General features: G+C 37.9%; 2 protein-coding genes and 6 non-coding genes across 8 annotated transcripts; 2 read left to right on the top strand and 6 right to left on the bottom strand.

Moving 5' to 3' along the window:
- Positions 1 to 4,819: 4,819 nt before the first annotated feature.
- Positions 4,820 to 4,923, bottom strand: LOC112788327 (small nucleolar RNA R71). The gene has a single exon (XR_003195695.1). It is a non-coding gene; the product is annotated as a small nucleolar RNA R71 (small nucleolar RNA).
- A 48,524-nt stretch (positions 4,924 to 53,447) lies between these two features.
- On the bottom strand, positions 53,448 to 53,551 carry LOC112788102 (small nucleolar RNA R71). Its single transcript, XR_003195481.1, has one exon. It is a non-coding gene; the product is annotated as a small nucleolar RNA R71 (small nucleolar RNA).
- Positions 53,552 to 60,759: 7,208 nt separating this feature from the next.
- On the bottom strand, positions 60,760 to 60,867 carry LOC112788648 (small nucleolar RNA R71). The gene has a single exon (XR_003196005.1). It is a non-coding gene; the product is annotated as a small nucleolar RNA R71 (small nucleolar RNA).
- Positions 60,868 to 74,032: 13,165 nt separating this feature from the next.
- Positions 74,033 to 74,140, bottom strand: LOC112787817 (small nucleolar RNA R71). The gene has a single exon (XR_003195207.1). It is a non-coding gene; the product is annotated as a small nucleolar RNA R71 (small nucleolar RNA).
- Positions 74,141 to 90,972: 16,832 nt separating this feature from the next.
- LOC140183173 (uncharacterized) lies at positions 90,973 to 93,700 on the bottom strand. The gene is made up of 8 exons (XM_072231195.1): positions 93,482 to 93,700; positions 93,236 to 93,421; positions 93,014 to 93,124; positions 92,580 to 92,865; positions 91,955 to 92,252; positions 91,714 to 91,840; positions 91,348 to 91,485; positions 90,973 to 91,242 (listed from the first exon to the last, which is right to left on the bottom strand). Exons 1-8 carry the CDS (start codon positions 93,698 to 93,700, stop codon positions 90,973 to 90,975), a joined length of 1,635 nt encoding a protein of 544 aa, XP_072087296.1.
- A 13,398-nt stretch (positions 93,701 to 107,098) lies between these two features.
- On the top strand, positions 107,099 to 107,620 carry LOC140183172 (probable mediator of RNA polymerase II transcription subunit 26b). The gene has a single exon (XM_072231194.1). It carries the CDS (start codon positions 107,099 to 107,101, stop codon positions 107,618 to 107,620), a length of 522 nt encoding a protein of 173 aa, XP_072087295.1.
- A 7,445-nt stretch (positions 107,621 to 115,065) lies between these two features.
- Positions 115,066 to 115,173, top strand: LOC112788610 (small nucleolar RNA R71). Its single transcript, XR_003195969.1, has one exon. It is a non-coding gene; the product is annotated as a small nucleolar RNA R71 (small nucleolar RNA).
- Positions 115,174 to 127,349: 12,176 nt separating this feature from the next.
- LOC112788063 (small nucleolar RNA R71) lies at positions 127,350 to 127,457 on the bottom strand. Its single transcript, XR_003195445.1, has one exon. It is a non-coding gene; the product is annotated as a small nucleolar RNA R71 (small nucleolar RNA).
- Between the last annotated feature and the right edge of the window lie 16,722 nt (positions 127,458 to 144,179).

Raw genomic sequence — 144,179 nt, 5'->3', positions numbered from 1 at the left:
TTGAAAGGTGGAATGCATTGAGAGAAAGTGAGCAAGAAAAGTTAAGAAGAAGCAATTAGATTATAAGGACATTTTAGACACTTTAAGTTTTAAGTGAAATTGCAATGGAATGAAATTCCAAATCGGACCTATTTGGGTTGGAATTGATTTTGAGAAAAAATAAAGGAATTGAATTGAATTCCATCTAAACTAATTTAATTATTTTTGTTTCAAGCACTGGAATTGAATTTCAAAGATTTCCAAACACCCTGTCAAGTATTCCAACTAAAGATTTCACAATCTTTAGACTTAATTATTCACCATAAAACAAACAAAAATGATCACTGCATCAATTAAAGTGATAACTGATAAATCCCAATTTCAGAGTCTATCTTGTGTTGAATTTGGCGGATTTCATCAACTTTTCTTACATTTATCCACTAAAATTGCATGCTTTCATGATTTCCTCCCAATTATGCTTTATAGTTAAAAATATGCTTCCAAGACCTTAAAGATACTAATTTTTAATCCTCTTCTATTACCATTCGATGTCGTGATGCGTTTACTAAGTGATTTCAGGATCTATAGGTCAAGAATGGCTTAGAGGATGGAATGAAAGCATGCAAAAGCGAAAGGAACTTGAAGGGTTGAAGTTTTGAGAATCTGGTGCTCACGCGTACGCATGACCTTCTGCATATGTGATGAGCGGATAATTTATACGCTTTTTGACATTGTTTTTAGTATGTTTTTAGTAGGATCTAGTTACTTTTAGGGATGTTTTCATTAGTTTTTATGTTAAATTCACATTTCTGGACTTTACTATGAGTTTGTGTGTTTTTCTGTGATTTCAGGTATTTTCTGGCTGAAATTGAGGGACTTGAGCAGAAATCAGATTCAGAGGTTGAAGAAGGACTGCTGATGCTGTTGGATTCTGACCTCCCTGCACTCAAAGTGGATTTTCTGGAGCTACAGAACTTGAAATGGCGCGCTTCCAATTGCGTTGGAAAGTAGACATCCAGGGCTTTCCAACAATATATAATAGTCTATACTTTGGCCAAGAATAGACGACATAAACTGGCGTTCAACGCCAGCCTTCTGCCCAAATCTGGCGTCCAGCGCCAGAAAAGGATCCAAAACCAGAGTTGAACGCCCAAACTGGCACAGAAACTGGCGTTCAACTTCACAAATGGCCTCTGCACGTGCTACACTTAAGCTCAGCCCAAACACACACCAAGTGGGCCCAGGAAGTGGATTTATGCATCAATTACTCACTCATGTAAACCCTAGTGACTAGTTTATTATAAATAGGACCTCTTACTATTGTATGAGACGTCTTTTTGACCATCTTTGGATCCTGGATTGTATTCTGATCCTGTGATCTCGTTTAGGGGGCTGGCCATCTCGGCCATGCCTGGACCCTTCACTTATGTATTTTCAACGGTAGAGTTTCTACACTCCATAGATTAAGGTGTGGAGCTCTGCTGTTCCTCAAAGATTAATGCAAAGTACTACTATTTTCTATTCAATTCATCTTATTTCGCTTCTAAGATATCCATTCGCACCCAAGAACGTGATGAAGGTGATGATTATGTGTGACGCTCATCATCCTTCCCCCTTATGAACGCGTGCCTGACAAACACTTCTGTTCTACATGAATTAAGCTAGAATGAGTATCTCTTAGATCTCCTAACCAGAATCTTCGTGGCGTAAGCTAGAATGATGGCGGCATTCAAGAGAATCCGGAAGGTCTAAACCTTGTCTGTGGTATTCTGAGTAGGATTCAATGATTGAATGACTGTGACGAGCTTCAAACTCGCGAGTGCTGGGCGTTAGTGACAGACGCAAAAGGAGGTGAATCCTATTCCAGCATGATCGGGAACCGACAGATGAATAGCCGTGCCGTGACAGGGTGCGTGAGCATATTATTCACTGAGAGGAGGGGATGTAGCCACTGACAACGGTGATGCCCTTGCATAAAGCCAGCCATGGAAAGGAGTAAGACTGATTGGATGAAGATAGCAGGAAAGCAGAGGTTCAGAGGAACGAAAAGCATCTCCATTCGCTTATCTGAAATTCCTACCAATGATTTACATAAGTATCTCTATCCCTATTTTACTATATAATATTCGAAAACACCATTATCACTTTCTATCTGCCTGACTGAGATTTACAAGGTGACCATAGCTTGCTTCATACCAACAATCTCCGTGGGATTCGACCCTTACTCACGTAAGGTATTACTTGGACGACCCAGTGCACTTGCTGGTTAGTTGTATCGAAGTTGTGACAATTATATATTGAGATCAGAGCACCAAGTTGCTCACGTTGCTGGGGATTGTTTGAGCCTGGACATCACAATTTCGTGCACCAAGTTTTTGCGCCGTTGCCGGGGATTGTTCGAGTTTGGACAACTGACGGTACATCTTGTTGCTCAGATTGGGTAACTTTCTTTTCGTTTTCTTTTCAAAAAGTTTTCAAAAATTTTTCAAAAACTCTTCTTTTGTTTTCGAAAAAAATGTTTTCAAAAATTTTCTTCAGAATTTTTAAGAATGAATTCTAGTGTTTCATGAAGCATGTGAAGCCTGGCTGGCTGTAAAGCCATGTCTAAATTCTTTTGGACTGAGGCTTCCAAACCATCAGAGGTAAGTTACATACTTGGTAAATGATGAGCAGCAATTTGCTATCAAGATCAATATACTCTGATGTTAAATGCTGAAGCTTGGCTGGCCATTGGCCATGTCTAGTGTTTTGGACTGGAGCCTTCTTTGAAAGCTTGGCTGGCTAGTGAGCCATGTCTAATTCCTGGACTGAAGCTTTAGACTAAGAATGCAAGATTCCTGGAATTCATATTAAAAATTTTGGAATCCTTATTTTTCTTTTTCATATAATTTTCGAAAAATATAAAATAAAAATCCAAAAAAATTAGAAAATCATAAAAATCAAAAATATTTTCTGTTTCTTGTTTGAATCTTGAGTCACATTATAAGTTTGGTGTCACTTGCATATGCATCTTGCATTTTTCGAAAATATCATGCATTCATAGTGTTCTTCATGATCTTCAAGTTGTTCTTGGTAAGTCTTCTTGTATGATCTTGATGATTTTTTGTTATGTGTCTTTTCATGTTTATCATATGCATTCTTGAATTCTTAGTGCCTAAGCATTAAAGAATTCTAAGTTTGGTGTCTTGCATGTTTTCTTTGCATTAAAATTTTTTTCAAAATTGTGTCTATGATGTTCATCTTGACATTCATAGTGTTCTTGGTGTTCATCTTGACATTCATAGCATTCTTGCATGCATTCATTGTTTTGATCTAAAAAATTTCATGCATTGCATAATTTTCATGTTTTTCATAAAAATTTCAAAAATAAAAAAAAATATCTTTCCCTTTTTCTCTCATCAAATTCGAAAATTTGAGTTGACTTTTTCAAAAATTTTTAAAAATCAAGTTGTTTCTTATGAGTCAAATCAAATTTTCAATTTGAAAATCTTATCTTTTTCAAAATCTTTTTCGAAAATCAAATCTTTTTCAAAATTCTTAGTTATTTTCGAAAATTAAAAAAAATATTTTTCAAAAATATTTTTCTTATTTTTATATCAAATTTTCGAAAATAACATAATCAATTAATGTTTGATTCAAAAATTTGAAGTTTGTTACTTGCTTGTTAAGAAAGATTCAAACTTTAAGTTCTAGAATCATATCTTGTGATTTCTTATGAATCAAGTCATTAATTGTGATTTTAAAAATCAAATATTTTTCAAAACTAATTTCAATCATATCTTTTCAAAAATATCTTCTTATCTTATCTTTTTCAAAAATATCTTTTCAAAATATCTTTTCTAACTTCCTAACTTCTTATCTTTTCAAAAATTGTTTCAACTAACTAACTAACTTTTTGTTTGTTTCTTAACTTTTTCAAAACTACCTAACTAACTCTCTCTCTCTCTAATTTTCGAAAATATCTCCCCTCTTTTTCAAAAATTTCTTTTTTATTAACTAATTATTTTTATTTTTAAATTTTAAAAATTTTTCGAAAATATCTAACATTTTTCAAAAACCATTTTTCAAAAATCACTAACTCTTTTTCAAAATAATTTTCGAAAATTATACCTCCCCCATCCTATTCTATTTATTCATTCATATCCTAACATCTCATCTCACATCTCTTCCATCTATAGTTGTGTTTCTTCCATTATATTACATTCTTTGTCTCCCCCTCTTCTTCCACTCACACAAGAATCCCTATACTGTGGTATAAAGGATCTCCATTATTATTATTATTTTTCTGTGCCTTCTTCTTTGTCATATGAGCAGGAGCAAGGATAAGAACATTCTTGTGGAAGCAGATCCAGAACCGGAAAGGACTCTGAAGAGAAAATTAAGAGAAGCTAAAATACAACAATCCAGAGATAACCTTTCAGAAATTTTCGAACAGGAAGAGAATATGGCAGCCGAAAATAATAATAATGTAAGGAAGATGCTTGGTGACTTTACTGCACCTAATTCCAATCTACATGGAAGAAGCATCTCCATTCCTGCCATTGGAGCAAACAACTTTGAGCTGAAACCTCAATTAGTTTCTCTGATGCAGCAGAACTGCAAGTTTCATGGACTTCCATCTGAAGATCCTTTTCAGTTCTTAACTGAATTCTTGCAGATATGTGATACTGTTAAGACTAATGGAGTAGATCCTGAAGTCTATAGGCTCATGCTTTTCCCTTTTGCTGTAAGAGACAGAGCTAGATTATGGTTGGATTCTCAACCTAAAGACAGCCTGAACTCTTGGGATAAGCTAGTCACGGCTTTCTTAGCCAAGTACTTTCCTCCTCAAAAGCTGAGCAAGCTTAGAGCTGATGTTCAAACCTTCAGGCAGAAAGAAGGTGAATCCCTCTATGAAGCTTGGGAAAGATACAAACAGTTGACCAAAAAGTGTCCTTCTGACATACTTTCAGAATGGACCATCCTGGATATATTCTTTGATGGTCTGTCTGAGCTATCAAAGATGTCACTGGACACTTCTGCAGGTGGATCCATTCACCTAAAGAAAACGCCTGCAGAAGCTCAAGAACTCATTGACATGGTTGCTAATAACCAGTTCATGTACACTTCTGAAAGGAATCCTGTGAGTAATGGGACGCCTATGAAGAAGGGAGTTCTTGAAGTTGATACTCTGAATGCCATATTGGCTCAGAATAAAATATTGACTCAGCAAGTCAATATGATTTCTCAGAGTCTGCATGGAATGCAAGCTGCATCCAACAGTACTCAAGAGGCTTCTTCTGAAGAAGAAGCCTATGATCCTGAGAACCCTGCAATAGCAGAGGTAAATTACTTAGGTGAACCTTATGGAAACACCTATAACTCAACATGGAGAAATCATCCAAATTTCTCATGGAAGGATCAAAAGCCCCAACAAGGCTTTAATAATGGTGGAAGAAACAGGTTTAACAATAATAAACCTTTTCCATCATCAACTCAGCAACAGACAGAGAACTCTGAACAAAATGCTTCTAATTTAGCAAATCTAGTCTCTGATCTATCTAAGGCCACTGTAAGTTTCATGAATGAAACAAGGTCTTCCATTAGAAATCTGGAAGCACAAGTGGGCCAGCTGAGTAAAAGGATCACTGAAATCCCTCCTAGTACTCTCCCAAGCAATACAGAAGAGAATCCAAAAGGAGAGTGCAAGGCCATTGACATAAGCGCCATGGCCGAACCTGTGAGGAGAGGAGAGGACGTGAATCCCAAGGAGGAAGACCTCCTGGGACGTCCAGTGATCAATAAGGAGCTTCCCTCTGAGGAACTAAAGGACTCTGAGGCTCATCTAGAGACCATAGAGATTCCATTGAACCTCCTTATGCCCTTCATGAGCTCTGATGAGTATTCCTCTTCTGAAGAGAATGAGGATGTTACTGAAGAGCAAACTGCCAAGTTTCTTGGTGCAATCATGAAGCTGAATGCCAAATTGTTTGGCATTGATACTTGGGAAGTTGAACCTCCCTTGTTCATCAATGAACTAAGTGATCTGGATCAACTGACATTGCCTCAGAAGAGACAGGATCCTGGAAAGTTCATAATACCCTGCACCATAGACACCATGATCTTTAAAGCTCTGTGTGACCTTGGTTCAGGGATAAACCTCATGCCCCTCTCTATAATAGAGAAACTGGGAATCTATGGGGTGCAAGCTGCTAAAATCTCACTAGAGATGGCAGACAGCTCAAGAAAATAGGCTTATGGACAAGTAGAAGATGTATGAGTAAAGGTTGAGGGCCTTTACATACCTACTGATTTCATAGTCCTGGATACTGGAAAGAAAGAGGATGAATCCATCATCCTAGGAAGACCTTTCCTGGCCACAGCAAGAGCTGTGATTGATGTTGACAGAGGTGAAATAGTCCTTCAATGGAATGAGAACTCCCTTGTATTCAAAACTCAAGGATCTCCCTCTGCAACCATGGAGAGGAAGCAGCAAAAGCTTCTCTCCAAGCAGAGTCAACCAGAGCCCCCACAGTCAAACTCTAAGTTTGGTGTTGGGAGGCCACAACCAAACTCTAAGTTTGGTGTTGAACTCCCATATCCAAACTCTAAGTTTGGTGTTGGAGAGTCTCAACAAAGCTCTGCACATCTGTGAGGCTCCATGAGAGCCCACTGTCAAGCTATTGACATTAAAGAAGCGCTTGTTGGGAGGCAACCCAATGTTTATCTAATTCTTATTTTTATTATTTTTCATGTTTTCTTAGGTTCATGATCATGTGGAGTCACAAAATAAATAGAAAAATTGAAAACGGAATCAAAAACAGCAGAAGAAAAATCACACCCTGGAGGAGCATCTGTCTGGCGTTCAGCGCCAGAACAGAGCATGGTTCTGGCGCTGAATGCCCAAAATGGGCAGCTTCTGGGCGCTGAACGCCAGAACAGGCATGGTTCTGGCGTTCAACGCCAGAAATGGCACACAAATGGGCGTTGAACGCCCAAAATGGCCACCAACCTGGCGCTGAACGCCCAGAGTTGGGTACAAAGGCATTTTTACATGCCTAATGGGTGCAGGGATGTAAATACCTTGACACCTCAGGATCTGTGGACCCCACAGGATCATCTCAGGATCTGTGGACCCCACAGGATCATCTCAGGACCTGTGAACCCCACAGGATCCCCACCTACCTCCACTCACTTCTTCTCACCACTCTCTTTCACACAACCCCATAAACACTCTTCCTTAAAAACCCCTCACCAATCACCTCAATCTCTCTTCCCCACTAAACCTTCACCACTTACATCCATCTCCTCTTCCCCATAAACCTACCTCATAAACTCCACCTACCATCAAAATTCAAAACCAATTTCCCACCCAAACCCACCCATATGGCCGAACCTTTACCCCTCCTCCCTTCCCTATATAAAGACCTCCATTCTTCATCAAATTCACACAACACACCCCTCTATACCCTTCTTGGCCGAAACCACATCTCCCTCTCCCTCTCCATATTTCTTCTTCTTCTTCTTCTATTCTTTTGTTTATTGCTCGAGGGCGAGCAATATTCTAAGTTTGGTGTGGTAAAAGCATAAGCTTTTTGTTTTTCCATTACCATTGATGGCATCTAAGACCGGAGAATCCTCTAGAAGAGGGAAAGGGAAGATAAAAGCTTCCACATCCGAGTCATGGGAGATGGAAAGGTTCATCTCCAAAGCCCATCAAGACCACTTCTATGATGTTGTGGCCAAGAAAAAGGTGATCCCTGAGGTCCCTTTTAAACTCAAAAGAAATGAGTATCCGGAGATCCGACATGAAATTCAAAGAAGAGGTTGGGAAGTTCTAACAAATCCCATCCAACAAGTCGGCATCTTAATGGTTCAAGAGTTCTATGCCAATGCATAGATCACCAAGAACCATGATCAAAGTAAGAACCCGGATCCAAAGAACTATGTTACAATGGTTCGGGGGAAATACTTAGATTTTAGTCCGGAGAATGTGAGGTTGGCGTTCAACTTGCCATACATGGAAGAGAACGCACGCCCCTACACAAGGAGAGTCAACTTTGATCAAAGGTTGGACCAAGTCCTTATGGACATATGTGTAGAAGGAGCTCAATGGAAGATTGACTCCAAAGGCAAGCCGGTTCAACTAAGAAGATTGGACCTCAAGCCTATAGCTAGAGGATGGTTGGAGTTTATTCAATGCTCAATCATTCCCACTAGCAACCGGTCTGAAGTTACTATAAGACCGGGCCATCATGATCCATAGCATCATGATTGGAGAAGAGGTGGAAGTTCATGAGATTATACCTCAAGAACTCTACAAGGTGGCTGACAAGTCCTCCACCATGGCAAGGTTAGCCTTTCCTCACCTCATTTGCCACCTATGCAATTCAGCTAGGATTGACATAGAGGGAGATATCCTCATCAAAGAGGACAAGCCCATCACTAAGAAAAAGATGGAGCAAGCAAGAGAGCCCAGTCATGGAACTCAAGAGGCGCAAGAAGCTCACTTCCATGAGATCCCTGAGATGCCTCAAATGCACTTTCCTCCACATAACTATTGGGAGCAAATCAACACCTCCCTAGGAGAATTGAGTTCCAATATGGGACAACTAAGGGTGGAACATCAAGAGCACTCCATCATGCTCCATGAAATAAGAGAAGATCAAAAAGCAATGAGGGAGGAGCAACAAAGACAAGGAAGAGACATAGAAGAGCTCAAGGACATCATTGGTTCCTCAAGAAGGAAACGCCACCATCACTAAGGTGGATTCATTCCTTGTTCTTGCTTTCTCTGTTTTTCGTTTTCTATGTTACGTGCTTATCTATGTTTGTGCCTTCATTACATGATCATTAGTAGTTAGTAACTTTGTCTTAAAGATATGAATGTCCTATGAATCCATCACCTCTCTTAAATGAAAAATGTTTTAATTCAAAAGAACAAGAAGTACATGAGTTTCGAATTTATCCTTGAACTTAGTTTAATTATATTGATGTGGTGACAATGCTTCTTGTTTTCTGAATGTATGCTTGAACAATGCATATGTCTTTTGAAGTTGTTGTTTAAGAATGTTAAATATGTTGGCTCTTGAAAGAATGATGACTAGGAGACATGTTATTTGATAATCTGAAAAATCATAAAAATGATTCTTGAAGCAAGAAAAAGCAGCAAAGAACAAAGCTTGCAGAAAAAAAAAGGGGGGGGGGCGAAAAAAAAAATAAAAAAAAAATAGAAAGAAAAAGAAAAAGCAAGCAGAAAAAGCCAATAACCCTTAAAACCAAAAGGCAAGGGCAAATAAAAAAGGGATCCCAAGGCTTTGAGCATCAGTGGATAGGAGGGCCTAAAGGAATAAAATCCTGGTCTAAGCGGCTAAACCAAGCTGTCCCTAACCATGTGCTTGTGGCGTGTAGGTGTCAAGTGAAAACTTGAGACTGAGCGGTTAAAGTCAAGGTCCAAAGTAAAAACAAAGAGTGTGCTTAAGAACCCTGGACACCTCTAATTGGGGACTTTAGCAAAGCTGAGTCACAATCTGAAAAGGTTCACCCAATTATGTGTCTGTGGCATTTATGTATCCGGTGGTAATACTGGAAAACAAAGTGCTTAGGGCCACGACCAAGACTCATAAAGAAGCCGTGTTCAAGAATCATCATACTGAACTAGGAGAGTCAATAACACTATTCGAAATCTGAAGTTCCTATAGATGCCAATCATTCTGAACCTCAATGGATAAAGTGAGATGCCAAAACTATTCAAGAGGCAAAAAGCTATAAGTCCCGCTCATTTGATTGAAGCTATGTTTCATTGATAGTTTGGAATTTATAGTATATTCTCTTCTTTTTATCCTATTTTGATTTTCAGTTGCTTGGGGACAAGCAACAATTTAAGTTTGGTGTTGTGATGAGCGGATAATTTATACGCTTTTTGACATTGTTTTTATTATGTTTTTAGTAGGATCTAGTTACTTTTAGGGATGTTTTCATTAGTTTTTATGTTAAATTCACATTTCTGGACTTTACTATGAGTTTGTGTGTTTTTCTGTGATTTCAGGTATTTTCTGGCTGAAATTGAGGGACTTGAGCAGAAATCAGATTCAGAGGTTGAAGAAGGACTGCTGATGCTATTGGATTCTGACCTCCCTGCACTCAAAGTGAATTTTCTGGAGCTACAGAACTCGAAATGGCGCGCTTCCAATTGCGTTGGAAAGTAGACATCCAGGGATTTCCAGCAATATATAATAGTCCATACTTTGGCCAAGAATAGACGACATAAACTGGCGTTCAACGCCAGCCTTCTGCCCAAATCTGGCGTCCAGCACCAGAAAAGGATCCAAAACCAGAGTTGAACGCCCAAACTGGCACAGAAACTGGTGTTCAACTCCACAAATGGCCTCTGCACGTGCTACACTTAAGCTCAGCCCAAACACACACCAAGTGGGCCCAGGAAGTGGATTTATGCATCAATTACTCACTCATGTAAACCCTAGTGACTAGTTTATTATAAATAGGACCTCTTACTATTGTATGAGACGTCTTTTTGACCATCTTTGGATCCTGGATTGTATTCTGATCCTGTGATCTCGTTTAGGGGGCTGGCCATCTCGGCCATGCCTGGACCCTTCACTTATGTATTTTCAACGGTAGAGTTTCTACACTCCATAGTTTAAGGTGTGGAGCTCTGCTGTTCCTCAAAGATTAATGTAAAGTACTACTGTTTTCTATTCAATTCATCTTATTTCGCTTCTAAGATATCCATTCGCACCCAAGAACGTGATGAAGGTGATGATTATGTGTGACGCTCATCATCCTTCCCCCTTATGAACGCGTGCCTGACAAACACTTCTGTTCTACATGAATTAAGCTAGAATGAGTATCTCTTAGATCTCCTAACCAGAATCTTCGTGGCATAAGCTAGAATGATGGCGGCATTCAAGAGAATCCGGAAGGTCTAAACCTTGTCTGTGGTATTCTGAGTAGGATTCAATGATTGAATGACTGTGACGAGCTTCAAACTCGCGAGTGCTGGGCGTTAGTGACAGACGCAAAAGGAGGGTGAATCCTATTCCAGCATGATCGGGAACCGACAGATGAATAGCCGTGCCGTGACAGGGTGCGTGAGCATATTATTCACTGAGAGGAGGGGATGTAGCCACTGACAACGGTGATGCCCTTGCATAAAGCCAGCCATGGAAAGGAGTAAGACTGATTGGATGAAGATAGCAGGAAAGCAGAGGTTCAGAGGAACGAAAAGCATCTCCATTTGCTTATCTGAAATTCCTACCAATGATTTACATAAGTATCTCTATCCCTATTTTACTATATAATATTCGAAAACACCATTATCACTTTCTATCTGCCTGACTGAGATTTATAAGGTGACCATAGCTTGCTTCATACCAACAATCTCCGTGGGATTCGACCCTTACTCACGTAAGGTATTACTTGGACGACCCAGTGCACTTGCTGGTTAGTTGTATCGAAGTTGTGACAATTATATATTGAGATCAGAGCACCAAGTTGCTCACGTTGCCAGGGATTGTTTGAGCCTGGACATCACAATTTCGTGCACCAATATGCGTGACCTGTGCAGAGTTCAAACGGCACGCACGCGTGGCTCACACGTATGCGTGACAAGTGGCGCGTGATTTTATTAGAATTGCATGTGCCAGCTATTTCTGGACCTTTCTTGGGCCGAAATCAACTCCATTCTGACTGGGAAAAGGCCAAGAATTGTAGGGGATAAGGGGACAAGGAAGCATACACACATTAGGACTTAATTTAGCTAATTTTTGGTTCTTAGTTCTTCTAGAGAGAGAAACTCTTACTTCTCTCTAGGTTTTAGTGCTCTTTGATTGTCTTTTGCTTTAATTTCTAAATTAGAGCTTGTTATTCTAGTTTTATTGTCTTAATTTCAGTTTTTCTAGTTCTAATTTTACTTAATTCCTTTGTTAGTATTGTGTTCTTTTTAGTTTTCTCTTATTTCTCATTTTGTGAATCTTGTTAATTTTGAATTCTCATTAATACATTAAGGTTTTATGTGTTATATTTTTAGTTGAATTGATATTGTAAATAATTGTTAGTTGGTAGCTTTAATTTCTATTTAATTTTACAAATTAGCTATGTCTCTAACTATTGCACATTAAGTGTTTGACAAAATATTTTCATTAGTTATGGAGTAGTTTCTTATACTCTTGGCCTAGATAAAAGGGATTGAGTAACCTTGAGTCATTGGGTCTAATTGGATTAATGATTTTGGCACCCTTGTTAGTCAATTCGATACTCGTTAACACTAGTCTACTACTAATTTAATTAGTAGCTAAGTTGGGATATATGGATTGATGTTGATAAAGCCTATTTGACATACTTCAAGCATAGAAGTAGACTTGATGGGATTGGTCCTTTACAATTGTTAATATATGGTTATTAGATAAGGATAGTGATCTCAATTCCTATGCCTTAGCCCAAGAATTCTTTTGTAATTCATATTTGAAAATCCAAATTCTAATTACTCAATTCTTACTTTAGTTATTTTAGTTGTTTAATTAGTTCTAGAATAGAATTAGATTCATATATTGTCTTGTTAGATTGCTATTTACTTGGGTATTACTTTAATTGTCTTGATTTAATTTCTTGCGATTTAAGTTTCTTGCATGTTAAGCTTTGCTAGTTTAAATTCTTACTTATGCCTTTCAACCCTAGATTTCTAACCAACTTTGATCCACACTATTATCCATTCCCTTGCGGACGACCCGGGAGCAATACTCTCAGTTAATTTTTGTTGAGTTGAGCTTGTAACAACCAAATTAAACTTTGATTGAGAGATAGTTGTCGGTTTGAAACTATACTTGCAACCCAATTCTCATTGATAAATTCTAGACTGACGATCAGTTCCTATCAATAACTTCAGATTTTGTCAAGTTAAAAAGGCTTGATAGTGGAAATTTCATATGATGGCAAAAGCAGATGCATTTCCTTCTCACAACATTAAAATTGGCATATGTTTATACCACACCAAAACTTCCAGAAGTTGAAGGGGAGGCCATTATGAAAATTTGAACAAGGCAAAAGTGGGACAACGATGACTATATATGCACTAGACACATTCTCAATGGCTTAGTTGGTGTATTATTTGATGTTTACCAGAATGTTAGGAGCACAAAAGAACTATGGGACAAATTAGAGGCAAAATATATGGTCAAAAACACAATAAATAAGAAATTTCTCGTCAATCATTTTAATAATTATAAGATGATTGATCGTAGGTCTGTTATGGAACAACTACTTGAAATTAAGCGTATTTTAAATAAATTTAAGCAACATAACATGCACATGGATGATATTATTATTGTCTCTTCAATTATTGACAAACTCCTTCCATCATAAAAAGAATTCAAAAAAGTTATAAAACATAGAAAGGATGATATTTCTCCAAAGTAATTAAGTAATCACTTTCATCTTAAAAAAGAGTATCATAAACAAGATGATACTAACGAATAAAGTACTCATGCTAATTTTCATATAATGGAGAATAGAAGGTCCAACAAGCCCAAGAAGAAAAGATGTTGAGATTTTAAATCTCATGAAAGTAATAATAGTGATGTTAGAAAAAATAAAAAAGAAAGAAAATTGTTTTCATTATGAAAAATCAAGCCATTTTAAGAAAGAATGCTGCTTCTCGAAAAAGAAGAAAGAAAGGAATGATAGCAACAAAAGATAATCTTATTGTTATTATTTTTGAGATCAACATAATTGAAGACATTAGATTATAATGGATAAAATCTGGTGCAACTCAACATGTATACAAGAATAGGGATCTTTTAAAACATTTAAAGAAGAAAATTGGACTATTCTATGCATGAAAAATGTATCAACTATTTAAGTAAAGGGCAAAAGGACGGTGGAATTTGAATTCACTTTTGGAAGAGTAATTATTTTTATTGATGTATATTATATACTCGAAGTTAGAAAGAATTTAGTTTATGTACTTTTACTTAACAAGAGTTTAAGTTTGTATTTGAAGGAGACAAATTTATTCTATCTAAGGGTAAAATATTTATGGGTAAAAGGTATCTACGTGAGAACATATTTAAGTTGAATGTTATAATAATAATAATAATAATAATAATAATAATAATAATAATAATAATAATAATATTTCTATTTATATTTTTGAATCTTTTAATTTATGCCATAATCGTTTAAGACATGTTAATTTTCATAAATTAAGTAATACGATGAAATATGATTTTATTCCAAAATCAATTAAAAGTTCATATACATGCACAACTTTTATGTTAACAAAAATAATAAGATTTTTTTTTTCAAAGAGTACAAAGAAATTCTAAATTATTAAAATTAAAACATTCTGGTGTATGTAATTTGCATTGTTAGCTTTAGTAGGGATGGCAATAGGTCTCCATGGGGCGGGGACCTCTTTCTCGCCCCCGCCCCCCGTTTAGTAAAATACTCCCCGTCCTCGCCTCATTTTTGCCACGAGCTTCCATTTATTTCTTTGCAGAAAAGATGGATCCCGTGAACATCCATGGATAGTTGAATATTATTAAATTTTATTTTTTTAAAAAAAATAATTATCACAACCATAGTAAAATCTTATATAATTCAATCAAATATATCAAATTAGACATAATTCAAACACAATGACAAAATAACATACACATATAACATATAAATTAAATTAAAATAAATTATAGTTACTTACATGATTTATATATATATAAGGACATTTAAGTAAATTTTCTTTTATGAGAACTTCGCGAGTCCCTATGGGTGGGCACCTCAATTTCTGCCCCTCCCCATCCCATTTATTCGTGGGGACGGGTTCTCGTCCATGTGAAAATTTTGTGTGTCCCTGTTAACCTCCTCGTCGTGGGTAATCCCCACGAGATTCGCAGGTGCAGATTTTTTTGCCATCCCTAGTTGGCCTACTATAGGTGGAAAGAAATATTTTGTAACTTTACTGATGATATATATATATATTTTGTAACTTTACAATATTTGATGCATTCTAAAGATGAAGTCTTAGATAAATTTAAAATTTTTAAACTGAAGTTGAATTGCAATATGAAACTTTTTTTGTTTAAGGTCTAACTGTGAGGAAGAATATTATAATCCTAGTTATTTTGAGTTTATTGGTATTATTCATCAAATCACTACACCATGTTTCCCACAACAAAATAGTATTGCTGAAAAAAAAAGTTGAGTGCTGGAAGAAATAGTTAATGCCATGTTATCTTATTCTGTTCTAATAAAATGTTACTGGAGTGAAGTTATGTTAACAACCTTTTATATATTAAATAAAATTTCTAATAAAAAGAATAAAATAACTCCACATAAATTTTGGAAGAATAAAAAACCAAATCTGAATTATCTTAAAGTTTGGGGTTATAAAGTAATAGTAAAACTTTTTGAACCTAAAAAAAATTAGGTGAAAGAGATATAGAATATATTTTTTTAGGATATTTTGATAATAATAAAGCTTATATATTTATAGCTATTGAGTCTAGTGAATCATATTCTGTTAATACAATAATTGAATCAAGAGATACAATTTTTCTAGAAGATAGATTTAATTCAACTCCAAGACCTAAAAATAAAATTTACTTAATAATAAAAGATAATGTAAAAAATAAATCTCTTGAAAATATTAAATCTAAAAAAATTAAAAGAATTAGAAAAAAAAGAATTATGGACCAAACTTTTTTATGTTCCTTGTGAAATGGACAAAAAAAATCAATATATAGCATTGTACTTATATGCCTTCATATAGAAGATGATCCTGACACCTATGAAAAAGCTATAAAGTCTCAAGATTCAGATTTTTGAAAGAAGCAATACAAGAAGAAATTGATTTAATAGTGAAGAATAACACATGAAAATTAGTAGATCTCCCTCCTAGTTCAAAGGCTATTGGTTCTAAATGAATTTTCAAAAAGAAAATGACAGTAAATATAATTGTTGATAAGTTCAAAGCATGGTTAGTTATTAAGGAATTTGCACAAAAAGAAGAAATTGATTATTTTGATACATATGCACCAATAGCAAAAATTAGTACAATTAGGATATTTATAGCACTTGCTTCAATTTTTAATTTTGTCATTAACCAAATAGATGTTAAAACTACATTCTTAAATAGTGAATTAGACAAAGAAGTATATATAAAGCAATTTAAAGGGTTCATAGTTCTTGGTCAAGAAAATAAAATGTGCAGATTAATTAAGTCTTTATATGGACCGAAACAAGCCCCTAAGTAATGGCATAAAAAATTTGATGAAATTATTCTTACTAATGGATATAAAATAAATGAATTTGATAAATTTGTGTATAGTGAATTTAAAAAGGTAAAGGCATTACGATTTGTTTGTATGTTGATGATATGCTTATTTTTTGTACTGGTTTGAAAGAGGTAGAAAAAACTAAATTTTTTGTCGAGTAATTTTGGTATGAAAGATATGGAAGTTGCATATATAATTTTAGAATTAAAATTATTAGAGATAGTAATAATTTAGGATTATCCCAATTTCATTATATAAAAAAATATTAAAGGAGTTTGATGAGTTTAAAGGATATTCGGTAAATACTTTTTTTTATCTAAGTATTAAATTAGTACCCAAAATAACTTCGTCTCTTTCACAAATTGAGTATGCAAAATTGGATGCTTAATATATGTTATGACTTATACTAGACCATATATAACATATGTTGTAGGTCGCTTAAGTCGGTATACAAGCAATTCAAGTAAAGACTATTAACATGATGTTTGAAGAAAATTAAAATATTTAAAAAGAACAATAAATTATATTTTATTGTATAGTGGTGAATATTTTGTTTTAGAAGGATTCACATATGCCATTTAGGTAAGTTATACAAAAGATCGTGCATCAACAAAGGATTGGATTTTCACTCTTGGTAGGGTGATGTTTCTTGTGGATCCAAGAAACAAACTTGCATAACGAACTCTACTATAGTTGTAGGATTTTTTGCTTTGGCAGCAGCAAGCAAGAAAATTGAATGACTTAGAGATTTATTACATGGAATTTCAGTTTAGCTAAAACCAATGGCACCAACCGCTATACATTGTGATAGCCAAGAAACATTATCAAAGGCTTATATTCAAGTTTATAATAGAAAATTTAGATATATTGGAATAAGACATAGATATGTTATAGATCATACTAGCAATGGACTTATATCTATAAATTTTATAAGGTCAAAACAAAATGTTGCAGATCATTTAACAAAAGGATTGACAAGGAATTTGGTGTTTAAAATATCAAAAGCGATGGAACTAAAGTCCATATCTTAAATAGTTATAAATGGTGAAAACTCAACTCACACTTGAGTAACATCAAGTCTTGGCTTCAATGCAGTAAGATACACTCTTAGAGTAACTGCAAGTACTCAATAATTTTATTCATCCCAGGTAAAAATACTTGGAACCATAATGACATAAAGGGATGAGATGAGTTTTGCTCTTAACAGATCTATAGCAAGTATATAATTGATGAAATATTTAATTATGGGATACTTCTGATAGAGTCTACCTATATGAGTGTGAATTGAGGCCGGTTCTTGGAGTTAAAGATTTAGTCTTAAAACACTCGTGAAAGGATACAAGACACAAGGCCATGTATTATACTAAACGTGTCATGTAACATTCTAATTACCAGAATGTCACACTTCTAGCTGTGTCACTCTGATAGCAAGGATATTACAACCACTTCTATATATAACTATAATAAGTAGGAGCTTTTACTTGAAACCGTATTTGACTTTTCTTTGAAAAACTGAAAATACTTTTCGTTTATACGTACGTACATACATACATATATACATACATACATACATACAAATCATCATAACACTTTTACATTCTCAAAAAATAATATATATATATATATATATTAATAATTCACAACTCCTATCCCTCTTTATAAAATGTAAATAACGATAACAAAGGTGAGGAAAAAATATCTAAGGTAATACAACAAATAAAGTACGACTAAATGCTTAGTAAACTCTTCATAGACTTTTCCGTCCGTTTCCTGAAATATATAGGGCTAAAGGGGTGAGAACCTAAGCCGAAGGTCCTCCGTAAAAAAAAATACCACAAAAGTAATAAAAACACATACACATGGTCAACTCACATTTCATAAAAGTTATCTTTATTTTTAAAATATTTTTATTTACATAAAAATTCATATCTTAATATTTCTTAATTATATATGTTTTAGGAAACCCAAAACAAATCTTTAAAGCTTTTTCATAGAGACCAAACTTCCCGCACATAAATCAGAGTCTTAGGACAATACCGAGTTCAATCGGCCTCAACTTCCATCACTTCCGTGTATCAGCAAACACAATCAAATCAAATAATTCAATCACATAAAATCAAACACATAAAATCAAACACATATAAAGAACATATCACATAGTACATAATCAGATAATTCACATAAATACAACACAACAAAATGCACACCCAAATAAATCAAACAAATGCATATGATGCATGCCTGTCTTAATAGCCGTAAGTTCACGTGTCAGTTATATTGCCAGACTCAACACATCTGATGGTAAATCCTGAAATTGTCTCTCTATTGCGTATCCCTAGGAAGAATATAATCAAGGTACCATATAAAACAAAAGAGAGTGAATTTTCACCTTCTCTTGGAAGTATAGGCCATGTCATATAAAACAACGGAGAGTACCTTCTCACCTTGCAACCAAAGAGAATGTTAGCAGGACAAAACCATCATCCTCACATCACACCACAACTACGAGCAAGCAGGACAAAACCGCCATCCTTGTCCGGTGCAGGTGCCTCATCAACAATGCAAGTAGGACAAAATTCATGTCCTTGGTAATTCAGTGATCATATCTCAATCACAATCACGCAAGCGGGACAAAATCTTCATACTTGCCAATTCAGTGTTATATCACAATCAAACATAATCATAATCAAATATAACTATAGTCACAGTTGTAATCAATTTCATAAGTCTTGATTCCACATATCCCCAACTGTTACTAAAATATTTAACCTCGTTATTAATCTGTAAGCTGGACAAAATCACCATCCCCATATAACAACAACGCACTAAGCAAGCGGGACAACACCACCATCCTTGTCAAGCAATCAATTAATATCACAATTCAAATTACATATTGGCACCTTTTCTTTTTAAAATTATACTTGACCCATTTACTTTCAATAACAATATATTTGATCCATATCATGCCAAGAATCACTTAATTTTCTCATTTATTATGAAATTCGCAATGGTTCACATACCCTTTAGAACTCAACCAGACATCATACTCTATTGTCAGATAATAAAACATATCATTCACGTTTAAGTTTTATCAAACTAACCCAAATAACGCTTAAGTTTATCCTAAGACTCAAATTACACTTTAGGTTCTTAGTACATTTCTAAATTTATCAACAATGTCTCATTCTTTCAAATTAATCTGAATCTCGGAAATCTTAAACCATCAAGGGTCTTAATACCTCAACCAACCCAAGAAAAGTTCACAATTTTCTCGAACACTCTTTTATCAAGCATATATAACAAATCACTCATTAATTCAAATCCTTACTCGCATTAATCAACCCCACACATAATCAATCATGACTTTACATTTCAATTTTCGATGTCAACAAAATTTTTATTTATCAATTCTCATCAAAACCCTCAATCTCAATAATTATATTATAACAAGGACCTCAATCAAAGTCACAACCCTCAACCTCAATTATGGTATCTACTCATGTTTTTCATCCTCAAGCACAAAAATCATAAACTCAGACATGATAAGTAACCAATGAATTTCATTTATTATAATCAAAATCAAATTCCAATCAATATCAAACCCAGTCAAATTTAAATCTAAGCCATACTCATTTGTTCAACTATTAGCCCCATTTAGTTTTTCACTTAATAACTCACCCAATTTCAATCTTCTCTCATTCTTTACGTAGTATTTCTAATCCTTGAGTTGATAATTAAAGATAACAAGCTAAGAATATTCATGTTAAGAATAGTTGGGTGTTTGAAAAAATTGAGAAAGATTTGAGAGATGTTTGATTCAAATAGAACTCTTGAAGGGTGAAAATATTCAAATTTTAGGGGAGGTTCTACTGAAATATTTATAGAAGTTTAAATGAAATTGGAATAATAAGGAAGATAAGAATTATTGTTTCTCTTATAAAGACTAGATATTTTGTGGAATTTAATTTGATTATTGAAGTAATCAAATTTTAATGCTATGTGAAATCCTAGGCTAGTTGACTTTAAGATATTGTTGGATTAAGGTCGTTGATGTTAATGGTTTATTATGAATGTGTGAAATTGAATGAATTTTGAGCTGGATGTCATGATTGGTTGAGTTATATCTCTTGATATGTATTAATGTGTTGTGGTGTATTTGTTGAGGCTGAAATCCTTGTAAATAGTATGTGAAATTGAATTTTGGGATGATTAATTGTTGATTTTAGGAAAATTGTGTTAGTTTAGTTAAAAAAAGGTTAAATGATAATTTAGGTGAAAATCAATGTTAGATGAGTTGTTGAAGGGTGAAAGATAGATTGGCTAAGCTTGGACTTGGATGAGGCTATTGGGTAATGTTTTCAAAAAGAAAAGGATTTTGTGTGAATTTTGAATGTTGCAGAAAATTTATGTAAATAGGTAATACAGGGAATACACATTGTTCTTTTACCATTAGCAATATCATAACTTATGCATGATATTCTGATAGTAAAGATGTTACATGTCATATCAAATATAACATCTAATAATACCGAAATTTTATGTGTAATCAGTGCGCTTATTCATATAAGTTAAATAGTTCAAAACTTGCCAACCATTTTAATTCGGATAAGTTAATACTACTGGTTATTAGGTACGGGTTCAAATCGTGAGATACCATTACTGAAGGCATAAAACTTCTGAAATGATAGGACTGAAAAAAAATTTTGAAAATGGTCAGGAATTGTGAGATATATTTTTATGATATGTAAAAAGTTATGTTCGAAAGGTTACATCTCTTCATGGAATTGTGACTTATTCAAAAGTTGCAACTTATTAAAAGGTTATAACTCATTGAATAGTTATATCTTCTAAAATAATATTTTTATTTATGAGTACGTTGTTGCATGTTGTATGTACTCAGTGTCTATAAATTTTTCTCATTCTGTTATTTTTAATCAATCTATCTTAACACTTTTTTTGTGTGTAGAAGCAAGAATAGAGATTATCATTCTGTAAACTATCATTTGGTGTAAGATTTTCTTGTATAAGTGTAGAAACAAGTCAAGTTTTTTCATTGTATCTTGTAGAAAATTCACCAGTAACTCATTTTACACACCATAGTATATTGGTAGGGGAGAATTAACCCTAAAGAAAAGTGTGGGTAATACATGTCTTGAAGAGTTGCGTTATTATATTCTCTAATATTTCTTGTGACAATTTCTGTTCTGTTGTTTTTATCTCTCAAACTCAAGTATTCCAACTAAAAAATTCACAAAATAAGGTTTAAAATAGTCAATAAACTGAAATAACAAGAGTATATCACTTCCAAATTCAATACAATTTCAACTCATCCCAATAACTAAATATAAAATACACATAACTAAACATAAAACAAACACACCTGGAAATGTCAAACAACATACCATCTTAAAACAAAACAACAAACATACTTTAGAACTAAATAACAACAAAACTAGCCACCATAGTTAATCTAATTCCACACAAAATTTGTCATCATCTTCTCCGATTGGTGCAATTTCTATAGAACAAAATAAAGAAATCAATATAGATTATAATGCAGTGCATATAAATTATGAAAGGAACTTTAAATTTTTTTTCATACCTAATTCAAGTTTCTCAAACTCCTCAATAAGTTTCTCAAAATAAGTTATTATTAGAGAAACACAAAACGCATTTTGTCTGCAAATCAATGCCTTAACTGTCTTTGGAGTTAAAATACTCATATAGTTATTAAGCACTCTTTCACCAGTGCTAAAAGTTGATTCTAAAACAACAGTCGAGACCGACATTGCTAAGACATCGCTGGCTATTTGAGATAAGATAGAATAATTGTTGGAATTCACTTTCCACCAAATCAAGATGTCAAAGTATTTTAATCACGAGACTTCCCAAAACCATCCATCAAATACAAATTCACCTTATTCTTGTTAATGATATTATGAAAATGCACCTCTTTGAAAAATCACCAACTATGCCGCCTTCAGGCACTTCCACATTTGATGCACTATCTGTTGTTGCTGAAGTAGGAGATTTACCCCCATTATTTGCATTCACATAGTACTCAAATATCTTGAAAAAGGTCTATTTCAGTTTTGCACTAAAAAAATCAGCATTCTCCTTATCATAAGGTTTTTCAAAGCTAAAATTCACAAACTTCAACTTGTATCTAGGATCAAGAACCACGGCAAAAAAACATCATATTAATATTTTTTTGTTACCCCGGTACTTGTCATATTTAAGTTTCATCCTCTCAGCCATGCTCCCAAGTAACGGATCTCAACTACCACAAGAAGCTTTGGACACTCTCAAAATTTTATAAAACTCATAAAAATATTGCGAAAAAGTAACAAACAAACTACTAGACACACTCTTTGTAACATCATGAAAGATTTTCAAAAATTTCACAAAATATTTTGTATTGTCCCAATAAACATTTCTCGGTATACTACCTTGCAATAGAGCATACTGTAACACCCTACCACACAAAGTCTTATGCTTAAGTCATAAAACAGAGGTGGTGGAGTATTATGACCTCTAAAAGTATATATATATATATAGTTGAAAAGTTTTATATCCAAGAGCCTTTGAAGAAAAGAGTAAATCAAAATCGTTAAATCGAAAAGCGCAACACTCACGTCAAGGCTAGCGGTAAATGAAGCAAGACAAGAGTGAGCTAACATGGTTATAAACAAAAGAGTTCCAATATACAAATGGCAAAGTTCATGACTCAGCTCGCGAAGATAAACCGGCCAGAGCACATATATATATATATGAGAACCCAAAATATAGTTTCACAGAACCTATTTCTCCAAAATTACCTCTAAGAGGAACAAAACATCATACATAAATGGTGGAGCTAATAAGCATCTACATATAAACAACATAACTAAAAGTAAAGCCCAAAATGCAAAAGGTCTTCGCTTGTAAGAAGCTCCCAGAATGCCTCAGCGAGGGGGCCTCACGTCCTGCATCTGAAAACCACAAAATATGTATGGGATGAGAACCAGAGGTTCTCAGCATGGTAACAGTAACCACATCTCTAACATATAATGTCCCAAAAAAGCTGAAGGCGATCCTAGAACTTCCGACATATAATTCAAACTTAAAACTATTCTTTACAACCATAAATAAGCCATAAACAAAGTGGGGGTAGCTAAGGGTTTAATATTCTAACTCAACCTAACTTGATCCTTTGGCCTCTCACCTTCCTTCGTTCCTCCAGAACTCCATAGCACAGACAACCAAAATACAGACAAGGCAAGCACAAACAGAATACAATTACAATAGGTAGCAAATTTAGCAAGTAAGCATGATAATCGTATAGGCAAGCCCAGTTAATGCAAAATCAAGCAAGACACACAAATGCATATGATGCATGCCTGTCCTATGGAAGATAACTCTCATTTGTCGGTTATATAGCCAACCCGACGTGTCCGATAGCTAACACGGGAACAATCTCTCTATTTCACCTTAATACCATTAGAGGGAATTCCTGCCATTTCACCATTAGAGGGTATATGTGCCCTGTCACCCTTACAACCAGAGAGATAAAATTACAAGCATACTCATATTTAACATTTTCCATCATGATTCATTCACCACATTCATTCATTAATCGCATATGCATTTCTGGCATACTCATCACATTTTCAAGCTTCCTCAATTAATCATAATCATTTAATCATCAATCAGATTTCAGTAATAATTCTTCTTTCATTTTCCCTTACATTCATTCATTTTTCAAACATTCTTCATATCAAAGTTACTACTCCTCCCAATCTTCTTCTCACCACTCAATATACAACTAAGGTTTAGGGGCTAAAAGAGTAAAAATAAAGGTTTAGAGGTTCAAAATTAGGTTTTAAAACACAAAATCCACTTTGCTGAAAATAGGGGTCACGCGTACGCGTGGGTGAATTTTTCCTTGCTCGTGTACACGAGATGCCCAACCCGAAAGGGTTGGTTGCATCACGTGCAGTGGACGCGTACGCAAGATATGCAGAGTGACAAAAATGCTGAATGCTGCAGAATTTTAGTTTTGCACTCCAAACTTCTGACGCGCATAACTTTTTTGTTTTAAAACATTTTTCATCCGTTCTTTGAACGGCATGAACTTCACGGACCTAATTTTCATATGAAACAAATTTGAAATAATTTGAAGATCCAAAAGCTGAGTTTTGGCTCACCAAAATTTGGCCAAAAATCATATTTTCATAAAAATACTCCAACCTCTATTTTTATCAATTCACCATTCAATACCAACTTTCTATACTCATAATCAACACCAACACATACTATAACACAGCAGAACAGCCCCACATTCTACCATAACCAATCATACCTCAATTCTAAACAATCTCATATAAGAATTTCTCAACTACCTAAACAAATGCATCAATATACCACCTCATACATATTCATTCACATCACCTTATCTATCATCATTAAAATCATCATTTAGAATTCCATTTTCATCATAAACATCAAACGTTATTCATATTATAATCAAACACCACATAGTGTCATCAACTTCCTCACTCGACATAATTATTATCAATCATTCACATACAATCCAACCACTCAACTCAACAATACTAACAACAAGTACTCATATATTTCCTAATCAAATCAACACCCCTCAATTATTCCACAACATACCAATTCATAGTTATAATCACTTCACACAATAATTCATATCCAAACAACATCATATATAATCATCAATATCACAATTAATTCAACCTTATCTTATGGTCAACTAGCCTAAGTTTTCACGACACAATACATTTTAGATATGAGAAATCGAAACTATACCTTGTCGATTTTCCGATAAACCTGGAACACCTCAATCGTTCCCCACACTACAAGCTATCAACCTCAACTTTTAAAATTGATCCCAAGCTTCAATTTCCTCAATTAAGTTTCAATTTCACAAGTTTGACCTCCAATTTGATTTTTCACCAACAGCATTCAATCTAAACCACATATAACACTTTAATTAATCCCTAAATTCAAAATCTCAACAATTCTACAAGAAGGTTAGGGTTCTTACCTTTTTCACAGCTCAAGTGAGCCAAACACAACAAAACCCGCAAGCTAATTCAAACCTAAACACCAAACTTAAACAATTTTTAACATAATTGTTCATCAAATTTGAAATTTAAGGAGAAGGAAACTAAAACCAAAAAGTGATTTTCATACCTAATCAATGACTGAGCTTTGTAGAGCTCAATACTGCGGTCGCGTGGTCACAAATGGTGCGGCGATCGGAGCTCCGGATAAAAAGTTATTTGGATTTGAAGATCAAGTGAGGGTTTTGTTCTTTCTCCTTCATCCCCAATCTTTCCCAGCGTGCTTTCATACAGGGAAGGGGAGAAGAGATGAGCTCTTTGTTATTTTAATGGGTTGGGTTGGGCCTTGGGTCCAATACGGGCCCGGTTCGGTCCGTTCGGCTCAATCTTGGGCCAAATTCTTTAAAATTAGTGTCAAAACTCTTATTTTAATTAGCTTGATCTCATTAAACTATAAAATTTCAATTTATAATTTTTATAATTAATAATTAATTTATTAGCTAATTATTTACTAATTTTGCGGATTTTATATCTTACCACCCTAATAGAAATTTTCGTCCTCGAAAATTTGCTCTCAAATCTTCATATACGAGTGCCATCTAATTCAAATAAAATCTCAAGTCCTTCTCAACTATTTTAAATGCTAAACAATTGCTCTATCTCTTAGTCTGAGTTAATCCAATATAACTTAAACCACTCACTCACACTTTCCATCCCTCGATCCTATGTCAATCCTTAATTCTCTTATCCAAGACTGTTTCCTCACGTCTCTACAGTTTTAGAGCCACCAAAATCATCGCGCTTCCACAGTGTCACTCTGATTATAAGCCACTAAGATCTTAATCATGCTCCTACCTTGCTAGAACACTCCTTGAGTCTCTTTATCTCTCTAACTAGCACTATTGACCTTTACTCCAGCTGCACGAGTTCTAATCCCTTGGTTTCATTCATCACTAGATCCATTACCGCCTCCATCACGGTTCCTAGTTTGTTCGCTCCATCCCTTCAGTAGAAGCTTGCACAGTGATGAGCGGATATTTTATACGCTTTTTGGCATCATTTTCATATAGTTTTCATTATGTTTTGTTTAAGTTTTATTATATTTTTATAGGTTTTAGTGCAAAATTTATATTTTTGGATTCTACTTTGGGTTGTTATGTTTTATGATGATTTCAGGTATTTTCTAGCTGAAATTGAGGAGTTTTGGCAAAGTCTGATTCAAAGACAAAGAAAGGACTGCAAATGTTGTCAAATTTTGACCTCCATGCACTCAAAAGAGCATTTCTGGAGCAACAGAAGTCCAAATGGCGCGCTCTTAACGACTATGGAAAGCTAACATCCAGGAATTTCCAGAAATATATAATAGTTCATACTTTGCTTTAGAAATGAAGGCCCAAAACTGGTGTTCAACGCTAGCCACCAACCCCAGTCTTGGCGTCCAATGCCCAAAAGGGAACAGCTGGTGTCCAACGCCCATTCAGGAGTCCAAAGCTGGCGTTGGATGCCCAAATGGGAGCACTAGCTCGTGGCTTCACTCAAGCTCTGCCTAAACACTCACCAAGTGGGCCCGGAAAGTTGATTTTTGCACTATAGGACTAGTTATCTTATTTCTGTAATTCTTAGTTATCAGATTAGTATATATAGGAGGAGATCACCCTTGTTTAGGATCTTCCTCTTCTTCCCCCACTTTATTTTCAAACATAATATTGTATAGTATGAGACACTAACCTCCTAGGTTAAGGTTAGGAGCTCTGCTAATTCTTATGGATTAATAATATAACTATTCTATTTCAATCTATGCTTGATTCTATTCTAAGATGTATCTTCGTTCTTCATCCTAACGGATTGGGAGTGTAACTTGATCGTCATCCTTATTCACATGGGTTCTTACGAGTCCTTGATGGGATAGTATTGAACCACAAGCTTGATTATATATCTCTTAGACGGCTAATCCACGGCTTCGTTGGGGACTTCTCGAGACATCGATTCAGCCGAGGTACGGGGCGATTAGGGCCTTTGTGGTATAGGTTAGAATCAAAGAAGCAGCGTTCTCTGATCCGGAAGATCCGACCTTGTCTGTGGCATTTTGAGTAGGATCACCAAGGGAATGGACTACTAGAGCATCACCCCTGTTCAGATTGGATGATCGCTGACCCGGCGTTTGATCTGAAGCAGAGGAGATTAATGACCGCTGACCCGGTGTTAATCATATACAGCCTGCCATGGAATGAATCAATCAGAAGTTGGAGTAGATGGTGAAAAAAGTTAATCCAGAAGGAAGAAGCATCTCCAAAGCCTCAACTGCTCTATCATAACTGAATTCACACCTATCCAGTAACGTTTTATTTATTTATCTGTTTTATGCATTTTCTCGTGAAAGCTATATTTTCTATCTGCTTGACTAAGATTTGCAAAGTAACCATTACTTGCTCAAACCAACAATCTCCATGGGATCGACCCTCACTCACCTGAGGTATTACTTGGATGACCCAGTGCACTTGCCGGTCTATCTGTGCGAATTTTGCAGAGCCAGTTTCGTGCACCAAGTTTTTGGCGCCATTGATGGGGATTGTTCGGATTTGACAAACTATCGGATTATCTTGTTGCTTAGATTAGGTAATTTTTACTTTTGTTTGTGTCCTTGTTTTCTTTTTCAAAATCCATCTTTTCTTTGTCTTTTGTTTGAGTCTAGTGTCAGTTCTTAAGTTTGGTGTCCTTTGTGTGTTCTTTATTTTCTTTAAATTTTCGAAATTGTTCTTGAGTGTTCTTCTTGGTATTCAAGTTGTTCTTGTTTCTTTTCTTTGTTTGATCTTAAAAATATTTAATTTTGGTGTCCTTTAGTGTTTTCTTAAAAATTTTCGAAAAAAAATTAGTGTCTTTGATTTAAAAATTTTAAGTTTGGTGTCTTTTGGTTGTTTTTCTCTTTCTTCATTAATTCGAAAAATAAAAAAAAATATCTTTTCTATCTTCATTCAAATTTTCGAAAATCTTGTTTCTTTTTTTATTTTGATTTAAAAATTTTGAAGTTTGGTGTTTTCTTGTTAGTAAAATCAAATTTCAAATCTTATCTTCTTAAATCTTTTCAAATCTTTTCTTTTAATTTGATTCTTTCTTATCTTCCTTTTAAATTTTAAAATTCGAAACTTTTTCAAATCTTTTTCTTATCTTTTGTTTATCTTTCTTTAAATTTCAAATCATTATCTTATCTTATCTAAATTTTAAATTTCAAATTCAAATCTTTCTCAAATCTTCACCATATCTTATCTTTTTAACTTATTTTCAAATCTCTATCTTATCTTGTCTCAATTTCAAAATTCAAAATCAAATCTTTTTTCAAAATTTTTCAATCTCTATCTTATCTTGTTGACTTTTTCTTTTCAATTTTAAATTTTAAAATTTTAAAATCAAATCTTTTTCAAATCTCCTATCTTATCTTATTTTCAAATCTTTCTTAATTAGTTACTTGTTTTCTGTAAGAACCACAACTAATCAACCCATTAATTAAGCGATAATATTACCCAAATTAAACTTCGAAAAGTTAGAGAGAGACTTTGAGGATTTAAAAGTGATTTTTGGACTCAGTAGGTCTTTCAGAGTCAGAAAATGTGTTTTCTGCAAAAAACCGTGAAAAACTACGAGCCGGCAATTGAACCGGTTGAACCGAGCCCAAGTTGGGCCCAAGCCCAACATATATAAGGTTCATTTAATGAACCCTACCCTTTCACCAACACACACACATCAGAATTGAAAGAGGGAGAGGAGAAGAGATTGAGCACTATTCACTTCAATCTTCTCAACCTCATATCTTGAGCTACAGAGCTCCGATCGTTGCACCGTTTGCGGATATGCATTCCTTGTGAAGAGCTCTACAAAACCCATATAAGAAACTGGTAAGGAAAGCTCGAATCCCTCTCAGTTCTTCTCTCCAAAATTTCGGTTTTTGGGCTTTGGGATTAAGTGAGTTTTTATGATTTTGGATGTTTAGGTTCACTCTAATCCTTGCTTAGCATTGGGTTTTGGCTTCCAAAGCTATTGGGAAAGGTAAGAGCTCTTGAACCTTTGTGAGATTATGTTTATGTTGAACCCTAGGTTGATTTGTGGTGACTTATATGTATATAGCTTGATTATTGTGAGTTTAGGAGCTATTGGAACATATTGGTGCTTGTTGAAGTGGAATTGAAAGCTTGGTTTGGAGTTGAAAGCTTACTTGTGCTCATTTTTTATTTTTGTGCATATAGGGAATCGACCAAGGTATGGTTTTGGTTTCTTCTATGTAGTATATAATATTCATGGACACTTAGGCTAGTGACCCATAGGATAGGTTTGAATTTAAATGGTTGTTGAGTTGTTAAATGATGATATGTGATGAGTTGATGATTGTTGAGTTTGATTATGATGATTGATAGTGATATGATGAGGGTGAATGATTTTTGAAGTTGAGAAGTGAATTATGTTGGTGTATGTTATATTGATGTTGATGAATTGGTAATGTAGTTGGAAAAATGTTAATAAGGTTTGATATATGTGATATATTGATGTTGAGAATGAGGATGAGTAAAGGTGAAGGAAGATGTAGTAAGTTTGGTACAGTATGACATAGAGGGTTGATTTTGATGATAAATGGAGTTTGGAATGGTTTGGTATGGTTTTGGTTGTGTTTTATAAGCATTTGTGGAAGTTGTGAAATTGGGTAAGAGTTGGTTTTTTGTGAATTTTGTCTGATCATAACTTTTGCCTCGATTTACAAAATTGGTTGAAATTTTTTTAGAATTAAAGCTTATTGCAAACCCTTCAAATCGATATAAAGTTTGTAAAATTTGGGTTTTTGTAGAGGGAGTTATGATCATTCAAAGTTGGTGTTGAAAATCTGAAATTCTGCTAAGTTGCAGCATTTTGAGATTTCTGGTATGTGTGCACGCGCAGCCTTGTGCGCACACACAACCCTGCAAAAATCTTAATCTGTGCGGACGCATAGACCTGTGCGCACGCACAGGCAGGGAAATGCGTTCTGTTTGTAGTGCTAGCACAGCTTGTGCGCGCACATACCTAAGGGAGAATTGTAACCTGTGCATACGCACAGCCCTGTGCGCACGCACACGTTGGGAAGGCCAGTCTGTTGGAGGCGCTGGCACAGGTTGTGTGAGCGAACAGACATTGAAAATTTTGACATCTGTGCATACGCACACCTCTATGCATATGCACACTTTTGAAAACTCTTCTAGGCATGCGCGCGTACACCCCTGTGCGGATGCACACGCCCTGTTTCTCAAATTTTACTTTGATTTCAACTATTCTACCTTTCTAACAAGGTTGAATGCTTCTCTAACACCATTTTAGGACTCTTGAGCCTAGTTTTGGACATTTAGAACATTGGGAAAGAATTTGATGGCTTTAGATGATATTATTTGGAAAACATAGAAAATGGAGGCCTAGGTTTCTGGCGTGCTGAGGATGGTGTGATGTTATGCGATGAATAGTTGATATATGAGATGAGAATTGAGGAACTGTTGAGTTCGGAATAAGAATGTGAATTGATAGTGGTTGAGATTAGATGAGTCGAGGACTCGAATGTGTGATGAGAAATCACTGATGTATTGAAATTGTTTTCTGAAAAACCACTGCACTATTGTTTTATATTGAGATTATGAGACGCTATGCGTCCGGCAGGGACGGTGGTTGGATCCCGCCTGTCGAGGTAGCGGTGGCGGCGTAAGGGCGGTGGTTCGTCCCACTTGCGTTGAGATGTGAGGTCTGTGGCAAGAGTATCCCGCTCGCATCTCTTCGGATCAATATAGCGTGCAGGCGCAAGTACCTGAACAGTGATCCAAGCACTATATCTCGGGGGTTCCCATATGAGGATTCCGAAGGGCGACATCTCCATGGAGATGTGTCGGGTTGGCAGTTGAACCGACAATGTGATATCACAGCCAATAGGACAGGCATTCATCATATGCATTTTCTATCTATTTGTATGCTTTGATTACTTGAAATGGCTTGCCTATTTGTATAACATGCCTAATTGCTATTTGAATTAATTGCCTTATATGCAAATACTTGTGTTTTACTTGCATTGTATATAATTGTATTTTCTACTGGGATTGAGGAGGCTCGGAAGGCGGTGGCAATGGGATCGCATGGAGGATAGGTAGGTGAAGGCTGTGGAATAGCGGTGTTTGATTAGAATAGAAATCCCATAAGATAAATTACCCGGTTTAATTATGTTAAGGTTTATATAATTATGCTTAACTGTTTTAGTATGCCTTAAGTTGGAATCTTGTGATGGATATGGAGCTTAGGATTGCCTTTGGCGTCCCGGGGTCTTATATCCTACATCACATCACTGGGCACTGTTACCATACTGAGAACCTCCGGTTCTCATACCATATTTCTGTTGCATTTTTCAGATGCAGGTCGCAACCCACTGATGCCAGGGCATTTTGGCCAGTTTCACTGACCTTTTCTTTACTGTTTTTAGGATAGTTTCATGCATTTCCTTAGGAAATAAGCTAGTTTTGGGTAGATATTCACTTACATCTTGATTCGAGCATACATTGTGCACCTTACATGATTTCATGAGGATTTTGCATGAATTTAATGACAAATTGGATGTTGCATTTCCCATGACTTAGATTAGAACTTTGATGCACTTTATTGCTTGATTTCAGGACAAAGGAAGCAAAGAAGAACCACATTAGTGGCTACGTTAGTTACACTAACGTTAGCACTAACATGGAATGGGAGTAACTTGCAAAGTTAATGAGAAAAGCAATCGCCAATAACACTCTCGAAGCCATCATTGCCCACATTAAGAGTCACGTTAACTAAGTTAACGTGAACTCTAACGTGGAAGAAAGGAAAGGGAGCCAACGTTAGTCACACTTAACATTATCACTAACGTTGGACCAAGCTCATAAGTGGCCACGTTAAGAGCCACGTTAACTTAGTTAACGTGGCCTCTAACGTTAAGAGGTAAAGGGAAAGCCAACGTTAGTGACATTCAACTTTGTCACTAACGTTGGCCAAGTCAAAATAAGCCACGTTAACTCCCACGTTAACCTAGTTAACGTGGAAGCTAACGTGAAGAAACAAGGTGGTCGACAACGTTAGTGACACCAAACATTGTCACTAACGTTGGAAGGAACCCACACAAGCCTTAATAAGCCACGTTAACTCCCACGTTAACTTAGTTAACGTGGAAGTTAACGTGAAGAAGGGAGGTGATAGCCAACGTTAGTGACACCCAACATTGTCACTAACGTTAGAATGAGCCCACACAAGCCACTATGAGCCACGTTAACTCCCACGTTAACTAAGTTAACGTGGAAGCTAACGTGGATAAGGGAATGATGAGCCAACGTTAGTGACACTCAACTTTGTCACTAACGTTGGAGATGGCTAGCATGGCCACGTTAGAAGCCACGTTAACCTAGTTAACGTGGACTCTAACGTGAGAAATAGGGGCACATTGGAACGTTAGTGACAATGGTAAGTGTCACTAACGTTCTCGAAGGTTGGCAAGCCTACGTTAAAAGAGCCACGTTAACTAAGTTAACGTGGACTCTAACGTAGGGAAGGGGAAGACTTCTCAACGTTATTGGGAAAGGCAAGTCCTAATAACGTGTGCGAAGGACAAAGAGGCAACGTTAGTGGCAACGTTTGTGCCACTAACGTTGAAGTTAACGTGGCTCTTACTTTGGTGATGAACGTTAGTGAAAAAGGTGATTGTCATTAACGTTCTCGAACCCATATTTTCATTAAACGTTAACACCACTAACGTCCTGAGCTAAAGTCTCTACCCATTTCACACTTTCTCTCTGTAAGTAAAGCCAAGCCCAATGAAGAAAAGAACTGCTTCAAACTCAAGATCCAAAGGCCCATACCCAAGACTTGAAGAGCCAACCAGAAGAACAGAAGAGTAGTATATATAGGAGTAGCTTTGAATTAAATCGAGATTGGAAATTATAGGGAGCCTCTTGGCATAGAACTACTCTCTGTATTTTACTTTCTCTGCACTTCTAGTTTCATCATGTATTCTCCATCTTTGTTTTCATTTTCCAGAACTATGAACAACTAAACCCCTTTCATTGGGTTAGGGAGCTCTGTTGTAATTTGATGGATCAATACTAGTTTTCATTATTCTTCTTCTATCTTTTCTCTTGATTTTACTTGAAAGCTTTTGATCTTCATCCAATTGGGTAGTTATCTTGGAAAAGAAGCTATTCATTCTTGGATCTCTTCTGAACCTTGAAAGAGGAATGAAGAGATCATGCTAGAAATGCTTTCTCATGCTGGACCAAATTGGGTTTGGATGGATATGTGACTATAATCCTCTCAACACTTGATTTGGAAAATGCATGTGGTATAATCAGTGACCATACTTCATCTCTTCTCATGAGCAATTGACCAAGGAATTGGCTATTGATCAAGATTTGAGAGATTGAATTACAAGAAATTGTAATTCGATCACTTAAGATTGCCAAGGAGATCAATGAGTGCATTGATTGAGGAAGAGATGAAAATAAAATTGATCCGGAGAATGCAGCATCTCCTGAGCCCAATGAACTCCCCATTCCTGATCTTACCCATTCTCTTTAATTTCTGTCATTTACTTTTATGAGCAATTTCCCCATTCCCATTTAAGATTCTGCAATTTACTTTCCGTCATCTACATTCAGCTCTTTATTTCTAGCATTTACTTTTCTGTTATTTACTTTCCCGCCATTTAATTTTCTGCAATTCTCAACTCAAATTCTGATTCGCTCAACTAGAACATTCCTCTAATTAAAGTTGCTTGATCAATCAATCCCTGTGGGATTCGACCTCACTCTATTGTGAGTTTTTACTTGACAACAAATTCGGTTCACTTGCCGAAGAAAATTTGTTATGAGACAAGTTTTCCGTGCATCACCCACCTCGGTGAGTTGTCTGGTTGGTGACAGAAGCGGAGGATCTGGATATCTTTTTGAGTCTTTTTGGCTTATTTTGTATATGTCTTTCACTTTTGTATTTGTTTTGCCTAGAGGCTTGTATTTGAGAGTACAAAATTGTATAAGCTGTTTTTAGTGTCTGGTTCTTTTTGGTCTGTATATGGCTAGCCGGCTTAAATTCCGTGAGTCGTGGCTAGGTTCTTATGATATTATACAATTATATTTTGATATATCTTATCTGTATCTTGTGCTTTAAGTTAGTAGCTTTGTTAGTACGTTTTGTTCTTTTGAAATCCTATTTTTGGGCTATATCCTACATCGGGCTTCTAGATTATATTATTCCTTCTATATATATATATATATTATGTATGAGCTTAGAACTGTCGTAATCTCTGATTAACCTTTGCTTTACGACGCAAGGTAAGGCTTAGGCTAATTAGGGTGTTACATTTAGTGGTATCAGAGCGGTTCGTCCTCGTGAGCCTGAGGGATAGACCGATTGTGCTTCATTGCATACTCTGTGTGTCTTTTTTTATGCTATTAGGTTATCTACTTGATATATGCATAGCATGCTTGTCTGTGAGTGCTTGTTTGGGATAATTGAAGCACTAGGCTTTTGAAATTGAGACTGATCACCTTGATGTCGATTGTTTGGTACAGATAGGAACCCTACATGGCTACTCGCGGACGAGGTCGAGCACGTTCACGATAAAGTAGGAATGAGCAACCAGTTGACAATCATGCCAAATTCATGGCGGCAATGGCGAATCTCGCTAACACTATGGAAGCTAATTCTGTTGCAACTCTGCAAGCTGTGCAGAGATTAGGCCAACCGGCCGGGAACGGAAATGGGAATGGCGAAGGGAATGCTAATGATAATGCTAATGGAAACGGCGATAACGTCGGAGGAGTTCCGATGACCTTGGAGATGTTCCTCAAGGTTCATGCGCCACTTTTTCGAGGATCAACTAATCCTACTGAAGTGGATATCTGGTTCCAGGCTATGGAGCGCGCTTTACAGGCGCAGCATGTTCCGAATAATCAATATGTCGAGTTTGCCGCTTATCAGCTTGCGGGAGAGGCCCAACACTGGTGGCAAGCAGAGTGCCGCTTGCTATAGCTTTAGAACACCGATGTTCCGTGGGATGTTTTCCAAATGGCCTTCTACAAGAAATATTTCTCTGAGTCTGCAAGGGAAGCAAAGGAGATGGAACTGATGCAGCTGAAGCAAGGTTCCCTATCCGTAGCAGACTACACAAGCAAGTTTGAGGAACTCTATAGGTTTTCTAGGGTATATTAGGGTGCCTCGGAGACTTATGAGAGTTGGAAGTGTATTAAATACCAAAGGGGTTGAAGGACAACATTATGACTGTTGTGGCTCCTATGGAGATCCGTGTCTTCTCCGACTTGGTGAATAAGGCAAGAGTGATGGAGGAGTATGCCAAGACCGTGGCGGCATCCAAGGATACTCATGGAGGGAATACTAGTAAGGGACGTGGCAAGTATTTCCATCCTAGAGGTCAAAGCTTCAAGAGAGGAGAATATGCGCCTCAAGGGCAAGGAGGCTTCAGAAAGAACACCCATGATCAGTTTCAGCATGGCAAAGGAAGAGGAAATCAGAGTAAGAATTCTCCGGATTTGACTTGTGTACATTGTGGATGTTTTCATCCGTATGACTCTTGCAAGATTGGTATAGGTGGGTGCTTCAACTATGGCTTGCCTAGTCATTTTGCGAGGGATTGCACACGTGGGAAGAACCTAAGTGCGGGTTAGAATCAGCACCAGGGGCGAGTTTTTGCTGTGAATGCCAAGGATGCTTCCAAGGCGGATCCGTTGATGAGAGGTATTTGTTTAATTGGTGATAAGACTTTAATTGAATTATATGATACTGGAGCATCGCATTCGTTTATTTCGTTTGCTAAGGTTGAAGAAATGCATTTGTGCATGGATTACCGATAGCTAAACAAAGTGACTGTGAATAATAAGTACCCGCTGCCAAGGATAGATGACTTGATGGATCAGTTGCAAAGAGCTGGAGTATTTTCTAAGATAGACTTGAGATCAGGTTACCATCAGATCAGAGTGAAAGAGGATGATATCCCTAAGACTGCATTTAGGACGCACTATGGACACTACGAGTTTGCGGTGATGTCCTTTGGGTTAACGAATGCACCTACTGTTTTCATGGATTACATGAACAGAGTGTTTCATCCTTTTTTGGACAAATTCGTGGTGATTTTCATAGACGACATCTTAATTTATTCTAAGATGGCAAAAGAGCATGAGGAACACTTGAGGATTGTGTTGCAAATCCTAAAGGAGTGAAAGTTGTACGCTAAGTTGTCGAAGTGTGAGTTTTGGAAGGAGGAAGTGAAGTTCCTAGGTCACGTGGTGAGCAAAGGAGGAATAGCCGTAGATCCTTCTAAGGTAGAAGCGGTGATGGAATGGGAAAGACCAACAACGGTGATGGAAGTCAAAAGCTTCTTGGGTTTAGCCGGATATTACCAGAGATTTATCGAAGGATTTTCCCGGATTGCACTACCGATGACTAAATTGACAAGGAAAGAAGTGCCTTTTGTTTGGACGTCGGAGTGTGAAGAGAGTTTTTAGACTTTGAAGCAAAAGCTAACTTCAGCACCTGTTTTAATCTTGCCGGAACTGCATGAACCGTTTGAAGTATATTGTGATGCGTCACTGAAGGGTTTGGGTTGTGTGTTGATGCAACACCGGAATGTGGTGGCTTACGCATCGCGTCAATTGAGACCGCATGAGGTGAACTACCCCACTCATGATTTGGAATTAGTGGCGATTGTGTTTGCATTAAAGATTTGGAGACACCACTTATATGGAGTAAGGTTTAGCATCTTTTCTGATTATAAGAGTCTCAAGTACATCTTTGATCAGAAAGAACTTAATATGCGTCAGAGGAGATGGATGGAGTTGCTTAAGGAATATAATTTTGAACTGAGTTATCACCCCAGAAAGGCGAATGTGGTGGCAGACGCATTGAGTCAGAAATCTTTAACAATTGCTTGGATGAGAATCAAGGAAGAAGTGCTAGTGGATAAGTTTGTGGATCTTAAGCTGAATATTAGTGAAGTTGTCAGAAGATCTTGTTTGAACCAGTTACAGATCTCAAGCACGTTTAAATCAAAGATACAAAGGGCTCAGTAAGATGAGCAGAAGCTTCAGCAATTGTTTCAACCAGTTGGTGATAAGAGGCGTGAAGAATTCACTAAGGATGATGAAGGGTTATGGAGATACAAGGGAAGAATTTGTGTACCGGATGTTGGGAGTTTGAGGTAAGACTTGTTGTCGGAAGCTCACAACAGTTGGTTTGCCATTCATACCAGAAGTTCGAAAATGTATCATGACTTGAAGAAGATGTTCTGGTGGCCTGGGATGAAGGGTGATGTAGCAACAGTGGTATCCAACTGTTTAACTTTCCAGAAGGTGAAGATAGAGCATCAAAAACCGTCGGGAATGTTACAGCCACTTGAGATTTCTCAGTGGAAGTGGAAAGGAATTGCAATGGATTTTATGACCGGTTTACCGAGGACTAGGTCGGGATTTGATGTGGTTTGCGTGATTGTGGATCGCTTAACCAAATCCGCCCATTTTTTGCCTATCCGAGTGAACTGTTCTATGGAGGAGTTAGCAAAGTTGTATATAAAGGAGATAGTAAGGTTGCATGGTGTGCCGTCAAGCATAGTATCGGACCGTGATCCCCGATTCATATCAAGGTTTTGGGGAGCTTTCCAAAGAGCCTTCGGTACAAAGCTATGTCTCAGTACTGCATATCATCCACCGACGGATGGACAGTCGGAAATGACTATTCAGACGTTGGAAGATATGCTGAGAGCATGTGTTTTGGATCAACCCAGAAGTTGGGATCGTTACATGCCGTTGGTGGAGTTTGCGTACAACAATAGCTTTCATGCGAGCATAGGGATGGCTCCGTATGAGGCCTTGTATGGACGGAAGTGCCAATCTCCCCTCTGTTGGTATGAATCTGGTGAAGCAAGTGTTTTAGGTCCTAATTTGGTAGCCGAGACTACTGAGAAGATTACAAAGATACGGGAGAGAATTCTAACTGCCCAGAGCCGACAGAAGAGTTATGTGGATCAAAGAAGGAAACCGTTAGAGTTTGAAGTGGGAGAACATGTATTCCTGAGGGTTACACCGACAACTGGGATCAGAAGAGCCATTAAGACCAAGAAGTTGAATCCGAGGTATATAGGACCGTTTGGGATTCTACGGCGATTCGGGCCGGTGGCGTATCAAGTAGCTTTCCCACCTCATCTGTCTAACCTGTATGACATATTCCATGTGTCACAGCTTCGTAAATACGCGTCGGATGCGGCACATGTGTTGGAGCCTGAATCGGTCGAGTTGAGGGAGAACTTGACTTTCCAAGTAACACCAGTGCGTATTGACGACTCTAGTGTCAAGAAGCTACAAGGAAAGAAAGTTCAATTGGTCAAAGTTGCTTGGAAGCGAGCAGGAGTTGAGGAGCATACGTGGGAATTGGAGTCTGAGATGTGAAAGGATTATGCCGAGCTATTCTCAGGTAATTCAAATTTTGAGGGCAAAATTTCTTATTTGGTAGGGAGACCGCAACTAATCAACCGGTTAATTAAGTGATAATATTGTCCAAATTAGACTCCGAAAAATTAGAGAGAGACTTTGAGGATTTAAAGGTGATTTTTGGACTCAGTAGGTCTTTCTGTGTCAGAAAATGTGTTTTCTGCGAAAAATCGTAAAAATCCGCAAAAAACTGCAAACTGATGGTTGAACCGGTTCAAGTCTGCCCAGTACCGCACGAAAAAAAGTGAAAACTGTCAAAAACCTTAGAAAAACATTAGAAATGGAAAACCGGGCATTAATTTTAAAGGTTTGACCCAAAGTTGGGCCAAACGGGCTAAAAATGCTAACGAGTTGGACCGGGCCCAAGTTGGACCCAAGCCCAACATATATAAGGTTCATTTAATGAACCCTACCCTTTCACCAACACACACACATCAGAATTGAAAGAGGGAGAGGAGAAAAGATTGAGTACTATTCACTTCAATTTTCTCAAGCTCATATCTTGAGCTACAGAGCTTCGATCGCCGCACTGTTTGCAGCTACACATTCCTTGTGAAGAGCTCTACAAAACCCATATAAGAAATTGGTAAGGAAAGCTCGAATCCGTCTCATTTCTCTCCAAAATTTTGGTCTTAGGGTTTTGGGATTAAGTGAGTTTTTGTGATTTTAGATGTTTAGGTTCACTCTAATCCTTGGTTAGCATTGGGTTTTGGCTTCCAAAGCTATTGGGAAAGGTAAGAGCTCTTGAACCTTTATGAGATTATGTTTATGTTGAACCCTAGGTTAATTTGTGGTGATTTATATGTATATAGCTTGATTATTATGAGTTTGGGAGCTATTGGAACATATTGGTGCTTGTTGAAGTGGAATTGAAAGCTTGGTTTGGAGTTGAGAGCTTGCTTGTGCTCATTTTGGGTTTTTGTGCATATAAGGAATCAGCCAAGGTATGGTTTTGGTTTTTCCTATGTAGTATATAATATTCATGGATACTTAGGCTAGTGACCCATAGGATAGGTTTGAATTTAAATGGTTGTTGAGTTGTTAAATGATGATATGTGATGATGTATGATGAATTGATGATTGTTGAGTTTGATTATGATGATTGATAGTGATATGATGAGGGTGAATGATTTATGAAGTTGAGAAGTGAATTGTGTTGGTGTATGTTATATTGATGTTGATGAATTGGTAATGTAGTTGGAAAAATATTAATGAGGTTTGATATATGTGATATTTTGATGTTGAGAATGAGGATGAGTGAAGGTGAAGGAAGATGTCGTAAGTTTGGTGTAGTATGACATAGAGGGTTGATTTTAATGATAAATGGAGTTTGGAATGGTTTGGTATGGTATGGTTTTGGTTGTGTTTTATAAGCATTTGTGGAAGTTGTGAAATTGGGTAAAAGTTGGTTTTTAGTGAACTTTGTCTGATCATAACTTTTGCCTCGATTTACAAAATTGGTTGAAATTTCTTTAGAATTAAAGCTTACTGCAAACCTTTCAAATCGATATAAAGTTTGTAAAATTTGGGTTTTTGTAGAGGGAGTTATGATCATTCAAAATTGGTGTTAAAAATATGAAATTTTGCTAAGTTGCAGCATTTTGAGATTTCTGGTATGTGCGCACGTACAGCCTTGTGCGCACGCACAATCCTGCAAAAATCTTAATCTGTGTGGACGCACAGACCCGTGCGCATACACAGGCAGGAAAATGTGTTCTGTTTGCAGCGCTAGCACAGCTTGTGCGCGCACATACCTAAGGGAGAATTGCAACCTGTACGTATGCAGAGCCCTATGCGCATGCACACGTTAGGAAGACCAGTCTGTTAGAGGCGCTGGCACAGGTTGTGCGAGCGAATAGACATTGAAAATTTTGACACCTGTGCGTACGCACACCTCTATGAGTACGCACACTTTTGAAAACTCTTCTGGGCGTGCGCGTGCATACTCCTGTGCGGACGCACACGCTCTGTTTCTCAAATTTACTTTGATTGCAACTATTCTACCTTCCCAATAAGGTTGAACGCTTCTCTAACACCATTTTAAGACTCTTGGTCCTAGTTTTGGACATTTAGAACATTGGGAAAGTATTTGATGGCTTTAGATGATATTATTCGGAAAACTTAGAAAACAGAGGCCTAGGTTTCTGGCGTGTTGAGGAAGGTGTGATGTTATGCGATGAATGGTTGATATATGAGATGAGAATTGAGGAACTGTTGAGTTCGGAATAAAAATGTGAATTGACAGTGGTTGAGATGAGTCGAGGACTCAAATGCATGATGAGGAATCACTGATGTATTGAAACTGTTTTCTGAAAAACTACTGCACTATTGTTTTATATTGAGATTATGAGACGCTATGCGCCCAGCAGGGACGGTGGTTGGATCCCTGACGATTGAATTCTTGCTAGTAAAGAATTTTTATAAAAATATAATCGCGTTGTAAGTATAGTTTCGAAACCAGCAAAGAATTCTTTCGCATAAAAGTTTGGTTGTCACAAGTAACAAAACCCAATAAAATTTGTAACCGAAGTATTTAAACCTTGGGTCATCTTCTCAAGGAATTGCAGGGAAGCATGGTTTATTATTGGTTATGAAAATTGTATATTTTTGGGTTTTTGAAATAGGGAACAAGTAAATTAAATGGCAAGAAAAATAAATTAATAATTATAAAAAAAAACTCTTGGCAAGGTATGAGAACTGGAAATCCTATCCTAGTTATCCTTATCAGGTGTGATGAGAATTGGTTTTTGCTTCCACTTAGTTAACCCTTACTAAATAAAGGAAAGTCAAGTGGACTAATCAATTTGATCCTCAAGTCCTAGTCAACTCCTGTGGAAAGACTAGCTTTAGAGCGATCCAAATCAATCAGCAATTCCCAATTTTCAATCAACTGCTGAGTCTGATAACTCAAGTGTTACGAATTACTTAACCAAAGCAAAAAGGGAGAAAATCTACTCGAATAAAAATGCCTTCATATTGGAAGCAGCAGTAACATAAATAAAAGAAAGAAATCTTAAATCTGAAATACCTCAATATGTATTAATTAAGAAAATCAATCCTAACATGGAGTTCATAAACCAAATTGAAAAGATAAATAATAATTAAAGTAATAGAATAAATAAAAGTAGAAAATAAATTAAAGGAACATTGAACCTGTGATTGAAGAGAAGTAGCCTAATCATAATAGAAATCCTAAATCCTAATCCTAATCCTAAATTCTAAGAGAGAGGAGAGAGCCTCTCTCTCTCTCTAAAACTACATCTAAAACCTAAAATTCTGAATTATGAATGTTGTATATTGTTGTCTTTTTGAATGGATGCATTCTCCCACTTTATAGCCTATAATATGTGTTTTCTGGGCCAAAAACTGGGTCAAAAACAGCCCAAAAATTGCCCTCAGCGATTTCTAGTACGTACAGGTCGCTGCAAAGTCACGCGGAAGCGTCGTCCACGCGTTCGCGCGGATTGAGTTTTTGCCAGGTCACGCATCTGCGTGATCCATGCGTTCGTGTCACCTGGCTTTGGGGCAGCTATGAAAAATTATATATCGTTACGAAGCCTCGGATGTTATCTTTCCAACGCAACTAAAACCGCATCATTTGGACCTCTGTAGCTCAAGTTATGGTCGATTTAGTACCAAGAGGTCAGGCTGGACAACTTTAGCAGTTCCTTCAGTTTCTTGTATTCCTTCCACTTTTGCATGCTTCCTTTCCATCCTCTAAGCCATTCCTGCCCTGTAATCTCTAAAATCACTAAACGCACATATCACGGCATCGAATGGTAATAAGAGATGGTTAATATTAGCAAATATAAGGCCAAAGAAGCATGTTTTCAATCATAGCACAAAATCAGGAAGGACAAATGTAAACTCATGCAAATCATATGAATAAGTGTGAGAATAATGGATAAAATCCATTAAATTAAGCACAGGATAAACCATAAAATAGGGGTTTATCAACCTCCCCACACTTAAACATTAGCATGTCCTCATGCTAAGCTCAAGAGAAGCTATAAGAGAGTGAAGGGGAATGGTAGAAAGTATGTAATGCAACCTATCTATATGAATGCAACTACATGCAAAATATTTCTACCTACTTGGTTAAAAGTAAATAAACCTTTCAAGAACAAATATGAACTGGATTTCACTAATTCAAATCACAAAATAAAGTACAAGTAAACTTGTAGAAGAAAATAGCTCATGAAAGCCGGGAACAAAGAATCGAGCGTCGAACCCTCACCGAAAGTGTATACACTCTAATCACTCAAGTGTTTAAGGTTCGACTCTCTCAATTCTCTACTAATCTTGCTTTCTAAGGCTTGCTCTTCTTCTACCAATCAACATAAATTTAATGTACAAATACATAAATCAAGAGGTCTATCTTTTAAGGGTTGTAATGGGGTTAGGGTCAAGGTAGGAATGTATTTGGTCAAGTGGACTACATCTGAATCCTTAATTAACTTAAACTTTCCACCTAACTTAGACAATCCATGTAATCATAATATAAAGCCTGACTACCCATTAATTATATTTTCCACATATTCATGCATTCTAATTTCAAGTACAGTACATATGCATTACTTTCACCATTTACTTTGGGGCATTTTGTCCCCTTTTACTTATTTGCTCTTTTTCTTTTTCTCTCTTTTTTTTCTTTTTTCTATTTTTCTTTTCTTAATAATAATTTTTTTTATAATTTTTCTTTCTTTTGCTTTTCTCAAGGCATATGATTAAGGTATTGAATGCATGAACATATTCTCAACATTCTTTCACATTTTCAGAAAATTCTAACATACTCAATTCTCAAACCAAATGTTTCCAAACCCACTTTCCCCACACTTAAATCATGAGCACTCTCACTAGTCTAAGCTAACCAAGGATTCAAATTAAGGACATTATTGTTTTCCGCTTAGAGTTAATGATGTGCTAAAGTAAAGAACAAAGGGGTAAAATAGGCTCAAAATTGGTTTGCAAGGGATAATGAAAGGGTAAGGCCATATGAGTATGTAAGCTCAGTGAAACAAGGCCTCAATCATATAAGTATATGCATACATTAAATAATAGAAATATAAAATTAAGCAAGTCAAAGATCACAATTTTAGAGAGAAAAATACACACCAAAAATAGAATATTGGTTGATAAAATACAACCAATCGAATAGGCTCAAAATCTCACTGGTTTTGTGTATTCGAGCTCTAAACCATGTTCCAAAATAATATTTCTTCAAACAAGTTTATCAAAAAATTTTCAATTTAAATTAGTGAAATATTATAAAAATTTTCTTGAAAAAGAAAATATTACTTCAACCAAGCAGTGGTAGAATATGCACAAAATCAAACAAATATGCAATCAAAAACAAATATGCAATCAAACATGCAAATGCAACAATAAACAAACAAAGAAAACAAAACATTGGTGTTGAAAAGAGGGTAACTAACCCCTGGAAGTCGGTATCGACCTCCCCACACTTAAAGATTGCACCGTCCTCGGTGCATGCTGAGATGTGCAGGTGGACGGGCTGCTACAACTGATGCTTTTCTCCAAAGATTGTGCAGATGGACTTGTCTGTTGCCCTATATAGAAGTTCTTTTCCTTTCCTTTTCTGGTGGCCATCCTGAAAGAAGAGGAAAATAAGAAAAGTAACCCAGAAACAAAGATAGAAAACAAATAAAATATGGGTGTTAATGCCAAATAATAAGGGTCTCAATTACATGGTAGCTACAACATGCAAGTGAGAAGATAGTAGAAACAAATGGCATTTCAATAGTGCAAAAGTTGCAACAATGGGGAAAAGGCAGTAGGTAATGAAAGAGAGTATAAACTCAGGTCAATGCAAAAGTAATGCAAGTATCATAAAAGATTTAGCATTGACTTAAATAATATTACCTAACAGTGTAAAACAAGTCACTAAGCACCAAAATAATATTAGAAAAGATATAACAGTTGACTAAGAACATTTAACACCAATGGTAAAATAATAAACTTAGAAAAGAAAATAAAATATACACGAGATTGAGATGCAATGAATGCAAATAAATCAAGTAAAATAGAATGAAAGAGAATAAGGATGAGAAGTTAAAGAAAAGAAGAAAAAGAAAGTAAGAAAGGAGGAAGAAAGAATAAGAAAAGATAGAAGAAAGAAGAAAGAATGATAATAGAAAGAGAAGTAGGATTGGAGAAGAAAAGATACGAATTCTGGCGCTAATCTGGATAAACTGTGCGTCGCATATGATGCGGACGTGTGGAGCACGCGATCGCGTGGTGTGTGATATTATCCAGGTGACACGGACGCGTGGGTCACGCGATCGCGTGGCCTAATTTGTGCTATTGGCGCGAATGCAGCCGTGCGTTCGCGCAACTCTCTGTTTTAAATGCATTTTGCCAAAATTTGGGGTGACGCGTTCACATGGTTGACACGATCGCGTGAATGGCCATATTTTGAAAACGGCGCGGACGCGTGGTAGGGCTTGTGCTTCTAGCATCATCCCAGCCCAGCTCCATCATAACTCTCTGCCATACACCTCTTTACGTCGATTTTGCAGGGCCACGCGGTCGCGTGGGCCACGCGGTCGCGTGGGCCACGCGGTCGCGTGGGCCACGCGGTCGCGTGGGCCACGCGGTCGCGTGGGCGACGCGGTCGCGTGGGAGGCTCTTTTTCAGAATGACGCAGACGCGTCAGGGACGCGTTTGCATGGGCATGGTTGTGCCTAAGGCACGCCTCTAGCCACGCTGATGCACGGAAACTTGTCTCTCAACAATTTCCCTCGGCAAGTATACCGAATTGTCGTCAAGTAAAAACTCACAATAGAGTGAGGTCGAATCCCACAAGGATTGATTGGTCAATCAACTTTAATTAGAGGAACGTTCTAGTTAAGCTAAGCAGAATTCAATGTGAGAGTTGCAGGAAATTAAATGGCAGGAAAGTAAATTGCAGAATGTTAAATGGGGATTTGGGGGGATGAGCATAAGAGTAAATTGCAGAAATTAAAGAGAAATGGGTGAGATCAGAAATGGGGAAGTCATTGGGTTTAGGAGATGTTTCATTCTCTGGATCAAGTTCATTTTCATCTCTTCCTCAATCAATGCATTCATTGATCTCCTTGGCAATCTTAAGTGATTGAATTCCAATTCCTTGGTAATTCAATCTCTCAAATCTTGATCAATAGCCAATTCTTTGGTCTAATTGCTCATGAGAAGAGATGAAGTATGGTCACTGATTATACCACATGTATTTCCAAATCAAAGTATTGGTAGGATTATATGTCACTATATCCATCCAAACCCAATTTGGTCCAACATGAGAAAGCATTTCTAGCATGATCTCTTCATTCCTCTTCCAAGGTTCCGAAGAGATCTAAGTATGAATAGTTTCTTTTCCAAGATAACTACCCAATTGGATGAAGATTGAAAGGTTTCTAGTAAAATCAAGAGAAAAGAAAGAGGAAGAATAATGAAAACTATTATTGATCCATCAAATTACAACAGAGCTTCCTAACCCAATGAAAGGGATTTAGTTGTTCATAGCTCTTGGAATAGAAAACAAAGATGGAGAATGCATTCTGAAGTAAAACTAGAAGTTGCAAAAAAAGTAAAATTATACAGAGAGTAGTTCTCCCAATCCAAAAAGCTCCCTCTAGTTTAAAATTACTCCTATATATACTACTCTTCTGCTCTTCTAGTTGGCTCTTCAAGTCTTGGATATGGGCCTTTGGATCTTGAGTTGAAGCAGTTTGGAGTCTTCCGTGGGCTCAGCTTTACTTGCAGAGAAAGTGTGAAGTAGGCATGGATTTTAGCTAGGATGTTAGTGGTGTTAACGTTTAAGTGAAAATGTGGGTTCGAGAACGTTAGTGACAATCACCTTTTTCACTAACGTTTCTAGCCCAAGATGGTTCACGTTAACTTCAATGTTAGTGGCACTAACGTGACCACTAACGTTGCCTCTTGATCCTTCGTGAACGTTATTGGGGTTTACCTTTTTCACTAACGTTGCTCTTAACCCCCTTTTCTCACGTTAGAGTCCACGTTAGTATAACTAACGTGGCTCTTAACGTGGGCATGCCTTAGCCTCGAGAGCGTTAGTGACACTTACCTTTGTCACTAACGCTCCAAACACCCTTCTTCTCACATTAGAGTTCACGTTACTTAGGTTAACGTGACTTCTAACGTGGTAGTGATAGCCATCTCCAATGTTAGTGACAAAGGTGAGTGTCACTAACGTTGGCTCATCATTCCTTTCCTCCACATTAGCTTCCACGTTAATGCAATTAACGTGGCAACTAACGTGGCTAATAGTGGCTTAGTCCAACGTTAGTGACAAAGGTGAGTGTCACTAACGTTGGCACTTCTTTGTTCCTTCCACGTTAGAGCTCATGTTAATGTACTTAACGTGACTCTTAACGTGGCTAGTGTGCCCCTTTTTCCAACATTAGTGGCATTCACTTTTACCACTAACGTTGGAGCTTTACTCCTCTTCCACGTTAGCTTCCACGTTAACGTAGTTAACGTGGCAACTAACGTGGGCTATGATGGCTCACGAAGGCGTTATTGGCGATCACTTTTCTCATTAACATTGCAAGCTAGCTCCCATTCCACGTTAATGGTCACGTTAGTTAGACTAACGTGGCTATTAACGTGGCATCTTCCTTGCTTCCTTTGTCCTAAAATCAAGCAAATAAAGTGAATCAAAGCTAGGTTCTAACCCATGAGATCATGCATCATTCATTTTATCATTCAATTCATGCATAATTCTCATAAAACCATATAAAATTCACAATGTTTGCTTGAATCAAGATGTAAGTGATTATTTACCCAAAACTTGCTTATTTCCTAAGAAAGTACATGAAACTACCTTAAAACAATAAAGAAAAGGTCAGTGAAACTGGCCAAAATGCCCTGGCATCACACGCTCTCGCGTGACTCTCTGCTTCCTTTCTTCTCGTGTCCAAGGCACATATGACGCGGACGCGTCAACGACGCTTGCGCGTCGTGTGCAAAATTTTTTTTTATGCAGAATGCAGATGCAAATGCAGACTATATGCATGAACACTAAGAAAAATAGAATAAAATAAAACTAAGAATAAAACAAAATAAAATAGAACTAAGACTGAAAAAGAACGATCATACCATGGTGGGTTGTCTCCCACCTAGCACTTTTAGTTAAAGTCCTTAAGTTGGACATTTGGTAAGCTCCTTGTCATGGTGGCTTGTGCTTGAACTCGTCTTGAAACTTCCACCAATATTTGCAATTCCAATATCCTTCGGGATCCCACACTAGTTTCATAAATCCTTCAAGCAAGTTAAAGCAAGTGACAAGGCCCCAAGAGTGTTGATTGCCAGAATGAATTCCGGGGTCCCAAACCTTGCTTTTGCACCCGTCTTCTTGTTGATCCTCATTTTTCCACTTGGGTGGTGAACAGTCGGAATTCTTACGAAGACATCCAAACAATTTTCTAGACCCATTTAATCGAGCTCTACACCAATACTTGCACTTCAACTTGGAGTGTGCAACCGTATTGAACCTTGCAGGGCAACTCCTACCACTAACCATTTTCCTCTTACTTTTAATGCCACAAAGAGCTCTAAGTTGACCATCTGTCTCAAGTAAACCATATTCAAGTGGGATGAAAAAGCTAAGGGATATGAATTTTACCCACTTGAATGTTGTGAAGGATGATGGTGACTTAGGCGGAGAGGTCTCCAACAACTTTGGCAATGTGATTTCAAGCTCCACTCCCTTGTGCTCTTCTTTGACAACTTCCATCTCTTTGCAAGCTTCTTCAATTCCAAACTCTTCTTTATGGCTTACCAAGGGCATGGGAGGTTGTGCTTCTTCTTCTTTAATCTCCATGTCAAGTCCAATAGGAGAGGATTCAAATGTAGATAAGAATTCATTAATGATTTAATCCATCTCTTGATCATCCCCTTCAAAGTCTTCAACCATGATATGCCTTGGAGGTTGTACACCCTCCTCAACATCAATTTCAAACGTCTTGGAAGGAGGCTCTAGGACTTGACTTTCCCATGGAGGTTCAGCATTTCCTAAGTCTTCAACTGCTTCTTCCTCTTCAATAATTACAGTTTCCTCCAGTTGTTCTAGTACAAAATCAAACTCCTCCTTGATGTCTTCCACTTCATGACAATTTTTCTCAAGGGTCTCTACTATCTTTACCTTTTGGGTCTCCTCTTGCTTCTCTTGAAATATGGCTGCGTGAAGCCGATCCATTGCGTCCCTAAGACGATCCGTTCTCTCTTGCTCCATGTCAACAACATAATTGGTATCATCTTGCTCTTGGATTGGTGGGCATAGATGTTCTTCCATAGAGGGTAGTGGTGCACCAGAGCTTGAGGGCTGAGTATTCGAGGTAGAGGATTGGTCCATGCAAGATATAAGAGCTTGAAGAGTAGAGGTGAGACTAGTGATAGAGGTAAGTGTGGTATGAAGCTCTGTTTTCCCTTGGTGAATAACACCAAGGGTGTTGTCATCCAGTGGAGGTTGGGGTGGATATGGGTTAAGGTCATATGGAGGTGAATGGTGTAAAGGGGCTTGTGAGTTTGGTGGTTCAAAGGTATGTTGGGGAGGTGGTTCATTGGCATATGATGGAGCTTGCTGGTAACTACAAGGGGGTCCACCATATCTATCATCTTGGTATGCACCTCAGAATAGCTCTTGACCATAGTAATTTGGTGGAGGTGGTTTGTCACGAAGGGATCCACCATAACTATTGCCTTGGCATACATTGTAGAATGGTCGTCGTCCATGGTGTCTTGGAAGGTGTTGTTGCCGAAAGGGTTGATCAGATCCTCGTGGCTCCTTCCATCTTTGATTGTTTTGACCTTGATGCATGTTCCTATTATAATTTCCATTCCTTGCAATAACATTGGAACCAAACTCAAAGTGATGGGTGTGAGAACTCATAGTAGCTAATAAAAATTAAAAACAAAAATAAAAATAAATAAACAAGCAAAAAAAATATTTACAATAACCAATAATAAGGCACACGTTTGCAATTCCCCGGCAACGGCGCCATTTTGACGATTGAATTCTTGCTAGTAAAGAATTTTATAAAAATATAATCGCGTTGTAAGTATAGTTTCTAAACTAGCAAAGAATCCTTTCGCACAAAAGTTTGGTTGTCACAAGTAACAAAACCCAATAAAATTTGTAACCGAAGTATTTAAACAACGGGTCGTCTTCTCAAGGAATTGCAGGGAAGTATGGTTTATTATTGGTTATGAAAATTGTATATTTTTGGGTTTTTGAAATAGGGAACAAGTAAATTAAATGACAAGAAAAATAAATTAATAATTATAAAGAAAACTCTTGGCAAGGTATGAGAACTGGAAATCCTATCCTAGTTATCCTTATCAGGTGTGATGAGAATTGTTTTTTGCTCCCACTTAGTTAACCCTTACTAAATAAAGGAAAGTCAAGTGGACTAATCAATTTGATCCTCAAGTCCTAGTCAACTCCTGTGGAAAGACTAGCTTTAGAGCGATCCAAATCAATCAGCAATTCCCAATTTTCAATCAACTGCTGAGTCTGATAACTCAAGTGTTACTAATTACTTAACCAAAGTAAAAAAGGAGAAAATCTACTCGAATAAAAATGCCTTCAGATTGGAAGCAGCAGTAACATAAATAAAAGAAAGAAATCTTAAATCTGAAATACCTCAATATGTATTAATTAAGAAAATCAATCCTAACATGGAGTTCATAAACCAAATTGAAAACATAAATAATAATTAAAGGAATAGAATAAATAAAAGTAGAAAATAAATTAAAGGAACATTGAACCTGTGATTGAAGAGAAGTAGCCTAATCATAATAGAAATCCTAAATCCTAATCCTAATCCTAAAGCCTAAGAGAGAGGAGAGAGCATCTCTCTCTCTAAAACTACTTCTAAAACCTAAAATTCTGAATTATGAATGTTGTATATTGTTGTCTTTTTGAATGGATGCATTCCCCCACTTTATAGCCTCTAATATGTGTTTTTTGGGCCGAAAACTATGTCAAAAACAGCCCAAAAATTGCCCCAGCAATTTCTGGTACATACAGGTCGCTGCAAAGTCACGCGGAAGCATCGTCCATGCATTTGCGTGGATTGAGTTTTTGCTAGGTCATGCGTCCGCGTGATCCATGCGTTCGCGTCACCTGGCTTTGGGTCAGCTTTGGCAAATTATATATCATTGTGAAGCCCTAAACGTTAGCTTTCCAACACAACTAGAACTGCGTCATTTGGACCTCTGCAGCTCAAGTTATGGTCAATTTAGTACCAAGAGGTCAGGCTGGACAACTTTAGCAGTTCCTTCAGTTTCTTGTATTTCTTCCATTTTTGCATGCTTCCTTTCCATCCTCTAAGCCATTCCTACCATGTAATCTCTGAAATCACTAAACGCACATATCACGACATCGAATGGTAATAAGAGATGATTAATATTAGCAAATATAAGGCAAAAGAAGCATGTTTTCAATCATAGCACAAAATCAGGAAGGACAAATGTAAACTCATGCAAATAATATGAATAAGTCTGAGAATAATGGATAAAATCCTCTAAATTAAGCACAGGATAAACCATAAAATAAGGGTTTATCAATCTCGCCTGTCGAGGTAGTGGCGGCGGCGTAAGGGCGGTAGTTCCTCCCGCTTGCGTTGAGATGTGAGGTCTGTGGCAAGAGTATCCCGCTCGCATCCCTTTGGATCAATAGAGCGTGCAGGCGCAAGTACCTGGACAGTGATCCGAGCACTATATCTCGGGGGTTCCCATATGGGGATTCCAAAGGGCGACATCTCCATGGAGATGTGTCGGGTTGGTAGTTGAACTGACAATGTGATATCACAGCGAATAGGACAGGCATTCATCATATGCATTTTCTATCTGTTTGTATGCTTTGACTACTTGAAATGGCTTGTCTATTTGTATAACATTCCTAATTGCTATTTGAATTAATTGTCTTATATACAAATACTTGTGTTTTACTTGCATTGTATATAATTGTGTTTTCTACTGGGATTGAGGAGGCTCGGAAGGCGGTGGCGATGCGATCGCATGGAGGATAGGTAGGTGAAGGCTGTCGGACAATAGTGTTTTGTTAGAATAGAAATCCCATAAGATAGATTACGCAGTTTAATTATGTTAAGGTTTATATAATTATGCTTAACTGTTTTAGTATGCCTTAACTTGGAATCTTGTGATGGATATGGAGCATAGGATTGCCTTTGGCGTCCCGGAGTCTTATATCCTACATCACATCACTGGGCACTGTTACCATACTGAGAACCTCTGGTTCTCATACCATATTTCTGTTGTGTTTTTCAGATGCAGGTCGCAACTCACCTCGATGAGTTGTCTGGTTGGTGATAGAAGCGGAGGATCCGGATATCTTTTTGAGTCTTTTTGGCTTATTTTGTATATGTCTCTCACTTTTGTATTTGTTTTGCCTAGAGGCTTGTATTTGAGAGAACAAAATTGTATAAGCTGTTTTTATTGTCTAGTTCTTTTTGGTCTGTATATGGCTATCCGGCTTAAACTCCGCGAGTCGTGGCTAGGTTCTTATGATATTATACTATTATGTTTTGATATATCTTATCTGTATCTTGTGCTTTAAGTTAGTAGCTTCGTTAGTATGTTTCACATTTTTTAAATATCATGTATGAGCTTAGAACTATTGTAATCTCTGATTAACCTTTGCTTTACGACGCGAGGTAAGACTTAGGCTAATTAGGGTGTTACATTTTCTCTCCCCTCTTTTTCAAAACTTCCTAACTAATTTCTCTCTCTTCTATTTTCAAAAACTTATCATCTCTTTCTCTCTCTTCTTTTTCGAAAATCACACTCAAGTTTTCAAATTTTTTTAGTTCAATTAATAAATAAAATAAAAACAAAAATATTTTAATTCTAGTTTCTCTTTTTACTTCTTAAATTTTCGAATTCTTCTACCCTTTTATTCGAATTCTTCATCTCATTCTTCTATCTTGATAATTCTTTCTTCTTCACATCTCACAGAGAGTTCTCTATCCTTTGACATAGAAACTCCCATTCTCTTTCTTTCCTATTTTCTTTTCTTATTTATGAGCAGGAACAGAGATAAAGAACCTCTCTTTGATCCTGATCCTGAACCTGAGAGGACCCTAAAGAAGCGGTTACAACAAGCTAAAGCACAACTTTCCGGAGGAAATTTCATAGAACTTTTCGAACAAGAAACTGAAAACACAAACACGACAGCAGATCAGAATAATGGAGGAGATGCAAGGAATGTTCTTGGTGACTTCACTGTACCAACTTCTGACTTCTATGGAAGAAGTATCTCCATACCTGCCATTAGAGCAAATAACTTTGAGTTTAAGCCTCAGTTAGTCTCTCTAATGCAATATAATTGCAAATTTTATGGACTTTCACTGGAAGATCCACATAAGTTCTTATCTAAATTCTTGCAAATATGTGATACTGTTAAGACCAATAGAGTGGATCCTGAGGTCTATAGACTTATGCTTTTCCCCTTTACTGTCAGAGACAGAGCTAGTATATGGTTGGATTCTCAACCTAAAGAAAGCCTAGACTCTTGGGAAAAGTTGGTCAATATTTTCTTGGCCAAGTTCTTTCCACCTTAGAAAATGAGCAAGCTCAGGGTGGAAGTTCAAACCTTCAGACAAAAAGAGGGTGAATCCCTCTTTAAAGCTTGGGAAAGATACAAGAAACTGATCAGGAAATGTCCTCCTGACATGCTTTCAGAATGGACTATCCTAGGAAAATTCTATAGTAGTCTATTTGAGATGTCCAAAATGTCTTTGGACCATTCTGCTGGTGGATCACTCTACTTGAAGAAAACGTCTGAAGAGGCATAGGAACTCATTGAAATGGTTACAAACAACCAATTTATGTACACTTCTGAGAGAAACCATGTGAACAATTGATGAGCGGATATTTTATACGCTTTTTGGGGTTAATTTCATATAGTTTTTAGTGTGTTTTAGTTAGTTTTTAGTTTATTTTCATTAGTTTCTAGGCAAAATTCATATTTTTGGACTTTACTATGAGTTTGTGTGTTTTTCTGTAATTTCAGGTATTTTCTGGCTGAAATTGAGGGAGCTGAGCAGAAATCTGATTCAGGCTGAAAAAGGACTGCTGATGCTGTTGGATTCTGACCTCCCTGCACTCAAAGTGGATTTTATGGAGCTACAAGACTCCAAATGGCGCGCTTTCAATTGCATTGGAAAGTAGACATCCAGGGCTTTCCAGAAATATATAATAGTCTATACTTTGCTCAAGGATAGACGACATAAACTGGCGTTCAACGCCAGTTCCATGCTGTAGTCTGGCGTCCAGCGCCAGAAACAAGTTACAAAGTGGAGTTCAACGCCAGAAAAGGATCCAAAGCTGGCGTTGAACGCCCAAAACAGCCCTATGCACGTGATTAGCTTAAGTCTCAGCCCCAGCACACACCAAGTGGGCCCCAGAAGTGAATTTCTGCACCATCTATCATAGTTTGTTCATTTTCTGTAAACCTAGGTTACTAGTTTAGTATTTAAACAACTTTTAGAGGTTTATTTTGGATCTCATGACATTTTTAGATCTGAAATTTGTACCTTTTGACGGCATGAGTCTCTAAACTCCATTGTTGGGGTGAGGAGCTCTGCTGTGTCTCGATGAATTAATGTAAGTATTTCTGTTTTCCATTCAAACATGCGTGTTCCTATCTAAGATATCCATTCGCACTTCAATATGAATGTGATGAACGTGACAATCATCATCATTCCTCCACGAACGCGTGCCTGACAACCACTTACGTTCCACCGTAGAATGAATGAATATCTCTTAGATCTCTTAATCAGAATCTTCATGGTATAAGCTAGATTGATGGCAGCATTCAAGAGAATCCGGAAAGTCTAAACCTTGTCTGTGGTATTTCGAGTAGGATTCAGGGATTGAATGACTGTGACGAGCTTCAAACTCACGAGTGCTGGGCGTAGTGACAGATGCAAAAGGATAGTAAATCCTATTCCGGTACGATTGAGAACCTGCAGATGATTAGCCATGCGGTGACAGTGCATCTGGACCCTTTTCACTGGAAGGATGGATGGTAGCCATTGACAACGGTGATCCACCAACACACAGCTTGCCATAGGAGAATAGAGGAAAGCAGTATTTCAGAAGACAAAGCATCTCCAAAACTCCAACATATTTTCCATCATTGCATACAAGTATAATTTGTGTTCTGCCCTTTTATTCCTTGCAATCAAATTTGATAAGTGAATTATTTTATTGTTTTCCTGACTAAGAGTTACAAGATAACCATAGATTGCTTCAAGCCAACAATCTCCGTGGGATCGACCCTTACTCACGTGAGGTATTACTTGGACGACCCAGTGCACTTGCTGGTTAGTGGTACGAGTTGTAAAAAGTGTGATTTACAATTCGTGCACCAACAATAGTGTAGCTCAGAAGAAAGGAGTCCTAGAGGTTGACACTCTGAACGCCATATTAGCTTAGAATAAGATCTTGACCCAATAGGTCAATATGATCTCTCAGCATTTGACTGGAGTGCAAGCTACAGCTGGCAGCACTCAAGACACCTCCTATGATGGAGATGCCTATGATCCAGATCAACCCATGATGAAAGAGGTGAATTACATGGGAGAACCCTATGGAAACACCTACAACTCTTCATGGGGAGGAATCATCCTAACCTCTCATGGAAAGATCAACAGAAGCCTCAACAAGGCTTCAATAATAATCAAGGTGGAAGAAACCAGAATAGGTTTAACAATAGACCACCATTCCTATCTTCTCAACAGCAGATGGAGACTTTTAAGCAGAGCCTCTCTGACTTAGCAACTATAGTCTCTGAACTCTATAAGACCACTCACAGTTTCATAATAGAAACTAGGTCCTCCATCAGAAATCTGGAGGTACAAGTTGGTCAGCTAAGTAAGAGAATCCCTAAGACCCCTCCTAACACTCTCCCAAGTAACACTGAAGTAAACCCAAGAGAAGAGTGCAAGGCCATCACTGTAGAAGCTGAGGTCGAATCTGAAGGGGATACTCTAGCGTTGAACGCCAGTAAGGGAGTCCTTACTGGGCATTCAATGCCCAAAAAAGCACCATCACTGGCATTGAATGCCAGTAAGGAAGTCCTTACTGGGCGTTCAATGCCCATAGAAGCACAATTCCTGGCGTTGAACACCAGTAAGGAAGGCCTTACTGGACGTTCAACGCCCAAAGTGACACAAAAGCTGACGTTGAACACCAGTAATGAGGGAGCTGGGCATTCAACGCCCACTAAAAACTTCCCTGTTGAAGAACTGAAGGAAACTAAGGCTCATGAGGATACTATAGAAGTTCCATTGAATGCCTTGTTGCAAATCATGGATTATGAGGATCACTCCTCCTCTGATGAGGAAGAGGAAACTAGGGAAGAGCAAGTTGCTCGGTACCTAGGAGTCCTCATGAGGCTAAATGCCAAGTTATTTAGAATAAAGACATTGGAGGAAGAACCTCCAGTGCTCACCAAGGAACTCAATGCCTTGGTTCAACAGAAATTACCTCAGAAGCTGCCAGATCCTGGACGCTTCCTAATTCCTTGTACCATAGGCACCATTACCTTTGAAAAGGCTCTGTGTGACCTAGGGTCAAGCATAAACCTTATGCCACTCTCTGTAATAAAGAAGCTGAGAATCTTTGAGGTACAAGCTGCAAGAATCTCACTAGAGATGGCAGACAAGTCTATGAAAAAGGCTTATGGTCTGGTAGAGGATGTCTTAGTAAAGGTTGAAAACCTTTACATCCCTGCATATTTTATAATCTTGGATACTGGAGAGAAAGAGGATGAATCTATCATCCTTGGAAGACCCTTCCTAGCCACTGCCAATGCCATCATTGATGTAGCAAAGGGACAGCTAATTCTACAGTTATAGAAGGACCACATCTTGTTCAAGATGCCTAACCCTAACTCTCCCTATGACAAAAGAGAGACAGTTGTGGAACACCTAGTGTTCCAACCTTCTCTCTTAGTGCAAAGCTATACAGAGACTCCAGACACCAATTCTAAGTTTGGTGTTGGGAAGCCATCATCAAGCACTGAGAATAAAGGTACTAAAAAGAAAGTACCTAAAGGCTAGAGGGACAAAAAGATCTCCACTGAAGGCCTCTCACTGGCATGAGAGTTGTCTTCACTGGCAATCCAGTCATTCCACACACTGTGAACAAGATCCTATCTCTAGAACATGTGGAACTCATCCATGAGAGCACAGGCAAGAAATTCACTGTAAGGGGCGAAATTCTGAGCCCTTATTGATGAGCGGATAATTTATACACTTTTTGGCATTATTTTTACATAGTTTTCAGTATAATTTAATTAGTTTTTAGTATATTTTTATTAGTTTTTAATTAAAATTCACATTTCAAGAATTTACTATGAGTTTGTGTGTTTTTCTGTGATTTCAGGTATTTTCTGGCTAAAATTGAGGGACTTGAGCAAAGATCAGATTCAGAGGTTGAAGAAGGACTGCAGATGCTGTTGGATTCTGACCTCTCTACACTCAAAGTAGATTTTCTGGAGCTACAAAACTCCAAATGGTGCGCTCTTAATTGTGTTGGAAAGTCGACATCCAGGGCTTTCCAGCAATATATAATAGTCCATACTTTGATTAAGGATAGACGATGTAAACTGGCATTGAACGCCAGTCCCATGCTGCATTCTGGAGTCAAACGCCAGAAACAGGTTGCAAAGTGGAGTTAAACGCCAGAAACAGGTTACAAACTGGCGTTCAACTCCAAGAAAGACCTCTACACATGTAAAGCTCAATGCTCAGCCCAAGCACACACCAAGTGGGCCCCTGAAGTGGATTTCTGCATCATTTACTCATTTCTATAAACCCTAGTAACTAGTTTAGCATCAATAGGACTTTTTACTATTGTATTTATCTCTTTGGATTATCTTTTGATCCTTTGATCACGTTTGGGGGCTGGCCTCTCGGCCATGCCTGAACCTTCATCACTTATGTATTTTCAACGGTAGAGTTTCTACACACCATAGATTAAGGTGTGGAGCTCTACTGTTCCTCAAAGATTAATGCAAAGTACTACTGTTTTTCTATTCAATTCAACTTATTCCGCTTATAAGATATTCATTCGAACTTCAATATGATGGATGTGATGATCGTGACAGTCATCATCATTCTCAACTTATGAACGCGTGCCTGACAACCACTTCCGTTCTACCTTAGATTGAATGGATATCTCTTGGATATCTAATACAGGGGATCGAGTCCGAGTTATTAGTGTCTTCGTGGTATAAGTTATAACCCATGGATGGCCATTCTTGAGATCCAGAAAGTCTAAACCTTGTCTGTGGTATTCCGAGTAGGATCTGGGAAGGGATGGCTGTGACGAGCTTCAAACTCGCAAGTGCTTGGCGTAGTGACAGATGCAAAAGGATCAATGAATCCTATTCCAGTATGATCGAGAACCGACAGATGAATAGCCGTGCCGTGACAGAGCATCTTGGACCATTTTCACTGAGAGGACGGGAAGTAGCCATTGACAACGGTGATGCCCAACATACAGCTTGCCATGGAAAGGAGTAGGAAGGATTGGATGAAGACAGTAGGAAAGCAGAGGTTCAGAGGGACGAAAGCATCTCTATACGCTTATCTGAAATTCTCACCAATGAATTACATAAGTACACTATCCTATTTTATATTTTATTTATCTTTTACTTAAAATCAGTTGAATCCGCCTGACTGAGATTTACAAGGTAACCATAGCTTGCTTCAAGCCGACAATCTCCGTGGGATCGACCCTTACTCACGTAAGGTTTATTACTTGGACGACCCAGTACACTTGCTGGTTAGTTGTACGAAGTTGTGAAATAGAATTAAGATCATGAACGTGCGTATTGAGTTTTTAGCGCCGTTACCAAGCAAGTAGTAACACGATTTCGCACACCAAGTTTTTGGCGCCGTTGCCGGGGATTGTTCGAGTTTGGACAACTGACGGTTCATCTTGTTGCTCAGATTAGGTAATTTTATTTTAATTTTAAGCTATTTATTTCTTATTTTCGAAAAATACAAAATTTTTTTTCTTTTTCGTTTTTCCCAATTAATTTTCGAAAAAAAAATAAAAAAAATTTATAAAATCATAAAATCAAAAATATTTTTGTGTTTCTTGTTTGAGTCTAGAGTCAAGTTTTAACTTTGGTGTCAATTGCATCTTTTTAATTTTCTAAAAATTATTTTCGAAAATTTCATGCATTGCATTCTTCATGATCTTCAAGTTGTTCTTGGCCAGTCTTCTTGTTTGATCTTCATATTTTCTTGTTTTGTGTCTTTTCTTGTTTTTCATATGCATTCTCAATTTGTTAATGTCTAAAGAATAAAAATTTTTAAGTTTGGTGTCTTGCATGTTTTCTTTTCTTGAAAATTTTTCAAAAAAAAAGGTTCTTGGTGTTCATCTTGACATTCATAGTGTTCTTGCATGCATCACATGTTTTGATCCAAAATTTTCATGCATTGAGTCTTTGGGTTGTTTTTCTCTTTCTTTATTAAAATTCAAAAATAAAAAAAAAATCTTTCCCTTTTTCACTCATAAATTTTCGAAAATTTGAGTTGACTTTTTCAAAACTTTTTAAAATCTAGTTGTTTTTATGAGTCAAATCAAATTTTCAATTTAAAAATCTTATCTTTTTCAAAGTCTTTTTCAATTTTCTTTTCATATTTTCGAATTCCTTTTTAAAATTTTTCAAAATCTTTTTCATTTTTTCGAAAATATTCAAATTAATTTTCAAAATCTTTTTCTTATTTTATTTCTTAATTTTTGAAAATTTTATTAACATTTAATGTTTTGATTCAAAATTTTTCAAAGTTGTTACTTGCCTATTAAGAAAGGTTCAATCTTTAAACTCTAGAATCATATCTTTTTAGTTTCTTGTTAGTCAAGTAATCAACTTTAATTTTCAAAATCAAATCTTTTTAATTTCCTTTTCAAATCCTTTTCAAAATGATTTTCAATCATATCTCTCAATCATATCTTTTTCAAAACTACCTAACTAACTCTCTCCTTCTAATTTTCGAAAATTCCTTCCCTCTTTTTCAAAATTCTTTCTTTTTATTAACTAATTGTTTTAATTTTTAATTTAATCCAATTTCAATTTTAATTTTTGAATTTTCAATTTAATTTTAAAATATTCTTATTTTATTTTATTAAATTTTCGAATTCTTCTCTCATCTCTAAATCTCCTTCTATTTATTTATTCATCCATTAACATTTCTATCCTCACCCTTGTGTTTGGATTCTCATCTTTTCCTTCTTCTATCCTTACTTTCTTCTACTCACATAAAGGAATCTCTATACTGTGACATAGAAAATTCCATATTTTCTTTTCTGCGTTCTTCTTCTTTTTATATGAGCAGGAACAAGGATAAGAACATTCTTGTTGAAGCTGATCCTGAACCTGAAAGAACTCTGAAGAGGAAGCTAAGGGAAGCTAAAGCACAACTCTCTCGAGACAATCTGACAGAAATTTTTGAAAAAGAGGACAACATGGCCGAAAATAATAACAATGCAAGGAGGATGCTTGGTGACTTTATTGCACTTAATTCCAATTTACATGGAAGAAGCATCTCAATCCCTGCCATTGGAGCAAACAATTTTGAGCTTAAACCTCAATTAGTTTCTCTGATGCAACAGAACTGCAAGTTTCATGGACTTCCATCCGAAGATCCTTTTCAGTTCTTAACTGAGTTCTTACAGATCTGTGAAACTGTTAAGACCAATGGGGTTGATCCCAAGGTCTACAGGCTTATGCTTTTCCCATTTGCTATAAGAGACAGAGCTAGAATATAGTTGGACTCTCAACCTAAAGATAGCATGAACTCTTGGGATAAGCTGGTCACGGCTTTCTTAGCCAAGTTCTTTCCTCCTCAAAAGCTTAGCAAGCTTAGAGTGGATGTTCAGACCTTCAAACAGAAGGAAGGTGAATCCCTCTATGAAGCTTGGGAGAGATACAAGAAACTGACCAAAAAGTGTCCTTCTAACATGCTTTCAGAATGGACCATCCTGGATATATTCTATGATGGTCTTTTTGAATTATCTAAAATGTCACTGGGCCATTCTGCAGGTGGATCCATTCACCTAAAGAAAACGCCTGCAGAAGCTCAAGAACTCATTGACATGGTTGCAAATAACCAGTTCATGTATACATCTGAAAGGAATCCTGTGAGTAATGGAACGCCTATGAAGAAGGGAGTTGTTAAAATTGATACTCTGAATGCCATATTGGCTTAGAACAAAATATTGACTCAGCAAGTCAATATGATTTCTCAGAGTCTGAATGGAATGCAAGCTGCATCCAACAGTTTTCAAGAGGCATCTTCTGAGGAAGAACCTTATGATCCTGAGAACCCTGCAATAGCAGAGGTGAATTACATAGGTGAACTCTATGGAAACACCTATAATCCCTTATGGAGAAATCATCCAAATCTCTCATAGAAGGATCAAAAGCCTCAACAAGGCTTTAATAATGGTGGAAGAAACAGGTTTAGCAATAGCAAGCCTTTTCCATCATCCACTCAGCAAAAGACAGAGAATTCTGAGCAGACCCCATCTAGCTTGGCAAACATAGTCTCTGATCTATCTAAGGCCACTCTAAGTTTCATGAATGAAACAAGGTCCTCCATTAGAAATCTGGAAGCACAAGTGGGCCAGCTGAGTAAAAGGATCACTGAAACCCCTCCTAGTGCTCTCCCAAGTAATACAGAAGAAAACCCAAAAGGAGAGTGCAAGGCCATTGAATTGATCATCATGGCCGAACCTGCAAGGGAGGGAGAGGACGTGAATCCCAGTGAGGAAGACCTCCTGGGACGTCTAGAGATCAATAAGGAGTTTCCCTCTGAGGAACAAAAGGACTCTGAGACTCATCTGGAGACCATAGAGATTCCATTAAACCTCCTTATGCCATTCATGAGCTCTGATGAGTATTCTTCTTCTGAAGAGAATGAAGATGTCACTGAAGAGCAAGTTGCCAAGTACCTTGGTGCAATCATGAAGCTGAATGCCAAATTATTTGGTAATGAGACTTGGGAAGATGAACCTCCCTTGCTCATCAATGAACTGAGTGATCTGGATCAACTGAGATTGCCTCAGAAGAAACAGGATCCTGAAAAGTTCTTAATACCTTGTACCATAGGCACCATGACCTTTGAGAAGGCTCTATGTGACCTTGGGTCATGGATAAACCTCATGCCCCTATCTGTAATGGAGAAACTGGGAATCTTTGAGGTGTAAGCTGCCAGAATCTCATTAGAGATGGCAGACAACTCAAGAAAACAGGCTTATGGACTAGTAGAGGACGTGTTAGTATAGGTTGAAGGCCTTTACATCCCTGTTGATTTCATAATCCTAGACACTGGGAAGGATGAGGATGAATCCATCATCCTTAGAAGACCCTTCCTAGCCACAGCAAGAGCTGTGATTGATGTGGACAGAGGAGAGTTGGTCCTTCAACTGAATGAGGACTACCTTGTGTTTAAAACTCAAGGATCTCCTTCTGTAACCATGGAAAGGAAGCATGAAAAGCTTCTCTCACTACAGAGTCAACCAAAGCCCCCACAGTCAAACTCTAAGTTTGGTGTTGGTAGGCCACAACCAAACTCTAAGTTTGGTGTTGGGAGGTCCCAACCTTGCTCTGATTATCTGTGAGGCTCCGTGAGAGCTCACTGTCAAGCTATTGACATTAAAGAAGCGCTTGTTGGGAGGCAACCCAATGTTATTTAATCATTTTTATTTTATTTTCTCTTTGTTATTTCATGTTTTATTAGGTTGATGATCATGTGGAGTCACAAAAACTATAGAAAAATCGAAAACAGAATGAAAAACAGCATTGAAAACAGCACACCCTGGAGGAAGGGCTTACTGGCGTTTAAACGCCAATAAGGAGCATCTGGCTGGCGTTTAATGCCAGAACAGAGCATGAAACTGGCGTTAAACGCCAGAAACAAGCAGCAGTCTGGCGTTTAAATGCCAGGATTGCACCCAGAGGAAAGCTGGCGTTAAACGCCAGAAACAAGCATCAGACTGGCGTTTAACGCCAGAAACATGCACCATACTGGCGTTCAACGCCAGAAACATGCTTTGGACTGGCGTTGAACGCCCAAAACAAGCAAGGAAGTGGCGTTTAACGCCAGAAACATGCTGCAGCCTGGTGTTAAACGCCAGGATTGCACAGCAAGGGCGTTTTACATGCCTAATTGGAGCAGGGATGTTAAGTCCTTGGCCCCACTGGATCTGTGGACCCCACAGGATCCCCACCTCTTCTTCTCTCCTCTTCACACCTTTCCACAACAATCTTCCCCAAAATAACCTCTACCAATCACCTCCAATTCCTCTCCAAAACCATCATACACCCATCTACACCCACCCACTTAAATTCAAACCATCACTCCTTCCTTTTCACACATCATAACCACCTTAAACCCCCAGTGGCCGAACTATTCACACACCTCCATCTCCTCCATTTTCTTCTTCTTCTACTACTTCCTTTCTTCTTTTGCTCGGGGACGAGTAAACCTTTTAAGTTTGCTGTGGTAAAAGCATAGCTTTTTGTTTTTCCATAACCATTCATGGCACCTAAGGCCAGAGAAACCTCTAGAAAGAGGAAAGGGAAGGCAATTGCTTTCACCTCTGAGTCATGGAAGATGGAGAGATTCATCTCAAAAGCTCATCACTAAGAAAATGATGGAGCAAACAAGAGAGTCCACTTATGGACCTCAACAAGAACATGAGGAAATTCCTCACCATGAAATCCCTGAGATGCCTCAAGGGATGCACTTTCCTCCACAAAACTATTAGGAGCAAATCAACACCTCCCTAGGAGAATTAAGCTCTAACATGGGACAACTAAGGGTGGAGCACCAAGAGCACTCCATCATCCTCCATGAAATTAGAGAAGATCAAAGTGCTATGAGGGAGGAGCAACAAAGACAAGGAAGAGACATAAAGGAGCTCAAGAACACCATTGGTTCTTCAAGAAGAGGAATACAACACGCTCACTAAGGTGGACTCATTCCTTAATCTCCTTGTTCTTATTTTTCTATTTTTCGGTTTCCATGCTTCATGTTTAATTATGTTTGTGTCTTTACTAGATGATCATTAGTGTTTAAGTGTCTATGTCTTAAAGCTATGAATGTCCTATGACTCCATCACCTCTCTTAAATGAAAACTGTTTTAAAAACAAAAGAACAAGAAGTACAGAGTTTCGAATTCATCCTTGAAACTAGTTTAATTATTTTGATGTGGTGACAATACTTTTTGTTTTCTGAATGAATGCTTGAACAGTGCATATGTCTTTTGAAGTTGATGTTTATGAATGTTAAATATGTTGGCTCTTGAAGAATAAGGAAAAAGGGAAAATGTTATTTTATAATCTGAAAAATCATAAAAATGATTCTTGAAGCAAGAAAAAGAAGTGAATACAAAAGCTTGCAGAAAAAAAAAAGAAAAAAAATAGCGAAAAAAAAGAGAAAGAAAAAGAAAAAGCAAATAGAAAAAGCCAAAAGCTCTTTAAACCAAAAGGCAAGAGCAAAAAGCCAATAGCCCTTAAAACCAAAAGGCAAGGGTAAATAAAAAGGATCCAAGGCTTTGAGCATCAGTGGATAGGAGGGCCTAAAGGAATAAAATTCTGGCCTAAGAAGCTAAACCAAGCTGTCCCTAACCATGTGCTTGTGGCGTGAAGGTGTCAAGTGAAAACTTGAGACTGAGCGGTTAAAGTCAAGGTCCAAAGCAAGAAGAAGAGTGTGCTTAAGAACCCTGAACACCTCTAATTGGGGACTCTAGCAAAGCTGAGTCACAATCTGAAAAGGTTCACCCAGTTATGTGTCTGTGGCATTTATGTATCCGGTGGTAATACTGGAAAACAAAGTGCTTAGGGCCACGGCCAAGACTCATAAAGTAGCTGTATTCAAGAATCAACATACTGAACTAGGAGAATCAATAACACTATCTGAATTCTAAGTTCCTATAGATGCCAATCATTCTGAACCTCAATAGATAAAGTGAGATGCCAAAACTATTCAAAAGGCAAAAAGCTACAAGTCCCGCTCATCTGATTGGAGCTAAGTTTTATTGATATTTTGGAATTTATAGTATATTCTCTTCTTTTTATCCTATTGATTTTCAGTTGCTTGGGGACAAGCAACAATTTAAGTTTGGTGTTGTGATGAGCGGATAATTTATACGCTTTTTGGCATTGTTTTTACATAGTATTCAGTATAATTTAATTAGTTTTTAGTATATTTTTATTAGTTTTTAATTAAAATTCACATTTCTGGACTTTACTATGAGTTTTTGTGTTTTTCTATGATTTCAGGTATTTTCTGGCTGAAATTGAGGGACTTGAGCAAAGATCAGATTCAGAGGTTGAAGAAGGACTGCAGATGCTGTTGGATTCTGACCTCCCTACACTCAAAGTGGATTTTCTGGAGCTACAAAACTCCAAATGGGGCTCTCTCAATTTTGTTGGAAATTATACATCCAGGGCTTTCCAGAAATATATAATAGTCTATACTTTGATTAAGGATAGATGACGTAAACCGGCATTGAACGCCAGTCCCATGCTGCATTCTAGAGTGAAACGCCAGAAATAGGTTGCAAAGTGGAGTTAAACGCCAGAAATATGTTACAAACTGGCGTTCAACTCCAAGAAAGACCTCTACACGTGTAAAGCTCAATGCTCAGCCCAAGCACACACCAAGTGGGCCCCGGAAGTGGATTTCTACATCATTTACTCATTTCTGTAAACCCTAGTAACTAGTTTAGCATAAATAGGACTTTTTACTATTGTATTTATCTCTTTGGATTATCTTTTGATCCTTTGATCACGTTTGGGGACTGGCCTCTCGGCCATGCCTGAACCTTCATCACTTATGTATTTTCAACGGTAGAGTTTCTACACACCATAGATTAAGGTGTGGAGCTCTGCTGTTCCTCAAAGATTAATGCAAAGTACTACTGTTTTTCTATTCATTTCAACTTATTCTGCTTCTAAGATATTCATTCGCACTTCAATTGATGGATGTGATGATCGTGACAGTCATCATCATTCTCAACTTATGAACGCGTGCCTGACAACCACTTCCGTTCTACCTTAGATTGAATGGATATCTCTTGGATATCTAATACAGGGGACCGAGTCCGAGTTATTAGTGTCTTCGTGGTATAAGTTAGAACCCATGGATAGCCATTCTTGAGATCCGGAAAGTCTAAACCTTGTCTGTGGTATTCCGAGTAGGATCTGGAAAGGGATGGCTGTGACGAGCTTCAAACTCGCGAGTGCTGGTCATAGTGACAGATGCAAAAGGATTAATGGATCCTATTCCAGTATGATCGAGAACCGACAGATAAATAGCCGTGCCGTGACAGAGCATCTTGGACCATTTTCACTGAGAGGACGGGAAGTAGCCATTGACAACGGTGATGCCCAACATACAGCTTGCCATGGAAAGGAGTAGGAAGGATTGATGAAGACAGCAGGAAAGCAGAGGTTCAGAGGGACGAAAGCATCACTATACGCTTATCTGAAATTCTCACCAATGAATTACATAAGTACCACTATCCTATTTTATATTTTATTTATCTTTTACTTAAAATCAGTTGAATCCGCCTGACTGAGATTTACAAGGTAACCATAGCTTGCTTCAAGCCGACAATCTCCGTGGGATCGACCCTTACTCACGTAAGGTTTATTACTTGGACGACCCAGTGCACTTGCTGGTTAGTTGTACGAAGTTGTGAAACAGAATTAAGATCATGAACGTGCGTATTGAGTTTTTAGCGCCGTTACCAAGGAAGTAATGATCACGATTTCGCACACCACCTATCCATCTTTGTAAGGAGCTAACCGTCAAGCTAGTAACGTTAAAGAAGCGCTTGTTTGGAGGCAACCCATCAATATTTAGTTTTCTTATTTTTCTTTAAGTTATATTAATATTTCATATTTGTTTCTTTAATTTTATGATCATGTGCAGCAGTTAGAACAGAAACAGAGATAGCCAGAACTGGAAACAGAACACCCTGGAACAGGTACCTTATTGGCGTTAAAAGCCAGACAAGGAGGCCAGAGTGGGCGTTCAACGCCATACAGGGTATCCCTAATGGGAGTTCAACGCCCAAGAGGTGCAGTATTGCTGGCATTGAACGCCAGCCATGAAGCAGAGGCTGGGCGTTCAACGCCCCAAAGGAGGCAGAGACCTGGCGTTGAACACTAGGTAGGAGGTCTCCTATGGGCGTTCAACGCCCTAGGAGGAGCATGAAGCTGGCGTTGAACGCCAACCATGAGCATGAGCTGGGCGTTCAACACCCACAAGGAGGCAGGGAATTCGAATTTCCTAGCCTCTTAGGACTAGTGGGTCCCACAGAATCTTCACCTACCCTACCTTCTTCCCTATCTTACTTTCACTCTTCCCCACACACTCTTCCCCATAAACTCTAACCTAATCGCATCCATATCTCTTCCCAAAACCATCATAACTCCCACCAACCCCCACCCACTTCAAATTCAAAAATTTTCCACCCAATTCCCACCCATTCATTCGAACCCTATCCTATCCACCCCTATAAATACCCCTTCTTCCTACCCTTCATATACACACCTTAAACACTAAAGCCCCTACTTGGCCGAAACACTCTATCCCTCCATCTCCTCTATTCCCTTCTTCTTATACTCTTTTCTTCTATTTTTTGCTCGAGGATGAGCAAAGCTTTTAAGTTTGGTATTGGAAAAGCCTTTCTTTTTGCTTTTCATTCGCACTTATGGCACCCAAAGTCGGAGAATCCTCTAGAAAGAGGAAAGGGAAAGCTGTTGCTTCCACCTCCGAACCTTGGGAGATGGAGAGATTCATCACCAAACTCATCAAGACCACTTCTATAAGTAGTGGCAAAGAAGAGGGTGATTCCTGAAGTCCCCTTTAGGCTCAAAAAGAATGAGTACCCGGAGATTCGATAAGAAATCCGGAGGAGATGTTGGAAAATCTTAACCAATCCTATTTCGGAAGTTGGAATCTTGATGGTACAAGAATTCTATGCCAATGCATGAGTTACAAAAAACCATGATACAATCGTGAACCCACATCCCAAAAATTGGAGCACTATAGTCCGAGGGCGACCCTTGGATTTCAGCCCAGAATATGTAAGGTTGGCGCTCCGTTTGCCAATAATACAAGGAGACCCACATCTTTAAACTAGGAGAGTCAATTTCGATCAGAGGCTAGACCAAGTCCTTTCAGACATTTGTGTGGAAGGAGCTCAGTGGAAGAGGGTTGCTCAAGGTAAGCCTATCCAACTAAGAAGGCTTGACCTCAAGCTTGTAGCTAGAGGGTGGTTGGAATTCATCCAATGCTCTATCATCCCTACTAGCAATTGGTTAGAAGTGACCATTGACAGAGCCATCATGATTCATTGCATCATGATTGGAAGTGAGGTGGAGGTATATGAGGTAATACCTCAAGAATTGTACAAGAAAGCTGAAAAGCCTTCCACCTTAGCAAGGTTAGCATTCCCCCACCTTATCTGTTATCTATGGAATTCAGCTGGGATTGTTATAGAAGGAGACATCCCCATTGAGGAGGACAAGCCCATCACTAAAAAGAAGAATGGAGCAAACAAGAGAGCCTACACATGCACCTCAATAAGAGCGTGTGGAGCTGCCTCAACAAGAAATTCTTGAGATGCCTCAAGGCATGCGTTTTCCTCCCCAAGGCTACTGGGACCAATTGCACACTTCTCTAGGAGAATTAAGCTCCAACATGGATCAGCTAAGGATAGGACATCAAGAACATTCCACCATCCTCTATGAAATAAGAGAAGATCAATAGAGTCATGGGAGAAGAACAATAGAGACAGGGGCATGACATAGAAGACATCAAGCGCTCAATTGGATTGAAAAAAGGAGGCAGCAGCCGCCGTCACTAAGGTGGACCTGTTCCCTTAATCCCCTGTTGCATATGTTATTTTTTCTGTTTTCTATTTATTTTGTTTTATTGTCTGTTTCTAGTGCATGATCATCTTTATCTTATGTCTTAAAGCTATGAAATATTCCATGCATCTCTCACCTTGCTTAAAAGAAAATTTTATTTGAAAAAGAAAAGTAAGATGCATGAATTTCAAGTTACATATTAAGAATAGTTCAATTATTTGATGTGGTGGCATTGCTTTTACTTTTTGAATGCATGAATAAACAGTGCATATTTGATGTTCGAGTTAGGAATGTTGGCTCTTGAAAGAATGAGCATAAAAGAGAAGTATTATTGGTAATCTGAAAAATTCAAAAATTGATTCTTGAAGTAAGAAAAAGCAGCAAAAATCAATAAAAGAAAAAAACATATATGTATATGCGAAAAAAAAAGCAAGAAGAAAAAAAAATAAAAAGAAGAAAAAGCCAATAGCTCTTAAAACCAAAAGGCAAGAGCAAAAAGCCAATAGTTCTTTCAGCATCAATGGTTAGGAGGGCCTAAAAGAAACAAAATCTTAGCCTAAACAGTTCAAATGAGCTGCTTCCCTAACTATATGCTTGTGGTGTGAAGGTGTCAAGTGAAAAGCTTGAGGTTGAGCAATTAAAGTCATGATCCAAAGCAAAGAGTGTGCTTAAGAACTCTGGACACCACTGGCTGGGATTCTAGCAAAGCTGAATCAAAATCCGAAAGGGTTCACCCAGTTAAGTGTCTGTGGCGTTTATGTATCCGGTGGTAATACTGGAAAACAAAGCTCTTAGGGTCACGGCCAAGACTTAAAAGAAGCTGTGTTCAAGAATAAAAAGGAACTGAACTAGGAGAGTCAATAATATCATCTGGATTCTAAGTTCCTGAAGATGCCAATTATTCTGAGCTTCAATGGAAAGTGAGATGCCAAAGCTATTCAGAAGCAAAAAGCTACTAGTCCCGCTCATCTAATTGAAACTGAGCTTCATTGAAAACTCTGAGATTTATTGTATCCTTCTATTTTTTTTAATCCTACTTTGTTTTTGGTTGCTTGGGGACAAATGATGAGCAGATAATTTATACGCTTTTTGGCATTGTTTTTACATAATTTTTAGTATGATTTAGTTAGTTTTTAGTATATTTTTATTAGTTTTTAACTAAAAACCACATTTCTAGACTTTACTATGAGTTTGTGTGTTTTTCTGTGATTTTAGGTATTTTCTAGCTGAAATTGAGGGACTTGAGCAAAAATCAGATTCAGAGGCTGAAGAAGGACTGCAGATGCTGTTGGATTCTGACCTCCCTGCACTCAAAATGGATTTTCTAGAGCTACAGAAGTCCAAATGGCACGCTCTTAATTGCGTTGGAAAGTAGACATCCAGGGCTTTTCAGAAATATATAATATTCCATACTTTGCCAGAGTTTAGATGACGTAAATTGGCGTTCAATGCCAGCTTTCTGCCCTATTCTGGAGTTAAATGCCAGAAACAGGTTGCAAAGTGGAGTTAAACGCCAGAAATAGGTTACAAACTGGCGTTCAACTCCAAGAGAAGCCTCTACACATGTAAAGCTCAATGCTCAGTCCAAGCACACACCAAGTGGGCCCCAGAAGTGGATTTCTGCATCATTTACTCATTCCTGTAAACCCTAGTAACTAGTCTGATATAAATAGGATCCTTTACTATTGTATTAGATAATCTTTGATCAGTTTTATGCTATCTTAGACCTTTATGGGGGCTGGCCATTCAGCCATGCCTGGACCATTATCACTTATGTATTTTCAACGGTAGAGTTTCTACACACCATAGATTAAGGTGTGGAGCTCTGCTGTTCCTTGAGTATTAATGCAAAGTACTACTATTTTTCTATTCAATTCAAGCTTATTCCTATTCTAAGATATTCATTCGCACCCAAGAACATGATGAATGTGACGATTATGTGACACTCATCACCATTCTCACCTATGAACGCGTGCCTGACAACCACTTCCATTCTACATGAAGACGAGACAGAATGAGTATCTCTTAGATATCTAATACAGGGGACCGAGTCCGAGATATTAGAGTCTTCGTGGTATAAGTTAGAACCCATGGATGGCCATTCCTGAAATCCGGAAAGTCTAAACTTTGTCTGTGGTATTCCGAATAGGATCTGGAAAGGGATGGCTGTGACGAACTTCAAACTCGCAAGTGCTGGGCGTAGTGACAGACGTAAAAGGATTGTAAATCCTATTCCAGTATGATCGAGAACCGACAGATGATTAGCCATGCAGTGACAGCGCATTGGACCATTTTCACAGAGAGGACGGGATGTAGCCATTGACAACGGTGATGCCCAACATACAGCTTGCCATGGAAGGGAGTAGGAATGATTGGATGAAGACAGCAGGAAAGCAGAGGTTCAGGAGGAACGAAAGCATCTCTATACGCTTATCTGAAATTCTCACCAATGAATTACATAAGTATCTCTATCCTAGTTTGTATTTTATTTATATTTATTATCAATTCACCATAACCATTTGAATCCGCCTGACTGAGATTTACAAGGTGACCATAGCTTGCTTCAGGCTGACAATCTCCGTGGGATCGACCCTTACTCACGTAAGGTTTATTACTTGGACGACCCAGTGCACTTGCTGGTTAGTTGTGCGAAGTTGTGACAAAGTGTGATTCACGTTTGAGAGCACCAAGTCTTTGGCGCCATTTTTGATGATCGCAATTTCGTGCACCATGTTTTTGGCGCCGTTGCCGGAGATTGTTCGAGTTTGGACAACTGACGGTTCATCTTGTTACTCAGATTAGGTAATTTTATTTTAATTTTAACCTTTTTGTTTTTATTATTCTTATTTTTGAAAAAATGAAAAAAATAAAAAAATAAAATTTTTAATAAAAAATTTAAATTATTCTATGTTCTTCAGAAATTTTAAGAAGGAATTCTAGAATTTCATGAGATATGTTGAATCCTGGCTGGTTGTTAAGCCATGTCTAATATTTTGGACCGAGGTTTCACTTATTCTCAAAAGAAGAGCTTCTTTGTCTTTCTTAGCAAATTAGCTGTTGAATGTAATGATCTGCTGAAGCTTGGCTGGCCATTGGCCATGTTTAGTGTTTTGGACCGAAGCTTTCACTGAAAGCTTGGCTGGCTAGTGAGCCATGTCTAATTTCTGGACTGGAGCTTTAGACTAACATTGCATGATTCCTAGAATTCTTATTGAAAATTTTGAAATCCTTATTTTCCTTTTCAAAATAATTTTCGAAAAATACAAAAAAAATTTATAAAATCATAAAAAAACCAAAAATTTGATGTTTCTTATTTGAGTCTAGAGTCAATTTTTAAGTTTGGTGTCAATTGCATGTTTATCTATTTCTTGCATTTTTTGAAAATTCATGCATGTGTTCTTCATGATCTTCAAGTTGTTCTTGATGAATTCCTTTGTTTGATCTTTAAATTTTTCTTGTTTTGTGTCTTTTCCTGTTTTTCATGTGCATTTTCAATTTGTTAGTGTCTAAACATTAAAAATTTTTAAGTTTGGTGTCTTGCATGTTTTTCTTTTCTTAAAAATTTTCAAAAATAAGTCTTGATGTTCATCTTGATCTTCAAAGTGTTCTTGGTGTTCATCTTGACATTCATAGTGTTCTTGCATGCATCATGTGTTTTGATTCATAATTTTCATGTTTTGAGTCTTTTTTATGTTTTTCTCTTTCTTCATTAAAAATTCAAAAATAAAAAAAATATCTTTCCCTTTTTCTCTCATAAATTTTCGAAAATTTGAGTTGACTTTTTCAAAAAAATTTTAAAATCTAGTTGTTTCTTATGAGTCAAATCAAATTTTCAATTTAAAAATTCTATCTTTTTCAAATCTTTTTCAAAAATCAAACCTTTTTCATTTTTCTTTTATGATTTTCGAAAATTTCAAATTGATTTTCAAAATCTTTTTCTTATTTTTATTTCTTATTTTCAAAATTAATGCTAACAATTAATGTGATTGATTCAAAAATTTTTAAGTTTGTTACTTGCCTAGTAAGAAAGGTTCAATCTTTAAACTCTAGAATCATATCTTTTTAGTTTCTTGTTAGTCAAGTAATCAACTTTAATTTTCAAAATCAAATCTTTTTAAATTTATTTTTCAAATCTTCTTCAAAATAAGTTTCAATCACATATTTTTCAAAATCAATTTCAAAATCTTTTCTAACTTCTTTTCTAAGACTTCTTATCTTTTCAAAAAAAAAAATTTTTTCAAATCTTTTTCAATTAACTACTTGACTTTTTGATTGGTTCTAAAAGTTTACTATTTCAATCATATCTTTTTCAAAACTACCTAACTAACTCTCTCTTTCTAATTTTCGAAAATCCCTTCCCTCTTTTTCAAAATTCCTTTTTAATTAACTAATTGTTTTAAACTTTAATTTAATTTAATTTAATTTTTCTTTTTTTGAATTTTCGAATTTTAACTTTAATTTTAAATTAAAAACAAAAATATTTTTCTTTTCTTTTCAATTATTTTCGAAAATTCTTTTCTTTCACCTCCTTCTTTTTATTTATTCATCTACTAACACCCCTCTTTCACCCAAGAATTCGAACTCATTCCTCTCCCTTGTGTTTGGATTCTTATCTTTTCATTTCTCCATTATTCTCTTCTTATACTTACATAAGGAATCTCTATACTGTGACATAGAGGATTCCATATTTTCTGTTCTCTTCTTTTTCATATGAGCAGGAACAAGGATAAGAACATTCTTGTTGAAGCTGATCCTGAACCTGAAAGGACTCTGAAGAGGAAGCTAAGGGAAGCTAAAGCACAACTCTCTGGAGAAGATCTGACAGAAATTTTCGAAAAAGAAGGAGACATGGGCGAAAATAATAACAATGCAAGGAAGATGCTTGGTGAATTTACTGCACCAAATTCCAATTTACATGGAAGAAGCATCTCAATGCCTGCCATTGGAGCAAACAATTTTGAGCTGAAACCTCAATTAGTTTCTCTGATGCAACAGAACTGCAAGTTTCATGGACTTTCATCAGAAGATCCTTTTCAGTTCTTAACTGAATTCTTGCAGATCTGTGACACTGTTAAGACCAATAGGGTTGATCCCGAGGTCTACAGGCTTATGCTTTTCCCGTTTGCTGTAAGAGACAGAGCTAGAATATGGTTGGACTCTTAACCTAAAGACAGCCTGAACTCTTGGGATAAGCTGGTCACGGCTTTCTTAGCCAAGTTCTTTCCTCCTCAAAAGCTTAGCAAGCTTAGAGTGGATGTTCAAACCTTCAAACAGAAAGAAGGTGAATCCCTCTATGAAGCTTGGGAGAGATACAAGGAACTGACCAAAAAGTGTCCTTCTGACATGCTTTCATAATGGACCATCCTGGATATATTCTATGATGGTCTGTCTGAATTATCAAAGATGTCATTGGACCATTCTGCAGGTGGATCCATTCACCTAAAGAAAACGCCTGCAGAAGCTCAGGAACTCATTGACATGGTTGCAAATAACCTGTTCATGTACACTTCTGAGAGGAATCCTGTAAGTAATGGGACGCCTCAGAGGAAGGGAGTTCTTGAAATTGATACTCTGAATGTCATATTGGCTCAGAATAAAATATTGACTCAGCAAGTCAATATGATCTCTCAGAGTCTGAATGGATTGAAGGAATCATCCAACAGTACTATGGAGGCATCTTCTGAAGAAGAAGCTTATGATCTTGAGAACCCTGCAATAGTAGAGGTGAATTACATGGGTGAACCCTATGGAAACACCTATAATACCTCATGGAGAAATCATCCAAATTTCTCATGGAAGGATCAACAAAAGCCTCAACAAGGCTTTAATAATGGTGGAATAAACAGGTTTAGCAATAGCAAGCCTTTTCCATCATCCACTCAGCAACAGACAGAGAATTCTGAACAGAATCCATCTAGCTTAGAAAATATAGTCTCTGATCTATTTAAGGCCACTCTAAGTTTCATGAATGAGATAAGATCCTCCATTAGAAATTTGGAGGCACAAGTGGGCCAGCTGAGTAAAAGGGTTACTGAAACTCCTCCTAGTACTCTCCCAAGCAATACAGAAGAAAATCCAAAGAGAGAGTGCAAGGCCATTGATTTGACCATCATGGCCGAACCTACAAGGGAGGGGGAGGGCGTGAATCCTAGTGAGGAAGACCTCCTGGGATGCTCAGTGACCAATAAGGAGTTTTCCTTTGAGGAACAAAAGGAATCTGAGGCTCATCTAGAGACCATAGAGATTCCATTAAACCTCCTTCTGCCCTTCATGAGCTCTGATGAGTATTCTTCTTCTGAAGAGAATGAAGACGTTACTGAAGAGCAAGTTGCTAAGTACCTTGGTGCAATCATGAAGCTGAATGCCAAACTATTTGGTAATGAGACTTGGGAAGATGAACCTCCCTTACTCACCAATGAACTAAATGTATTGGATAGGCAGAATTTACCTCAAAAGAAACAGGATCCTGGTAAATTCCTAATTCCCTGTAACATAGGCACCATGACCTTTGAGAAGGCTCTGTGTGACCTAGGGTCAGGAATAAACTTAATGCCACTCTCTGTAATAGAGAAACTTGGGATCTTTGAGGTGCAAGCTGCCAAAATCTCATTAGAGATGGCAGACAACTCAAGAAAACAGGCTTATGGAATGGTAAATGACGTGTTAGTAAAGGTTGAAGGCCTTTACATCCCTGCTGATTTCATAATCCTGGATACTGGGAAGGATGAGGATGAATCCATCATCCTTGGAAGACCCTTCCTAGCCACATCAAAAGCTGTGATTGATGTGGACAGAGGAGAATTGGTCCTTCAACTGAATGAGGACAACCTTGTGTTTAAAACTCAAGGTTCTCCTTCTGTAACCATGGAGAGGAAGCGTGAAAAGCTTCTCTCACTGCAGAGTCAACCAAAGCCCCTACAGTCAAACTCTAAGTTTGGTGTTGGGAGGCCACAACCAAACTCTAAGTTTGGTGTTGAGGAGGTTCCAACCTTGCTCTGATTATCTGTGTGGCTCTATGAGAGCTCACTGTCAAGCTATTGACATTAAAGAAGCGCTTGTTGGGAGGCAACCCAATGTTATTTAATCATATCTATTTTATTTTCTTTTTGTTATTTCATGTTTTATTAGGTTGATGATCATGTGGAGTCACAAAAACTACTGAAAAATAAAAAACAGAATGAAAAATAGTATTAAAAATAGCACACCCTGGAGGAGGAGCATTCTGGCGTTTAAACGCCAGAAACAAGCATCTGTCTGGCGTTTAACGCCAGAAACAAGCATCTGTCTGGCGTTTAACGCCAGAAACAAGCACCAAGCTGGCGTTTAACGCCAGAAACAGGCTACATTTGGGCGTTTAACGCCAGAAACAAGCAGCAGTCTGGCGTTAAACGCCAGGATTGCACAGCAAGGGCGTTTTACATGCCTAATTGGAGCAGGGATGTTAAGTCCTTGGCCCTACAGGATCTGTGGACCCCACAGGATCCCCACCACTTCTTTTCTCCTCTTCACACCTTTTCATAACTCTCTTCCCCAAATACCTTTCACCAATCACCTCAATCACTCTTCTCGATCCCCACCTACCACACCTCTTCTCCTCTCCTCCTCACACCTTTTCATAACACTCTTCCCCAAAATAACCTCCACCAATCACCTCCATTACTCCTCCAAAACCATCATATAACCCACCTACACCCACCCACTCAAATTCAAACCATCACTCCTTCCTTTTCACACATCATAACCACCTAAAACCCCCTTGGCCGAACCATTCACACACCTCTTTCTTCTTCTTCTTCTACTACTTTCTTTCTTCTTTTGCTCGAGGACGAGCAAACCTTCTAAGTTTGGTGTGGTAAAAGTGTTGCTTTTATTTTTCCATAACCATTTATGGCATCTAAGGTCGGAGAAACCTCTAGAAAGAGGAAAGGGAAGGCAATTGCTTCCACCTCCGAGTCATGGGAGATAGAGAGATTTATCTCAAAAGCCCATCACTAAAAAAAGGATGGAGCAAACAAGAGAGCCTACTCATGGACCTCAACAAGAGCATGAGGAAATTCCTCACCATGAAATCCCTGAGATGCCTCAGGGGATGCACTTTCCTCCACAGAATTATTGGGAGCAAATCAACACCTCCCTAGGTGAATTAAGTTCCAACATGGGACAACTAAGAATGGAGCACCAAGAGCACTCCATCATCCTCCATGAGATTAGAGAAGATCAAAGAGCTATGAGGGAGAAGCAACAAAGACAAGGAAGAGACATAGAGGAGCTCAAGAGCACCATTGGTTCTTCAAGAAGAGGAAGACGTCACCCTCACTAAGGTGGACCAATTCCTTAATCTCCTTGTTCTTATTTTCCTGTTTTTCGTTTACTATGCTTTATGTTTATGTTTATGTCTGATTACATGATCATTAGTATTTAAGTGTCTATGCCTAAAAGTTTGAATCCATCACCTTTCTTAAATGAAAAATGTTTTAATTACAAAAGAACAAGAAGTACATGGTTTTGAATTCATCCTTGAAATTAGTTTAATTATTTTGATGTGGTGATAATACTTTTTGTTCTCTGAATGAATGCTTGAACAGTGCATATATTTTTTGAAATTGTTGTTTATGAATGTTAAATATGTTGGCTCTTAAAGAATAAGGAAAAAGGAGAAATGTTATTTGATGATCTGAAAAATCATAAAAATGATTCTTGAAGCAAGAAAAAGCAGTGAAGAACAAAGCTTGCAGAAAAAAAATTTTGCGAAAAAAAAAGAGGAGAAAAATGCGAAAAAATGAAAAAGGAAAAGCAAGCAGAAAAAGCCAAAAGCTCTTTAAACCAAGAGGCAAGAGCAAAAAGCCAATAGCCTTTAAAACCAAAAGGCAAGGGTAAAAAGGATCCAAGGCTTTGAGCATCAGTGGATAGGAGGGCCTAAAGGAATAAAATCATGGCCTAAGCGGCTAAACCAAGCTGTCTCTAACCATGAGCTTGTGGCGTGAAGGTGTCAAGTGAAAACTTGAGACTGAGCACTTAAAGTCAAGGTCCAAAGCAATAAAAAAAAGAGTGTGCTTAAGAACCCTGGACACCTCTAATTGGGGACTTTAGCAAAGCTGAGTCACAATCTAAAAAAGTTCACCCAGTTATGTGTCTGTGGCATTTATGTATCCGGTGGTAATACTGGAAAACAAAGTGCTTAGGGCCACGCCCAAGACTCATAAAGTAGCTGTGTTCAAGAATCAACATACTGAACTAGGAGAATCAATAACACTATCTGAACTCTGAGTTCCTATAGATGCCAATCATTCTGAACTTCAATGGATAAAGTGAGATGCCAAAACTATTCAAGAGACTACAAGTCCCGCTCATCTGATTGGAGCTAAGTTTCATTGATATTTTGGAATTCATAGTATATTCTCTTCTTTTTATCCTATTTAAATTTCAGTTGCTTGGAGACAAGCAACAATTTAAGTTTGGTGTTGTGATGAGCGGATAATTTATACGCTTTTTGGCATTGTTTTACATAGTTTTTAGTATGATTTAGTTAGTTTTTAGTATATTTTTATTAGTTTTTAACTAAAAAGCACATTTCTGAACTTTACTATGAGTTTGTGTGTTTTTCTGTGATTTTAGATATTTTCTGGCTGAAATTGAGGGACTTGAGCAAAAATCATATTCAGAGGCTGAAGAAGGACAGCAGATGCTGTTGGATTCTGACCTCCCTGCACTCAAAGTGGATTTTCTGGAGCTACAGAAGTCCAAATGGTGCGCTCTTAAATGAGTTGGAAAGTAGACATCCAGGGCTTTCCATAAATATTTAATAGTCCATACTTTGCCCGATTTTAGACGATGCAAACTGGAGTTCAACGCTAGCTTCCTGCCCTATTCTGGAGTTAAATGCCAGAAACAGGTTGCAAAGTGGAGTTAAACGCCAGAAACAGGTTACAAACTGGCGTTCAACTTCAAGAGAAGCCTCTACACGTGTAAAGCTCAATGCTCAGCCCAAGCACACACCAAGTGAGACCCAAAAGTGGATTTCAGCATCATTTACTCATTTCTGTAAACCCTAGTAACTAGTCTGATATAAATAGCACCCTTTACTATTGTATTAGATAATCTTTGATCAGTTTTATGCTATCTTAGACTTTTATGGGAGCTGGCCATTCGGCCATGCCTGGACCATTATCACTTATATATTTTCAACGGTAGAGTTTCTACACACCATAGATTAAGGTGTGGAGCTCTGCTGTTCCTTGAGTATTAATGCAAAGTACTACTGTTTTTCTATTCAATTCAAGCTTATTCCTATTCTAATATATTCATTCGCACCCAAGAACATGATGAATGTGACGATTATGTGACGCTCATCACCATTTTCACCTATGAACGCGTGCCTGACAACCACTTCCGTTCTACATGAAGACGAGACAGAATGAGTATCTCTTAGATATCTAATACAGGGGACCGAGTCCGAGATATTAGAGTCTTCGTGGTATAAGTTAGAACCCATGGATGGCCATTCCTGAGATCCAGAAAGTCTAAACCTTGTCTGTGGTATTCCGAATAGGATCTGGAAAGGGATGGCTGTGACAAACTTCAAACTCGCGAGTGCTGGGCGTAGTGACAGACGCAAAAGGATAGTAAATCCTATTCCAGTATGATCGAGAACCGACAAATGATTAGCCATGCAGTGACAGCGCATTGGACCATTTTCACAGAGAGGACGGGATGTAGCCATTGACAACGGTGATGCCCAACATACAGCTTGCCATGGAAGGGAGTAGGAATGATTGGATGAAGACAGCAGGAAAGCAGAAGTTCAGGAGGAACGAAAGCATCTCTATACGCTTATCTGAAATTCTCACCAATGAATTACATAAGTATCTCTATCCTAGTTTGTATTTTATTTATATTTATTATCAATTCACCATAACCATTTGAATCCGCCTGACTGAGATTTACAAGGTGACCATAGCTTGCTTCAGGCCGACAATCTCCGTAGGATCGACCGTTACTCACGTAAGGTTTATTACTTGGACGACCCAGTGCACTTGCTGGTTAGTTGTGCGAAGTTGTGACAAAGTGTGATTCACGTTTGAGAGCACCAAGTCTTTGGCGCCATTGTTGATGATCGCAATTTCGTGCACCAACAAGCAACAGTTTAAGTTTGGTGTTTTGATGAGCAGATATTTTATACTCTTTTTGGCATCATTTTCATATAGTTTTCATTATGTTTTGTTTAAGTTTTATTATATTTTCATAGGTTTTACTGCAAAATTCATATTTTTGGATTATACTTTGAGTTGTTGTGTTTTATGATGATTTCAGGTATTTTCTGGCTGAAATTGAGGAGTTTTGGCAAAGTCTGATTCAGAGACAGAGAAAGGATTGCAGATGTTGTCAGATTCTGACCTCCATGCACTCGAAAGAGCATTTCTGGAACTATAGAACTCCAAATGGCACGCTCTCAATGACTGTGGAAAGCTAACATCTAGGACTTTCCAAAAATATATAATAGTTCATACTTTGCTTTGGAAATAAAGGCCCAAAACTGGCATTCAAGGCCAGCCACCAACCTCAGTCTTGGCGTCCAACGCCCATTCAGGAGTCCAAAGCTGGCATTGGATGCCCAAAATGGAGCACTAGCACGTGGCTTCACTCAAGCTCAGCCTAAACACTCACCAAGTGGACCCGGAAAGTGGATTTTCGCACTATAAGTCTAGTTATCTTATTTCTGTAATTCTTAGTTATCAGATTAGTATATATAGGAGGAGATCACCCTAGTTTAGGATCTTCTTCTTCCTCCCCCACTTTATTTTCGAACATCATATTGTACAGTATGAGTCGCTAACCTCCTAGGTTAAAGTTAGGAGCTCTGCTGATTCTTATGGATTAATAATATCACTATTCTATTTCAATATATGCTTGATTCTATTCTAAGATGTATCTTCGTTCTTCATCCTAATAGATTGGGAGTCAAACTTGACCGTCATCCCTATTCACATGGGTTCTTGCGAGTCCTTGACAGGATAGTATTGGACTACAAGATTAATTATACATCTCTTAGATGGCTAATCCACGACTTCGTTGGGGACTTCTTGAGACATCAGTTCAGCCGAGGTACGGGGCGATTAGGGCCTTTGTGGTATAGGCTAGAATTAAAGGAGCAGCATTCTCTTATCTGGAAGATCCAACCTTGTCTATGGTGTTTTGAGTAGGATCACCAAGGGAATGGACTACTAGAGCTTCACCCCCGTTCAGATTGGATGACTGCTGACCCGGCATTTGATCTAAAGCAGAGGAGATTAATGACCGTAGCCCCGGCATTAATTATATACAGCCTGCCTTGGAATGAATCAACCAGAAATTGGAGTAGATGGTGAGAAAAGTTGATCCAAAAGGAAGAAGCATCTCCGAAGCCTCAACCGTTCTATCATCACTGAATTCACACCTATCTAGTAACGTTTTATTTATTTACCTATTTTATGCATTTTTTCGTGACAACTATATTTTCTATCCGCCTGACTAAGATCTGCAAGGTAACCATTGCTTGCTCAAACGAACAATCTCCGTGGGATCGACCCTCACTCACCTGAGGTATTACTTGGATGACCCGGTGCATTTGCTGGAATATCTGTGCGAATATTGCGGAGCCAGTTTCGCGCACCACACAACAGCAGTCAGAGAATCAACCGTATTACCTCACTCGCACCCATGAGACGCCATTTGGGTCATGTCCACACTGAACAATTGATATTAAGGTGATCAGTCTTAATATCTCAAATCTAGTGCTTCGAATTTCCAAAAGTATGCTCATGAGCATTTATGCTATATATGTCTAGCAGACAACCTAAATAGCATGTACACACACCCAAAGTATGCCCAAAAACATAGTCAGTCCGTCCCTCAGGCTCTACAGGAACGAACTGCTCTGATACCATAATGTAACATCCTACCACACAGAGTCTTATGCTTAAGTCATAAAACAGAGGTGGTGGAGTATTACGACCTCTAAAAGTAAGAATATATATATATATATATATATATATATATATATATATATATATATATAGTTGAAAAAGTTTTATATCTAGGAGCCTTTGAAGAAAAAGATAAAGCAAAATCATTAAATCGAAAAGTGCAACACTCAGGTCATGGCTAGCGGTAAATGAAGCAAGACAAGAGTAAGCTAACATGGTTATAAACAAAAGAGTTCCAATATACAATAGAAAAGCTCATGACTCGGCTGGCAAAAATAAACCGGCCAGAGCATATAAGTATATATACATATATATAAGAGAACCCAAAGTATAGTTTTACAGAACCTGTTTCTCCAAAATTACCTCTAAGAGGGACAAAACATTATATATATAAATGGTGGAGATAATAAGAATCTACATATAAACAACATGACCAAAAGTAAAGCCCAAAATGCAAAAGGTCTTCGCTTTTAAGAAGCTCCCAAAATGCCTCAGCGAGGGGCCTCACGTCCTGTATCTGAAAACCACAAAATAAGTATAGGGTGATAACCAGAGGTTCTCAGCATGGTAACAGTGTCCACATCTCTAACATATAATGTCCTCGGAAAGCCAAAAGCGATCCTAGAACTTCCGACATATGATTCAAACTTAAAACTATTCTTTACAACCATAAATAAGCCATAAACAAAGTGGGGTAGCTAAGGGTTCAACATTCTAACTCAACCTAACTTGATCCTTTGGCCTCTCACCTTCCTCCGTTCCTCTAGAACTCCATAGCACAGACAACCAAAATATAGACAAGGCAAGCACAAGCAGAATACAATTACAACAGATAGCAAATTTAGCAAGTAATCATAATAATCATATAGGCAAGCCCAGCTAATGCAAAATCAAGCAAGACACGCAAATGCATATGATGCATGCCTGTCCTATGGCTGATGAGTCTCATCTGTCGGTTATATAGCCAACCCGATGTGTCCGATAGCTAACCCTGGCACAATCTCTCTATTGCGCCTTAATACCATTAGAGAAAATCCGTGCCCTGTCACCATTACAATGTATATGTGCCATGTCACCATTAGGGGGTATATGTGTCCTGTCACCACTAGAAGGTATCTGTTCACTGTCACCATTATAGGGTATCTGTGCCCTGTCACCATCAGAGAGTATCTGTGCCCTATCACCATCAGAGGGTATCTGTGCCCTGTCACCATCAGAGGGTATCTGTGCCCTGTCACCATCAGAGGGTATCTGTGCCCTGTCACCATTAGAGGGTATATGTGCCCTGTCACCCTTACAATTAGAGAGATAAAATTACAAGCATACACACATTCAACATTTTCCATCATGATTCATTTACCACATTCATTCATCAATAAGATTTTAGTATAATTCTTCTTTCATTGTCCCTTACATTCATTCATTCATTTTTCAAACTTTCTTCATCTCCAAGTTACCACTCCTCCCTACCTTCTTCTCACCACTCAACATACAACTAAAGTTTAGGGGCTAAAAGAGTAAAAATAGAGGTTTAGAGGTTCAAAATTAGGTTTTAAAATACAAAATCCACGTTGCTGAAAATAGGGGTCACGCATACGCGTGGGTGAGTTTTTCCTTACTCGCGTACACGAGATGCCCAACCCAAAAGGGTTGGTCGTGTCGCGTGCAGTGATCGCGTACACAAGATATGCAGAATGGCAAAAATGCTAAATGCTGCAAAATTTCAGTTTTGCACTCTGAACTTCCGACGCGCATAACGTTTTCGTTTTAACAAATTTTTCCTCCGTTCTTCAAATGGCATGAACTTCACGAACTCAATTTTCATATGAATAAATTTGAAATAATTTGGGGGGTCGGAAGCCAAGTTATGGCTCGCCGAAGTTCGGCTAAAAATAAGATTTTTTCAACAATACTCCAACCTCTATTTTCGTCAAATCACCATTCAATACCAACTTTCTATACTCATAATCAACACCAACACATACTATAACACAGCAAGACAACCCCACATCCTACCATAACCAATCATACCTCAATTCTAAACAATCTCATATAAGAATTTCTCAACTATCCAAACAAATGTATTAATATACCACCTCATACATATTCATTCACATCACCTTATCTATCGTCATTAAAATCATCATTTAGCATTCCATTTTCATCATAAACATTAAACGTTATTCATATCATCATCAAACACCACATAGTCTCACCAACTTCCTCACTTGACACAATTATCATCAATCATTCATATACAATCTAGCCACTCAACTCAACAATACTAGCAACAAGTACTCATATATTCCCTAATCAAATCAACACCCCTCAATTATTCCACAATACACCAGTTCACAATTATAATCACTTCAAAAAATATTTCATATCCAAACAACATCAAACATAATCATCAACATCACAATTAATTCAACCTTATCCTACAGTCAACTAGCCTAAGTTTTTACGACACATTATATTTTAGATACGAGAAACCGAAACCATACCTTGGCCGATTTTCCAATAAACCCGGAACACCTCAAGCATTCTCCACACTGCAAGCTATCAACCTCAACTTTCAAAATTGATCCCAAGCTTTAATTTCCTCAATTAAGTTCCAATTTCACAAGTTTGACCTCCAATTTGATTTTTCACCAATAACATTCAATCTAAACCACATATATCACTATAATTAATCCCTAAACTCAAAATCTCAATAATTTCACAAGAGGGTTAGGGTTCTTACCTTGTCCACAGCTTAAGTGAGCCAAATCCAACAAAACTCGAACCTAAACACTGAAATTAAACAATTTTCAACATAATTGTTCATCAAATTTGAAATTTAGGAAGAAGGAAACTGAAACTGAAAATTGGTTTTCATACCTAATCAATGATTGGACTTTGTAGAGCTCGACATTGTGGTCACGTGGCTACAAATGGTGCAGCGATTGGAGCTCTAAATCAAAAGTTATTTGGATTTGAAGATCTAGCGAGGATTTTGTTCTTCCTCCTTCATCCCTAATCTTTCCCAGCATGCTTTTCATATGGGGAAGGGGAGAAGAGCTGAGCTCTTTGTTATTTTAATGGGTTGGGTTGGCCTTGGTCCCAATACAGGCCCGGTTCGCTCGATTTGCCCCGTTCGGCCCAATCTTGGGCCAAATTCTTTAAAATTAGTGTCAAAATTCTTATTTTAATTAGCTCCATCTCATTAAACTATAAAATTTTACTTTCTAATTTTCCTAATTAATAATTAATTTATTAGTTAATTATTTACTAATTTTACGAGTTTTACACATACTCTGTATCTCTCTTCCTTAATTTCTTGAATGCCTTTTAAAACTTCAAACCACCTTTAAACATGGTGTATGTAAAGTTTCATCTAGTGGAAACATCTAATTGAACAATACATTTGTCTTGTATCCTAGCCTTCTTAATGAATTTTTTGAACCTATTCATGCAACTAGGTGAAGCATGCATATATCTAATAGTGTTTCTTATCTTGCTCATAGATTCATGCATCTCTTTCAATCCATCATGAAAAATAAGATTAAGAATATGTACACAACACCTAACATGTAATTTCTCTCATTTCAAATGATGAAAATTCCAATCCTTCATTCTCGTTCTTAGATAAGATATTGCAGTATCATTAAAATTAGCATTATTAGTGGTAATTGTGAACACTCTAGATATCCCCACCACAAAAGATATCTCTTAATTTTTCTACCAATTGTTTTTCCTTTGTGATTTTTAATAAGATAAAAGTTGATATTCTTTTTTTGCAATTTCTAATCATGATCAATCTAATGAGCAGTGAGACACATATAATTCAAATTTTGCACAGAAGTCCAATTGTAACACCCTACCACACAGAGTTTTATGCTTAAGTCATAAAATAGAGGTGGAGAGGTATTACAGCCTCTAAAAATAAAATTTAGTTTATATAGTAGTGTGAAAAATGTTTATAACTAGGAGCCTTTGAAGAAAATGGGTAAATCAAAATAGCTAAATTGAAAAGCGCAAGACTCACGAAGCGATAGAACAAGTAGAGAAGATAGAGTAAGCTAACATGGATATAAATAATAGAGTGCCAAAATACAGATAACGAAGCTCGAGACTCGGTTCGCGAAGGTAACTGGTCCGAACATAGAAGTATACATACATACATAAATAGGAACCCAAAATAAACCCAAGAGACAAAGTTACAGAACTTGGTTCTACAAAATAACCTATAAGAGGAGTCAATACAGTATATATATATATATATATATATATATATATATATATATATATATATATATATATATATATATATATATATATATATATATGGACGTGAGGCTCCTTGCTGAGGCATGCTGGAGACTTCTGATTTAGCGAAGATCCTTAGCTCTTGGAACTTTATTTTGGTTATCTGTACTTACTTAAATACTTATTATCTCCATTAAATACTTATTATCTGTACAGATAACCAAAATAAAGTTCCAAGAGCTAAGGATCTTCGCTAAATCAGAAGTCTCTATAATGGAGATAATAAGTATTTAAGTAAGTACAGATAACCAAAATAAAGTTCCAAGAGCTAAGGATCTTCGCTAAATCAGAAGTCTCCAGCATGCCTCAGCAAGGAGCCTCACGTCCTGCATTTGAAAACCACAAAATCCGCATGGGTGAGAACCAGAGTTTCTCAGCATGGTAACAGTGCCCAAATATCTAACATATAATGTCCTGAAAAAGCCGAAGGAAATCCTAGAACTCCCAATTCATAATTAAAGCGTATAAACATAACTAAGCCAAGAGAAATGAAAATAGGCAACTAACTAAGGATCTTCAGTCTAACTAAATCTCCCCTTTCCAAATCCTTCGAACCTCCCAACCGCCACCGGTAATTTGATATCGCACACACAACTATATCAAGCAAGGAAATTGACAAATAGGAAGTAGATACAGCAGTTAAACAAATATCAAGTAATTATGCAATCAATTAGGCATTCCAAAAAAATCACATATAATGCATATGATGTATGCCTGTCCTAGTGGCTGATGAGTCTCATCTGTCGGTTATAAAGCCAACCCGACAAGTCCTGGTAGCTAACCATTGGACTGTCTCTCTGTCGTGCATCCCCAACTCGTGTTATACTCAATCATAATTATCAACATACATATACACAACACCCACACTGGTGTTTATTCACGGGGGCGAGCTCATCCGAAACTTTCACAATGTTCGGCCATACTTACGACATAGGGTCAGTAGAGTATCGAGTCTCAACCTGGAGCACGTGGTGGCTAGCCACTGCTTTCACCCAGGGAAACTTGTATCTCAGATAGGTGGAAGTGCAACAATCACAATATCAATTAATCAGCATATATGCATTCATACTCAGCAATAAATCAACATTTATCTCAGCCATCTGGCTAATAATTATAATTCATAACCAGCCGTAATCCATCATCACATACAGCCATTCGGCTCATATTGTACACAGCACTCCCACCATCCTCCTCAACAACTCATGCTATAATCAATCATGATTCATCATAGATTTCCCTTTTACTTCTTTCACAAGTTACCTTTCTCACAGCCCTCACTAAGCTTCATAACCCTCTAACCACCTATTAGGCTATAAACAAGAGAAAATAGTGCTTTGAACGCTGGAGGAATGAATAAAATCAGAAAGCATAGTTGCTGAAAAACAGGGGCTCACGTACGCGGCCTCTTTCTCGCGTACGCGTGGAGCATAGGCAGTAGCATATGCTCACGTCGCATTTTCCTTCTCGCGTACGCACCTTGGCAAAGCTAGACTTCTCGCGTACGCATCACTGGTTCACGTAAGTGAACTTATCAACCCGAATTGTTTGCTCACGTCGCGTGCCAGGTGGTGGCGTACGCAACCTCAAAAATGCCATTCTCGCATATGCAACCTCCACCATGCGTACACAAAACCATAAGGTAGTAGCCAATGGTCGCGTCGCGTAGGCATCTCGCGTACGTGGACATAGCAGAAACCTGAAATGCTACTAAGTTCTGAATGCTTAGCTTTGCACACCAAACTTCGATCAAGCATAACTTCCTCATTTTAAAATATTTTTCTACCATTCTTCAAACAGCATAAACATCTCGGACCCAATTTTATTTCTAAATAAATTTGACACAAATTGGGGGTCCGGAGACCAAGTTATGCTCCTTCAAAGTTGGGCCAAAAACTACTATTTTCACAAAATTTGCAAAACCTCCAAATTTCAAAACATATCACTTCCAAACCCTTTTTAAAACAACCAAAACTCAGCCACTCTACATCAAGTATGTTCCAACTTCCTATTCAATTCCCAACCCACTAATTCTTCCACTTTTAACCAAATCTCAATTTAATAAATTCAATTCATAATCAACATTTCACATCTCAATCTCCCAATAAATGTTCAATTTCATCAATCTATATATATACATATCAATATCACATACAATTTTCATACTCATTAAAAAGAGCCTCAACCTTACCAACAATTAGGGATATCATCCATATTACTTATAGCCTTACATGCTTTATCAACATTTAGCACCACTCACAACCAATCAACCATTATTCATATATTCAACTTAATCCATATCATCCAACAACTACATCAACATTTCAAAATCCTATCCTAGGGTCACTAGCCTAAGTTTTCATATTACGTTATATTTTAGATACAGGAAACCGAAACCATACCTTGGCCGATTCCCCGCTTAACCCGAAACACTTCCAAATTTCAAATTTCAAGGTTCCAAAACCTCACCAACAGATTTTCAAGCTTATAGCTCTTCAAAGCTTTCCAAAACCATCAATCAAGCTCCAATATACATATACACACTACCTATTCCACAATATCACATCCAAAACATAACAACTCAATAACTAAACACAACACTTCAAGCATTTCACTTAGGGTTGAGAATTTTACCAAGCCCAATGATCAAAGAGGCAAGAAGAAGCTTTTCCTTCAAGCTAATTGGATCCTATAACATCAAAACTCAAAAATCTCAACACTTTACACACTAAATTTTTTTAGATTAAGGGCTGGGAATTCAAAGAGAGATTCGTGGCTTAAAAGTTATGTCACTTTGAATCACAAGTGAGGGTTTGTGCCAAAGGAAGAGTTTTCTTCCTTCTCCAAAGTGCTTCAGCATTTCCAGCATGCAATTGGAGAGAGAATGAGCTGAGCTCATTCATTTAATGTGAATGGGTTGGGCCCACGGGCTCGATTTAGGCCTAGTTCGACCAGTTTGGCCCGTTCAGCCCAATCTTGGGCCAAATTATTTAAAATTAGTGTCGAGATTCTCGTTTTAATTTTCTCTATTATATTAAACCATATAATTCGCATTTCTAATTTTCTAGAATAAATTTTAATTTGTGGATTAATTAGTCATTAATTAACCGGGTTTTACATTCTACCATCTAAATAGGAATTTTGCCCACAAAATTCGAATTCAGTTACCTGAGAATAGGTGCGGGTAGTTTGTTCGCATCTCTGACTCAAGTTTCCAAGTGTGTTCTTCAATATCGACTCGACTCCACGCCACTTTGACTAATGAAACCTCTTTTCTGCGCAACTTCTTAACACTAGTGTCCTCAATTCTGACCGGAGTCACTGGGAGTGTCAGATCTTCCTTTAACTGAATAGGTTCAGGTTCTAGCACATGGCTAGCATCAGAAGTATACTTCCAAAGCTGCGACATGTGAAATATATCGTGCAGGTTCGAAAGGTGAGGCGGTAGAGCCATCCGATACACCACCGGTCTAATTCTCTCAAGAATCTGAAATGGACCGATGTATTGAGGATTCAACTTCTTCGTCTTAATCGCTCTACCTACTCCTGTTGTTGGAGTAACCTTAAGGAAAACATGCTCTCCTTCCTTAAACTCTAAGGACTTTCACCTCTGATCGGCGTAACTCTTTTGACGGCTTTGAGCAGTGAGCATCCTGTCTCTGATTCTCTTGACTTGTTTAGTAGTTTCAGCTATCATCTCAGGCCCCAACAAACTCTTCTCCCTAGCTTCATACCAGCATAGTGGAGATTGACACTTCCTCCCATATAGAGCCTCATACGGAGCCATTTCGATGCTCGCATGGTAGCTGTTATTGTATGCAAACCCCACTAGCGGCACATAGCGATCCCAACTCGCCGGCTGGTCCAAATCACAAGCCCTCAACATATCCTCTAGGGTTTGGATCATCCTCTCAGATTGACCATCTGTTTGAGGATAGTAAGCTATACTTAAGCTTAATCGGGTTCCAAAAACTCTCTGAAATACACCCCAAAAACTTGAAGTGAAATGGGGATCTCTGTCAGAAATTATAGTAGTAGGCACACCATGAAGTCTCACAATCTCCTTTATGTAGAAGCGTGCTAACTCCTCAAGGTTATAATTCATCCGAACGGGTAAAAAGTGAGCCGACTTCGTCAGTCGGTCCACAATCACCCAGACAGTATCAAATTCGGCTGCAATTCTCGGCAATCCCGACACAAAGTTCATCACGATGCTCTCCTATTTCCATTGCGGAACCTCTAAAGGTTGCAAAGTCCCAGAAGATCTCTGATGTTCAATTTTTACCTTTTGACAGGTTAAGCACTTTGAAACATGTTCTGCCACATCATTTTTCAAACTAGGCCACCAAAACATAGCTTTCAGATCGTGGTACATCTTAGTACTCCCCGAATGAATAGAAAACTCACTTTTATGTGCTTTCCTCAAAATATCTTGCTGTAAGGTCCCCACATCCGGCACACAAATCCTACCCTTGAATCTCCAAAGCCCATCATCATCCTATGATACTCTCCATCGCTTCCCTTGTTCAATTGCCAGCCATACATTCTATAACTCCTTCTCGTCTTGCTGAGCTTCCTCAATCGTAGACTTCAAGTCACTCGAAATTTTTAATTGACTTAGGCACAAAGTTCCAGACTCCTCTCCGACCCCCACTTTCAAACTCTTGAAAGCCTTTAGCAATTCCTCCTCTCTAAGCATCATCCAAGCCGCATACAACGACTTCTGACTTAATGCATCCACCACCAAATTCGCTTTTCCCGGATGGTAATTTAGCTCAAAGTCGTAGTCTTTCAGTCTCTCCATCCACCTCCTCTGCTGCATATTAAGTTCCTTCTGATCAAAGAGGTATTTTAAGCTCTTGTGATCAAAGAAAACTCAGAACTTAACCCCATAGAGGTAGTGCCTCCACACCTTCAATGCGACACAACCGCAGCAAGTTCCAGGTCGTGCATCGGGTAGTTGACTTTGTGAGGTCTCAATTGTCGTGAGACATACGCTACCACATTCCGGTGCTGCATCAGCACAAACCCCAATCCCTTTAGTAAGGCATCACAATACACCTCAAATGGTTCGTTCGGTTCAGACAATACCAATACAGGCACAATGGTCAACCTTTGCTTCAGCGCTTGAAAACTCTCCTCACACTCAGGAGTCCAAATGAATGGCGCATCCTTGCGGGTTAACTTTGTCAATGGCAAAGCTATTTGCAAAAAGCCTTTGATGAATCTCCGATAATAGCCAACTAAGCCCAGAAAACTTCTTATCTCAATTACTGAGGTCAGTCGCACCCATTCCATCACCGCTTCCACCTTAGAAGGATCTACGACTATCCCCTGTTTACTCACTATATGGCCATGGAACTTCACCTCGCTCTTCCAGAATTCACACTTAGATAGTTTCGCATAGAGTTTCCTTTCCTTCAGAATCTACAACACAGTTCTTAAGTGTTCCGCATGCTCTTCCTCTGTCTTAGATTAAATTAGTATATCATTAATAAAGACGACCACGAACTTATCCAAAAACAGGCGAAAAGTTCTGTTCATGTAGTCCATAAACACTGCAGGAGCGTTTGTCAACCCAAAAGACATTACAGTGTACTCGTAATGACCATAATGAGTCCTGAAAGCGGTCTTAGGGATGTCCTCATCTCTCACCCTTATCTGGTGATAACTGGATCGTAAATCAATCTTGGAAAAAACCCCGGCTCCTTGTAACTGATCCATGAGATCATCAATCCTTGGCAGTGGGTACGTATTCTTTATTGTGACCTTATTCAGTTGCCTGTATTCCACGCAGAGACGCATACTCCCATCCTTTTTCTTCACCAGTAACACTGGCGCTCCCCACGGAGAAACACTAGCGCGGATAAAGTATTTACTCATTAAATCTTCTAACTGAGCTTTAAGCTCAGCCATTTCTAAAGGCAACATTCTGTAAGGGGAAATCGAGATTAGCCCTATCCCAGGCACCAACTCAATCACAAATTCAACCTCCCGGGCAGGATGGAATTCATCAATGTCGTCCGGAAACACTTCAGGAAATTCACAAGCAACCGAAACTTTCTCTAAACTTTGTTCATCACCCGACACACTCGCAGCCAACAGCATAACGCCCTGACACTCCTGTCCCGAACAATTTACTACCACATAGTTTAAATAACAGTTATTCACCACAACTGGCCCTTCTGATCCTTCTGGCATGAAATACAACAATTTCTCAAAACAGTCCAGTAAAACATGGTTTTTAGACAACCTGTCTAATCCCAAGATAAGATCAAGACCGGTCATCAGCAAGCAAATTAAATAATGGACAAAATCACGTTGCTTAACCCTAAATGAAACTTGCAGACATCCTAACCTAGTCACCATGGCTTCATGAGTGGCATTATACACCTTCAGATTATAGCCCAAAACCACAATTTTCAATCCTAACTTGCTAGCCTTTTCAAATGCAATGAATGAATGAGTTGCTCCCGAATCAAATAAAGTATTCAAAGTTTGACCAGTCATTTCACATTTACCTCGGATAAGTGTATCGGACCCTTCGGCACCTACAGTTGAGGTAGTGAACACCCGACCAGGCTGTTGTGTCCTCCCATTTCCTTGCCTCTGCTTCTCCGGACAGTTTGAGGCTTTATGCCCCACTTTTCCACAAGAATAGCACAAGCCCCAACCGGCTTTACACGGAGCACCCGGATGATGACTCCCACATCTAGCACAAGCTTGCTCATTCAAAGGCTGCTTCCCAAATCTTTTCCCAGAGTAATTGTTGTTGTTAGGCCTTCTGAGACTAGCCTGACCCTGAGTCTGCTGTGGTGCAAAGCCTTCATGCTTAAAAGGCTGACCTCTAGGAGCAAAGCTCCTTCCTCGGTTCTGCTTTAAAGGGCCCCATGTGACTTCCTTTCTCTGTCGCCGCCCTTTTAACACAGTCTTCGGCCACTCTGCTCTTATTTACCAACTCGGAGAAAGTCCTGATCTCCATTGGCCCTATTGAAGTGAAGACGTCGCTCCGGAGACCTCCTTCGTACTTAATACACTTCCATTCCTCGAAGTCTTCAGGAGCTCCCTAACAAATACAAGAAAATCTGCACAATTCCTCGAATTTGTTGGTGTATTCAGAAATGGACATGGAACCCTACTTCAGCTGTAGCAACTCAAGTTCCTTCGCTATCCTAACAGAGTTTGGGAAGTACTTATAAAATTCATCCTGGAAAGCATCCCAGAAAATAGGGTCATCACCCTGCTGCAGAAGACGTCGTGTAGCTTGCCACCAATGCACTGCTTCCCCAGTGAGCTGATAGGTAGCAAACTCAACACACTGCTCCTCAGGCACTTGCTGTGCTTGCAGTACTCGCTCCATGGCCTGAAACCAGGTATCGGCTTCAGTCGGATTGGTGGTTCCCTTAAACACCAGCGGGTTAACCTTCAGGAATGCTGACAGCGTCATCGGCCCATTTTTGTCGTTTCCCCCATTACCGTTGTTGTTCATCTGCTGCCCCAACGCCTCAGCAGTGGCCTGCATAGCAGAAGCCATATTCTCTAACGCAGCCATGAAATCCACCAGGATATTCGTGTTGGTTTCCGGTCCCTGAGTACTAGTACGACCTCTCCCACAGCTTCGACCGTGTCCACGAGGCGCCATCTAGTTTCTATACACACCAAACAAACAATATCAAGTTAATCAGTCTTAATATCGGAAGTCTAGTGCTTTAAAGTCCCAAATTCATGCTCATGAACATTTATGCCAGTTATATCAGTCAAATATCCTAATAGCATATAAATACACAGACAGAGAATGCACAGAAGCATAGTCAGTCCGTCCCTCAGGCTCTACTAGAACGAACTGCTCTGATACCGTAATATAACACCCTACCACACAGAGTCTTATGCTTAAGTCATAAAACAAAGGTGGCGAGGTATTACGGCCTATAAGAATAAAATTTAGTATATATAGTAGTGTGAAAAATGTTCATAACTACGAGCCTTTCAAGAAAAGAGGTAAATCAAAATCGCTAAACTGAAAAGTGCAGGACCTACGAAGCGATAGAATAAGCAGAGAAGATAGAGTAAGCTAACATGGATATAAATAATAGAGTGCCAAAATACAGATAACGAAGCTCGAGACTCAGTTCGCGAAGATAACCGGTCCAAACATGGAAGTATACATACATACATAAATAGGAACCCAAAATAAACCCAAGAGAAAAAGTTACAGAACTTGGTTCTCCAAAATAACTTCTAAGAGGAGTCAATACAGTATATATATATATATATACAATGGAGATAATAAGTATTTAAGTAAGTACAGATAACCAAAATAAAGTTCCGAGAGCTAAGGATCTTCGCTAAATCAGAAGTCTCCAACATGCCTCAGCAAGGAGCCTCACGTCCTGCATTTGAAAACCACAAAATCTGCATGGGTGAGAACCGGAGGTTCTCAGCATGGTAACAGTATCCAAATATCTAACATATAATGTCCTGAAAAAGACGAAGGAAATCCTAGAACTCCCAATTCATAATTAAAGCGTATAAACATAACTAAGCCAAGAGAAATGAAAATAGGCAACTAACTAAGGATCTTCAGCCTAACTAAATCTCCCCTTTCCAAATCTTTCGAACCTCCCAACCGCCACCGGTAATTTGATATCACACACACAACTATATCAAGCAAGGAAATTCACAAATAGGAAGCAGATACAGCAGTTAAACAAATAGCAAGTAATTATGCAATCAATTAAGCATTCCAAACAAATCACATATAATGCATATGATGTATGCCTGTCTTAGTGGATGATGAGTCTCATATGTCGGTTATAAAGCCAACCTGACAAGTTCTGGTAGCTAACCATTGGACTGTCCCTCTATCGCGCATCCCCAACTCGAGTTATACTTAATCATAATTATCAACATACATATACACAACACCCACACTGGTGTTTATTCACAGGGGCGAGCTCATTCGGAACTTTCACAATGTCCGGCCACACTTACGACATAGGGTCAGTAGAGTATCGAGTCTCAACCTGGAGCACGTGGTGGCTAGCCACTGCTTTCACCCAGGGAAACTCGTATCTCAGATAGGTGGAAGTGCAACAATCACAATATCAATTAATCAACATATATGCATTCATACTCAGCAATAAATCAACATTTATCTCAGCCATCCGGCTTATAATTATAATTTATAACCAGCCATAATTCACCATCACATACAGTCATTCGGCTCATATCATACATAGCACTCCCACCATCCTCCTCAGCAACTCCTGCTATAATCAATCATGATTCATCATAGATTTCCCTTTTACTTCTTTCACAATTTACCTTTCTCACAGCCCTCACTAAGCTTCATAACCGTCTATCCACCTATTAGGCTATAAACAAGAGAAAATAGGGTTTTGAACGCTGGAGGAATGCATAAAATCAGAAAGCATAGTTGCTGAGAAACAGGGGCTCGCATACGCTGCCTCTTGCTCGCGTACTTGAGGAGCATAGGCAGTAGCATATGCTCGCGTCACGTGTTACTTCTCGCGTACGCACCTTGGCCAAACTGGACTTCTCGCGTACGCATCACTGGTTCGCGTACGCGAACTTATCAACCCGAATTGTTTGCTCACGTTGCAGGCCAGATGGTGGCGTACGCAACCTCAAAAATGCCATTCTCGCGTACGCAACCCACACCATGCGTACGTGAAACCTTAAGGCAGTAGCCATTGGTCGCGTCGCGTAGGTATCTTGCGTACACGGACATAGCAGAAACCTGAAAAGCTGCTAAGTTCTGAATGCTTAACTTTGCACACCAAACTTCGATCAAGCATAACTTCCTCATTTTAAAATATTTTTCTACCGTTCTTCAAATGGCATAAACATCTCGGACCCAATTTCATTTCTAAACAAGTTTAACACAAATTAGGGGTTCAGAGACCAAGTTATGCTCCTTCAAAGTTGGGCCAAAAACTACTATTTTCACAAAATTTGCAAAACCTCCAAATTTCAAAACACATAACTTCTAAACCCTTTTTAAAACAACCAAAACTCAGCCACTCAACATCAAGCATGTTCCGACTTCCCATTCAATCCCCAACCCACCAATTCTTCCACTTTTAACCAAATCTCAATTTAATAAATTCAATTCATAATCAACATTTCACATCTCAATCTCCCAATAAATGTTTGATTTCATCACACACACACACACACATATATATATATATATATATATATATATATACAATTTTCATACTCATCAACAAGAGCCTCAACCTTACCAACAATTAGGCATAGCATCCATATTACTTATAGCCTTACATGCTTTATCAACATTTAGCACCACTCACAACCAATCAACCATTATTCATATATTCAACTTAATCCATATCATCCAACAACTACATCAACATTTCAAAATCCTATCCTAGGCTCACTAGCCTAAGTTTTCACATTACATTATATTTTAGATACATGAAACCAAAACCATACCTTAGCTGATTCCCTGCTCAACCCGGAACATTTCCAAATTTCAACTTTCAAGGTTCCAAAACTTCACCAACAGATTTTCAAGCTTATAGCTCCACTCCAAAGCTTTCCAAAACCATCAATCAAGCTCTAATATACATATACACACTACCTATTCCACAATATCACATCCAATATATAACAACTCAATAACTAAACACAACACTTCAAGCATTTTACTTAGGATGAGAATCTTACCAAGCCCAAAGATCAAAAAAGCAAGAAGAAGCTTTTTCTTCAAGCTAGTTGGATCTTATAACATCAAAACTCAAAAATCTCAACACTTTACCCACTAAATTTTCGAGATTAAGGGCTAGAAATTCAAAGAGGGATTCGTGGCTTACCTCAAGAACAAAGTTATGGACTTTGTAAAGCTCGACGCCGCGGTCACATGACTGCAAACGGTGTGATGATCGGAGCTCCGGATCAAAAGTTATGTCACTTTGAATCACAAGTGAGGGTTTGTGCCAAAGGAAGAGTTTTCTTCCTTCTCCAAAGTGCTTCAGCGTTTCCAGCATGCAATTGGAGAGAGAATGAGCTGAGCTCATTCATTTAATGTGAATGGGTTGGGCCCACGGGTCTAATTTGGGTCTGGTTCAAACAGTTTGGCCCGTTCGGCCCAATCTTGGGCCAAATTCTTTAAAATTAGTGTCAAAATTCTCGTTTTAATTTTCTCTATCATATTAAACCATAAAATTCATATTTATAATTTTCTAGAATAAATTTTAATTTGTGGATTAATTAGTCATTAATTAACTGAATTTTACACCAACCATCAATAGTTAAACAAACACATTGATTTGGTTGTTTGAACAGAACTTTAACCTATTTTTCTCACTAGTATAAAGATTCTAACAATCCTTAGCAACAATAATCCTCCCCGAAAGTGGAAACCTAGGTTGCACAATACTCATATAGAATCTGAACCACTTATTTTTGACAAAGTTAAACGATAGCTCATCAATAATAATCATCCTAGCAAGGGCTTTTTACACATTTCAACATCAAAAGTAAATACAATAAATACTCCATCCTTGTTTTTTTATTAAAAGGTAAGTATTGTTTGACTAGGGTCACCTGAGTCCCTAAAAATTTTGTTACATTGGTTCAACAAATGATATAACATATTAGTTGTACAATTTCTATGAGAGTCACGAGCATATGATACCCTACACCAATTACATTTAGCCATAGGATGTGATGACTTGGACTTAGGATCCTTTGTAAAGTGATTCCAAGTCCAAGATCTAGGTTTAGAAGGTTTTCTATTACCTTCGTTAGGATCATCCTTGTCATCCTCTTCATCCATTTTCACAGTAATTAGAGCTAGATTTGTAGGAGTTTCTCCCACATTAGTTAAATCAATCTTCCTCTTCTTTAATCTAGGATGAGGCAGGGATTTGGTAAGCACACCGCTGTCAATTGACGAACGCACCACGTATTCAACATTTTTACCTCCAACTTTAGGTGTAAGTTCATTGGACTATTCATTACTTGTTGGCTGCATATATATAAACATAACAAATGAACAACAATATACAATAAATTATTATCTAAAAATTTTTTTATCAAAAAACAAGAATCACAACAAATATGTTCTTAAATAATAACAAATTATAGTAAATTTCATAGTACCAGCCACCAAAAATTAGGACTAGCAACAAATTGGCAATGGAGAGGGCTGTTTGGTGACTGTGCGGGCTTTTTGGCAATGGAAAGGGCTGCTCGGTTTATGACGCCAGCACAGACTGGGTGATGACACTTTCTGCTATGGTTGGGATTCGCGATGACGTAGACTGGACAGGGGATATGATTGGGACTCATGACGGCGCGATGAAGAATGCGCCACCGCAGATTGCGTGAGAAGGATGGAAGAGTAAGAAAAGAGTGCTGCGACTGGAGGAAGAGTAGGATGAAAACTTAGAACTAAAAGATGATGGAGGGAGGTGCTATGGATGGAGAAGGAGAATGGAAATTCAGAACAAAAAATAAGAGAGTGAAGCACTACGTGAGTGACTCACTCATTTAGGATTAGGGATTTTGTTTCTCAGTTAAAGGGTAAAATAGTAAAGCATCACCACTGTATACTAAGGTTTGGTTTGGTTTAGTTCAATGTTCATCAAACCAATCGAAAATCGAACTAAACCAGTCACTTTTATTGAAAAAACAAAAAAAAATGGTTTTTTTTTTTAATTTTCAGATCGGTTGTTGTAAATTTTGATTTAGTTTTGTGGTAATTTTTTATTCAATTCGATAACTTACACCCTTAGATGCCTTATCCACTTATTTTTAATTTTACTCCGTATTTTTGTTTCAATAAGCATACTTTTTGGAAAGAAATATTGAAACTTGCAAACTGCTTGTCTTCTCCATTTGCTATTGATTACTTTATCCAACTAACTACTCTTTTGCTCTTTTTTGTTTTTCTATTGCTTTTCTTTTTTCCTCTTCTTCGTACTTTTTTCTTTGTCTATTTTGTTGTTATATTTTTTCATTTTGTGGTGTGCGGCTCATTCATTTTATTGGGTAAAAAACACTTTATCCATAACTAAAATTTGAAACAAATTTGTCCCTCAATTATTCTAATGTTATTTCGAATATATCCATCACTGGATGTAAGGTGGGGATGGTGGTGACTCTACTCATTATGGTAGTATTGTGTGGTTATTCACAAGTATAAATTGCACGTCAAGCAATGTACACTTTTTTGAATGTGTTTGTCCTCCCAAAAGAGATATTAAAGGTATTTGCAATCCCACAATTCTTGAGTTATTAGTTAGGGGACACATCTTTTAGGGTTTCACAGTTTGTCACTTAAAATATGAGTGGGATACAAAGAAAAAGGAATAAATAACCAATTCAAATAACTTTAAAACAAAAATTTATTTATATGAATTAATTGGGGTGGTATATGCCTCGTTAAAACCTTCCTATCAAAAATCCTTTTGCAAAAAAAAATTAAAGAGCAGCTTAGAAAAATAGTATTTGCATTATTGCCCACTTTTTTACACATGATATTCGTTAAGTTTGACTACATTTCATACCCTAGGAAAATTTTAGCCATCCAGAGTGGTAAGTTTGAATGCTCCTTTTCATACTCACCTTCCTAAGCTCTTTAACCTCTAATGTTTACTCGGCAGAATGAGTTCCTGGAGTAAAATATTGACGCTGCGTCGACTTGCCAGTCTTCCCTCGAGGGCAACTTCTTAGATTATGGCCTTATCTCTGGCTTCTCATATGAGATCTATTTTTCATAAGTCTATTTTTCTAGTTTTTCTCTGTGTCATACATGGATATCCGCAGGGGCTTCTTCTGCTATCTTTACTAATATCATTGTCTATATCCCGTATGCAAGATAGAACAGGGTGGTCAGGTTGTAGACTGGATTGTGGTGAGAGATGTCCATAATACACTTGTGAGTTCTTTTGCCCAACATCTCTTTGAGGTGTTTAGCCTTTTGTTGAGACCTTCTAATATTATCTTGTTAGTGATTTCAACTTGCTCATTTTTCAAAGGATGCTCTATTGAGGAAAATTGTTTATGGATGTAAAAACCTTGCAAAAATTACTGTAATCGTTTGTTAGTGAACTATGTTCCATTATCTAAGGTGATTACTCTAGGAATCCTAAATCTGGTGATGATATCGTTATACATGAATTTTTGGCATTGGGCGATTGTGATAACAGTGAGTGGTTCGATTTATACCTACTTGGAAAAATAATCAATCATCATTATTAAGTACTTTACCTGTCGAATGTTCACGAGGAAGGGACCCAGAGGTTTATACTCTACTTGTTGAAAAGCCATGGAGAGACTATGCTTGATAGCTCTAAGACTGCAGCCTTGTGAAAATTGGTTGTTCCTAGGCACTTGGAGCACTTTTTTACGTATTCCTTTACATATTTTAACACGGTTAGCTAATATAGTCCTGCGAGTAATACTTTAATAGCAAGTGCTTTGCCCCTTAGTGCTAGCCGCAGGTGCCTTCATGAACTTTAGTTGGGATCTCCAAGAGTTTTTTGTATCAATGCACTTTAATAAGGGTGGATAGACCCCTTTTGTTCGCAATTATTGCTAATTGGATGGGAATAACTCCAACGATCAAGTCAGAGGTCGTCCAAGAAGTAAATTGGTTAAAGAAAAATAACATATCGTAGGGGTGGATGTTTTATCTTGTATTTAGGGGTGTTCATGGGTTGGGTTAAACCAGGTGTGGGTGGCCTAGACTCGACCCTAAATCATGACTCGGTATATTTTCTAGACCCTTACTCGGCCTAAACCCAATAAAATCTTAACTATTTTGGCAGATTTTATATCGGATTCCAAGTCTTATATCATAAATTTAAGATGAAGATAACTCAAACAACACTTAGCACCAGAATTTGAAGATCAATAGAACAATATCAACACCATCTCAAAAATAATGAAATTTTCTCAATTTAATGGAAAAGATTTTAGTAACAACTTCAACTATCATTTGTGCCAAAAAAATCAAAGAAAAAAAAAATAAAGAGTAGATATGGCAACTGCACCATCACTCCATTCCTCATCACAACTCCACCTCTATGACCCCAACACTCAACATTAGCATAGGGATAGCCACAAGGAGCACAATAGTGGTAATTGTAAGACCTAAAACTTCTGAAAAATCTTATTATGAGTCAATTTTAATTTATATATTCATTAAAGACTTTAATCTTAGAAATTACTTTATTAAAAATAATTAAATGAAGTTTGGATAAACTGAGTTTGAAATAAATTAGAATTTTTATCTAATTTTACAATTCTTAGATAATTTTCTATATTTAAATTATAAAGTTTAGTAGTTGTAAAATAATAAGAATTTTATATGATTTGATTTAAATAATTGATATTTTGGAATTTAATACTTTATTTTTTATGAATAAAGAAAATTAATTATATTATCTCTAATTTTTGGATTAGAGTATTTATTTGAAAATAATTTGTAAATTGATGAACAAATAGTATTTTTATATATAATTATTGTTGGATTAAAATTGATTATCAATTATTAAATTATCCCTATTTTTATTTGAAATTACCAACCTACCCTTACCCCTTTTTTCTCAAATTAAAACCCTAAAATCCAAACACACACAAACCCTAATTTTATTACACTCAACACACTCACCCCCTCCCAAACCCTAACCCCATCATCACTCCCTCTCACCTTCACCTCACACACGACACACACACACACACACACACACACTCAACCCCTCACCACACACACCCACAGTGGAGAAGAAGAGAGAAAGAGAGGGAAGAGCACCGTCGAGTTGCTGCAGGCCGTCACCACCGATGCTGATGAGGGAGGATAGGATGGCACAATACTGGCGAGGAGCGTCGTCGCTATTGCTATTACGGGAGAAGGGAGACGCGAACCAGGGATACGCCTGAGGGAGAGAGAGATCGATAGAGGGTGATGTCTAGTCCACGATTGCCGCCGCGCTTTGTCATTGTCATCAGAGCCTTCACCGCCATCATGGCGCCGTTGAGCACGAGGAAGAGAGAACCGAGGGAAAGTGATCACCGGGGGGAGAAGGAGTCGTGCTTTCACACCGCCGTCGAGCTAGTTCCTTCGTCCTTGAGCACCAATGAGAGAGAGAGCTCGAGGAATAGAAGAACAAGAAGAGGAGGAGCTGGAATTGCCGCTATCGCCACCACTTCTAGGGGCCAACTACCGCGTCGAGCTTATGTCACCATTAGGTTCGTCGTCTGGTCACCGGGTATGGCGCGGTGTCACCGGAATCACCGTCAGAGCTGCCGCTACTTCATTCTTGGTTCCTTTTTTTGTGCGGTGACTTGTTTTGCTCTGAAAGCTCTTTATCGCTATTTTGATATATGTCACTGAGGTTTTTACGTCGTTATTATAATAGGGTTTAAGCTACGGTTCTTGCGTGCTATGTTCAGAGGCTGTGGCTACTACGAGGATGGTCAGTATTGATGTCGCTGCTTCGAGATAAGAATAGAAGTGGAGTTTGTTGCGTAGTTAAGTCACGAACGAGGTAGGAGCATTTTCTTAAACTAATTTTACTTTCAAGAATTGTTACAAGTCAATATTAATATGGAAAATATATTTTTATGATTACGTGAGTCTTATGGATTGAACTGAGTTGCTCTGATTAGTTGAAATTGTTTGCCTCGTTGGTTTATTGACTATTTGAGAAAACTGGATATTCTGGTTTGTTAGTTGATTTTATTGAATTGGTTTTGTTCAATTGACTGGAAATGATTTTGAGAATTTGAAATGATTTGAGATATTGGGATTGATTTTGTTTCACTTATCGTAAATAATTTTGAGGATTGGAAATTATTTGAGATATTAAAATTGGTTTTTTTTATTTATCATAAATGATTTTGAGAATTTGAAATGGTCTGAGATATTGGAATTGGTTTTGTTTGATTTGTCGAAAATAATTTTGAGAATTTGAAATTATTTGAGATATTGGTATTGGAATTGGTTTTGTTTGATTTATCGGAAATAATTTTGAGAATTTAAAATAATTTGAGATATTAAAATTGGTTTTGTTTGATTTATCGGAAATGATTTTGAGGATTGGAAATTATTTGAGATATTGGAATTGCTGCTGAAATTTTTATAAAAATTTTGGAAGTTTTATTTTGGTTAATTTGGATTGAAGAATTGTTTTATTTGATTTTGATTTATTAAGAAAATAATGAATTCTATTTTGAGTTTGAATTATTGAGAAAAGAATTATGTTTTAAATTTTATTTATTAAGAAAAGAATTATGTTTCGAATTTGATTTATTTAAGAAAAGAATTTTGTTTTGAGTTCAATTTAATGTGAAGAGACTCATGTTTTGGGTTTGATTAAAGAATTACATTTGGAGGAGTTTTAGTAAATTTATAGTGTTTGATTTTTATTGGTAAAGAGAGAATGAATTTTGGTTTTTTGGAAAGTTATTAAACTTGAGAATGAAGTTGAAAGGGGGGTTTTATACAATTAGTTTAAATTTGAGAGTTGTGTTTTGAGAATTTCAAAATGGAATTTAAGAATAGATTATTGACGTTAATCTGAGACTTTTGATTTGGTGAAAATGAGCTTTATGAAAGAGAAATGGACTTAACTTACTAAAAGAGATTTATTTATTTAATTAAAGATTCAAAAAGTTAATTAATTATTAATCTAAGAGTTTTGAAAATAGACAAGTTGAGGTTGAGGATTCCCTCTTTTACTGGGTTGGACAAGATTAAGGTTGAGGATTCTCTCTCTTGTCGCATTAGAAAGCTGGATAGAAAGTTGAGGATTTTCTTCGGTTCAATTCTGTATTATTAATTCGATTTTATTATGTTTGATTGAAAAGAGATTAATTGATATTTGAGCTTCCGGGGTAGACGCAAGAATTGTGGTTTTGTCCCACTTGCTCCTAGATGGTACTTGAGCTTCTTGAGTAGACTCAAGGATTGTAGTTTTGTTCCGCTTGCTCCAGGTCAGAATTTGAGCTTCCCGTATAGACACAAAAATTGTGGTTTTGTCCCGCTTGCTCTGGGTTGGTATTTATTGACCCTCCATCACAAGATGTGGCCGTACACTTAGACCTTTTCGGATAATTCCTCTAAGGGAAGTGAATTCTTCTTGGGGTTGCGCGCACCGAGGGATTGTTCAGGGTTCACTACCGGACATGTCGAGTTTGACTGTATAACCGATAGATGAGCTCATTAGCCATAGGGCTGGCATGCATCATTTTCATTTGTGTGTATTATTTGGGTGTGCATCTTGTATTTGGCTTGCCTATTTGCATAATTGTAACTATATGCTAATTGAGCTAATTGCCTTAACTGTTCTCTCTGTTTGTGTATTCCTTGTATTATTTTGTCTGTACTTGAACAACTAAAAAATTCCTTATGCTGGCGGTGGTGACGCTGAAGATTATTCCTGATATGATACTTTTGTGTTTGAGTATTGGTGATGAGTTGATGATAGTGTTGATTGGCTTTTTTTTGGGCCAGAGGCCCAGATTTGTTTATATGTTTTGGGTCAAAGGTCGTGATTTGATTTGGTAATAGGCCAGAGGCCGTGACTTGATTTGGTAATGAGCCGAAGGGGCCGTACTTGTTTATACTTGTTATATTATGGGATATTAATTGAGCTTTGAAATTCTTACCAGTGAAAAGTGAGTTTCATATATATATATATATTGTTGTGGGATAATTAATCGTTAATGTTTTTAATAAATTCATAAGACGAATGATAATCACTACAATTGAAATCAATTTTTTTCTTTATACATATCCTCCTATGGCAATTCTTAAACCATGTACTGAGAACTTACAAGGACGATATTCTCACCCCCTACAGATTTCCATTTTCAAGACAGACGAAGAGTTTAAGGAGTTCTTTCTGCGCATCTGGTTGTGTTATATGTTATTGTATATATTATAGTTTTCTCTCGCCTCTATACTTATATTTTTTGTAAGAGGGATAGGAGTCGTGATATGTAATATTTGTGAGTTATTTATATAAAGGACTCTTATTTTTATTATGTATGTATGTATATATATATATATATATATATATATATATATATATATATATATATACGTTGTTAAGAAAAAGTACTTCTGATTTTATATGAAGTGTTGTTATTGATTTATATGTATGTATGTATGTACGTTGTTAAGAAAAAGTACTTCTGATTTTTCGTAGAAAAATTTATACGGTTTCGAGTTAAAGGCTCCTATTTTATTATTAAATACATGAGGGTCGTCGTAATATCCATGCTATCAGAGTGGTGTAGTCGAAAGCATGACATTCTGGTAATAAGGGTGTTACAGTAATAGCGAAAGGCGCTAATGAGGAGCACAACGAGAGACGACAACGATGGAGCAGCGACAATGAGATAGAGTCGAGGACAAGAGAGATGCAACAGTGAAATCCTAGATCTCGCGACGAAGAGAAGCATAGGCAAGATCTAAGCATGAAGAGCCTACCAATGGTAGTGACGATGAAGTTGCGATGGTGAGACAACCACATAGGAGAGGTTGAGAGAGAGTCGAGTGGTAGGCTATGTTCTTGCGAAAGAGAGGATAGAGACCAGTTATGGCTGTGTTTTTAAGATAGATAGATTGGTCAATCATGGACGTATTATTTTGGGAGAGAAAGAGAAAGGCCATCATACAAATAGGAACTAGGTGTGAGTATGAGTACGAGAGAGTAATCAGTAAACCCTAAGAGCTTGTTTGGAATGTTAGGAATTAGAATTTACTCAAGAGTTGAATTCTTTTTCTTGCTTTGGAACAACTAAAAATGAATTATTTGAATTCATTTGGGAATTCTAATTTTCGTTTTTCCTTCATTTATAAACTAGATTAAAAGGAATCTGATTTCCAAATCCACTCTCACACTCTTCAAACTTGAATTCTATTCTATTAATATATTATAATCATTCCAAATCATAAAATTGAGTTTTAAATAGAAATGAATTCTATTTTTTTAAAGAAAATAGATTTTTTTTATATTAAATGGTTTTCAAACGAACTCTAAATCTATTCGATTGACTTTTAGTCGGGCGAAATTTGGGTGGCTCAAACACTAATCTTAGCCCAAGTAATATATTAGACAAGATAAAATATTTGGATTTCGGGTCTAACCCTATATTATGTAAACTGGGCCGAATTTGACGCAATCAGTCTGGGTCTAGGTTGGTTTTTCGAACTGAACCGAATTATGAACAATGCTACTTGTATAATTGTATTTATAGTTATCGAGTAAATAGTCAAATTGGTCCCTAAAAGATCACTCGATCTCCAAATTGATCCCCGAAAGATTAAATTAATCAAAATCATTCTCGAAAGATTTAAAATTAATCACGTTAGTCCCTCTGTCCATTCTGTCACTAACGTCGTTAAGTTTTGCTGACATGGTGCATTAGCTTGACAACCCAATCCAAACCCAGATCCTACTCGCATCAAACCGAACCCAAACCCAGCAAGGAATAGGATTTCCTTCTTCCCATTCAGCAACTTCTCCGTCTTCTACTTGAAGCTCTACCACGCCGCTGCCCTGCAAGGTGTTCCACGTCACCGTCAGTCCCTGCACGTTCCTCTACCACAACCCTACTGGTCCTTGCCCGCAGTTCCTCTATGGCGTGGATAGGTAGCTACTGCTTCACTAAACACCCTCCGCCCAATGTCTCAAAGATCATCGTCGTTGCGCCGTCCAACTCCTCTCCATCCCTCTTCCTCAGTCACCATCGCTGGCTTATGGTGGAACGTGGTCTCTTTCTCCGCTGAAACTTGCACCGATTTGCTCTACTTGTGTCGGTCTTTATCTATACTCTTCCATGGACGCTGCCAAATTGGAACAAAGACCATTCCAAGTTTACCAAAAAAATCACCATTTACAGGATCAAGGATCAAGAACAGCAACAACAAAAACAATAGAAACCTTTCTTGTGGTTTCTGAAAAGCATTGAAAAGGATGGTATATTATTGTTCCTATTGCTGGGATCTGAAGTTTCTCAGAGGATTTGATTGGGAATGAGCATCATAAAGTCATTGGATCACTGGAGGAGTTACTTCAGGTTTTGTTCATCTTCTTCTAACATATTTGAGATAATTGACCATGTGATTATGGTGGCGGCTTTTAATTGCCCCAAGGAGTTCAGGCTGAGAAGGAACCATATTGCTGAGATGCTCTTCTCTTGCAAGCAAACAAGGAGCATGGGTTGTGACAGGGTTGAGCTCTCTATCCCTGGTGATGGTGTTGATAGTGGTAGTGCTCGTGGTGGTGGTGATGATGATGGTGCCTACAAGAGAGGTAGTTTTCATCATAATCGAGATGGTGTTGTTGAGTTGGAAGCTAGGGCAAGCAAGAAAAGCAAGGTGAATAGCTCAAGGGATGATATTGATGATCATGGTGACATGGATGTGAATAGGGTCCTTAGCAATTATAACTTTGGTGAAGCTAAGACATTGACTGATGAAATGGAAGAACAGTCAGATGCAGTATTGTTTAAATCACTGAGGAGGCTACAACTGATGGAGGCAGCAGCTGTTTGATAAACCACTATTTTATGGTATATTTTGGATTGAATTGAGTAGATTTTGTCAACTATTCTCACACTTATTCATGTAAATTGCATGCTTTTAAGTTTCCTTCCTAATTTTGTGCTATGATTGAAAACATGCTTCCTAAGCCTTAAAATTTCTAATTTTTAATCCTCTTTTATTACCATTCGATGACGTGATATGTGTGTTAAGTGATTTCAGGGTTTATAGGGCAGGAATGGCTTAGAAGATGGAAAGGAAGCATGCAAAAGTGGAAGGAACACAAGAAATTGAAGATTTGAGAAACTGGAAGCGACGCGTACGCATGGCTGAAGCATGCGCATGACCAAGAGCGTCGTCCACTGACGCGTACACATGGATGACACGTACGTGTGACCAAGCTATAGTCCAAATGATGCGCAAGCGTGGCTAACGCCTACGCGTGGCCAGTGCAGAGTTCAAACGACGCGTACGCGTGACTGAAGCGTACGCGTGATGAGTGTCACGTGCCTCAGTAAAGGAAATTTGCTGGGGGTGATTTATGAGCTGCTTTTAACCCAGTTTCAGGCCCAAAAATTAAGACAAGAGGCTGCAGAGTGGAGTTGGAAGGCATCATTCGAATCATTCATTCATTTTCACACACTTTAGGTTTTAGATGTAGAATTCTAGAGAGAGTGGCTCTCTCCTCTCTCTAGGTTTTAGGGTTTCTACTTTCAATTTCTTCTTAGATTTAGATTTAATTCTTGTTTTCATTTACATTTCCTTGCAACCTATTGTTCCTGCACCTTTGTCCTTTAATTCTACTTGTTATTTCCTTCACTTTGTTGCCTTTATGTTATGCACTCTTGCTACTCTTGATCTTTATTAATGCAATTTATATTTTCATGTTATTAATGCTTTCTTTAATTTGTGTTATTATTTTCTTGCAATTGTTAGTCTTGGGCTTTACTATTTTTGTTAGTTTTCCATGTTTTTATTTTGTGCCTTCCAAGTGTTTGATAAAATGCTTGGTTGGATTTTAAAATAGATTTTTGTGTTCTTGGCTTGGATTGATGATTTGGGGACTCTTGAATTGTCAAATTCTCTTGTTTATTGGTAATTGAAGATTGTCGGTTAGCTTGAACTTCACTAAATCTAGTCTCTCAGTATGAGTTGACTAGGACTTGTGAACTCAAGTTGATTGTATGCACTTGAATTTCCTTCATTGGTTAGACGTTAACTAAGTGAAGGCAATTTACATTTACCATCACAATTGACGATGATAATGAGGATAGGACTTCTAATTCTCTTTCCTTGCTAAGAGCTTTCTTAGTTATTAATTTATTTTCTTGCCATTTTACTTTCTTGTTTCTTATTACCAAAATCCCAAAATATACCTCATAGCCAATAATAAACTACACTTCCCTACAATTCCTTTGAGATACGACCCGAGGTTTAAATACTTCGGTTAATTTTATTGGGTTTGCTTAAGTGACAAATAAATTAAACGTTGATTGAGGTTTAATTGTCGGTTTAGATCTAAACTTGCAACGTGATTTTATTGAGAAATTCTTTACCGACATTTTTTCTCCGTCAAGTTTTTGGCGCCATTGCCGGGGATTTGCAAATGTGTGCCTTATTATTGGTTATTGTTAATATTGTGAATATGTTTGCCTTTTTGCTTCTTTGTTAGTTTTTACTAGTTTTAGGACTTTGTTTACTCATTTCTTATTAGTTCTTTTTATTTTCTCTTTTCATTATAAATTCTCACCCCTTTGGCTATAAGTTTGGTTACAATAATGTTGTAGGGAATGGAAGCTACAATGGGAACATGCATCAAGAATGGGACAATCAAAGGTGGGAGGAGTCTCAAGCTTATAGACAACCTTCATGACAACAACCCTCTCTAATGCACTATGAGCAAGAGCCATTCCAAGATGCATACCAACTCAATGGCTATGGTAGACATTGGTGCACGAAATTGTGATCATCAATGGCGCCAACAACTTGGTACGCACAATTGTAATCTCAACTATTTATCACAACTTCGCACAACTAACCAGCAAGTGCACTGGGTCGTCCAAGTAATAAACCTTACGTGAGTAAGGGTCGATCCCACGGAGATTGTCAGCCTGAAGCAAGCTATGGTCACCTTGTAAATCTCAGTCAGGCGGATTCAAATGGTTGTGGTGAATTGAAAATAAAAAGATAAATAAAACGTAAAATAAAGATAGAGGTACTTATGTAATTCTTTGGTGAGAATTTCAGATAAGCGTATAGAGATGCTTTCATTCCTTCTGAACCTCTGCTTTCCTGCTATCTTCATCCAATCATTCCTACTCCTTTCCATGGCAAGCTTTATGTAGGGCATCACCGTTGTCAATGGCTACATCCCATCCTCTCTGTGAAAATGGTCCAATGCACTGTCACTGCATGGCTAATCATCTGTCGGTTCTCGATCATACTGGAATAGGATTTACTATCCTTTTGCGTCTATCACTCCGCCCAGCACTCGCTTGTTTGAAGCTCGTCACAGCCATCCCTTCCCAGATCCTACTCGGAATACCACAGACAAAGTTTAGACTTTCCGGATCTCAAGAATGGTCGTCCATGGGTTCTAACTTATACCACGAAGATTCTAATATCTCGGACTCGGTCCTCTGTATTAGATATCTAAGAGATACTCATTCTAGCTTGTTTGCATGTAGAACGGAAGTGTTTGTCAGGCACGCGTTCATGGGTGAGAATGATGATGAGCGTCACATAATCATCACATTCATCATGTTCTTGGGTGCGAATGGATATCTTAGAGAAGGAATAAGCTTGAATTAAATAGAAAAACAGTAGTACTTTGTATTAATTCATGAGGAACAGCAGAGCTCCACACCTTAATCTATGGAGTGTAGAAACTCTACCGTTGAAAATACATAAGTGATAAGGTCCAGGCATGGCCGAATGGCCAGCCCCCTAAACATGATCAAAGGATCAAAAGATGTTCCAAAGATGTAAATACAATACTAAAAAGTCCTATTTATACTAAACTAGTTATTAGGGTTTACAGAAATGAGTAAATGATGCAGAAATCTACTTCTGGGACCCACTTGGTGTGTGCTTGGGCTGAGCATTGAGCTTTACACGTGTAGAGGCTTCTCTTGGAGTTGAACGCCAGTTTGTAACCTGTTTCTGGCGTTTAACTCCACTTTGTAACCTGTTTCTGGCGTTTAACTCCAGAATGCAGCATGGAACTGGCGTTGAACGCCAGTTTGTGTCATCTAAACTCGGGCAAAGTATGGACTATTATATATTGCTGGAAATCCCTGGATGTCTAATTTCCAACACAATTGAGAGCGCACCATTTGGAGTTCTGTAGCTCCAGAAAATCTACTTTGAGTACAGGGAGGTCAGAATCCAACAGCATCTGTAGTCCTTTTTCAACCTCTGAATTTGATTTTTGCTCAGGTCCCTCAATTTCAGCCAGAAAATACCTGAAATCACAGAAAAACACACAAACTCATAGTAAAGTCCAAAAATATGAATTTTAATTAAAAACTAATAAAAATATACTAAAAAATAATTAAATTATACTGAAAACTGTGTAAAAACAATGCCAAAAAGCATATAAATTATCCGCTCATCACAACACCAAACTTAAATTATTGCTTGTCCCCAAGCAATTGAAAATCAAATAGGATAAAAAGAAGAGAATATACTATAAATTCCAAAATATCAATGAAACTTAGCTCCAATCAGATGAGCGGGACTTGTAGCTTTTTGCCTCTTGAATAGTTTTGGCATCTCACTTTATCCATTGAAGTTCAGAATGATTGGCATCTATAGGAACGTAGAATTCAGATAGTGTTATTGATTCTCCTAGTTCAGTATGTTGATTCTTGAACACAGCTACTTTATGAGTCTTGGCCGTGGCCCTAAGCACTTTGTTTTCCAGTATTACCACCGGATACATAAATGCCACAGACACATGACTGGGTGAACCTTTTCAGATTGTGACTCAGCTTTGCTAAAGCCCCCAATTAGAGGTGTCCAGGGTTCTTAAGCACACTCTGTTTTTGCTTTGGACCTTGACTTTAACCGCTCAGTCTCAAGTTTTTACTTGACACTTTCACGCCACAAGCACATGGTTAGGGACAGATTGGTTTAGCCGCTTAGGCCAGGATTTTATTCCTTTAGGCCCTCCTATCCACTGATGCTCAAAGCCTTGGATCCTTTTTATTACCCTTGCCTTTTGGTTTTAAGGGCTATTGGCTTTTTGCTCTTGCCTTTTGGTTTTAAGAGCTTTTGGCTTTTTCTGCTTACTGTTTTTCTTTTTCTTTTTTTTTCGCTATTTTTCTTTTTCTTTTTTTTCGTAAGCTTTTGTATTCACTGCTTTTTCTTGCTTCAAGAATCATTTTTATGATTTTTCAGATTATCAAATAACATGTCTCCTTTTTCCTTATTCTTCAAGAGCCAACATATTTAACATTCATAAACATCAACTTCAAAAGACATATGCACTGTTCAAGCATTCATTCAGAAAACAAAAAGTATTGTCACCACATCAAAATAATTAAACTAGTTTCAAGGATGAATTTGAAACCCTGTACTTCTTGTTCTTTTGTAATTAAAACATTTTTCATTCAAGAGAGGTGATGGATTCATATTCATAACTTTAAGGCATATACACTTAGACACTAGTGATCATGTAGTAAAGACACAAATATAAATAAAACATAAAGCTCAAAAATCGAAAAACAGAAAATAAGAACAAGGAGATTAAGGAACGGGTCCACCTTAGTAAGGGTGGCGTCTTCCTCTTCTTGAAGAACCAATGGTGCTCTTGAGCTCCTCTATGTCTCTTCCTTGTCTTTGTTGCTCCTCCCTCATAGCTCTTTGATATTTTCTAATCTCATGGAGGATGATGGAGTGCTCTTGGTGCTCCATCCTTAGTTGTCCCATGTTGGAACTTAATTCTCTTAGGGAAGTGTTGATTTTCTCCCAATAGTTTTGTGGAGGGAAGTGCATCCCTTGAGGCATTAGTGGTTATGGAAAAACAAAAAAAGCAATGCTTTTTCCACACCAAACTTAAAATGTTTGCTCGTCCTCGAGCAAAAGAAGAAAGAAAGGATGAGAAGAAGAAGAGATGGAGAAGATGGAGGTGTGTGAATAGTTTGGCCAGGGGGGTGTTGGTGGTAATGATGTGTGAAAAAGAAAGAGTGATGGTTTGAATTTAAGTGGGTGGGTGTAGGTGGGTTGTATGATGGTTTTGGAGGAGTAATGGAGGTGATTGGTGGAGGTTAATTGAGGAAGAATGTTATGAAAAGGTGTGAAGATGAGAGAAGAAGTGGTAGGAATCCTGTGGGGTCCACAGATCCATTGGGGCCAAGGACTTAACATCCCTGCTCCAATTAGGTGTGTAAAACGCCCTTGCTGTGCAATCCTGGTGTTTAACGCCAGACTGCTACCTGTTTCTGGCGTTAAATGCCCAAATGTAGCTTGTTTCTGGCGTTTAACGCCAGGCAGATGCTTTTTTCTGGCGTTAAACGCTAGCTTGGTGCTTGTTTCTGGCGTTTAAACGCCAGACTGCTCTCCTCCAGGGTGTGCTATTTTCGATGCTGTTTTTCACTCTATTTTTTTTTTTAGTAGTTTTTGTGACTTCACATGATCATCAACCTAATAAAACACGAAATAACAAAAAGAAAATAAAATAGATATGATTAAATAACATTGGGTTGCCTCCGAACAAGCGCTTCTTTAATGTCAATAGCTTGACAGTGAGCTCTCATGGAGCCTCACAAATAATCAGAGCAAGGTTGGAACCTCCCAACACCAAACTTAGAGTTTGAATGTGGGGGTTCAACACCAAACTTAGAGTTTGGTTGTGGCCTTCCAACACCAAACTTAGAGTTTGACTGTGGGGGCTTTGGTTGACTCTGCAGTGAGAGAAGCTTTTCATGCTTCCTCTCCATGGTTACAGAAGGAGATCCTTGAGTCTTAAACACAAAGTTTTCCTCATTCAGTTGAAGGACCAATTCTCCTCTGTCCACATCAATCACAGCTCTTGCTGTGGCTATCAAGGGTCTTCCAAGGATGATGGATTCATCCTCATCCTTCCCAGTGTCTAGGATTATGAAATTAGCAGGGATGTAAAGGCCTTCAACCTTCATTAACACGTCCTCTACTTGTCCATAAGCCTGTTTTCTTGAGTTGTCTGCCATCTCTAATGAGATTCTAGCAGCTTGCACCTCAAAGATCCCTAGTTTCTCCATTACAGAGAGTGGCATTAAGTTTATTCCTGACCCTAGGTCACACAGAGCCTTCTCAAGGGTCATGGTGCCTATTTTGCAGGGAATTAGGAATTTACCAGGATCCTGTTTCTTTTGAGGTAATTTCTGCCTATCCAATGCATTCAGTTCATTGGTGAGCAAGGGAGGTTCATCTTCCCAAGTCTTATTACCAAATAATTTGGCATTCAGCTTCATGATTGCACCAAGGTATTTAGCAACTTGCTCTTCAGTAATGTCTTCATCCTCTTCAGAGGAAGAATACTCATCAGAGCTCATGAAGGGCAGAAGGAGGTTCAATGGAATCTTTATGGTCTCTAGATGAGCCTCAGATTCCTTTGGTTCCTCAAAGGGAAATTCCTTATTGGTCACTGGACGTCCCAGGAGGTCTTCCTCACTAGGATTCACGTCCTTCTCCTCCCTTGTAGGTTTGGCCATGATGGTTAAATCAATGGCCTTGCACTCTCTCTTTGGATTTTCTTCTGTATTGCTTGGGAGAGTACTAGGGGGAGTTTCAGTGACTCTTTTACTCAGCTGGCCCACTTGTGCCTCCAAATTTCTAATGGAGGACCTTGTTTCATTCATGAAACTCACAGTGGCCTTAGATAGATCAGAGACTATATTTGCTAAGCTAGATGGATTCTGCTCAGAATTCTCTGTCTGTTGCTGAGTGGATGATGGAAAAGGTTTGCTATTGCTAAACCTGTTTCTTCCACCATTATTAAAGCCTTGTTGAGGCTTTTGTTGATCCTTCCATGAGAAATTTGGATGATTTCTCCATGAAGGATTATAGGTGTTTCCATAGGGTTCACCCATGTAATTCACCTCTGCCATTGCAGGGTTCTCAGGATCATAAGCTTCTTCTTCAGAAGATGCCTCTTTAGTACTGTTGGATGATTCCTTCAATCCATTCAGACTCTAAGAGATCATATTGACTTTCTGAGTCAATATTTTATTCTGAGCCAATATGGCATTCAGAGTATCAACTTCAAGAACTCCCTTCTTTTGAGGCGTCCCATTACTCACAGGATTTCTTTCAGAAGTGTAGATGAACTGGTTATTTGCAACCATGTCAATGAGTTCTTGAGCTTCTGCAAGCATTTTCTTTAGGTGAATAGATCCACCTGCAAAATGGTCCAACGACATTTTAGATAATTCAGACAGACCATCATAGAATATATCCAGGATGGTCCATTTTGAAAGCATGTCAGAAGGACACTTTTTGGTTAGTTCCTTGTATCTCTCCCAAGCTTCATAGAGGGATTCATCTTCCTTTTGTCTGAAGGTTTGAACATCCACTCTAAGCTTGCTAAGCTTTTTAGGAGGAAAGAACTTGGCTAAGAAAGCCGTGACCAGCTTATCCCAAGAGTTCAGGCTGTCTTTAGGTTGAGAGTCCAACCATATTCTAGCTCTGTCTCTTACAGCAAATGGGAAAAGCATAAGCCTGTAGACCTCGGGATCAACCCCATTGGTCTTAACAGTATCACAGATCTGCAAGAATTCAGTTAAGAACTAAAAGGGATCTTCGGATGGAAGTCTATAAAACTTGCAATTCTGTTGCATCAGAGAAACTAGTTGAGGTTTCAGCTCAAAATTGTTTGCTCCAATGGCAGGGATTGAGATGCTTCTTCCATGTAAATTGGAATTAGGTGCAGTAAAGTCACCAAGCATCTTCCTTGCATTGTTATTATTTTCGGCCATGTCTCCTTCTTTTTCAAAATTTTCTGTCAGATTTTCTCCAGAGAGTTGTGCTTTAGCTTCCCTTAGCTTCCTCTTCAGAGTCCTTTTAGGTTCAGGATCAGCTTCAACAAAAATGTTCTTATCCTTGTTCCTGCTCATATGAAAAAGAAGAAAACAGAAAAGAAAATATGGAATCCTCTATGTCACAGTATAGAGATTCCTTTATGTGAGTAGAAGAAGATATGAATAGAAGATGGAGAATCCAAACACAAGGGTGAGGAGTAGGTTCGAATTCTTAGATGAAGAGGAGTGTTAGTAGATAAATTAATAATTAGAAGGAGGTGAGAGAGAAGAATTTTTCGAAAATAATTAAAAAAAAGAAAAATATTTTTGTTTTTAATTTAAAATTAAAGTTAAAATTCGAAAATAAAAAAAGAAAAATTAAATGAAATGAAATTAAAGTTTAAAACAATTAGTGAATTTAAAAAGGAATTTTGAAAAAGAGAAAGGTGATTTTCGAAAATTAGAGAGAGAATTAGTTAGGTAGTTTTGAAAAAGATATGATTGAAACAAAAAGATAGGATTAATTTGAAAAAGATTTGAAAATTGATTTTGAAAAGATAAGAAGTTTAGAAAAGATTTTGAAATTGATTTTGAAAAAGATATGATTGAAACTTAATTTGAAAAAGATTTGAAAAAGAAATTTAAAAAGATTTGATTTTGAAATTAAAGTTGATTACTTGACTAACAAGAAACTAAAATGATATGATTCTAGAGTTTAAAGATTGAACCTTTCTTACTAGGCAAGTAACAAACTTAAAAATTTTGAATCAATCACATTAATTGTTAGCATTAATTTCGAAAATATGAAATAAAAATAAGAAAAAGATTTTGAAAATCAATTTGAAATTTTCGAAAATTATGAAAGAAAAATGAAAAAGATTTGATTTTTTTTTTTAAAAAAGATTTGAAAAAGATAAGGTTTTTAAATTGAAAATTTGACTTGACTCATAAGAAACAACTAAATTTTAAAAAGTTTTGAAAAAGTTAACTCAAATTTTTGAAATTTATGAGTGAAATAAGGGAAAGATATTTTTTTGATTTTTGAATTTTTAATGATGAAAGAGAAAAACACAAAATTGAAACAAATCATAAAAATTATGGATCAAAACACCTAATGCATGCAAGAACACTTTGAATGTCAAGATGAACACCAAGAACACTTTGAAGATCAAGATGAACATCAAGACTTTATTTTTGAAGAATTTTTAAGAAAAGAAAACATGCAAGACACCAAACTTAGAAATTTTTGATATTTAGACTCTAAGAATTCAAGAATGCATATGAAAAACAAGAAAAGACACAAGACAAGAAAATATGAAGATCAAACAAGAAGACTTGTCAAGAACAACTTGAAGATCATGAAGAATTCAATGCATGAATTTTTCGAAAAAAATGCACAAATTTTAAAAACATGCAATTGACACCAAACTTAAAAAACTGACACTAGACTCAAACAAGAAACACAAAATTTTTGGTTTTTATGAATTTATTAATGTTTTTGGTATTTTTCAAAAATTATTTTGAAAAAGAGAATAAGGATTTCAAAATTTTTAATAAGAATTCCAGGAATCATGCAATGTTAGTCTAAAGCTTCAGTCTAAAGAGATTAGACAGGGCAGAACAAGATTCAGCAGGACATTACATACAACAGCCAAATTGATGGGAATCAACTAGCTCCTGTGATGATAGAAGCATCATCTGAAACACTAGAATTCATTCTTAAAAATTCTGAATAAAAATAATTTTGAAAATATTTATTTTTTTTGTATTTTTCGAAAATAAGAAATAAAAAGCTTAAAATTAAAATAAAATTACCTAATCTGAGCAACAAGATGAATCGTCAGTTGTCCAAACTCGAACAATCCCCGGCAACGGCGCCAAAAACTTGGTGCACGAAATTGTGATCATCAATGGCGCCAACAACTTGGTACGCACAATTGTAATCTCAACTATTTATTACAACTTCGCACAACTAACCAGCAAGTGCACTAGGTCGTCCAAGTAAGAAACCTTACGTGAGTAAGGGTTGATCCCACGGAGATTGTCGGCCTGAAGCAAGCTATGGTCACCTTGTAAATCTCAGTCAGGCGGATTCAAATGGTTATGGTGAATTGATAATAAAAAGATAAATAAAACGTAAAATAAAGATAGAGGTACTTATGTAATTCTTTGGTGAGAATTTCAGATAAGCGTATAGAGATGCTTTCATTCCTTCTGAACCTCTGCTTTCCTGCTGTCTTCATCCAATCATTCCTACTCCTTTCCATGGCAAGCTTTATGTAGGGCATCACCGTTGTCAATGGCTACATCCCATCCTCTCTGTGAAAATGGTCCAATGCGCTGTCACTGCATGGCTAATCATCTGTCGGTTCTCGATCATACTGGAATAGGATTTACTATCTTTTTGCATCTATCACTATGCCCAGCACTCGCGAGTTTGAAGCTCATCACAGCCATCCCTTCCCAGATCCTACTCGGAATACCACAGACAAGGTTTAGACTTTTCGGATCTCAAGAATGGCCGTCCATGGGTTCTAACTTATACCACGAAGATTCTAATATCTCGGACTCGGTCCTCTGTATTAGATATCTAAGAGATACTCATTCTAGCTTGTTTGCATGTAGAACGGAAGTGTTTGTCAGGCACGCGTTCATGGGTGAGAATGATGATGAGCGTCACATAATCATCACATTCATCATGTTCTTGGGTGCGAATGGATATCTTAGAGAAGGAATAAGCTTGAATTAAATAGAAAAACAGTAGTACTTTGTATTAATTCATGAGGAACAGCAGAGCTCCACACCTTAATCTATGGAGTGTAGAAACTCTACCGTTGAAAATACATAAGTGATAAGGTCCAGGCATGGCTGAATGGCCAGCCCCCTAAACGTGATCAAAGGATCAAAAGATGTTCCAAAGATGTAAATACAATAGTAAAAAGTCCTATTTATACTAAACTAGTTACTAGGGTTTACAAAAATGAGTAAATGATGCAGAAATCCACTTTTGGGACCCACTTGGTGTGTGCTTGGGCTGAGCATTGAGCTTTACACGTGTAGAGGCTTCTCTTGGAGTTGAACGCCAGTTTGTAACCTGTTTATGGCGTTTAACTCCACTTTGTAACCTGTTTCTGGCGTTTAACTCCAGAATGTAGAATGGAACTGGCGTTGAATGCCAATTTGTGTCATCTAAACTCGAGCAAAGTATGGACTATTATATATTGCTGGAAAGCCCTGGATGTCTACTTTCCAACACAATTGAGAGCGCGCCATTTGGAGTTCTGTAGCTCCAGAAAATCCACTTTGAGTTCAGGGAGGTCAGAATCCAACAGTATCTGCAGTCCTTCTTCAACCTCTGAATCTGATTTTTGCTCAGGTCCCTCAATTTCAGCCAGAAAATACCTGAAATCACAGAAAAACACACAAACTCATAGTAAAGTCCAGAAATGTGAATTTTAATTAAAAACTAATAAAAATATACTAAAAACTAATTAAATTATACTGAAAACTGTGTAAAAACAATGCCAAAAAGCGTATAAATTATCCGCTCATCAGACATCAATAACCACCACCATACGCCTATGAACCTCCTCCACAACATAGTCCTCAACCTTACTTACAAGCCCCATACCACTAAACACCTTCATATGATCCTAACCATTATCCACCATACCAACCACCATATGAACCATATGAACCATACATAGAACCACAACAATTCCAACCCAATTACTTCCAAGAACCACCACCTCAATATACATTATCTATATATCATTATCAAGATAAACCACCTTCCTATTGTGAGCCATTTCTCCCATATAATGAACCCTCATATCCACCCTAAGCCCCAATAGATGATTCTCTCACTTCACTGCTTCAAGGGCAAAGAGAGATGCAAAGGACGATACTAGAATTCGCGGCTGCCTTGACCGAGGTAGTAAACACTCTAGCCTCATAATGCTTGGACACTCAAAGTACTCCCATGGCCACATGTGAAGAATCAATTAAAGAGCATAGCATGAAGGAGAGGTTAGAAACTCCGGTGGAAAATGAAGAATGTGACTTTGTATTGGAGCAATTGGAGGAAGCCGTATTTGTTGAAGAGGAAAAAGTGGTTGAAAACTTAGGAGATGCTGAACCTTCATGGGAATCTAGAGTTGTAGAGTATTCCTCTAAGAAGCTTGAAATTGATGTTGAGGAGGATAGTGCACAACCTCCAAGGCATGTTCCCTATGAAGAATTTGAAGGAATAGAGCAAGAAGCAAGTTCCCTTGGTGATGATGATCATGAATCAAGTCCTCCTAGTGATGAATTTGCATCTGTAAGTGAACTCCTTGTGTTTGAAGAACCTTCTCCCGATGGAATTGAAAGCAACGTTGAGGTAGACTTTTCTCAACCTCCAACTTATGACTTTAGTGATGGGAAAGAACTAGAAGAACTTGATAAGGAAGAGGTTGAAGTTGAAGAAGCTTGCTAAGAGGTGGAAGTAATCAAGGAAGAGCACAAGGGAGTGGAGCTTGCAAGATCATTAGAAACACCTCTCCCCAAGCCATTACCATCCAACACAACATTCAAGTGGGTAAAATTCTTATCCTTAAACTTTACTTTCCCACTTGAATATGGTTTTCTTGGGACGGATGGTCAACTTAGAGCTCTTTGTGGCTTTAAGAGCAACAGAGAGATGGTTAGTGGTTGGAGTTGTCATGCAAGGTTTAATATGGTTGCATGCTCAAAGTTGAAGTGCAAAGATTGGTGTAGAGCTAGATTGCGTGGGTCTAAAAAGTTGTTTGGGTGCTTGAAGGAGAATTTGGATTGTGAACCACCCAATTGGAGTTGTGATGATCAACTTAAAGAAAAGGTGATGCAAACAAGGTTTGGGACCCCGCAATACACCTCAACCATCATCAATCTTGGGGCCTTATAACTTGTTTCAATTCGCTTGAAGGCTTTATGTGCCTAGTTTGGGATCCCGGTGGATATTGGATATGCAAATATTGGTGGGGATTCAAGGAAGAGTTCAAGCATAAGCCACCCTAGTAAAGACCCCACAAAAATGTCCAACTCAAGGACAATAACTAAAAGTGCTAGGTGGAAGACAACCCACCATGGTATGATCTTTCTTTTCTATCGTCTTTTTATTTCCTTGCTTGGCTATGTTTCATTAGATGTGTGTGATACTCTTCAATTATGCATATTTACCTTTGTTCTGATATAAAAAAAATAGCTATCATGCGTATGCGTGACCGACGCGTGCGCGTCGACGTCCAAATTTTGATGCTGCAATGCCTGGTACAAAAACCAAAGACTTGCGCTGGAACTATGCGGGTGGGGTGCTAGGCGCACAACCCAACCCACACGTACGTGTCATTTGCATTTTTTGGCCACCCACGCATGTGCGTGGATGACGCGCACGCGTCGTATCTCAATGCCACAATGCTGGTACAAAAACCAGAGACTTGTGATGGAACCATGTGAGTGTTGTGCGAGGAGCACGAAAAGTCTCCACGCGTACGCGTGACTGACGCGTACACGCCACCTTCCCTTTTCTGCTTTTCACGCGTACGCATCGCCTCCTCCTTCTACTTTCCACGCGTGCGCGTGGGCGATGCTTACGCATCGCATCTCTTCTCCCATTTCTTTCTTCTTTCTTCTCTCCTTCTTCTTTCTTTCTACCTTTCTTCTTTTTCATTCCTTTTACTTCTCATCTTTATTCTCTTTCATTCTCTTTTGTTTATTGCATTTCCAAACGTTCATTTTTTGCATTTTAAATTTATTGCTTGTTCTTATTTTCTTTTCTAAGTTCGCTATCTTTCCATTGGTGTTGAATTCTCTTACTTAACTGTTGAATATTTCTTGCATTGTTTTGGTGCTTCGTGACTTGTTTTGTATTATTAGGTGATGATATTTATAGGTCAATGCTTATCTTTTGTGACACTTGTATTCTTTGTGCATTGTTATGAACTTATATTGTCTTTCATGACCCACTCTCTCTTCCTCATGGTTGCAATTCTTGCACTGTTGATATGTTATTCGCTTACATTATTTTCTCCCTTACATGTTGTAGCTACCATGTAGTTGAGAACCCCACTCTTATTTGGCATTAGCCCCCGCCTATATTTGATTTGTTTTGGTATCTTTGTTTTTGGGCTTAATCTTCCGTCTTTTCTCCGCTTTCAGGCTGGCCACCAAGAGGGAAAGGAAAAGCTTCTAAATGGGGTGAACAACAAGTCCCTCCGCACAATCTTTTGAAGAAGCTCATCAGTTGTAGCAACTCACCCTAGTCCACTTTGCTCATCTTTGTATGCACTGAGGACGGTGAAATCTTTAAGTGTGGGGAAGTCGAGACCGACTTCCGTGGGTAACTACCTCCTTTTCCAACACCAATTCTTAATCTTCTTTGTTAGTTAGTTATTTAATTACATGATAGATTGCTGATAAACCACTATTTTATGGTTTATCTTGTGTTTAGTTGAATGGTTTTATCAAGCTTCTACCCACTTATTCATATGATTTGCATGATTTTACAATTTCTTCCTAGTGTTATTCTATGGTTGAAAACTTGCTTCCTAGAGATCTTTGATTTGTATATTTTAATTCTCCTTTATACCATTCGATGTCGAGATCCGTGTTTTAAGTGTTTCAGGTTTTATAGGGCAGGAATGGCTTAGAGAATGGAGAGGAAGCTTGCAAAAATGGAAGGAACACAAGAAACCAAGGAGATAACCAGTGAGCACCGACGCACATGCATGCCTCACGCGAGCACGCGGAATGGAGAAATTTGCAGTGACGCGTGCGCGAGCCTAACACGTACACGTGGATTGGAGTTCTGCAAGATGACGCGTGCGCATTCCTGACGCGTACGCATGACAAGGAAATTCGCCAAATGACACGCACGCGTGACTGACACGTATGCGTGACATTCGCGATCTGCAGAAATAACAGAAAACACTGGGGGCGATTTTGGGCCGAGTTTTGACCCAGTTTCCGGCCCAAAAACACAGATTAGAGCCAGGGAACATGCAGAGACTCAACACACATTCTCATTAGCATAGTTTTAGGATTTTAGATCTGAATCTAGAGAGAAAATTACTCTTCCTCTAGGTTTTCTTTATATTCATAGTTTATTGCTTTTGCTTTTGCTTTTGGAAATTGAAGAGTCATCACCTCCGTTGAAGATACTATTCTAGTTTGTTTTCTTACTCTTTTATTTATTCTATATTCTTAATTCTTGTTTAAAGTTACAATTGGATTATTTTCATGGATTGTTAATGAAAAGGATTACTTTTAGTTTTAATTAAATTGCAGTTATTGTCTATCATGTCTTTCTTTTATTCCCTTTTTAATTCTATGCAAGTAATTTTCATGTCAATGGAGTAGATTCCCAACTTGACATGGGGTTGATTAAAAGGAGACACTTGAGTTGGAATGCTCAAGTGATTAGTTAAATTGGAAGTTGTTGGCTAATTCTGTATTTACTAACGCTAGACCTTCCCAAGGGAGAGGACTAGGATTTGTGAATAAGAGTTAGCTCAATCACTTGACCTTCCTTTATTTAGTAAGGGTTAACTAAGTGAAAATAACAACCTCTTTATACTACACTTGAGAAAATTCCAACAAGGATAGAGCTTCCAATTAATCATTCCCCCCAGTCAAGGCTTTTTAATTAAAATATATATTTCTCTTTAAAATTACAATTATTTATTTTTGATCATTCAACTCTCAAAATCCTCGGAAAACTCCTGATTAATAACTTAGCACCCTTTCTAACAACTCGTTGGGAGACGACCTGGGATTCATACTCCCAATATTTTTATTCTAAACTTTTGTGACAACCTTTCTAAATTGATGAGGCAGATTTTAGCTGGTTAAGAACTATACTCGCAACACTGTTTTTATATTGACTTCTTAATTGGTCTAATTTCTGCCACGAATCAATTTTTGGCATCATTGCCGGAGAGTTACAATTATGTGCTAAATTATTAATTAGTGTACTGAGGAGCGGATAATTTATACGCTTTTTGGCATTGTTTTTAGTATGTTTTTAGTATATTTTAGTTAGTTTTTATTATGTTTTTATTAGTTTTTAAATAAAAATCACATTTCTGGACTTTACTATGAGTTTGTGTATTTTTCTATGATTTCAGGTATTTTCTGGCTGAAATTGAGGGACCTGAGCAAAAATCTGATTCAGAGGCTGAAAAGGACTGCAGATGCTGTTGGATTCTGACCTCCCTGCACTCGAAGTGAATTTTCTGGAGCTGAAGAAGCCCAATTGGCGCTCTCTCAATTGCGTTGAAAAGTAGACATTCTGGGCTTTCCAGCAATATATAATAGTCTATACTTTGCCCGAGATTTGATGGCCCAAATCGGCGTTCCAAGTCAGCATAGCAATTCTGGCGTCAAAACGCCAGAACTGGCATAAAAGGTGGAGTTAAACGCCCAAACTGGCACAAAAGCTGGCGTTTAACTCCAAGAAAAGTCTCTACACGTGGAAGCTTCAATGATCAGCCCAAGCACACACCAAGTGGGCCCAGAAGAATATTTCTGCATTAATTACTTATTTCTGTAACCCTAGGCTACTAGTTTTCTATAAATAGGACATTTTGCTATTGTATTTTCATACTTTCATAAACTTGATCACGTTTTGGGAGGCTGGCCTCACGGCCATGCCTAAACCTTGTTCTTATGTATTTTCAACGATGGAGTTTCTACACACTATAGATTAAGGTGTGGAGCTCTGTTGTTCTTCATAAATTAATGCAAAGTACTACTGTTTTTCTATTCAATTCACGCCTACTTCTTCTCTAAGATATTCATTCGTTCTTCAACTTGATGAATGTGATGATCCGTGGCACTCATCATCATTCTCACCTATGAACTTGTGCCTGACAACCACCCTTGTTCTACTAGTAATGGCTTGAATGCGTATCTCTTGGGTTTCTAATCTAAGATTGGAACCTTCGTGGTATAGGCTAGAATTACTGGCGGTCATTCTTGAGATCCGGAAAGTCTAAACCTTGTCTGTGGTATTCCGAGTAGGATCTGGGAAGGGATGACTGTGACGAGCTTCAAACTCGCGATTGTTGGGCGTGTGACAGACGCAAAAGGATCAATGGATCCTATTCCAACATGATCGAGAACCGACAGATGATTAGCCGTGCGGTGACAGTGCATTTGGAACATTTTTACTGAGAGGACGGGAAGTAGCCATTGACAACGGTGATGCCCAACATAAAGCTTGCCATGGAAGGGAGTATGGATGATTGGATGAAGGCAATAGGAAAGCAGAAGTTTAGGAGGAACAAAGCATCTTCATACGCTTATCTGAAATTCTCACCAATGAATTACATAAGTATCTCTATCTTTATTTTATGTTTTATTCATCTTTTAATTATCAATCCTCCATAACCATTTGAATCTGCCTGACTGAGATTTACAAGATGACCATAGCTTGCTTCAAGCCGACAGTCTCCGTGGGATCGACCCTTACTCACGTAAGGTATTACTTGGACGACCCAGTGCACTTGCTGGTTAGTTGTGCGAAATTATGACAAAGTGTGATTCACGTTTGAGAGCTCTAAGTCTTTGGCGCCATTGTTGATGATCACAATTTCGTGCACCAAGTTTTTGGCGCCGTTGCCGGGGATTGTTCGAGTTTGGACAACTGACGGTTCATCTTGTTGCTTAGATTAGGTACTTTTCTTTTTATATTTCAGAATTTTTAAGAATGAATTCTAGAGTTTCAAGGTGATGTTCTTATCATCACAAAAGCTGATTGATTCTCATCAATTTAGCTGCTGAATGTAATATCCTGCTGAAGCTTGGTTAACCATGTCTAATCTTTTTAGACTGAAGCTTTAGACTAACATTGCATGATTCCTTGAATTCTTATTAAAAGTTTTGAATCTCTTTATTTTCTTTTCCACTCAATTTTCGAAAAAATCACAAAAAAGTTTTATAAAATCATAAAAATCAAAAATATTTTATGTATCTTAGTGTCAATTTTTAAGTTTGGTGTCAATTGCATGTTTCTATTCTTCTTGCATTTTTCAAATATATGCATTATGTTCTTCATTGATCTTCAAGTTGTTCTTGATGATTTCCTAGCTCTGATCTTTAAATTCTCTTGTTTTGTGTGTTTTGTTGTTTCTTACATGCATTTTCAAATTGTTATAGTCCTTAGTATACAAACTTCTAAGTTTGGTGTCTTGCATGCATTGTTTATTTGATCTTAGTTGCATTCTTTATTGTTTCTCATCATTAAAAATTCAAAAATATGTTCAAAATTGTGTCTTTTCAAGTCAATATTACAGAGAATTGAAGATTCAAAACATTCAGCAGAGGAATTAAACAGAAAAAGCTGGGCGTTCAAAACACTCAGTGAAGAAGGAAAACTGGTGTTTAAACGCCAGCCAGCGTACCTGGCTGGGCGTTTAACGCCCAAAAAGGTAGCATTTTGGGCGTTAAATGCCAGAATGGATACCATTCTGGGCGTTTAACGCCAGGATGACACTAGAGGGAAGATTTTGTTTTTAATTCAAATTTTTTTCAAATCTTCATAATTTTTCAAAATCAAATCTTTTTCAAATCATATCTTTCAATCATATCTTTTCAAAATCAATTTCTTTTCAATTTTTTTATTTATTACTATTTTCAAAAATCCTTGCTACAATTAGTGATTTAATTCAAAATTTTCATGTTGTTACTTGCCTATTAAGAAAGGATCAAATTTTAAATTCTGAAATCATATCTTCTAATTTCTTGTTAGTCAAGTAATCAACTTTAATTTTAAAAATTTCTTTTTTAATTTGATTTTCAATCATATCTTTTCAATCACATCTTTTTCAAAATTAATTTTCAATCATATCCTTTTAATTTCTAATTTCAAAATCTTTTTCAAAATCACTTAATTTCTTTCCCAATCTTAATTTTCAAAAATCTCAATTAAATTTTCAAAATTTCTTTTAATTATTTCAAAATATTTTACTTTAATTTCGAAAATTCTTCCCCTCTTCTCACATCCTTCTATTTAAAGGACTAACACTCCTCCACTATCAACAATTCAAACTCTATCCCTCTTGATAAGTTCGAATTCTTCTCTTTCTACCTTCTCCTTCTATTCTTCTTTTTCTCTGACACTTCAAGGAATCTCTATACTGTGACATAGAGGATTCCATACTTTCTCCTCCTCTTTTCATATGAGCAGAAGCAAGGACAAAGGCATTCTTGTTGAAGCTGATCCTGAACCTGAAAGGACCTTGAAGAGAAAGCTAAGAGAAGCTAAAGTACAACTCTCTATAGAGGATCTAACAGAACTTTTCAAACAAGAAAAAGACATGGCAGCTGAAAACAACAACAATGTCAACAATGCAAGGAAGGTGCTTGGTGACTTTACTGCACCTACTCCCGACTTCTATGGGAGAAGCATCTTAATCCCTGCCATTGGAGCAAACAACTTTAAGCTTAAGCCTCAATTAGTTTCTCTGATGCAACAGAATTGCAAGTTTCATGGACCTCCAATGGAAGATCCTCATCAGTTCTTAGCTGAATTCCTGCAAATCTGTGACACTGTCAAGACCAATGGGGTTGATCCCGAGGTCTACAAGCTTATGCTCTTTCCTTTTGCTATAAGAGACAAAGCTAGAACATGGTTGGATTCACAACCTAAAGAAAGCCTGAACTCTTGGGAAAAGCTAGTCAATGCCTTCTTGGCAAAGTTCTTTCCACCTCAAAAATTGAGTAAGCTTAGAGTGGAAGTCCAAACCTTTAGACAGAAGGAAGGTGAATCCCTCTATGAAGCTTGGGAAAGATACAAGCAATTAATCAGAAGGTGCCCTTCTGAGATGCTTTCAGAATGGAGCATCATAGGTATCTTCTATGATGGTCTGTCTGAACTGTCCAAGATGTCATTGGACAGCTCTGCTGGAGGATCTCTTCATCTGAAGAAGACGCCTGCAGAAGCTCAAGAACTCATTGAGATGGTTGCAAATAACCAATTCATGTACACTTCTGAAAGGAACCCTGTGAATAATGGGACAAATCAGAAGAAAGGAGTTCTTGAGATTGATACCCTGAATGCCATACTGGCTCAGAATAAAATATTGACTCAGCAAGTCAATATGATTTCTCAAAGTCTATCTGGAATGCAAGCTGCACCAGGTAGTACTAAGGAAGCTTCATCTGAAGAAGAAGCTTATGATCCTGAGAACCCAGCAATGGAAGAGGTGAATTACATGGGAGAACCCTATGGAAACACCTATAATCCTTCATGGAAAAATCATCCAAATCTCTCATGGAAGGACCAACAGAGGCCTCAACAAGGCTTCAATAACAATAATGGTGGAAGAAACAGGTTTAGTAATAGCAAACCTTTTCGATCATCTTCTCAGCAACAGACAGAGAATTCTAAGCAGAGCCACTCTGAATTAGCAACTATAGTCTCTGATCTAATTAAAACCAATCAAAGTTTCATGACTGAAACAAGGTCCTTCATTAGAAATTTGGAGGCACAAGTGGGTCAGATGAGTAAGAAAGTTATTGAACTCCCTCCTAGTACTCTTCCAAGCAATATAGAAGAGAATCCAAAAGGAGAGTGCAAGGCCATCACCATGACCCACACGGCTGAATCTGGAGAGGAGGAAGAGGCATTGATCTCTACTAAGGAAGATCTCCTAGACGTCCACTGGCCTCCAAGGAGTTCCCTCATGAGGAACCATGGGAATCTGAGGCTCACACTGAGACCATACAGAATCCATTGAATTTACTTCTACCATTCATGAGCTCTGATGAGTATTCTTCCTCTGAAGAGGATGAAGATATTACTGAAGAGCAAGTTGCTAAGTACCTTGGAGCAATTATAAAACTAAATGCCAAGTTATTTAGTAATGACACTTGGGAGGATGAACCCCCCTTGCTCACCAAATAATTGGATGACTTAACTAGGCAGAGATTACCTCAAAAGAGACAAGATCCTGGAAAGTTCTCAATACCTTGCACCATAGGCACCATGACCTTTGAAAAGGCTCTGTGTGACCTAGGGTCAAGCATAAACCTCATGCATCTCTCTGTAATGGAGAAACTAGGAATTTTTGAGGTGCAAGCTGCAAGAATCTCATTAGAGATGGCAGACAATTCAAGAAAACAAGCTTATGGACTTGTAGAGGATGTCTTGGTAAAGGTTGAAAACCATTACATCCCCGTTGATTTCATAATCTTAGAGACTGGGAAGTGTATGGATGAATCCATCATCCTTGGCAGACCCTTCCTAGCCACAGCAAAAGCTGTGATTGATGTTGACAGATGAGAATTGGTCCTTCAAGTGAATGAGGACTCCCTTGTGTTTAAAGCTCAAGGATCTCCCTCTGTAATCATGGAGAAGAAGCATGAAAAGCTTCTCTCAATGCAAAGTCAAACAAAATCCCCACATTCAAACTTTAAGTTTGGTGTTGGGAGGCCACAACCAAACTCTAAGTTTGGTGTTGGGAGGCCATGCTCTGAACATCTGTGAGGCTCCATGAGAGCCCATTGTCAAGCTATTGACATTAAAGAAGCGCTTGTTGGGAGGCAACCCAATCTTTAATTATCTATGTTAAATTTCTATTTTCTTTTGTTATTTTATGTTTTCTGTAGGTTGATGATCATGTGAAGTCACAAAAACAATTGAAGAAGAAAAAACAGACTGAAAAATAGAATGAAAAATAGAACACCCTGGAGGAGAAGCTTACTGGCGTTTATTTAAACGCCAGTAAGGGTAGCAGAATGGGCGTTAAACGCCCAGTTTGGCACCATTCTGGGCGTTTAACGCCAGAAATGGGCACCAGACTGGCATTTAACGCCAGAAAAGGGCAAGAAGCTGGCGTTAAACGCCAGAAATGGGTAGCAACCTGGCGTTTAACGCCAGGATTGGCAGAAAAGGGTATTTTGCACGCCACTTGGTGCAGGGATGAAAAATCCTTGACACCTCAGGATCTGTGGACCCCACAGGATCCCCACCTACCCCACATCTCTCTCTCTCTCTTCTTCACCCATTCACCAATCACCTCAATACCTCTTCCCCAAAAATCCCTCACCTATCAAATCCTACCATTCTCTTCACCACTCACATCCATCCTTCATAAAACCTGACCTACCTCACCATTCAAATTGAAACCACTTTCCCTCCCAAACCCATCCATAATGGCCGAACCATACCCCCCTCTCCACTCCTATATAAACCCATCTTCACTCCTTCATTTTCACACAACATACACACTACTTCTCCCCCTCGGTCGAAACAATAAGCCCCCTCTATCTCCTCTAACTCTTCTTCTTCTACTCTCTTCTTTCTTCTTTTGCTCGAGGACGAGCAACACTTCTAAGTTTGGTGTGGTAAAATCATTGTTTTTTGTTTTTCCATAACCATTTATGGCACCTAAGGCCGGAGAAACCTCTAGAAAGAGGAAAGGGAAGGCAAAAGCTTCCACCTCCGAGTCATGGGAGATGGAGAGATTCATCTCAAGGGTGCATCAAGACCACTTCTATGAAGTTGTGGTCAAGAAGAAGGTGATCCCTGAGGTCCCTTTCAAACTCAAAAAGGGTGAATATCCGGAGATCCGAAATGAGATTCGAAGAAGAGGTTGGAAAGTTCTCACCAACCCCATTCAACAAGTCAGAATCTTAATGGTTTAAGAGTTCTATGCCAATGCATGGATCACCAAGAACCATAATCAAAGTGTGAACCCGGACCCAAAGAATTGGCTTACAATGGTTCGGGGGAAATGCTTAGATTTTAGTCCGGAGAATGTAAGGTTGGCATTCAACTTGCCAATGACGCAAGGAGATGCACACCCCTACACTAGAAGGGTCAACTTTGATCAAAGGTTGGACTAAATCCTCATAGACATTTGTGAAGAGGGCGCTCAATGGAAGAGAGATTCAAGAGAGAAGCTGGTTCAACTAAGAAGGCATGACCTCAAGCCCGTGGCTAGGGGATGGTTGGAGTTCATCCAACGCTCAATCATTTCCACTAGCAACCGGTCTGAAGTTACTATAGATCGGGCGATCATGATCCATAGCATCATGATTAGAGAGGAAGTAGAAGTTCATGAGGTTATATCCCAAGAACTCTACAAGGTGGCAGACAAGTCCTTCACTTTGGCAAGGTTAGCCTTCCCTCATCTCATTTGTCACCTTTGTAATTCGGCTGGAATTGACATAGAGGAAGACATCCTCATTGATGAGGACAAGCCCATCACTAAGAAAAGGATGGAGCAAACAAGAGATCCCACTCATGGACAAGAGCATGAGGAAAATCCTCATCATAAAATCCCTGAGATGCCTCAAGGGATGCATTTTCCTCCACAAAACTATTGGGAGCAAATCAACACCTCCCTAGGAGAATTGAGTTCCAATATGGGACAACTAAGGGTGGAGCACCAAGAGTATTCTATCCTCTTCCATGAAATTAGAGAAGACCAAAGAGTTATGAGAGAGAGCAACAAAGGCAAGGAAGAGACATTGAGGAGCTCAAGCACTCCATAAGATCTTTAAGAGGAAGAACAAGCCGCCATCACTAAGGTGGACCCGTTCTTTAATTTTCTTGTTCTTTATTTTCTATTTTTTTCGAAAATTATGCCTTATGTTTATTTATGTTTGTGTCTTTATTACATGATCACTAGTGTCTAAGTGTTTATGCCTTAAAGCAATGAAAATGAATCCATCACCTTTCTTAAATGAAAAATATTTTTAATTGAAAAAGAAAAAAAGTGCATGAATTTTGAATTTTAAAACAGTTTAGTTATTTTGATGTGGTGCCAATACTTTTGTCTTTCTGAATGAATGCGTAAACAGTGCATATTTTTGAATTTGTTGTTTAAGAATGTTAAAATAGTTGGCTCTTGAAAGAATGATGGAAAAGGAGAAATGTTATTTGATAATCTGAAAAATCATAAAAATGATTCTTGAAGCAAGAAAAAGCAGTGAATAAAAAAAGCTTGCATAAAAAAATATATGCGAAAAAAATGCGAAAAAAAGAGAGAAAAAAAAAGAAAAAAAAGAGAAAGAAAAAGCAAGCAGAAAAAGCCAATAACCCTTTAAACCAAAGGGCAAGGGTAAAATAAAAATGATCCAAGGCTTTGAGCATCAGTGGATAGGAGGGCCCACAGGAATAAAATCCTGGCCTAAGCGGCTAAACCAAGCTGTCCCTAACCATGTGCTTGTGGCGTGAAGGTGTCAAGTGAAAACTTGAGACTGGGCGGTTAAAGTCATGGTCCAAAGAAAAAAGAGCGTGCTTAAGAGCTCTGGACACCTCTAATTGGGGACTCTAGCAAAACTGAGTCACAATCTGAAAAGGTTCACCCAGTTATGTGTCTGTGGCATGCATTTATGTATCCGGTGGTAATACTGGAAAACAAAATGCTTAGGGTCACGGCCAAGACTCATAAAGTAACTGTGTTCAAGAATCAACATACTGAACTAGGAGAATCAATAACACTATATGAATTCTGAGTTCCTATAGATGCCAATCATTCTGAAATTCAAAGGATAAAGTGAGATGCCAAAACTGTTCAGAAGCAAAAAGCTAATAAGCCCCGCTCATCTAATTAAAGACTGATCTTCATAGATATTTTTGGAATTCATTGCATATTCTCTTCTTTTTATCCTACTTTGTTTTTAGTTGCTTGGGGACAAGCAACAATTTAAGTTTGGTGTTGTGATGAGCGGATAATTTATACGCTTTTTGGCATTGTTTTTAGTATGTTTTTAGTATATTTTAGTTAGTTTTTATTATGTTTTTATTAGTTTTTAAATAAAAATCACATTTATGGACTTTACTATGAGTTTGTGTGTTTTTCTGTGATTTCAGGTATTTTCTGGCTGAAATTGAGGGACCTGAGCAAAAATCTGATTCAGAGGCTGAAAAGGACTGCAGATGTTGTTGGATTCTGACCTTCCTGCACTTGAAGTGGATTTTCTGGAGCTACAGAAGCCCAATCGGTGCTCTCTCAATTGCGTTGGAAAGTAGACATCCTGGGCTTTCCAGAAATATATAATAGTTCATACTTTGCCCGATATTTGATGGCCCAAATCGGCGTTCCAAGTCAGCATAGAAATTCTGGCGTCAAGACACCAGAACTGGCATAAAAGCTGGAGTTAAACGCCCAAACTGGCACAAAAGCTGGCGTTTAACTCCAAGAAAAGTCTCTACACGTGGAATCTTCAATGCTCAGCCCAAGCACACACCAGGTGGGCCCGAAAGAATATTTCTGCATTAATTACTTATTTTTGTAACCCTAGGCTACTAGTTTTCTATAAATAGGACCTTTTGCTATTGTATTTTCATACTTTCATACACTTGATCACGTTTTGGGAGGCTGGCCTCATGGCCATGTCTGAACCTTGTTCTTATGTATTTTCAACGGTGGAGTTTCTACATACCATAGATTAAGGTGTGGAGCTCTGCTGTTCTTCATGAAATAATGTAAAGTACTACTGTTTTTCTATTCAATTCACGCCTACTTCTTCTCTAAGATATTCATTCGTTCTTCAACTTGATGAATGTGATGATCCGTGACACTCATCATCATTCTCACCTATGAACATGTGCCTGAAAACCACCTCTGTTGTACTAGCAATGGCTTGAATGCGTATCTCTTGGGTTTCTAATCTAAGATTGGAACCTTCGTGGTATAGGCTAGAATTATTGGCGGTCATTCTTGAGATCCGAAAAGTCTAAACCTTGTCTGTGGTATTCCGAGTAGGATCTGGGAAGGGATGACTGTGACGAGCTTCAAACTCGCAATTGTTGGGCGTGTGACAGACGCAAAAGGATCAATGGATCCTATTCCAACATGATCGAGAATCGACAGATGATTAGCCGTGCGGTGACAGCGCATTTGGATCATTTTCACTGAGAGGACAGGAAGTAGCCATTGACAACGGTGATGCCCAATATAAAGCTTGCCATGGAAGGGAGTATGGATGATTGGATGAAGGCAATAGGAAAGCAGAAATTTAGGAGGAACAAAGCATCTTCATACGCTTATCTGAAATTCTCACCAATGAATTACATAAGTATCTCTATCTTTATTTTATGTTTTATTCATCTTTTAATTATCAATCCTCCATAACCATTTGAATCTGCCTGACTGAGATTTACAAGATGACCATAGCTTGCTTCAAGCCAACAGTCTCCGTGGGATCGACCCTTACTCACGTAAGGTATTACTTGGACGACCCAGTGCACTTGCTGGTTAGTTGTGCGGAATTATGACAAAGTGTGATTCACGTTTGAGAGCTCCAAGTCTTTGGCGCCATTGTTGATGATCACAATTTCGTGCACCATGTACATATTTTTATTTTATTTGCATATTTTATTTTATTTTATTACCATGAGCTGTATGTTTCTTTCATTGAATGACACGTTCATTTCCTGATCCACACTTAGCCGCATTTGATCCTAAAATTGAAAGAACTATTTCACGTATTAGGCGAGCTCGGCATCGGCTAGCCTCTGAGGGTGGTGAAGTGATTGTTATCGAATCACCAGTCTCATCTGAGGGCAAATCTGAACCGCCATCTGAGGAAGAAACAAGCTCCTTTACTATTGATTCAGTTGATTCACGTGCAGATAACATGGCAGCACCTAGGAGGATTACTCTCCAGGAACCTGGAGCTCCAGATTTTACACTGCAGCCATATCAAGTGCATCATCCAACTCTGGCTGTAGATTTTGAGCTGAAGACTGCATTAATCAACTTGATGCCCAAGTTTCATGGCTTACCTGCTCAGGAACCTGTCAAGCACCTCAGGGATTTTCAGACAGCCTGTTCTACTGTTAGGCATCATGGTGCAAATGAAACTTCTATTCTGTTAACCGCCTTCCCATTTTCTCTTGAGGGAAAGGTGAGGGAGTGGTACTATTTCCAACCTGAAGAAACTGTCACCAACTGGGATACGCTCAGGAGAGAATTCCTGGAAAAATACTTTCCAGCTGAAGTTACAGATAGATTGAGGAAAGAGATTTCCTGCATTGTTCAAGGAGAATCAGAGGCTCTTTATGAGTACTGGAAGCACTTTAAGAACCTTCTAGACGCATGCCTCCATCACATGATTGATAGGTTAGTGTTGATCAGCTACTTCACTCAAGGCATGAAGCCTCGGGATAAAACTACACTGGATGGTGCTAGTAATGGTTATCTGAAAAAGTACAAGACCGCAGATGAAGCATGGCAACTGATTAGGGACTTAGCTGAGTCCACTAGGAATCACAGGCACAGGAGCAGCCACTCAAAGACTGTTGCAGAGGTTTTCTCTAGCAGTGAGACTACTGCTCTTACACAGAGTATATGTGAAATGACCAACCTACTGAAGCAGATGCAGTTGAATCAACAACAAACTCAGCCTTCCCCACAAAGCCAACAGTTAGTCCCCCAAAGAGTATGCGGAATCTGTGCTGATTATAGTCATTATACTGATGAATGTCCACAGCTCCAATAAGAAGACAACATTGTGGCAGCTACTCATAACTTCTATGACCGCCCGAATCAAGGAAACAATCAACAAGGCGGCAACTACAACCAAGGTGGGAACTATAACAAAGGATGGCAGGACAACTCCAAATAGGGTTGGAGAGATAATTCCAACCATGGCTGGAGGGACAACTATAACAGAGGAGGCAGAGACAACAATGAAAATCAAAGGTGGAATAACAACAACAGACAGCAGAATCAGAACCAGCCTTACAGAGCACCTCACCTAAGGTAGTCACAAGGACCCCAGCACAACTAACAACATGCCCCTCAGATCACTTATCCTACTTCCTCATCAAATAACGAGATGCTTCGTTCTCTTGCACAAGGACAACAAGACATGCAGACTACACTAAACTTTACTCTAAATGGTCTGAATGCCACTTTACAAGCTCTCGTCTCCTGAATAAATTCATTACCTGCTTCTACCAACTAACCTTCAAGCTCTAGTGGAATTCCTTCTCAACCCCTACCTAGCCCCAAAGGTGGCATCAATGCCATCACTTTGAGGTTTGGAACCACACTACAAGAGAGGAACCAGAAGGAGCCAAGCCCAATAGAACACGCCCCAGTTGAAGATATAGTTAAAGTGGAAGATGCTGAAGAGGAAGAAGAAGTACAAGACAAGGTTGAAGAAGAAGTAGCTCAGCCAAGAAATGGAGCACCAAAGGATGCAGAGGCTGCAAGTGGCGCCATTCCTATCCCATTTCCACACCTTGCAAGGAAGTCCAGGAAGCATATGGAACTTGATCCCAAAATGGTAGAAATTTTCAAAAAGGTTGAGGTAATTGTTCCCCTTTTTTATGTTATTCAACAAGTACCTAAATATGCAAAGTTTCTGAAAGATTTATGCATACATAAAGACAAAATTAATGAATTAGAAACTATTCTTTTAGGTAGTTCTATATCTGCTTTAATGGGAGGTATACCTAAAAAATGTAGTAATCCAGGTCCATGCATGGTTAACTGTACCATTGGAGGTGTAATATTTTCTGACTTCATGTGTGATTTAGGAGCGTGTGTTAGTATAATACCATTGTCTATATATGATGCTTTGAGGATCCCTCCCTTAAAAAGGTCGGCAGCTCATTTTGTGTTAGCAGATAAAAGTATTATTACAGTAGTTGGAATTGCTGAAGATGTATTAGTGAGCATTAAGGGGCTCAAATTTTCCATTGACTTCTATATCCTGGAAATGCCCCCTAATGACTCAGGAAGATCGTCATCAATCCTGCTTAGAAGACCATTCCTGAAGACTTCAAAGTTCAAGCTGGATGCATTCTCAGAAACTTACTCCTTTGAGATATATGGCAGAGCAGTGAGTTTCAGTTTAAATGAAGCTATGAAGCACCCTCCGGAAGATCATTCTATCTTCCAGTGCAACATCATTGATGAAACTGTAGCTGAAGTTCACCAAGAAGAAGTAGAAGAGAAGCACAATGAGCAAGGTCCAAGTGTGGAGACACCCTCTGAGCATAATAAAGACACCTTGCCATTATCACTAGTTCCAGATAATCCAGAACCTAGCCATGAGCAGAAATCGAAACTAAAGCCAATTCCTCCCCACCTCAAGTATGCTTACCTTGAGGATAATTAGAAATTCCCAGTTATCATTGCAAGGGAACTCACTTCCCAACAAGAGGAGCAGATGCTTAGTATTCTGAGAAAATATAAGAAAGCAATTGGGTGGAGCTTGGCAGATATAGTAGGCATCAGCCCTCAAGTTTGTGAGCACAGAATATACTTAGAAGAGGGAGCAAAGCCTGTCCGTCAACCCCAAAGAAGATTGAATCCCACCATCTTAGAAGTTGTCAAGAAAGAAGTGACCAGGCTACTTGAAGCAGATATCATTTACCCCATCTCAGACAGTGAATGGGTCAGTCCAGTACAAGTGGTGCCCAAGAAGTCTGGAGTCAAAACAGTCAAGAATGAGCATGGAGAGCTCCTGACAAGTAGAGTGCAGAATTCATGGAGAGTTTGCATTGACTATAGGTGTCTCAACTAAGCTACTGGCAAGGATCACTACCCCTTGCCATTTATTGATCAAATGCTTGATCGCCTGTCAGGTAAATCCCATTACTGCTTTTTAGATGGTTATACAGGCTACTTTCAAATTCATATAGCTCCTGAAGATCAGGAGAAGACTACTTTTACATGTCCCTTTAGAACGTATGCATATAAGAGGATGCCTTTTGGCTTATGTAATGCACCGGCTACTTTCCAAAGATGCATGATGAGTATCTTTTCAGATCTTATTGAGAACTGTATGGAAGTGTTCATGGATGATTTTAGCGTTTATGGTGATTCCTTTAACCTTTGCTTGGATAGTTTAGCTAGAGTATTAGACAGGTGTGTTAGTTCAAACCTTGTATTGAATTTTGAAAAATGTCACTTTATGGTAAAAACAATGGATTATTCTAGGACATGTTGTTTCTAATACTGGTATTTCTATAGAACCAGCAAAGGTAGATGTCATTTCTAGTTTACCTTACCCCTCCTCCGTGAGGGAAGTCCGTTCGTTCCTTGGCCATGCAAGTTTCTACAGGAGATTCATTAAGGACTTCAGTAAGGTAGCATTACCTTTACCCAGACTATTGTAGAAAGATATTGAGTTCGAGTTCAGTGAGGATTGCATGCAAGCATTTGATAAGCTGAAGATCGTCCTGACTCAAGCTCCAATCGTGAGAGGACCAGACTAGAGCCAGCCATTTGAGATTATGTGTGATGCCTCCAACCATGCAGTAGGAGCGGCGCTGGCCCAGCGCGAGGGTAAGGATTCTTTCGTAATTGCTTATGCGTCTAAGACCTTAGACGCTGCTCAGTCTAACTACACTACTACTGAAAAAGAGCTTCTAGATATTATTTTTGCTCTGGATAAATTCCGAGCCTATTTACTTGGTACTAAGGTAGTAGTGTACTCAGACCATGCAGCTCTAAAGTATCTATTAGCTAAAAAAGAGCCTAAACCAAGGCTAATACGTTGGATACTACTACTACAAGAATTTGATTTAGAAATTAAGGATAGGAGTGGTAACCAGAATTTAGTGGCAGACCACTTGAGTCACCTTGAGCACATTAAGGATGACTCCACTCCTATAAATGATACTTTCCCATTTGATAGCTTGCATGCAGTATCTGAAGTAGTTTCCTGGTATGCACCTGTAGCTAATTATCTAGTTAGCCATACTTTCCCTCCTAATTTTACCAAGCATCAGAGAGACAAGCTGAAAAGCGAGTCTAAATATTATATATGGGATGACCCATACTTATGGAGGTGTGGTGCTGACCAGGTAATTAGAAGGTGTGTGCCCCAATCAGAATTCCAGTCCATTTTAGAGGCCTGCCACTCTTCTGAGAGTGGAGGACATTTTGGCCCTCAAAGAACAGCTAGAAAAATCTTAGACTGTGGATTCTGGTGGCCTACTCTTTTTAAAGAAGCTGCTGCTTTTTGTAAATCTTGTTCCCTATGCCAAAGGTTTGGTAATATATCCAAGAGGGATGAGATGCCTCAACAAATTATGCTTTTCTGTGAAATTTTTTATGTTTGGGGCATTGACTTCATGGGACCATTTCCAAACTCTAGTGGTTATCTTTATATATTGTTAGCTGTAGATTATGTCTCTAAATAGGTGGAAGCAATTCCTACCCATACGGATGATACTAACACTGTTGTTTCTTTTGTTAGAAAACATATTATCTGTCGCTTTGGATCACCACGAGCAATCATGAGTGATCAAGGCACTCACTTTTGTAACAGGAGATTAACAGGATTACTAAAGAAGCATGGGATTGTTCACAAAGTAGCAACAGCTTATCATCCCCAGACTAATGGGTAAGCAGAGGTATCTAATAGAGAAATAAAGCGTATTCTGGAGAAGATAGTAAAGCCTCATAGGAAGGACTGGAGTGCCAGGCTACAAGATGCACTCTGGGCATATCGAATAGCGTATAAGACACCCATTGGAATGAGCCCTTTCCGCTTAGTATACGGAAAGGCTTGCCACCTTTCAGTAGAGGTGGAACACAAGGCTTTCTGGGCTGTGAGGGAGTGCAACATGAATTTTGAGGAAGCTGGTGCTGAAAGGAAGCTGCAACTAGCAGAATTAGAGAACCTTCGCCTAGAAGCATATGACAACTCCAGGCGATACAAAGAGAAGATGAAGGCTGTCCATGACAAGCACATAAAAAGGAGAGAGTTCAGACCAGGGGAGTTAGTTCTTCTTTATAACTCTAGACTGAGGCTCATGCCAGACAAACTGAGATCAAGACGGGAAGGTCCCTACAGAGTAGAGAAGGCAGAGCCGCACTGAGTTTTTCACCTGCGCCATCCTTCTAGCTCCAAATTCATCAAGGTCAATGGACATCTCCTAAAGCTTTATCATGGTAAGAATATGAAGGATCACAAAGAACTAGAGGTCTTCCTCTTGGAAGACCCACCAACAGAAGCAGAATGAACTTGAAGACCGTCCAACTTAAGGACGTAAAAGCAAAATGCTAGGTGGGAGACAACCCACCATGGTATGATTGTTCTGTTTTAGTCTTAGTTTTGTTTTACTTTATTTTTCATAATGACTCTTCTCATAATCTCTGCATATAGTCTACATTTGCATTTGCATTCTGCATAAAAAAAAGCACGCGACGCGTGAGCATCACTGACGCGTACGCGTCAAAAGTGCTTTCGAAACAAAGAAGAAAAGAAGTAGAGAGTCACGCGGGAGCATGGATGGAGGCGTGCCTTAGGCACAAACACACTCACGCGAACGCGTCCCTGACGCGTCCGCGTCACTTGCGAAATCAGCCATCCACGCGTGCGCATCACCCACGCGCACGCGTGACCCTACAAAATCGACGTAAAGAGGTGTATGGCAGAGAGTTATGATGGAGTGAGGTTGGAATGGTGCTGGAAGCACAAACCCATCACGCGTACGCATCACCCACGCGTACGCGTCACTTGAAACTAGAGCCAACCACGCGAACGCGTGCACCACGCGTCCGCGTCGCATGCGACGCACAATTTATCCAGATCAGCGCCAAAATTCCTATCTTTTCTTCCCTAATCTTATTCCTTTCTTCCTCCTTTTTAATTCTTTCTTCTTCCTTCTTTCTTCTTTATTCCTTCTCACTTTTTTACCTTCTCCCTCCTTCTTTATCATCATCATCAAGTTTTTTTCTTTCCTTTTTACCTTTTTATTATTATTTTTATTTATGTTTTCTTCTTTTTTTTTTACTTTCATTATCTATGTTTTCTTTTTCTTTCTTTTTCTTCTTGCATCTTTTTAATTGGTGTTCAAAATTTAATTGGGTTATTGTTTTCTTCTATATTCTGCTTGTGGATTATTTAGGAATTGTTTGACAATTATTAATTATCTTAGGGTTTCTTGCATGTTCAAATTCAATACCTTCAATAACATATTTACCATGCATGCTAAGTGTTTGTGAAAAAGCCGGTATGGCATTGTGCATATTTAAATATTCTATTCTTCTACTCTAATGCCTATTTTTCACAAAACTCCTTTTTATATATTATTCATTGAATATAATTGTCAATACAAACAGATTTTTAGTTTGAAACACTTGATAATCAAATTGAGCATTTAATGCTTGATCTATGCTACTCATACCTTTGCCAGCATGCCAATAAACATCTTGCATCTACTTGCCATAACATGCACTTGCTATATTTCTACTTATGAACTTTTCACATGTAGTCGCGACCATGTGTTAACGACATCCTTCTTTAGCATAAATTGATTATCACTTGTACCATCCTCTTCCTTGCTCTAACCCTTAGCTTTAAAAGTTACTTTCTTTTTTTTTCCTTTTCAGGATGGCCACCAAGAAAGGTAAAGAGAAAGCTACTCCCAAACCACCGGCAAGGAAAGGAACAAAAAGAGCACTAGCTGCGGAGACATCTTCAACAGCAGTAAAGCCCTCAACAAAGCGAATCAAGAGGATCATCAAGGTCGATGAAAAAGAGAAAGCCTTTCCAGCAAAGGACACTGCGTGGTTCACCAACCGCTACTGTGAGCAGATGTTCCCCATCCTGGCTGAGAGGAACTGTAATAATGAGTACCTTCTCATCCTCCCGACCAACATTGTTGAATTTGTTAAGCCCCGAATTGAACGAAGACAATGGGGATTCCTACGGAGACAGCCACGGCAGGTCAATCTTTCATGGGTAGTTGAATTCTACTCAAACTTTCACATGCCAACCCTGCAGTCTGTCTATGTCCGTCAGAAGCAAGTCCCCATAACTGAAGAAGCTATTCAGCAAGCTTTAGATCTTCTGCCTGCTCCAGAAGGATTGGACGCATTCAAAAAGCCTCTTTCAAGCACCAGACATACCAATTTGATTGGGACGCTGTTCTCAGAATTATAGCACAACCTGGCAGCAGATGGATCTATAGATACCATCGATCCCGACCTAAGGGAATATTGGCTTCAGCACTCACCTTGGAGGCTCGAGTATGGGCACAGATTATGTCCCATTACATTTTTTCGAGCACTCATGAGTCCTCCTTCACTGCAGATATGGCTATTTTACTCTGGTGTATCCTTACAAACCAGCCTCTCAATTTACCAAGAAACATCCAGAATGCTATGGGACACGTACAGATTGCGGGCAACATACCTTTTCCCGCTTTGGTTTCAGATCTAGTCTCAGCAGCCGGAGTCTCCTACAGAGCTGGGGACACCAAGACCATGATTCCGCGAGAGGATCAGATCGTCCCTAACGGGAAGTACATCAGACCTCCAGCAGCCACTATCAACCAGAGTATAGAACCAATGAAAGATATCCATTCTCCTTCCATATCACAAGCACCTTCAACAACTCAACTGCTCTATCAGATACTTGAGAGATTAGACCGGCTTGACCGGCAAGGAAAGCAAAGAGAGCGCCGTCACAAGTGCCTATTTACATACCTCAAGGAGCTGATTGCTTGGCAACCACCCACCTGAAGAAGACCCAGACACCCCAGACTCTACTTCATTTACTAGCACAGAGAGTCATGACGGTCCCGATTGTGGAGATGCTGCTACCAGCTCCCCTTTGTTCCTGACTGATGGCACCGAAGACGATGCCAAGCTTTAAGTGTGGGGAGGTCGGTCAGTACCAGACTTCCAGAGGTAAATCCTCTTTCTTAGCACCAATAAATTATTTATTTTTCTTTTGTTTAGGATAGGATAAATTGCATAGTAATAGGTATTTGCATGCATGTTCTATTTGGTTGAAAAATAATAAGTTTCTTTTCAAGACTTTATTTTGAAAAATTTCACTAATTTAAATCAAAACCTTTGTGTTAAAACCTGTTTGAAGACTATAAATTGGAACATAAATGATAGCTAAGAACACACAACCCGTGAGACTTGAGCTTAATTACATGGTTACATTATTTAACCATAATATTTTATTCTTGTGTGTTTGCTTCTCTATGATTGTAATCTATATTTTGTTCCATCCTATATGTCCAATGTTTAATGTGTTACATGCTTGCATATGATTGAGGCCATCAATTACTATTAGCTCACTTATCCCAAAAAGCCTACCCTTTTATGCCACCTTTGTTAGCCACTTTGAGCTTTTTTATCCCCCTTGTTCTATATTTCACCACATCACTAGCCTTAAGCAAAAAAATAAATTAAATACCCAAATTGAATCTTTGGTTAGCTTAAGATAGAGATTGTGTGTTAATTCAGTATGGGAAAACTGTGGAAACATGGGTTAATAGGGAATGTTTCTATTTCATTTAAATATTAGGAATTTGGGTACTACTCATGTGAAATCAGAAAAATTAAAAATTCATGTGCATTGATAAATTGTGTTTACTTTTATTAAAAAAATCCAAAAATATTCAATAAATAAGTAAATAAATAAGGGGGCAAAATTACCCCAATGCTAAGTTAAGTTTAATAAAAGATCAATGCATATGTGATACAAATTAAAAGAAGAGTTGATGCATGAGTATGTAATGCAAAAGTGGAAATTTTGGGTAGCTAGGCATAAATTTAAAAGTATATAGAGTATGTATAGGTAAAAGCTTAGGTTGATCAAAGATTCAATTTATAGCTCACTTAGCCATATATATATATATATATATATACCTGATGTTGGCAAAAATTGGCGAGTTAAGAATGATTATAAAATATGCATTGCAAGTATAGTTCTCAACCAACCAGAAATCCGCTTATCAATTTAGAAGGGTGTCACAGAAATTAAAATTAAAATACTGGGAGTATGAATCTCAGGTCGTCTCCCAACGAGTTGCAGAAAAGTGTGCTATTTTATTAATCAGATGTTTTCAAAAAGGGTTGAGTTGAATGGCGGAAAATTAAATTAGAGAATTTATATAAATTTAAATAAAAGCCTTGACTGGGAGTTGATTAGCTGGAAGCCCTATTCTTGTTGGAGTACTCTCAAGATTAATTGACAATTGAGGGTTATTATGTTTAGTTGTCCCTTACTAAGTAAGGGAAAGTCAAACAAGCTGGAATGCTGTTTCTATCCAAAAGTTCCAATTCGCTCTTGGGAGGATTGGTGTTAATGACTAGAGAGCAATCCAACAATAAACCTAATTACAATCTTTCTCTTGAGCATCCCAACTCAAGGGTTCCTTTCAATCAACTCCCCATCAAGTTAGGGAACTACTCGCTCATTGTAAATATAAAATTCATAACATAAGAAAGGGAATTAAAGAAAGACATGATAAATAATAATCAAAAGATTAATTAAAAATAAAAGTGATTCTTGTATTAATAAATGCTAAAATAACCCAATAGTAAAATTAAGTAAATTAAGGAACATGGAAGAGTAAAAGACAAGTAAAGAGAACGAACTAGAATGTCGAAATCTTGATGAGGCAATAACTCTTCTCAATATCCCAATGCAAAAACAATGAAAATAACAAATCCTAAAAACTATGAATGTGTAGAGAGAAAACCTAGAGGAGAGGAAAACTAGATCTAAAAACTAAAACTATGCGGAATGAATGTTGTTGTTGGTTTCTGCATGTTCTCTGGCTCTAGTCTGCTTTTCTGGGCCGAAAACTGGGTCAAAATAAGGGA

The sequence above is a fragment of the Arachis hypogaea genome, chromosome 20 (assembly GCF_003086295.3).
Source record: "Arachis hypogaea cultivar Tifrunner chromosome 20, arahy.Tifrunner.gnm2.J5K5, whole genome shotgun sequence".
Taxonomy (NCBI): domain Eukaryota; kingdom Viridiplantae; phylum Streptophyta; class Magnoliopsida; order Fabales; family Fabaceae; genus Arachis; species Arachis hypogaea.
Note: the sequence above shows the minus strand (reverse complement) of the source record. Positions and strands in the feature narration are given on the sequence as shown.

What these genes read in the sequence shown, in the direction of transcription:
- LOC140183172 (XM_072231194.1), top strand. Translation starts at nt 107,099, where the DNA reads ATGAGCATCATAAAGTCATTGGATCACTGGAGGAGTTACTTCAGGTTT.
- LOC140183173 (XM_072231195.1), bottom strand. Translation starts at nt 93,700, where the DNA reads ATGGCGCCTCGTGGACACGGTCGAAGCTGTGGGAGAGGTCGTACTAGT. An exon ending in CGCTGTCAGCATTCCTGAAG is followed by an intron (nt 93,422 to 93,481) that starts GTTAACCCGCTG and finishes ACCTGGTTTCAG; the next exon opens with GCCATGGAGCGAGTACTGCA. An exon ending in ATGGCTGAGCTTAAAGCTCA is followed by an intron (nt 91,841 to 91,954) that starts GTTAGAAGATTT and finishes CGTGGAATACAG; the next exon opens with GCAACTGAATAAGGTCACAA.